Below are 143305 nucleotides of genomic sequence, written 5' to 3'. Positions count from 1 at the left end.
AGGGGACAGTGTGGTTGTAATGTTGTGGTCGGTGTGAGGGGACAGTGTGGTTGTAATGTTGTGGTCGGTGTGAGGGGACAGTGTGGTTGTGTTCGGTGTGAGGGGACAGTGTGGTTGTGTTCGGTGTGAGGGGACAGTGTGGTTGTAATGTTGTTGTGGTCGGTGTGAGGGGACAGTGTGGTTGTAATGTTGAGGTCGGTGTGAGGTGACAGTGTGGTTGTAATATTGTGATCGGTGTGAGGGGACAGTGTGGTTGCAATGTTGAGGTCGGTGTGAGGGGACAGTGTGGGTGTAATGTTTTGATCGGTGTGAGGGGACAGTGTGGTTGCAATGTTGAGGTCGGTGTGAGGGGACAGTGTGGTTGTAATGTTGTTGTCGGTGTGAGGGGACAGTGTGGTTATAATGTTGTGGTCGGTCAGTGTGAGGGGACAGTGTGGTTGTAATGTTGAGGTCGGTGTGAGGGGACAGTGTGGTTGTAATGTTGTGGTCGGTGTGAGGGGACAGTGTGGTTGTAATGTTGTGGTCGGTGTGAGGGGACAGTGTGGTTGTAATGTTGTGGTCGGTGTGAGGGGACAGTGTGGTTGTAATGTTGAGGTCAGTGTGAGGGTACAGTGTGGTTGTAATGTTGTGGTCGGTGTGAGGGGACAGTGTGGTTGTAATGTTGAGGTCGGTGTGAGGGGACAGTGTGGTTGCAATGTTGTGGTCGGTGTGAGGGGACAGTGTGGTTGTAATGTTGTGGTCGGTTGGTGTGAGGGGACAGAGTGGTTGTAATGTTGTGGTCGGTGTGAGGGGACAGTGTGGTTGTAATGTTGAGGTCGGTGTGAGGGGACAGTGTGGTTGTAATGTTGTGGTCGGTGTGAGGGGACAGTGTGGTTGTAATGTTGAGGTCGATGTGAGGTGACAGTGTGGTTGTAATGTTGTGATCGGTGTGAGGGGACAGTGTGATTGTAATGTTGTTGTGGTCGGTGTGAGGGGACAGTGTGGTTGTAATGTTGAGGTCGGTGTGAGGGGACAGTGTGGTTGCAATGTTGTGGTCGGTGTGAGGGGACAGTGTGGTTGTAATGTTGAGGTCGGTGTGAGGGGACAGTGTGGTTGTAATGTTGTAGTCGGTGTGAGGGGACAGTGTGGTTGTAATGTTGTGATCGGTGTGAGGGGACAGTGTGGTTGTAATGTTGTGGTCGGTGTGAGGGGACAGTGTAGTTGTAATGTTGTGATCGGTGTGAGGGAACAGTGTGGTTGTAATGTTGTTGTGGTCGGTGTGAGGGGACAGTGTGGTTGCAATGTTGTGGTCGGTGTGAGGGGACAGTGTGGTTGTAATGTTGTTGTGGTCGGTGTGAGGGGACAGTGTGGTTGTAATGTTGAGGTCGGTGTGAGGGGACAGTGTGGTTGCAATGTTGTGGTCGGTGTGAGGGGACAGTGTGGTTGTAATGTTGAGGTCGGTGTGAGGGGACAGTGTGGTTGTAATGTTGAGGTCGGTGTGAGGGGACAGTGTGGTTGTAATGTTGTGATCGGTGTGAGGGGACAGTGTGGTTGTAATGTTGTTGTGGTCGGTGTGAGGGGACAGTGTGGTTGTAATGTTGAGGTCGGTGTGAGGGGACAGTGTGGTTGCAATGTTGTGGTCGGTGTGAGGGGACAGTGTGGTTGTAATGTTGTGGTCGGTTGGTGTGAGGGGACAGAGTGGTTGTAATGTTGTGGTCGGTGTGAGGGGACAGTGTGGTTGTAATGTTGAGGTCGGTGTGAGGGGACAGTGTGGTTGTAATGTTGTGGTCGGTGTGAGGGGACAGTGTGGTTGTAATGTTGAGGTCGATGTGAGGTGACAGTGTGGTTGTAATGTTGTGATCGGTGTGAGGGGACAGTGTGATTGTAATGTTGTTGTGGTCGGTGTGAGGGGGCAGTGTGGTTGTAATGTTGAGGTCGGTGTGAGGGGACAGTGTGGTTGCAATGTTGTGGTCGGTGTGAGGGGACAGTGTGGTTGTAATGTTGAGGTCGGTGTGAGGGGACAGTGTGGTTGTAATGTTGTAGTCGGTGTGAGGGGACAGTGTGGTTGTAATGTTGTGATCGGTGTGAGGGGACAGTGTGGTTGTAATGTTGAGGTCGGTGTGAGGGGACAGTGTGGTTGTAATGTTGTGGTCGGTGTGAGGGGACAGTGTAGTTGTAATGTTGTGATCGGTGTGAGGGAACAGTGTGGTTGTAATATTGTTGTGGTCGGTGTGAGGGGACAGTGTGGTTGTAATGTTGTTGTCGGTTGGTGTGAGGGGACAGAGTGGTTGTAATGTTGTGGTCGGTGTGAGGGGACAGTGTGGTTGTAATGTTGTTGTCGGTCGGTGTGAGGGGACAGTGTGGTTGTAATGTTGTGGTTGGTGTGAGGGGACAGTGTGGTTGTAATGTTGAGGTCGATGTGAGGTGACAGTGTGGTTGTAATGTTGTGATCGGTGTGAGGGGACAGTGTGGTTGTAATGTTGAGGTCGGTGTGAGGGGACAGTGTGGTTGTAATGTTTTGATACGTGTAAGGGGACAGTGTGGTTGTAATGTTGTTGTCGGTCGGTGTGAGGGGACAGTGTGGTTGTAATGTTGAGGTCGGTGTGAGGGGACAGTGTGGTTGTAATGTTGTTGTCGGTGTGAGGGGACAGTGTGGTTGTAATGTTGAGGTCGGTGTGAGGGGACAGTGTGGTTGTAATGTTGAGGTCGGTGTGAGGGGACAGTGTGGTTGTAATGTTGTGGTCGGTGTGAGGGGACAGTGTGGTTGTAATGTTGTGGTCGGTGTGAGGGGACAGTGTGGTTGTAATGTTGTTGTGGTCGGTGTGAGGGGACAGTGTGGTTGAAATGTTGAGGTCGGTGTGAGGGGACAGTGTGGTTGTAATGTTGTTGTGGTCGGTGTGAGGGGACAGTGTGGTTGTAATGTTGTGGTCGGTGTGAGGGGACAGTGTGGTTGTAATGTTGTGGTCGGTGTGAGGGGACAGTGTGGTTGTGTTCGGTGTGAGGGGACAGTGTGGTTGTGTTCGGTGTGAGGGGACAGTGTGGTTGTAATGTTGTTGTGGTCGGTGTGAGGGGACAGTGTGGTTGTAATGTTGAGGTCGGTGTGAGGTGACAGTGTGGTTGTAATATTGTGATCGGTGTGAGGGGACAGTGTGGTTGCAATGTTGAGGTCGGTGTGAGGGGACAGTGTGGGTGTAATGCTTTGATCGGTGTGAGGGGACAGTGTGGTTGCAATGTTGAGGTCGGTGTGAGGGGACAGTGTGGTTGTAATGTTGTTGTCGGTGTGAGGGGACAGTGTGGTTATAATGTTGTGGTCGGTCAGTGTGAGGGGACAGTGTGGTTGTAATGTTGAGGTCGGTGTGAGGGGACAGTGTGGTTGTAATGTTGTGGTCGGTGTGAGGGGACAGTGTGGTTGTAATGTTGTGGTCGGTGTGAGGGGACAGTGTGGTTGTAATGTTGAGGTCAGTGTGAGGGTACAGTGTGGTTGTAATGTTGTGGTCGGTGTGAGGGGACAGTGTGGTTGTAATGTTGAGGTCGGTGTGAGGGGACAGTGTGGTTGCAATGTTGTGGTCGGTGTGAGGGGACAGTGTGGTTGTAATGTTGTGGTCGGTTGGTGTGAGGGGACAGAGTGGTTGTAATGTTGTGGTCGGTGTGAGGGGACAGTGTGGTTGTAATGTTGAGGTCGGTGTGAGGGGACAGTGTGGTTGTAATGTTGTGGTCGGTGTGAGGGGACAGTGTGGTTGTAATGTTGAGGTCGATGTGAGGTGACAGTGTGGTTGTAATGTTGTGATCGGTGTGAGGGGACAGTGTGATTGTAATGTTGTTGTGGTCGGTGTGAGGGGACAGTGTGGTTGTAATGTTGAGGTCGGTGTGAGGGGACAGTGTGGTTGCAATGTTGTGGTCGGTGTGAGGGGACAGTGTGGTTGTAATGTTGAGGTCGGTGTGAGGGGACAGTGTGGTTGTAATGTTGTAGTCGGTGTGAGGGGACAGTGTGGTTGTAATGTTGTGATCGGTGTGAGGGGACAGTGTGGTTGTAATGTTGTGGTCGGTGTGAGGGGACAGTGTAGTTGTAATGTTGTGATCGGTGTGAGGGAACAGTGTGGTTGTAATGTTGTTGTGGTCGGTGTGAGGGGACAGTGTGGTTGCAATGTTGTGGTCGGTGTGAGGGGACAGTGTGGTTGTAATGTTGTTGTGGTCGGTGTGAGGGGACAGTGTGGTTGTAATGTTGAGGTCGGTGTGAGGGGACAGTGTGGTTGCAATGTTGTGGTCGGTGTGAGGGGACAGTGTGGTTGTAATGTTGAGGTCGGTGTGAGGGGACAGTGTGGTTGTAATGTTGAGGTCGGTGTGAGGGGACAGTGTGGTTGTAATGTTGTGATCGGTGTGAGGGGACAGTGTGGTTGTAATGTTGTTGTGGTCGGTGTGAGGGGACAGTGTGGTTGTAATGTTGAGGTCGGTGTGAGGGGACAGTGTGGTTGCAATGTTGTGGTCGGTGTGAGGGGACAGTGTGGTTGTAATGTTGTGGTCGGTTGGTGTGAGGGGACAGAGTGGTTGTAATGTTGTGGTCGGTGTGAGGGGACAGTGTGGTTGTAATGTTGAGGTCGGTGTGAGGGGACAGTGTGGTTGTAATGTTGTGGTCGGTGTGAGGGGACAGTGTGGTTGTAATGTTGAGGTCGATGTGAGGTGACAGTGTGGTTGTAATGTTGTGATCGGTGTGAGGGGACAGTGTGATTGTAATGTTGTTGTGGTCGGTGTGAGGGGGCAGTGTGGTTGTAATGTTGAGGTCGGTGTGAGGGGACAGTGTGGTTGCAATGTTGTGGTCGGTGTGAGGGGACAGTGTGGTTGTAATGTTGAGGTCGGTGTGAGGGGACAGTGTGGTTGTAATGTTGTAGTCGGTGTGAGGGGACAGTGTGGTTGTAATGTTGTGATCGGTGTGAGGGGACAGTGTGGTTGTAATGTTGAGGTCGGTGTGAGGGGACAGTGTGGTTGTAATGTTGTGGTCGGTGTGAGGGGACAGTGTAGTTGTAATGTTGTGATCGGTGTGAGGGAACAGTGTGGTTGTAATATTGTTGTGGTCGGTGTGAGGGGACAGTGTGGTTGTAATGTTGTTGTCGGTTGGTGTGAGGGGACAGAGTGGTTGTAATGTTGTGGTCGGTGTGAGGGGACAGTGTGGTTGTAATGTTGTTGTCGGTCGGTGTGAGGGGACAGTGTGGTTGTAATGTTGTGGTTGGTGTGAGGGGACAGTGTGGTTGTAATGTTGAGGTCGATGTGAGGTGACAGTGTGGTTGTAATGTTGTGATCGGTGTGAGGGGACAGTGTGGTTGTAATGTTGAGGTCGGTGTGAGGGGACAGTGTGGTTGTAATGTTTTGATACGTGTAAGGGGACAGTGTGGTTGTAATGTTGTTGTCGGTCGGTGTGAGGGGACAGTGTGGTTGTAATGTTGTGGTCGGTCAGTGTGAGGGGACAGTGTGGTTGTAATGTTGTGGTCGGTCAGTGTGAGGGGACAGTGTGTTTGTAATGTTGTTGTCGGTCAGTGTGAGGGGACAGTGTGGTTGTAATGTTGTGGTCGGTGTGAGGGGACAGTGTGGTTGTAATGTTGAGGTCCGTGTGAGGGGACAGTGTGGTTGTAATGTTGTTGTCGGTGTGAGGGGACAGTGTGGTTGTAATGTTGTGGTCGGTGTGAGGGGACAGTGTGGTTGTAATGTTGAGGTCGGTGTGAGGGGACAGTGTGGTTGTAATGTTGTTGTCGGTGTAAGGGGACAGTGTGGTTGTAATGTTGTTGTCGGTCGGTGTGAGGGGACAGTGTGGTTGTAATGTTGAGGTCGGTGTGAGGGGACAGTGTGGTTGCAATGTTGAGGTCGGTGTGAGGGAACAGTGTGGTTGTAATGTTGTTGTGGTCGGTGTGAGGGGACAGAGTGGTTGTAATGTTGTGATCGGTGTGAGGGAACAGTGTGGTTGTAATGTTGTTGTGGTCGGTGTGAGGGGACAGTGTGGTTGTAATGTTGTTGTTGGTTGGTGTGAGGGGACAGAGTGGTTGTAATGTTGTGGTCGGTGTGAGGGGACAGTGTGGTTGTAATGTTGTTGTCGGTCGGTGTGAGGGTACAGTGTGGTTGTAATGTTGTGGTTGGTGTGAGGGGACAGTTTGGTTGTAATGTTGAGGTCGATGTGAGGTGACAGTGTGGTTGTAATGTTGTGATCGGTGTGAGGGGACAGTGTGGTTGTAATGTTGTTGTCGGTCAGTGTGAGGGGACAGTGTGGTTGTAATGTTGAGGTCGGTGTGAGGGGACAGTGTGGTTGTAATGTTTTGATCGGTGTGAGGGGACAGTGTGGTTGTAATGTTGTGGTCGGTGTGAGGGGACAGTGTGGTTGTAATGTTGTTGTCGGTCGGTGTGAGGGTACAGTGTGGTTGTAATGTTGTGGTTGGTGTGAGGGGACAGTGTGGTTGTAATGTTGAGGTCGATGTGAGGTGACAGTGTGGTTGTAATGTTGTGATCGGTGTGAGGGGACAGTGTGGTTGTAATGTTGAGGTCGGTGTGAGGGGACAGTGTGGTTGTAATGTTTTGATCGGTGTGAGGGGACAGTGTAGTTGTAATGTTGAGGTCGGTGTGAGGGGACAGTGTGGTTGTAATGTTGTGGTCGGTCAGTGTGAGGGGACAGTGTGGTTGTAATGTTGTGATCGGTTGGTGTGAGGGGACAGAGTGGTTGTAATGTGATCGGTGTGAGGGAACAGTGTGGTTGTAATGTTGTTGTGGTCGGTGTGAGGGGACAGTGTGGTTGTAATGTTGTGGTCGGTTGGTGTGAGGGGACAGAGTGGTTGTAATGTGATCGGTGTGAGGGAACAGTGTGGTTGTAATGTTGTTGTGGTCGGTGTGAGGAGACAGTGTGGTTGTAATGTTGTTGTCGGTTGGTGTGAGGGGACAGAGTGGTTGTAATGTTGTGGTCGGTGTGAGGGGACAGTGTGGTTGTAATGTTGTTGTCGGTCGGTGTGAGGGTACAGTGTGGTTGTAATGTTGTGGTTGGTGTGAGGGGACAGTGTGGTTGTAATGTTGAGGTCGATGTGAGGTGACAGTGTGGTTGTAATGTTGTGATCGGTGTGAGGGGACAGTGTGGTTGTAATGTTGAGGTCGGTGTGAGGGGACAGTGTGGTTGTAATGTTTTGATCGGTGTGAGGGGACAGTGTGGTTGTAATGTTGAGGTCGGTGTGAGGGGACAGTGTGGTTGTAATGTTGTGGTCGGTCAGTGTGAGGGGACAGTGTGGTTGTAATGTTGTTGTCGGACAGTGTGAGGGGACAGTGTGGTTGTAATGTTGTGGTCGGTGTGAGGGGACAGTGTGGTTGTAATGTTGAGGTCGGTGTGAGGGGACAGTGTGGTTGTAATGTTGTTGTCGGTGTAAGGGGACAGTGTGGTTGTAATGTTGTTGTCGGTCGGTGTGAGGGGACAGTGTGGTTGTAATGTTGTTGTGGTCGGTGTGAGGGGACAGTGTGGTTGTAATGTTGTTGTGGTCGGTGTGAGGGGACAGTGTGGTTGTAATGTTGTTGTCGGTCGGTGTGAGGGGACAGTGTGGTTGTAATGTTGAGGTCGGTGTGAGGGGACAGTGTGGTTGCAATGTTGAGGTCGGTGTGAGGGGACAGTGTGGTTGCAATGTTGAGGTCGGTGTGAGGGGACAGTGTGGTTGCAATGTTGAGGTCGGTGTGAGGGGACAGTGTGGTTGTAATGTTGAGGTCGGTGTGAGGGGACAGTGTGGTTGCAATGTTGTGGTCGGTGTGAGGGGACAGTGTGGTTGTAATGTTGAGGTCGATGTGAGGTGACAGTGTGGTTGTAATGTTGTGATCGGTGTGAGGGGACAGTGTGATTGTAATGTTGTTGTGGTCGGTGTGAGGGGACAGTGTGGTTGTAATGTTGAGGTCGGTGTGAGGGGACAGTGTGGTTGCAATGTTGTGGTCGGTGTGAGGGGACAGTGTGGTTGTAATGTTGAGGTCGGTGTGAGGGGACAGTGTGGTTGTAATGTTGTTGTGGTCGGTGTGAGGGGACAGTGTGGTTGTAATGTTGTGGTCGGTTGGTGTGAGGGGACAGTGTGGTTGTAATGTTGTGGTCGGTTGGTGTGAGGGGACAGAGTGGTTGTAATGTTGTGATCGGTGTGAGGGAACAGTGTGGTTGTAATGTTGTTGTGGTCGGTGTGAGGGGACAGTGTGGTTGTAATGTTGTGGTCGGTTGGTGTGAGGGGACAGAGTGGTTGTAATGTGATCGGTGTGAGGGAACAGTGTGGTTGTAATGTTGTTGTGGTCGGTGTGAGGAGACAGTGTGGTTGTAATGTTGTTGTCGGTTGGTGTGAGGGGACAGAGTGGTTGTAATGTTGTGGTCGGTGTGAGGGGACAGTGTGGTTGTAATGTTGTTGTCGGTCGGTGTGAGGGTACAGTGTGGTTGTAATGTTGAGGTCGGTGTGAGGGGACAGTGTGGTTGCAATGTTGTGGTCGGTGTGAGGGGACAGTGTGGTTGTAATGTTGAGGTCGGTGTGAGGGGACAGTGTGGTTGTAATGTTGTGATCGGTGTGAGGGGACAGTGTGGTTGTAATGTTGTTGTGGTCGGTGTGAGGGGACAGTGTGGTTGTAATGTTGTTGTCGGTTGGTGTGAGGGGACAGAGTGGTTGTAATGTTGAGGTCGGTATGAGGGGACAGTGTGGTTGTAATGTTGAGGTCGGTGTGAGGGGACAGTGTGGTTGTAATGTTGAGGTCGATGTGAGGTGACAGTGTGGTTGTAATGTTGTGATCGGTGTGAGGGGACAGTGTGATTGTAATGTTGTTGTGGTCGGTGTGAGGGGACAGTGTGGTTGTAATGTTGAGGTCGGTGTGAGGGGACAGTGTGGTTGCAATGTTGTGGTCGGTGTGAGGGGACAGTGTGGTTGTAATGTTGAGGTCGGTGTGAGGGGACAGTGTGGTTGTAATGTTGTAGTCGGTGTGAGGGGACAGTGTGGTTGTAATGTTGTGATCGGTGTGAGGGGACAGTGTGGTTGTAATGTTGAGGTCGGTGTGAGGGGACAGTGTGGTTGTAATGTTGTGGTCGGTGTGAGGGGACAGTGTGGTTGTAATGTTGTGATCGGTGTGAGGGAACAGTGTGGTTGTAATGTTGTTGTGGTCGGTGTGAGGGGACAGTGTGGTTGTAATGTTGTTGTCGGTCAGTGTGAGGGGACAGAGTGGTTGTAATGTTGTGGTCGGTGTGAGGGGACAGCGTGGTTGTAATGTTGTTGTCGGTCGGTGTGAGGGGACAGTGTGGTTGTAATGTTGTGGTTGGTGTGAGGGGACAGTGTGGTTGTAATGTTGAGGTCGATGTGAGGTGACAGTGTGGTTGTAATGTTGTGATCGGTGTGAGGGGACAGTGTGGTTGTAATGTTGAGGTCGGTGTGATGGGACAGTGTGGTTGTAATGTTTTGATCGGTGTGAGGGGACAGTGTGGTTGTAATGTTGAGGTCGGTGTGAGGGGACAGTGTGGTTGTAATGTTGTGGTCGGTCAGTGTGAGGGGACAGTGGTGTTGTAATGTTGTGGTCGGTGTGAGGGGACAGTGTGGTTGTAATGTTTTGATAGGTGTAAGGGGACAGTGTGGTTGTAATGTTGACGTCGGTGTGAGGGGACAGTGTGGTTGTAATGTTGAGGTCGGTGTGAGGGGACAGTGTGGTTGTAATGTTTTGATAGGTGTAAGGGGACAGTGTGGTTGTAATGTTGTTGTCGGTGTGAGGGGACAGTGTGGTTGTAATGTTGTGGTCGGTGTGAGGGGACAGTGTGGTTGTAATGTTGTTGTCGGTGTAAGGGGACAGTGTGGTTGTAATGTTGTTGTCGGTCGGTGTGAGGGGACAGTGTGGTTGTAATGTTGAGGTCGGTGTGAGGGGACAGTGTGGTTGCAATGTTGAGGTCGGTGTGAGGGAACAGTGTGGTTGTAATGTTGTTGTGGTCAGTGTGAGGGGACAGTGTGGTTGCAATGTTGTTGTCGGTTGGTGTGAGGGGACAGAGTGGTTGTAATGTTGTGGTCGGTGTGAGGGGACAGTGTGGTTGTAATGTTGTTGTCGGTCGGTGTGAGGGTACAGTGTGGTTGTAATGTTGAGGTCGATGTGAGGTGACAGTGTGGTTGTAATGTTGTGATCGGTGTGAGGGGACAGTGTGGTTGTAATGTTGAGGTCGGTGTGAGGGGACAGTGTGGTTGTAATGTTGTGGTCGGTCAGTGTGAGGGGACAGTGTGGTTGTAATGTTGTGATCGGTGTGAGGGAACAGTGTGGTTGTAATGTTGTTGTGGTCGGTGTGAGGGGACAGTGTGGTTGTAATGTTGTGGTCGGTTGGTGTGAGGGGACAGAGTGGTTGTAATGTTGTGATCGGTGTGAGGGAACAGTGTGGTTGTAATGTTGTTGTGGTCGGTGTGAGGGGACAGTGTGGTTGTAATGTTGTTGTCGGTTGGTGTGAGGGGACAGAGTGGTTGTAATGTTGTGGTCGGTGTGAGGGGACAGTGTGGTTGTAATGTTGTTGTGGTCGGTGTGAGGGGACAGTGTGGTTGTAATGTTGAGGTCGGTGTGAGGGGACAGTGTGGTTGTAATGTTGTAGTCGGTGTGAGGGGACAGTGTGGTTGTAATGTTGTGGTCGGTGTGAGGGGACAGTGTGGTTGTAATGTTGTGATCGGTGTGAGGGGACAGTGTGATTGTAATGTTGTTGAGGTCGGTGTGAGGGGACAGTGTGGTTGTAATGTTTTGATCTGTGTGAGGGGACAGTGTGGTTGTAATGTTGAGGTCGGTGTGAGGGGACAGTGTGGTTGTAATGTTGTTGTCGGTGTGAGGGGACAGTGTGGTTGTAATGTTGTGGTCGGTGTGAGGGGACAGTGTGGTTGTAATGTTGTTGTCGGTGTGAGGGGACAGTGTGGTTGTAATGTTGTGGTCGGTGTGAGGGGACAGTGTGGTTGTAATGTTGTTGTCGGTGTGAGGGGACAGTGTGGTTGTAATGTTGTGGTCGGTGTGAGGGGACAGTGTGGTTGTAATGTTGTTGTCGGTGTGAGGGGACAGTGTGGTTGTAATGTTGAGGTCGGTGTGAGGGGACAGTGTGGTTGCAATGTTGAGGTCGGTGTGAGGGGACAGTGTGGTTGTAATGTTGAGGTCGGTGTGAGGGGACAGAGTGGTTGTAATGTTGTGATCGGTGTGAGGGAACAGTGTGGTTGTAATGTTGTTGTGGTCGGTGTGAGGGGACAGTGTGGTTGTAATGTTGTTGTCGGTTGGTGTGAGGGGACAGAGTGGTTGTAATGTTGTGGTCGGTGTGAGGGGACAGTGTGGTTGTAATGTTGTTGTCGGTCGGTGTGAGGGTACAGTGTGGTTGTAATGTTGTGGTTGGTGTGAGGGGACAGTGTGGTTGTAATGTTGAGGTCGATGTGAGGTGACAGTGTGGTTGTAATGTTGTGATCGGTGTGAGGGGACAGTGTGGTTGTAATGTTGAGGTCGGTGTGAGGGGACAGTGTGGTTGTAATGTTGTGGTCGGTCAGTGTGAGGGGACAGTGTGGTTGTAATGTTGTGATCGGTGTGAGGGAACAGTGTGGTTGTAATGTTGTTGTGGTTGTAATGTTGTTGTCGGTTGGTGTGAGGGGACAGAGTGGTTGTAATGTTGTGGTCGGTGTGAGGGGACAGTGTGGTTGTAATGTTGTTGTCGGTCGGTGTGAGGGTACAGTGTGGTTGTAATGTTGTGGTTGGTGTGAGGGGACAGTGTGGTTGTAATGTTGAGGTCGATGTGAGGTGACAGTGTGGTTGTAATGTTGTGATCGGTGTGAGGGGACAGTGTGGTTGTAATGTTGAGGTCGGTGTGAGGGGACAGTGTGGTTGTAATGTTTTGATCGGTGTGAGGGGACAGTGTGGTTGTAATGTTGAGGTCGGTGTGAGGGGACAGTGTGGTTGTAATGTTGTGGTCGGTCAGTGTGAGGGGACAGTGTGGTTGTAATGTTGTTGTCGGACAGTGTGAGGGGACAGTGTGGTTGTAATGTTGTGGTCGGTGTGAGGGGACAGTGTGGTTGTAATGTTGAGGTCGGTGTGAGGGGACAGTGTGGTTGTAATGTTGTGGTCGGTGTGAGGGGACAGTGTGGTTGTAATGTTGAGGTCGGTGTGAGGGGACAGTGTGGTTGTAATATTGTTGTCGGTGTGAGGGGACAGTGTGGTTGTAATGTTGTGGTCGGTGTGAGGGGACAGTGTGGTTGTAATGTTGAGGTCGGTGTGAGGGGACAGTGTGGTTGTAATGTTGTGGTCGGTGTGAGGGGACAGTGTGGTTGTAATGTTTTGGTCGGTGTGAGGGGACAGTGTGGTTGTAATGTTGAGGTCGGTGTGAGGGGACAGTGTGGTTGTAATGTTGAGGTCGGTGTGAGGGGACAGTGTGGTTGTAATGTTGAGGTCGGTGTGAGGGGACAGTGTGGTTGTAATGTTGTTGTCGGTCGGTGTGAGGGGACAGTGTGGTTGTAATGTTGAGGTCGGTGTGAGGGGACAGTGTGGTTGTAATGTTGTTGTCGGTGTAAGGGGACAGTGTGGTTGTAATGTTGAGGTCGGTGTGAGGGGACAGTGTGGTTGTAATGTTGTTGTCGGTGTGAGGGGACAGTGTGGTTGTAATGTTGTTGTCGGTCGGTGTGAGGGGACAGTGTGGTTGTAATGTTGAGGTCGGTGTGAGGGGACAGTGTGGTTGTAATGTTGTTGTCGGTCGGTGTGAGGGGACAGTGTGGTTGTAATGTTGAGGTCGGTGTGAGGGGACAGTGTGGTTGTAATGTTGTGGTCGGTGTGAGGGGACAGTGTGGTTGTAATGTTGAGGTCGGTGTGAGGGGACAGTGTGGTTGTAATGTTGTTGTCGGTGTAAGGGGACAGTGTGGTTGTAATGTTGTTGTCGGTCGGTGTGAGGGGACAGTGTGGTTGTAATGTTGAGGTCGGTGTGAGGGGACAGTGTGGTTGCAATGTTGAGGTCGGTGTGAGGGGACAGTGTGGTTGTAATGTTGAGATCGGTGTGAGGGGACAGTGTGGTTGCAATGTTGAGGTCGGTGTGAGGGGACAGTGTGGTTGTAATGTTGAGGTCGGTGTGAGGGGACAGTGTGGTTGCAATGTTGTGGTCGGTGTGAGGGGACAGTGTGGTTGTAATGTTGAGGTCGATGTGAGGTGACAGTGTGGTTGTAATGTTGTGATCGGTGTGAGGGGACAGTGTGGTTGTAATGTTGTTGTCGGTTGGTGTGAGGGGACAGAGTGGTTGTAATGTTGAGGTCGGTATGAGGGGACAGTGTGGTTGTAATGTTGAGGTCGGTGTGAGGGGACAGTGTGGTTGTAATGTTGTGGTCGGTGTGAGGGGACAGTGTGGTTGTAATGTTGAGGTCGATGTGAGGTGACAGTGTGGTTGTAATGTTGTGATCGGTGTGAGGGGACAGTGTGATTGTGATGTTGTTGTGGTCGGTGTGAGGGGACAGTGTGGTTGTAATGTTGAGGTCGGTGTGAGGGGACAGTGTGGTTGCAATGTTGTGGTCGGTGTGAGGGGACAGTGTGGTTGTAATGTTGAGGTCGGTGTGAGGGGACAGTGTGGTTGTAATGTTGTAGTCGGTGTGAGGGGACAGTGTGGTTGTAATGTTGTGATCGGTGTGAGGGGACAGTGTGGTTGTAATGTTGAGGTCGGTGTGAGGGGACAGTGTGGTTGTAATGTTGTGATCGGTGTGAGGGAACAGTGTGGTTGTAATGTTGTTGTGGTCGGTGTGAGGGGACAGTGTGGTTGTAATGTTGTTGTCGGTCGGTGTGAGGGGACAGAGTGGTTGTAATGTTGTGGTCGGTGTGAGGGGACAGCGTGGTTGTAATGTTGTTGTCGGTCGGTGTGAGGGGACAGTGTGGTTGTAATGTTGTGGTTGGTGTGAGGGGACAGTGTGGTTGTAATGTTGAGGTCGATGTGAGGTGACAGTGTGGTTGTAATGTTGTGATCGGTGTGAGGGGACAGTGTGGTTGTAATGTTGAGGTCGGTGTGATGGGACAGTGTGGTTGTAATGTTTTGATCGGTGTGAGGGGACAGTGTGGTTGTAATGTTGAGGTCGGTGTGAGGGGACAGTGTGGTTGTAATGTTGTGGTCGGTCAGTGTGAGGGGACAGTGTGGTTGTAATGTTGTGGTCGGTGTGAGGGGACAGTGTGGTTGTCATGTTGAGGTCGGTGTGAGGGGACAGTGTGGTTGTAATGTTGTTGTCGGTGTGAGGGGACAGTGTGGTTGTAATGTTGTGGTCGGTGTGAGGGGACAGTGTGGTTGTAATGTTGAGGTCGGTGTGAGGGGACAGTGTGGTTGTAATGTTGTTGTCGGTGTAAGGGGACAGTGTGGTTGTAATGTTGTTGTCGGTCGGTGTGAGGGGACAGTGTGGTTGTAATGTTGAGGTCGGTGTGAGTGGACAGTGTGGTTGCAATGTTGAGGTCGGTGTGAGGGGACAGTGTGGTTGTAATGTTGAGGTCGGTGTGAGGGGACAGTGTGGTTGCAATGTTGTGGTCGGTGTGAGGGGACAGTGTGGTTGTAATATTGAGGTCGGTGTGAGGGGACAGTGTGGTTGTAATGTTGAGGTCGGTGTGAGGGGACAGTGTGGTTGTAATGTTGTGGTCGGTGTGAGGGGACAGTGTGGTTGTAATGTTGTGATCGGTGTGAGGGAACAGTGTGGTTGTAATGTTGTTGTGGTCGGTGTGAGGGGACAGTGTGGTTGTAATGTTGTTGTCGGTCGGTGTGAGGGGACAGAGTGGTTGTAATGTTGTGGTCGGTGTGAGGGGACAGCGTGGTTGTAATGTTGTTGTCGGTCGGTGTGAGGGGACAGTGTGGTTGTAATGTTGTGGTTGGTGTGAGGGGACAGTGTGGTTGTAATGTTGAGGTCGATGTGAGGTGACAGTGTGGTTGTAATGTTGTGATCGGTGTGAGGGGACAGTGTGGTTGTAATGTTGAGGTCGGTGTGATGGGACAGTGTGGTTGTAATGTTTTGATCGGTGTGAGGGGACAGTGTGGTTGTAATGTTGAGGTCGGTGTGAGGGGACAGTGTGGTTGTAATGTTGTGGTCGGTCAGTGTGAGGGGACAGTGTGGTTGTAATGTTGTGGTCGGTGTGAGGGGACAGTGTGGTTGTCATGTTGAGGTCGGTGTGAGGGGACAGTGTGGTTGTAATGTTGTTGTCGGTGTGAGGGGACAGTGTGGTTGTAATGTTGTGGTCGGTGTGAGGGGACAGTGTGGTTGTAATGTTGTTGTCGGTGTGAGGGGACAGTGTGGTTCTAATGTTGAGGTCGGTGTGAGGGGACAGTGTGGTTGTAATGTTGTGGTCGGTCAGTGTGAGGGGACAGTGTGGTTGTAATGTTGTGGTCGGTGTGAGGGGACAGTGTGGTTGTCATGTTGAGGTCGGTGTGAGGGGACAGTGTGGTTGTAATGTTGTTGTCGGTGTGAGGGGACAGTGTGGTTGTAATGTTGAGGTCGGTGTGAGGGGACAGTGTGGTTGTAATGTTGTTGTCGGTGTAAGGGGACAGTGTGGTTGTAATGTTGTTGTCGGTCGGTGTGAGGGGACAGTGTGGTTGTAATGTTGAGGTCGGTGTGAGTGGACAGTGTGGTTGCAATGTTGAGGTCGGTGTGAGGGGACAGTGTGGTTGTAATGTTGAGGTCGGTGTGAGGGGACAGTGTGGTTGCAATGTTGTGGTCGGTGTGAGGGGACAGTGTGGTTGTAATGTTGAGGTCGGTGTGAGGGGACAGTGTGGTTGTAATGTTGTTGTCGGTTGGTGTGAGGGGACAGAGTGGTTGTAATGTTGTGGTCGGTGTGAGGGGACAGTGTGGTTGTAATGTTGTTGTCGGTCGGTGTGAGGGGACAGTGTGGTTGTAATGTTGTGGTTGGTGTGAGGGGACAGTGTGGTTGTAATGTTGTGATCGGTGTGAGGGGACAGTGTGGTTGTAATGTTGAGGTCGGTGTGAGGGGACAGTGTGGTTGTAATGTTTTGATCGGTGTGAGGGGACAGTGTGGTTGTAATGTTGTGGTTGGTGTGAGGGGACAGTGTGGTTGTAATGTTGTGGTCGGTGTGAGGGGACAGTGTGGTTGCAATGTTGTGGTCGGTGTGAGGGGACAGTGTGGTTGTAATGTTGAGGTCGGTGTGAGGGGACAGTGTGGTTGTAATGTTGTGGTCGGTGTGAGGGGACAGTGTGGTTGTAATGTTGTGGTCGGTGTGAGGGGACAGTGTGGTTGTAATGTTGTGATCGGTGTGAGGGAGCAGTGTGGTTGTAATGTTGTTGTGGTCGGTGTGAGGGGACAGTGTGGTTGTAATGTTGTTGTCGGTCGGTGTGAGGGGACAGAGTGGTTGTAATGTTGTGGTCGGTGTGAGGGGACAGCGTGGTTGTAATGTTGTTGTCGGTCGGTGTGAGGGGACAGTGTGGTTGTAATGTTGTGGTTGGTGTGAGGGGACAGTGTGGTTGTAATGTTGAGGTCGATGTGAGGTGACAGTGTGGTTGTAATGTTGTGATCGGTGTGAGGGGACAGTGTGGTTGTAATGTTGAGGTCGGTGTGAGGGGACAGTGTGGTTGTAATGTTGTGGTCGGTCAGTGTGAGGGGACAGTGTGGTTGTAATGTTGTGGTCGGTGTGAGGGGACAGTGTGGTTGTCATGTTGAGGTCGGTGTGAGGGGACAGTGTGGTTGTAATGTTGTTGTCGGTGTGAGGGGACAGTGTGGTTGTAATGTTGTGGTCGGTGTGAGGGGACAGTGTGGTTGTAATATTGAGGTCGGTGTGAGGGGACAGTGTGGTTGTAATGTTGAGGTCGGTGTGAGGGGACAGTGTGGTTGTAATGTTGTGGTCGGTGTGAGGGGACAGTGTGGTTGTAATGTTGAGGTCGGTGTGAGGGGACAGTGTGGTTGTAATGTTGTTTTCGGTGTAAGGGGACAGTGTGGTTGTAATGTTGTTGTCGGTCGGTGTGAGGGGACAGTGTGGTTGTAATGTTGAGGTCGGTGTGAGTGGACAGTGTGGTTGCAATGTTGAGGTCGGTGTGAGGGGACAGTGTGGTTGTAATGTTGAGGTCGGTGTGAGGGGACAGTGTGGTTGCAATGTTGTGGTCGGTGTGAGGGGACAGTGTGGTTGTAATGTTGAGGTCGGTGTGAGGGGACAGTGTGGTTGTAATGTTGTTGTCGGTTGGTGTGAGGGGACAGAGTGGTTGTAATGTTGTGGTCGGTGTGAGGGGACAGTGTGGTTGTAATATTGTTGTCGGTCGGTGTGAGGGGACAGTGTGGTTGTAATGTTGTGGTTGGTGTGAGGGGACAGTGTGGTTGTAATGTTGTGATCGGTGTGAGGGGACAGTGTGGTTGTAATGTTGAGGTCGGTGTGAGGTGACAGTGTGGTTGTAATGTTGAGGTCGGTGTGAGGGGACAGTGTGGTTGTAATGTTTTGATCGGTGTGAGGGGACAGTGTGGTTGTAATGTTGTGGTTGGTGTGAGGGGACAGTGTGGTTGTAATGTTGTGGTCGGTGTGAGGGGACAGTGTGGTTGTAATGTTGTGGTCGGTGTGAGGGGACAGTGTGGTTGCAATGTTGTGGTCGATGTGAGGTGACAGTGTGGTTGTAATGTTGTGATCGGTGTGAGGGGACAGTGTGGTTGTAATGTTGAGGTCGGTGTGATGGGACAGTGTGGTTGTAATGTTTTGATCGGTGTGAGGGAACAGTGTGGTTGTAATGTTGAGGTCGGTGTGAGGGGACAGTGTGGTTGTAATGTTGTGGTCGGTCAGTGTGAGGGGACAGTGTGGTTGTAATGTTGTGGTCGGTGTGAGGGGACAGTGTGGTTGTCATGTTGAGGTCGGTGTGAGGGGACAGTGTGGTTGTAATGTTGTTGTCGGTGTGAGGGGACAGTGTGGTTGTAATGTTGTGGTCGGTGTGAGGGGACAGTGTGGTTGTAATGTTGAGGTCGGTGTGAGGGGACAGTGTGGTTGTAATGTTGAGGTCGGTGTGAGGGGACAGTGTGGTTGTAATGTTGTGGTCGGTGTGAGGGGACAGTGTGGTTGTAATGTTGAGGTCGGTGTGAGGGGACAGTGTGGCTGTAATGTTGTGGTCGGTGTGAGGGGACAGTGTGGTTGTAATGTTGTTGTGGTCGGTGTGAGGGGACAGTGTGGTTGTAATGTTGTTGTGGTCGGTGTGAGGAGACAGTGTGGTTGTAATGTTGTTGTCGGTTGGTGTGAGGGGACAGTGTGGTTGTAATGTTGTTGTCGGTGTGAGGGGACAGTGTGGTTGTAATGTTGTGGTCGGTGTGAGGGGACAGTGTGGTTGTAATGTTGTTGTGGTCGGTGTGAGGGGACAGTGTGGTTGTAATGTTGTTGTCGGTTGGTGTGAGGGGACAGAGTGGTTGTAATGTTGTGGTCGGTGTGAGGGGACAGTGTGGTTGTAATGTTGTTGTCGGTCGGTGTGAGGGGACAGTGTGGTTGTAATGTTGTGGTTGGTGTGAGGGGACAGTGTGGTTGTAATGTTGAGGTCGATGTGAGGTGACAGTGTGGTTGTAATGTTGTGATCGGTGTGAGGGGACAGTGTGGTTGTAATGTTGAGGTCGGTGTGAGGGGACAGTGTGGTTGTAATGTTTTGATCGGTGTGAGGGGACAGTGTGGTTGTAATGTTGTGGTCGGTCAGTGTGAGGGGACAGTGTGGTTGTAATGTTGTTGTCGGTGTGAGGGGACAGTGTGGTTGTAATGTTGTGGTCGGTGTGAGGGGACAGTGTGGTTGTAATGTTGTGGTCGGTCAGTGTGAGGGGACAGTGTGGTTGTAATGTTGTTGTCGGTGTGAGGGGACAGTGTGGTTGTAATGTTGAGGTCGGTGTGAGGGGACAGTGTGGTTGCAATGTTGAGGTCGGTGTGAGGGGACAGTGTGGTTGTAATGTTGAGGTCGGTGTGAGGGGACAGTGTGGTTGCAATGTTGTGGTCGGTGTGAGGGGACAGTGTGGTTGTAATGTTGAGGTCGGTGTGAGGGGACAGTGTGGTTGTAATGTTGTTGTCGGTCGGTGTGAGGGGACAGTGTGGTTGTAATGTTGAGGTCGGTGTGAGGGGACAGTGTGGTTGCAATGTTGAGGTCGGTGTGAGGGGACAGTGTGGTTGTAATGTTGAGGTCGGTGTGAGGGGACAGTGTGGTTGCAATGTTGTGGTCGGTGTGAGGGGACAGTGTGGTTGTAATGTTGAGGTCGGTGTGAGGGGACAGTGTGGTTGTAATGTTGTGGTTGGTGTGAGGGGACAGTGTGGTTGTAATGTTGTTGTCGGTTGGTATGAGGGGACAGAGTGGTTGTAATGTTGTGGTCGGTGTGAGGGGACAGTGTGGTTGTAATGTTGTTGTCGGTCGGTGTGAGGGGACAGTGTGGTTGTAATGTTGTGGTTGGTGTGAGGGGACAGTGTGGTTGTAATGTTGAGGTCGGTGTGAGGGGACAGTGTGGTTGTAATGTTGTGGTCGGTCAGTGTGAGGGGACAGTGTGGTTGTAATGTTGTTGTCGGTCAGTGTGAGGGGACAGTGTGGTTGTAATGTTGTGGTCGGTGTGAGGGGACAGTGTGGTTGTAATGTTGTGGTCGGTGTGAGGGGACAGTGTGGTTGTAATGTTGAGGTCGGTGTGAGGGGACAGTGTGGTTGTAATGTTGTTGTCGGTCGGTGTGAGGGGACAGTGTGGTTGTAATGTTGTTGTCGGTCAGTGTGAGGGGACAGTGTGGTTGTAATGTTGTTGTCGGTCAGTGTGAGGGGACAGTGTGGTTGTAATGTTGTGGTCGGTGTGAGGGGACAGTGTGGTTGTAATGTTGTGGTCGGTCAGTGTGAGGGGACAGTGTGGTTGTAATGTTGTTGTCGGTCAGTGTGAGGGGACAGTGTGGTTGTAATGTTGTGGTCGGTGTGAGGGGACAGTGTGGTTGTAATGTTGTGGTCGGTGTGAGGGGACAGTGTGGTTGTCATGTTGAGGTCGGTGTGAGGGGACAGTGTGGTTGTAATGTTGAGGTCGGTGTGAGGGGACAGTGTGGTTGTAATATTGTTGTCGGTGTAAGGGGACAGTGTGGTTGTAATGTTGTGGTCGGTCAGTGTGAGGGGACAGTGTGGTTGTAATGTTGTGGTTGGTGTGAGGGGACAGTGTGGTTGTAATGTTGTGGTCGGTGTGAGGGGACAGTGTGGTTGCAATGTTGTGGTCGGTGTGAGGGGACAGTGTGGTTGTAATGTTGAGGTCGGTGTGAGGGGACAGTGTGGTTGTAATGTTGTGGTCGGTGTGAGGGGACAGTGTGGTTGTAATGTTGTGATCGGTGTGAGGGGACCGTGTGGTTGTAATGTTGAGGTCGGTGTGAGGGGACAGTGTGGCTGTAATGTTGTGGTCGGTGTGAGGGGACAGTGTGGTTGTAATGTTGTTGTGGTCGGTGTGAGGGGACAGTGTGGTTGTAATGTTGTTGTGGTCGGTGTGAGGGGACAGTGTGGTTGTAATGTTGTTGTCGGTTGGTGTGAGGGGACAGAGTGGTTGTAATGTTGTGGTCGGTGTGAGGGGACAGTGTGGTTGTAATGTTGTTGTGGTCGGTGTGAGGGGACAGTGTGGTTGTAATGTTGTTGTCGGTTGGTGTGAGGGGACAGAGTGGTTGTAATGTTGTGGTCGGTGTGAGGGGACAGTGTGGTTGTAATGTTGTTGTCGGTCGGTGTGAGGGGACAGTGTGGTTGTAATGTTGTGGTTGGTGTGAGGGGACAGTGTGGTTGTAATGTTGAGGTCGATGTGAGGTGACAGTGTGGTTGTAATGTTGTGATCGGTGTGAGGGGACAGTGTGGTTGTAATGTTGAGGTCGGTGTGAGGGGACAGTGTGGTTGTAATGTTTTGATCGGTGTGAGGGGACAGTGTGGTTGTAATGTTGATGTCGGTGTGAGGGGACAGTGTGGTTGTAATGTTGTGGTCGGTCAGTGTGAGGGGACAGTGTGGTTGTAATGTTGTTGTCGGACAGTGTGGTTTTAATGTTGTGGTCGGTGTGAGGGGACAGTGTGGTTGTAATGTTGAGGTCGGTGTGAGGGGACAGTGTGGTTGTAATGTTGTTGTCGGTGTGAGGGGACAGTGTGGTTGTAATGTTGTGGTCGGTGTGAGGGGACAGTGTGGTTGTAATGTTGAGGTCGGTGTGAGGGGACAGTGTGGTTGCAATGTTGAGGTCGGTGTGAGGGGACAGTGTGGTTGTAATGTTGAGGTCGGTGTGAGGGGACAGTGTGGTTGCAATGTTGTGGTCGGTGTGAGGGGACAGTGTGGTTGTAATGTTGAGGTCGGTGTGAGGGGACAGTGTGGTTGTAATGTTGTTGTCGGTCGGTGTGAGGGGACAGTGTGGTTGTAATGTTGAGGTCGGTGTGAGGGGACAGTGTGGTTGTAATGTTGTTGTCGGTCGGTGTGAGGGGACAGTGTGGTTGTAATGTTGTGGTCGGTGTGAGGGGACAGTGTGGTTGTAATGTTGAGGTCGGTGTGAGGGGACAGTGTGGTTGCAATGTTGAGGTCGGTGTGAGGGGACAGTGTGGTTGTAATGTTGAGGTCGGTGTGAGGGGACAGTGTGGTTGCAATGTTGTGGTCGGTGTGAGGGGACAGTGTGGTTGTAATGTTGTTGTCGGTCGGTGTGAGGGGACAGTGTGGTTGTAATGTTGAGGTCGGTGTGAGGGGACAGTGTGGTTGCAATGTTGTGGTCGGTGTGAGGGGACAGTGTGGTTGTAATGTTGTTGTCGGTCGGTGTGAGGGGACAGTGTGGTTGTAATGTTGAGGTCGGTGTGAGGGGACAGTGTGGTTGCAATGTTGAGGTCGGTGTGAGGGGACAGTGTGGTTGTAATGTTGAGGTCGGTGTGAGGGGACAGTGTGGTTGTAATGTTGAGGTCGGTGTGAGGGGACAGTGTGGTTGTAATGTTGTTGTCGGTCAGTGTGAGGGGACAGTGTGGTTGTAATGTTGAGGTCGGTGTGAGGGGACAGTGTGGTTGCAATGTTGAGGTCGGTGTGAGGGGACAGTGTGGTTGTAATGTTGAGGTCGGTGTGAGGGGACAGTGTGGTTGCAATGTTGTGGTCGGTGTGAGGGGACAGTGTGGTTGTAATGTTGAGGTCGGTGTGAGGGGACAGTGTGGTTGTAATGTTGTTGTCGGTCGGTGTGAGGGGACAGTGTGGTTGTAATGTTGTGATCGGTGTGAGGGGACAGTGTGGTTGTAATGTTGAGGTCGGTGTGAGGGGACAGTGTGGTTGCAATGTTGTGGTCGGTGTGAGGGGACAGTGTGGTTGTAATGTTGTTGTCGGTCGGTGTGAGGGGACAGTGTGGTTGTAATGTTGAGGTCGGTGTGAGGGGACAGTGTGGTTGCAATGTTGTGGTCGGTGTGAGGGGACAGTGTGGTTGTAATGTTGAGGTCGGTGTGAGGGGACAGTGTGGTTGTAATGTTGTTGTCGGTCGGTGTGAGGGGACAGTGTGGTTGTAATGTTGAGGTCGGTGTGAGGGGACAGTGTGGTTGCAATGTTGAGGTCGGTGTGAGGGGACAGTGTGGTTGTAATGTTGAGGTCGGTGTGAGGGGACAGTGTGGTTGCAATGTTGTGGTCGGTGTGAGGGGACAGTGTGGTTGTAATGTTGAGGTCGGTGTGAGGGGACAGTGTGGTTGTAATGTTGTTGTCGGTTGGTGTGAGGGGACAGTGTGGTTGTAATGTTGTTGTCGGTTGGTATGAGGGGACAGAGTGGTTGTAATGTTGTGGTCGGTGTGAGGGGACAGTGTGGTTGTAATGTTGTGGTCGGTGTGAGGGGACAGTGTGGTTGTAATGTTGTTGTCGGTCGGTGTGAGGGGACAGTGTGGTTGTAATGTTGAGGTCGGTGTGAGGGGACAGTGTGGTTGTAATGTTGTTGTCGGTTGGTGTGAGGGGACAGTGTGGTTGTAATGTTGTTGTCGGTTGGTATGAGGGGACAGAGTGGTTGTAATGTTGTGGTCGGTGTGAGGGGACAGTGTGGTTGTAATGTTGTTGTCGGTCGGTGTGAGGGGACAGTGTGGTTGTAATGTTGTGGTTGGTGTGAGGGGACAGTGTGGTTGTAATGTTGAGGTCGGTGTGAGGGGACAGTGTGGTTGTAATGTTGTTGTCGGTCAGTGTGAGGGGACAGTGTGGTTGTAATGTTGTGGTCGGTGTGAGGGGACAGTGTGGTTGTAATGTTGTGGTCGGTGTGAGGGGACAGTGTGGTTGTAATGTTGAGGTCGGTCAGTGTGAGGAGACAGTGTGGTTGTAATGTTGAGGTCGGTGTGAGGGGACAGTGTGGTTGTAATGTTGTGGTCGGTCAGTGTGAGGAGACAGTGTGGTTGTAATGTTGTTGTCGGTCAGTGTGAGGGGACAGTGTGGTTGTAATGTTGTGGTCGGTGTGAGGGGACAGTGTGGTTGTAATGTTGTGGTCGGTGTGAGGGGACAGTGTGGTTGTAATGTTGAGGTCGGTGTGAGGGGACAGTGTGGTTGTAATGTTGTTGTCGGTCGGTGTGAGGGGACAGTGTGGTTGTAATGTTGTGGTCGGTCAGTGTGAGGGGACAGTGTGGTTGTAATGTTGTTGTCGGTCAGTGTGAGGGGATAGTGTGGTTGTAATGTTGTGGTCGGTGTGAGGGGACAGTGTGGTTGTAATGTTGTTGTCGGTGTAAGGGGACAGTGTGGTTGTAATGTTGAGGTCGATGTGAGGGGACAGTTTGTTTGTAATGTTGTGTAATGTGTAGATCCCCCAACACACCACAGCCTCAGTCCAATCACACTGACCCCTAACACACCACAGCCTCAGTCCATTCACACTGACCCCTAACACACCACAGCCTCAGTCCAATCACACTGACCCCTAACACACCACAGCCTCAGTCCAATCACACTGACCCCTAACACACCACAGCCTCAGTCCATTCACACTGACCCCTAACACACCACAGCCTCAGTCCAATCACACTGACCCCTAACACACCACAGCCTCAGTCCAATCACACTGACCCCTAACACACCACAGCCTCAGTCCATTCACACTGACCCCTAACACACCACAGCCTCAGTCCAATCACACTGACCCCTAACACACCACAGCCTCAGTCCAATCACACTGACCCCTAACACACCACAGCCTCAGTCCAATCACACTGACCCCTAACACACCACAGCCTCAGTCCAATCACACTGACCCCTAACACACCACAGCCTCAGTCCAATCACACTGACCCCTAACACACCACAGCCTCAGTCCAATCACACTGACCCCTAACACACCACAGCCTCAGTCCAATCACACTGACCCCTAACACACCACAGCCTCAGTCCAATCACACTGACCCCTAACACACCACAGCCTCAGTCCAATCACACTGACCCCTAACACACCACAGCCTCAGTCCAATCACACTGACCCCTAACACACCACAGCCTCAGTCCAATCACACTGACCCCTAACACACCACAGCCTCAGTCCAATCACACTGACCCCTAACACACCACAGCCTCAGTCCAATCACACTGACCCCTAACACACCACAGCCTCAGTCCAATCACACTGACCCCTAACACACCACAGCCTCAGTCCAATCACACTGACCCCTAACACACCACAGCCTCAGTCCAATCACACTGACCCCTAACACACCAGTGAAGGCACTATTTGTCAGTAATGGCGTAGTCGACTACACTAGCCCTAAGAGCTGAGCAGTAAGTGAACCGACCTAAAGAGTCGCCTCGTATCCGACCGTTAATCACATACAGGCCCAGGCCTCGACACAGCTGCACTAACTCCTTTCCGTTCTTGTTGACCACAGGGTCAGGGTTGGTGGGTGTTGTTGCTGTGGGGGTCAGGTGTGGGGAGGCCTTGAATATGTGATTATTTCCACTGCTATCTATAATATCGAGTTCTGATCCAGTCCTGGCATTAAAGTCTCCACACAGCAGCACATTGCCCTGAGCCTGGAAATGGCTGCTCTCTGTGTGGAGGGTGTTGAAGAACTCGCTGCTGTAGTAGGGGGATTCTGCAGGGGGTGTGTACGCTGCACAAATGCAAAGGTCCCTTTCTTGTTAATAATTTCTTTTTTAACTTTAGCCAAATATGTGTGAGTTGTTTATATATAGATTATAGATAGATAGATGGGATACTAGGCTCTCCTTAAACCAGACAATGATGCCCCCTGAGTCTCGGCCGTGTTTTACATGCGAGTGTTTAAAGGACGGTAGAAGGATCTCCCTGAAGCCTGACGGACAGTAAGTATCTGCATCTGTTCGACACCAGGTTTCAAGAAGGATAATTATGTCCTGATTGTTGATTGCCTTAAGAAACTTTAGAAGTTTTGCTTCCAATGAGAGAAGAATAAAGACCCTGGATGTTCCAGGAGCTCATAGAGTTATAGTTAGTTGGTTTAAAAGGTAAGTATAGTGAGATGTATTTGTGTTTTATTTATGGAGATAACAACAGTGAGGTTAGTGTGAAATGTATTTATTATAAATTTGTTATTAAATGTGATATTAATGAGAATAAAAGGAGTAAATTTTGCCATGAAGAAAAATGTATTAATAACAATTGTATTGAACTATTATCAGATTCTATATTAAGTCACTGAATGTATCCTTCGATGTAGAGGGGTTACTTATATCAGTATTTTATAAATAAGTCTGAGGGGTCTGGGTGTTTTCTGCCTTGAACCACCTCTGAGTATGTGAGTGTCTGTAGGGGTGAATGATACCAGTTAGGCGTACTGTCAGTCTTCTGCTCATGTGTGTTTGAGATGGGCGGTGTTCTGCTGGGCGGGGCTCTGCTGGGCGGGGCTCTGATGGGCGGGGCTCTGATGGAAAGGGCTCTGATGGGTGGTGGGGTGTAGTGATGATGTGGCAGCACTCTGTTCCCTTTGTGAACGGGTGAGGATTTTCCAAGTGTTGCCATTTTCAAATTATTAGCAAAGATTTTGATTCCCTCTAAATGAAGATGTACATGATCGTACAGATGATCGTCAGTCAGAGTCGGGTGGGCTGCCACTCTGACATTTGGGTTAGTGGCACAGAGTTTGATGATGTTCTGGTTGATGCTGTTGATGAAGTCTGCAGGAACATCCTTTCTAGGGAGCAGTGTGGAAATCGTGATGACTGCTTCTGGAAATTCTCTATGGGCTTTCTCTGCTACCTTTTTTAGGGAGACTGCCACCTTTTCTCTTATTTTTTCGCAGGTCATTTGTACCAGTGTGAATAATGATGTTCTGGGGGTCATGCAACATGGACTCACAAAGGAGCTTCACTGCACTGTCTGTTGTCGGACACCAGAAGTTTGCCACTATGTGAGTGGGGAACAACTTCCAGGAATTTACCATTGGAATCAATGATAACTGCAGTGTTGGGGGCTGTGCTGGTGTGGGTCTCTCTGTGATTCTCTCCTATGAGAGCTTGGAATTGGAAGGCTCTGGGACTGATGGGCTGTGGTTGGCTGGGGATGGTGGGCTGGAGTAGGCCGGGTCAGGGGGGCTGTCTGTCTGTGGGGGTGGGGTGCTGGAGCTGGCTTGGGCAGGGGGTGCGTGGCTGGCTGAGGGGCCAGTGGACTGGGGTTATAGTTGACTTGCTCTGCTGGACCGGCTGCCTGAAGTACTGAAATTTATCAGAGAACATATTCCATTCCAATGATCAGGATGTCTCTCTCTCCCTCTCTCTCTAGTGCTCTCCCTCTCTTTCTCCTCTAGCACTCAGTTCTTCGATTCCCAGCCCCCAGGGTCCCCTCAGTGAGGAGAAGAGCAAAATTGGCCCCTCCCTCAGGGCACTCAGTGCATTATTGCAGTCATTCATCAGCGTCCAGTCTTTAATCTGTGCACTTTATTATAAGCCCAGTTCTCCAGCAGTCCCCAGCGAGCATGGTTTACACACACACACACACACACACACACACACACACACACACACACACACACACACACAGACAGACACATGCTTAAATATAATAAAAACATGCTAATACTCATGGTAATATACATGCTAGAACAGAGTAATAACATACAAATCATGCTGTGTATGAAAGCTAATATATAAATAGTAATTTCATGCTTGAACATGAACACTAATAAAAGCATAAAACATACTGAGAAACCAAACAGGTCAAAACACCCACACTCCCGTCAGCACCATTTTAACACAGTAATAAACATGCAGACATCTGCACCAGGGGGACATCTTTGTGTCCCTCATCAGAACCAGATCCTTCACTTTCAGGTAGTTAATCTCCTCCAGAACTTCAGTAAAACAACAGGAAGCTAAACAGGATACACCTCATCTCAGCATCAGCTAAAGCTAGTCACCTCACAGTGGAACGCCATTCAGTCCAAAAGTATCTCAGCACTCACCTCTGGAGCACCCACAGGAGGAGGGGGCAGGCGTCTGAGTGGACCCTGTTTATTTTGAGTGGACCCTGTTTATTTTGAGTGGACCCTGTTTATTTTGAGTGGTCCCTGTTTATTTTGATTGGACCCTGTTTATTCTGAGTGGACCTTGTTTATTTTGAGTGGACCCTGTTTATTTTGAGTGGACCCTGTTTATTCTGAGTGGACCTTGTTTATTTTGAGTGGACCCTGTTTATTTGGAATGGACCCTGTTTATTCGGAGTGGACCCTGTTTATTTTGAGTGGACCCTGTTTATTCTGAGTGGACCCTGTTTATTCTGAGTGGACCTTGTTTATTTTGAGTGGACCCTGTTTATTTGGAATGGACCCTGTTTATTCGGAGTGGACCCTGTTTATTTGGAATGGACCCTGTTTATTTTGAGTGGACCCTGTTTATTTTGAGTGGACCCTGTTTATTTTGAGTGGACCCTGTTTATTCGGAGTGGACCTTGTTTATTTTGAGTGGACCCTGTTTATTCGGAGTGGACCTTGTTTATTTTGAGTGGACCCTGTTTATTTTGAGTGGACCCTGTTTATTTTGTGTGGACCCTGTTTATTCGGAGTGGACCTTGTTTATTTTGTGTGGACCCTGTTTATTCGGAGTGGACCTTGTTTATTTTGAGTGGACCCTGTTTATTTTGAGTGGACCCTGTTTATTCGGAGTGGACCCTGTTTATTCGGAGTGGACCCTGTTTATTTGGAGTGGACCCTGTTTATTCTGTGTGGACCTTGTTTATTCGGAGTGGACCCTGTTTATTCTGTGTGGACCTTGTTTATTTGGAGTGGACCCTGTTTATTCTGTGTGGACCTTGTTTATTTGGAGTGGACCCTGTTTATTCGGAGTGGACCCTGTTTATTTTGAGTGGACCCTGTTTATTCTGTGTGGACCCTGTTTATTCGGAGTGGACCCTGTTTATTCGGAGTGGACCCTGTTTATTCTGAGTGGACCCTGTTTATTCGGAGTGGACCTTGTTTATTTTGAGTGGACCTTGTTTATTCGGAGTGGACCTTCTCTGTAGAAGTGGCTGTACAAAGGTTTATTTTGAGTGGTCCCTGTTTATTTGGTGTGGACCTTGTTTATTTGGTGTGGACCTTGTTTTATTTTGAGTGGTCCCTGTTTATTCGGAGTGGACCCTGTTTATTTTGAGTGGACCCTGTTTATTTGGTGTGGACCTTGTTTATTTGGTGTGGACCTTGTTTATTCGGAGTGGACCTTTATTCGGAGTGGACCCTGTTTATTTTGAGTGGTCCCTGTTTATTTTGAGTGGTCCCTGTTTATTTTGAGTGGACCCTGTTTATTTTGAGTGGACCTTGTTTATTTTGAGTGGTCCCTGTTTATTTGGTGTGGACCTTGTTTATTCGGAGTGGACCTTCTCTGTAGAAGTGGCTGTACAAAGGTGTGACCATAAATGTGTTGGTGCCTACAGCCCAAGAACATGCTGGGGGACGTCAGGGGTGAAAGGGACCAAGAAGTGGAAGAAAGAAACTTTTGCATCTTTGTCCCTGTGAGGAGGCCCTGATGTGTGAAATGAGATGAGACACTGTGTAATTGAACTCACCCTCTCCACGCTGGGACATTGACCCTTTCACAGTCTTCAAACGCAGACTTTGTCAGGAACTTCTATTTAAACAAAATAATATATATATATTTACTTAATTATAAAATGCTCATGTTAATTAAGGCTTTTCTGTTGTTAGGGTCAATTTTGACACAGGTATAATTTTAAATCAGAAACAAAAAAAAATGCCAGATCTAGACTCATAAACACACTATACACCAACAGCCTACAGCTGGCTCCTCCTACAACCACTCGAGCTTCAGTTAGGGGCTTCTATCTTTGTCTGTTTCACGAAACAAGGAAACACAGACATGTCCAGACACGTAAGGCCCAGTCAGTTTAGAGTTAGAGTTTTGTAGAGTGTACATCTCCAGTTTACAGTCTGCAACAATGAACAATTAAAACCAATCCTTTCATGGATAAAGAAGAATAACGAGGTCAACAAGAGGTAAGAAACAAATTGGTTGATAATTAATTGTTTTTAGGGGGTCTTATGGCTGATTTAAGACATGAGTCAAAACCGACCCTTTAACATAAGAGATAGTAACAGAAAACACAGGACCTGCACATAATGTAGAGGTTATGTGAAGGTGGTTGCAACTTTGAAAATAGCCTTTAACGGGTTCTTTATGGAAACCAAGCCCATTCTTTATGGCACTGTGTGGTTTGGCTCAGAGATAAAGCACTTTAACAGGACATAATAAAATAAAGGTCTGTGGGTTTAATTGTGAGATAAAGGTCTCATAAAAAGGAACGTCAGAACTCTGATGTGGATTCTGGAAGAGTTACTGTTTCTGAAGTTTTGGAAAATCAGCAAAGCTCTCGGATTGTGATCAGCTTTGTGTTTTATCTGAAATCAATTCTTCCACAGAGCTGCTGACCTGAAAACACTTCCAACACAGAGCCCCACAGAGACAACCGTTCTCAGCACGCGACCTCATTACAGCCTGCAGAACTACCTACAGCTACATTCACAATACACGCCTCTGAATGCAGTCTGACTGTCAGCTCAGACTGGATTATTGGACATTGCTAAATGGAATAAGCACACGTGCACAGGCAAAAAGACATTAAATCTGATCTGATGATTCACATCCATGTTGCACACTCACAAATCAGATAACCATCCAGTCAAGGGCACATATGAAAGTGACTCATATCTGATTAAAAAATGGTGGATTTGACATATGCACACAGACTAGAATCACATTACCAGAGTGAATATATTTCTCGACATGTTTACATATCTAGTTTAGCCAATTTCTTTTATTTTCTTGTACTATTTTAATAAACATCTTCTTTTATTGCACTTTTATGTGTCTTTTATATTTTAGCTTGTATACTGAGCCCACCGTGCTGGACACGGTACACTGAGACCACCGTGCTGTACGCGGTACGCTGAGACCACCGTGCTGTATGCGGTGCACTGAGACCAATGTGCTGTACGTGGTACACTGAGACCACCGTGCTGTACGCGGTACACCGAGACCACCATGCTGTATGCGGTACACTGTGACCAATGTGCTGTACGCGGTACACTGAGACCACCATGCTGTACGCGGTACACTGAGACCACCGTGCTGTACGCGGTACACTGAGACCACCGTGCTGTACACGGTACACTGAGACCACCGTGCTGTACGCGGTACACTGAGACCACCGTGCTGTACGCGGTACACTGAGACTACCGTGCTGTACGCGGTACACTGAGACCACCGTGCTGTACGTGGTACACTGAGACCACCATGCTGTACGCGGTACACTGAGACCACCGTGCTGTACGCGGTACACTGAGACCACCGTGCTGTACGCGGTACACCGAGACCACCGTGCTGTACGTGGTACACTGAGACCAATGTGCTGTACACGGTACACTGAGACCACCGTGCTGTACGCGGTACACTAAGCCATTGTGCTGTACACGGTGCACTGAGACCACCGCGCTGTACGCGGTACACTAAGCCATTGTGCTGTACGCGGTACACTGAGACTACCGTGCTATATGCGGTACACTGAAACCACCGCGTTGTACTCGGTACACTGAGACTGTATTGAACCTGCTGTAAATGTTATTTCTGTTTCTTCATCTTGGATTTGGGACTTGGAGAGGAGTGTGTTTGGAAAGAGTGTAATCGCACTGCACACATTAACAACACACACACACACACACAGTCTCTCTCTCTCTCTCTCTCTCTCTCTCTCTCTCTCTCTCACACACACACACACACACACAGTCTGCCTGCCTGTTTGTCTCTCTCTCTCACACACACATACATGTCACATCACAGTCACAGTGATAAGTCTCAGAGCGTCTGATCTGAATATGTAAATGTGTCTGTCTTTCTCAGGAACAAACTAAAAAAAAGTGACAAGGCTTTTTTAGATTCCAGTACTCCCTCAAACAACACACACACCCACACACACACACACACACTCTGTCTCCCTCTCAGTGATATAGTTGCTGTCCTGTTGTCCCTGAGCTGGTGTACACTCCTGTGTTCTGAGTGAGTTCAGAAGACACTGGAGGAGCAGAGTCCACAGGCTTTAGGCTCCACAGTGTGGTACAGCTTAGCAACAACTTAGCAACCATCAAAAGAGCATAGCATCATTATTATACCATAGCTACAGGCTAGTAATTCCTCAACAACCACCTCGGTTACAATAGCAACCACATTATTATACCATAGCTACAGGCTAGTAATTCCTCAACCATGACCTTGTTACCATAGGGACCACCTTATATATCAGGCTAGTAACACTTCAACAACTGTTACCATAGCAACCACATTATTACACCACAGCAACAGCCTTATAACACTTCCTTGGTTACCTTAGCATCCACAGTATATACAATGCCATCAGGCTATACAAGGTGCAATGTAATGTGGAAAGAGTAAATGAAGCTGACAATATGATGACTATTATTGCTGTTTGTTTATATTTATTTATTGTTTATGTGTTTATTTATGAGAATGTTTTTTCTGTAGTCCACCCTGAACCAGTTGGATCTGGCAGTGACCCACACTGACAGCACGTTCCTGAATATTGACCAGGTGGTGTTTTTGGGTCACACTGAGCTTTAAGTGGTTTAAAATCAGGAGTGCATTTTCAGCTGGGTTCTAGCCACCACAGCATCCTCTGCAGCGTGGAACATGCAGTTCAGCAGCAGCAGGTTATACTCACAAAGCCACAGAAGCTCACAGAGTTCCACTAGAACCTCATCTTCAGAGTCATCTTGGAGCTCCACCACCTCCTCCGCGTCGTCTCCTTCCCACTATGACCAACATCTCCGTAGAGACCCAGCTCCCTCCCCAGTGTCCTTCAGCAGCTCCTGTACCACCCTGAGCTCCAGCTCAGACCACCGGAGATTGGACCACCTCGGTGTCCAAGAACACCTGCCCTGGGCCCAGAGAGCAAGGAACACTCTCCCTGAGAGCACTCAGGAGAATCAGCACCGCAGTGCGTTCTACAGGTTAGTGACAGGGCGTGACCGGCCGGTCTACACTACTCTGAGGGGTCACCAGACAGTCTGTGTGAGTGTGTGAATCTGTCCATAGGTGTAAGTGTGTGAGTGACTGGGTGTGTGTGTGAGTGACAAGGTGAGTGTGTGAGTGACAGGGTGAGTGTGTGAATCTGTCCATAGGTGTAAGTGTATGAGTGACTGGGTGTGTGTGTGAGTGAGAGGGTGAGTGTGTGAGTATGTGAGTGACAGGGTGAGTGTGTGGGTAAGTGTGTGAATCTGTCCACAGGTGTGAGTGTGTGAGTGACAGAGTGAGTGTGTGAGTGACAGGGTGAGCATTTGAGTGACTGGGTGAGTGTGTGAATCTGTCCAAGGGTGTGAGTGTGTGAGTGACAGGGTGAGTGTGTGAGTGACAGGGTGAGTGTGTGAATCTGTTCACAGTTGTGAGTGTGTGAGTGACTGGGTGAGTGTGTGAGTAACAGTTGTAAGTGTGTGAGTGACTGGGTGAGTGTGTAAATCTGTCCACAGGTGTGAGTGTGTGAGTGACAGGGTGAGTGTGTGAATCTGTTCACAGTTATGAGTGTGTGAGTGACTGGGTGCGTGTGTGAGTAACAGGTGTGAGTGACTGGGTGAGTGTGTGAGTGACTGGGTGAGTGTGTGAGTGACAGAGTGAGTGTGTGAGTGACAGGGTGAGCGTTTGAGTGACTAGGTGAGTGTGTGAATCTGTCCAAGGGTGTGAGTGTGTGAGTGACAGGGTGAGTGTGTGAGTGACAGGGTGAGTGTGTGAATCTGTTCACAGTTGTGAGTGTGTGAGTGACTGGGTGCGTGTGTGAGTAACAGGTTTGAGTGACTGGGTGAGTGTGTGAGTGACAGGGTGAGTGGCAGGGTGATTGTGTGAGTGACAGAGTGAGTGTGTGAGTGACAGGATGAGTGTGTGAATGACTGGGTGAATGTGTGAATCTGTCCAAGGCTGTGAGTGTGTGAGTGACTGGGTGAGTGTGTGAATCTGTCCACAGGTGTGAGTGTGTGAGTGACAGGGTGAGTGTGTGAGTGACTGGGTGAATGTGTGAGTAACAGATGTGAGTGACTGGGTGAGTGTGTGAGTAACAGGTGAAAGTGTGTGAGTGACTGGGTGAGTGTGTGAATCTGTCCACAGGTGTGATTGTGTGAGTGACACGTGTGAGTGTGAGTGACTGGGTGAGTGTGTGAGTAACCGTTGTGAGTGTGTGAGTGACAGGGTGAATGTGTGAGTGACAGGGTGAGTGTGTGAGTGACAGGGTGAGCATGTGAGTGACTGGGTGAGTGTGTGAATTTGTCCACAGGTTTGAGTGTGTGAGTGACTGGGTGAGTGTGTGAATCTGTCCACAGATGTGAGTGTCTGAGTGACAGGGTGAGTGTGTGGGTAACAGGTGTGAGTGTGTGAGTGACTGGGTGAGTGTGTGAATCTGTCCACAGATGTGAGTGTGTGAGTGACAGGGTGAATGTGTGAGTGACAGGGTGAGTGTGTGAGTGACTGGTGTGAGTGTGTGAGTAACAGGGTGATTGTGTGAGTGACAGGGTGAGCATGTGAGTGACTGGGTGAGTGTGTGAATGACAGGATGAGTGTGTGAATGACTGGGTGAATGTGTGAATCTGTCCACAGGTGTGAGTGTGTGAGTGACAGGGTGAGTGTGTGAGTAACAGGTGTGAGTGACTGGGTGAGTGTGTGAGAAACAGTTGTAAGTGTGTGAGTAACTGGGTGAGTGTGTAAATCTGTCCACAGGTGTGAGTGTGTGAGTGACAGAGTGAGTGTGTGAGTGACAGGGTGAGCGTTTGAGTGACTGGGTGAGTGTGTGAATCTGTCCAAGGGTGTGAGTGTGTGAGTGACAGGGTGAGTGTGTGAGTGACAGGGTGAGTGTGTGAATCTGTTCACAGTTGTGAGTGTGTGAGTGACTGGGTGCGTGTGTGAGTAACAGGTTTGAGTGACAGGGTGAGTGGCAGGGTGATTGTGTGAGTGACAGAGTGAGTGTGTGAGTGACAGGATGAGTGTGTGAATGACTGGGTGAATGTGTGAATCTGTCCAAGGCTGTGAGTGTGTGAGTGACTGGGTGAGTGTGTGAATCTGTCCACAGGTGTGAGTGTGTGAGTGACAGGGTGAGTGTGTGAGTGACTGGGTGAATGTGTGAGTAACAGATGTGAGTGACTGGGTGAGTGTGTGAGTAACAGGTGAAAGTGTGTGAGTGACTGGGTGAGTGTGTGAATCTGTCCACAGGTGTGATTGTGTGAGTGACACGTGTGGGTGTGACTGGGTGAGTGTGTGAGTAACAGTTGTGAGTGTGTGAGTGACAGGGTGAATGTGTGAGTGACAGGGTGAGTGTGTGAGTAACAGGGTGAGTGTGTGAGTGACAGGGTGAGCATGTGAGTGACTGGGTGAGTGTGTGAATTTGCCCACAGGTTTGAGTGTGTGAGTGACTGGGTGAGTGTGTGAATCTGTCCACAGATGTGAGTGTCTAAGTGACAGGGTGACTGTGTGGGTAACAGGTGTGAGTGTGTGAGTGACTGGGTGAGTGTGTGAATCTGTCCACAGATGTGAGTGTGTGAGTGACAGGGTGAATGTGTGAGTGACAGGGTGAGTGTGTGAGTGACTGGTGTGAGTGTGTGAGTAACAGGGTGATTGTGTGAGTGACAGGGTGAGCATGTGAGTGACTGGGTGAGTGTGTGAATCTGTCCACAGGTTTGAGTGTGTGAGTGACTGGGTGAGTGTGTGAGTGACAAGGTGAGTGTGTGAGTAACAGGTGTGAGTGACTGGGTGAGTGTGTGAATCTGTACACAGATGTGAGTGTCTGAGTGACAGGGTGAGTGTGTGAGTAACAGGTGTGAATGTGTGAGTGACAGGGTGAGTGTGTGAGTAACAGGTGTGAGTGTGTGAGTGACAGGGTGAGTGTGTGAGTAACAGGTGTGAGTGACAGGGTGAATGTGTGAGTGACTGGGTGAGTGTGTGAGTAACAGGGTGAGTGTGTGGTGATATGTTGTGGGTGTTGTCGTGCCCAGTGTTTCGGGATGGGTTCGGGATCCCACTGCCACCCTGACCAGGATCAAGGAGTTAGAGTAGTAGATGAATGGATGAATTATCTCTCCAGCTGGGATTGCTGAGCAACCCACATCAAAACATATCATCACTGTCCAAAGAAATACATGTATCTCCAAAATAGTAACTTTACAGGAGAAGAAAAAAATCTGAACTCTCAGTGGAAGTCAATGTAAAAAAGACTATATTCAGAGTATTTTTTGAGTATTTCTATTGGTCATTCATCATGAGATTTACACACAGAGTAAAGTACAACTGCTGTGTTCAGATGATGCAGTAAACTAAACACACACACACACACACACACACACACAGATACAGGGTGTTCTCTGAAAAGTGATGAGGTATTGTAACTTGTGTATAGAGTTAACATGCATTAAAAACATTGACCAGTGTGATGGTCTAATGGATGTAGCAGAGATGTCTGAGATGAGTGGACACATGTCCTAGTTTTTTCATTAGAGCATTCCTGAATAAATTAACATATCTGACCAATCACCAGGGGTTTGACCAGTGATTGGATTCCCACTGCTCTTCCACAGCTCCAGTGTCCTGGGGGTGACCTCTGTTGAGTTTAGAGATCTGACACTGCAGCAGCTGGAGCTAAAAATCAAAGCCAAACTGATGTTCTCTCAGTTCCTGGATGAAGTGAGCCACCAAGTGCTGAAGCCCAGTGACCTGCTGTCCTTTCAGACCACCAGGCATCAGGCTCCCAGGGACCAGCTGGAGAACAAGAAGCTCCAGGCCCAAGCTCCCTGGGACCAGTCGGAAGACAGAATAATCCAGCACAAGGCACAACAGGAACAGTGTAAGGACTGGACAGAGAGCTGGATGCAGGAGGTGATGGACAGAGCATACCTGGAGACGGACATTGATGGTGTCTTTAGAAGTGAAGGACTAAAGGTCAAGAAAGACACAACCATTGCCTTCCAGAGCTCAGACAAATCACAGGTCCTAGATCCTCCAGAGTCCAGTTCCAGTTCCTCCCAGAGTTTATGGACATTTTCCAGAAACATGGACCAGTCCGTCTCACCACACAGACGCAGTAGCTCGGTGAGTCTTCAGCACCCAGGCATCTCATTTGTACTGTTTTCTGTGTGATGATTACGCACTGAAATCTTGTCTACAGGCAGATGTCTCTTTATTTAAACAGATGCTGTCGTTTACTGAACCATTAAAACATGAAGTGAGCAGGGTGAAGCCGTGGACCATTAATGTCCTGTATGTTTATATTTAAGACACACATCCTTAGGACAGGGCAGCACGGTGGCGCAGCAGGTAGTGTCGCAGTCACATAGCTCCAGGGGCCTGGAGGTTGTGGGTTCGATTCCCGCTCCCGGTGACTGTCTGTGAGGAGTTGGTGTGTTCTCCCCGTGTCTGCGTGGGTTTCCTCCGGGTGCTCCGGTTTCCTCCCACAGTCCAAAAACACATGTTGCAGGTGGATTGGTGACTCGAAAGTGTGTGAGTGAATGTGTGTGTGTGTCTGTGTTGCCCTGTGAAGGACTGGTGTCCCCTCCAGGGTGTATTCCCGCCTTGCGCCCAATGATTCCAGGTAGGCTCTGGACCCCCCGCGGCCCTAAATTGGATAAGCGGTTACAGATAATGGATGGATGGATGGATGGATGGATCCTTAGGACAGCCATCATAGACCGGCAGACTGGGGTGGTGGTTCCCCTTTTTAAAAAGGGTGATCGGAGGGTGTGTTCCAACCAGTGGACCACCGGTTTGGTGGTCTCAGGATTCCATGTCTGCTTTTTGCGGATGATGTGGTCTTGTTGGCTTCATCGAGCCGGGACCTCCGGCTCTTGCTGGACCAGTTTGCAGCTGAGTGTGAAGCGGTAGGGATGAGGATCAGCACCTCAAAGTCCAAGTCCATGGGACTCAGTCGGAAAAGGGTGGAGTGCTCTCTCCAGGTTGGAAGTGAGATCCTGCCTCAAGTGGAGGAGTTTAAATACTTTGGGGTCTTGTTCATGAGTGAGGGAAAGAAGGAGCGGGAGATTGACAGGCGGATTGGTGCAGCATCAGCAGTAATGCGGGTTCTGTACTGATCCGTTGTGGTGAAGAGAGTGTTGAGCAGAAAAGCAAAGCTCTCGATTTACCGTTCGATCTACATCCCAACCCTCACCTATGGTCATGAGCTTTGGGTAGTGACAGAAAGAACGAGGTCACGGGTACAAGCAGTATACCCCTGGAGGAGCTGGAGGCGGTGGCTGGGGAGAGGGAGGTCTGAGTTTCTTTGCTCCGACTGCTTCCCCTGCGACCCGGATCCGGATAAGCAGTGAATAATGGATGGAATAATGGTTGAGTAAACTGTTGCAGGCTGAATGGGTGGAGCTAAACTGCCACAGGCTGATTGGGTTTAGCTAAACTGTTGCAGGCTGAATGGGTGGAGCTAAACTGCCACAGGCTGATTGAGTGGAGCTAAACTGTTGCAGGCTGATAGGGTGGAGCTAAACTGTTGCAGGCGGATTGGGTGGAGCTAAACTGCCACAGGCTGATTGAGTGGAGCTAAACTGTTGTAGGCTGATAGGGTGGAGCTAAACTGTTGTAGGCTGATAGGGTGGAGCTAAACTGTTGCAGGTGGATTAGGTGGAGCTAAACTTCCACAGGCTGATTGAGTGGAGCTAAACTGTTGCAGGCTGATTGGGTGGAGCTAAACTGCCACAGGCTGACTGAGTGGAACTAAACTGTTGCAGGCTGATTGGGTGGAGCTAAACTGACACAGGCTGATTGGGTGGATCTAAACTGCCACAGGCTGACTGATTGGAGCTAAACTGTTGCAGGCTGAATGGGTGGAGCTAAAGTGTCACAGGCTGATTGGGTGGAGCTAAACTGCCACAGGCTGAATGGGTGGAGCTAAACTGCCACAGGCTGAATGGGTGGAGCTAAACAGAGCAAGTGTGTGGTGTGATGCCCATCAAAATAATTTCTGGGGGGGCCTCAGTGAGGTTCTGAAAAAAAAAAACACTGAAAGCTCAGGGTGGAATTGGGAGACTATTCAAGCTGTGCTCAGCAAGGATAGTAAAACTCTGAACTTGACTGAGCATACTGTTAGGCATTAGATGGAGCAAAATGAGGAAGTCCTATATTCAAAAGATATGCCTCCTTTGCAGGGTGGGGCCAGAATCCATGGAGATAGTTGGAAAGCTCTACAGGCTTCTGGAATGGATATGAATCACCTGGAATTGCTAAAGACCTGCAATGTTATGTGGCTGTCTTGATTGACAAACCTCTAAAAAACTGCATGGGAACTCGGAACAGTGCCTTTGACTGACTTAAAAACTGGGGTGGTGATTCCCATTTTTCATAAAGGGGACTGGAAAATTTGTGGCAATTATTGTGGCTTCACACCTCCCTAGGAAAGTCAATGCCAAGGTGCTGGAAAGGAGAGTCCATCTGACAGTCAAATTCCCAAATCAGGAGTAACACTGAAAACTTTATTCTGTCTGTGGAATGCGGAATCTGACAGATAACTGAGGGGACAAGGGAGTATGCTACTCCACTCTACACATGTTTTGTGGATCTGCAGAAGGCATATAACTGTATCTTGAGATATTTTACGGGGTGCCAGGGTGTTTCTGATTAGTGTAAAGTGGTCTAATCTGCGTTTAAGCTTGACTCTGCTTGGTAGAGGGTGGTCTGATCTCTGTATGTAAGCTTTTTTCAGATTGGTATAAAGTGGTCTGATCTGTGTTTAAACTTGCTTCTGATTGCTGGAGAGTGGTCTGATCTCTGTGTATAAAATTGTTTCTGATTGGCGAAGAGTGGTCTGATCTCTGTGTGGAAGCTTGATTCTGATTGGTAGAGTGTGGTGTGATCTCTGTGTGATAGGCTGTCTCTGATTGGCGAAGAGTGATCAGATGTCTGTGTTTAAGTTTGATTCCGATTAGTGAAGGGTGGTCTGATCTCAGGGTTCTGCTGGGGAAAAGGAAAGAGCCTTCATTTCCTGTCTGATTAAGATGCAGTCGTAACCGTAGCAACAGCCGGAGAAAAGAGGTGGGCGTTGAGGGGGGAGGGAGTGCAGAACGTTCCTCTGAGAACCTGCCGTTAGAGAACTCTATTACACACTCTCTAGCACACACACACTCACACTCACATACACATACTCACACTCACATACACACACTCCCACACACATACTCAACAAACACATTAGCATACATTATGCAAACACAGCAGATTCACAGCTTCCTTCCGCTGCTGCAGATCCTCTCTGCTGACCAGGTTCTCCTGCAGAACCCAGGAACCTTCACTAACACAAGATCCTGTGTGTGTGAAAGAGAGGGATAAAGGGGAAGATGGAGGGTGCATGAAGAGAGAATGAGAGAGAGGGAGGGAAAAGAACAGGTGGGGAGGAGGAGGAGGAGGAGGGGGGGAGGACAGTAAATCCACCATCTATTTTTCAGCAGATGAAGCCACCTGTTCTGCTTCTCTGTTTTTCTCTCTCTCTCTTTGTCTGTATTTATACATTCTTACTTTTATTTAGCCCTAACCCTATTTACAACTATATACAGAACATACCAAAAATAAAGTCATTGTTAGACATGTTTGCTCCTAATTGCTTCTCTGCACAAAAAATAAATAATAAAAGGTCTAAAACCTGCAAATTTGCTCTCTGCAAAAATGACACTTTTAACCCCCTCATGGTGTGATTTGTTTTGAGATGTGCCTCATCATATTTCTTTGTTTTCCCTTTGGAAGGTGTGGCTTGAGAAAACTCATTATCTGCTGCATGTTTAGCTCTCACAGACTTTTTCTTCTTACACCCCCCTGCAATGGCTCAGTGCCCCCTTAGGGTAAAAGTTAGGGTTAACCCAACCACAACCTAGTATCTGTGAACTGTGGGGACCATAAAAAAAAGTAAGTTATTTCATAGAAATTCACCATTAATTTTACTACCAGAATAATCCTAACCCTAATTCCAAAATCTACCCTCAACATTAAACCCTAATCCCAAAACCTAATCTGAGCACTAAACCCTAAGCCTAACCCTAATCCCTAAACCTAACCCTAACTCTAATCCCAAAAACTAATCCGAGCACTAAACCCTTTAACCTGAATCACTAAACATAAACCCAGCACTAAACACTAATCCTAACCCTAGCACTAAACCATAAGAGAGAGCGAGAGAGAGAGAGAGAGAGAGAGAGAGAGAGAGAGAGAGAGAGAGAGAGAGAGAGAGAAAGAGAAGAGATAGGTAGAGAGTGGTCGAGAGAGAGAGAGAGAGAGAGAGAGAGTGGTAGAGAGAAATGAGAGACAAAGAGAGAGAGGAAGAGAGTGGTAGAGAGAGAGCAGGAGAGAGAGTGGTAGAGAGGGAGAGAGAGCAGAAGAGAGAGAGAGAGTGTTGCAGTGTGCGATTTGTCAGTAGCAGCGATAGAGCGCAGTGCTACCTTTTTCACTCGTTATTTTTCTGTTCTCTCCATCCATCCCTTCATCTAGGCTCCTGACGAAGAGATGCAGACCATCAGGTAAGAGCTTTAATCCCCACAACCCCTCCCCCAAACCACCCCCACTTCCAAAACCCCGGCTTCTCCTGACAGGACTGACAGCTTCGGCTCCGACACAGGATTTCCCCGGAACCTTCTTCCATTCCCTCTGTCTCTCCACGCATTTCTCCATGTCGCTCTCTGTCTCTGCAGAAAAGAGGGATGGAGGCTAGGTGGAGAGAGAGAGAGCAGGATAGATAGAAGGACGGAGATGTGGAGAGGGAGAGCAGGATGGAGAGAGGGATGTATGGTTGATGCTGGAGGTGGGGGCTGTACTGAGAATAAGGTGCGCAGTTTTCACCTCCGTTATCTTCCAGCTCTGTTCCTCTCATCATTCCCCTCCTCTCCTGGGTGTTCCTCTCTTCTCCTGTCTTTTCTCTCCTCTCTTGATGTTCCTCTCCTTATCTGCCTTTCCTCCTATGGTGTTTTTCTCGTCGTTCCTCTCGTCTCCTCCCCTCTCCCAGTGTTACGCTCCTGTAGGTCCTCTCCTCTCCTGCTGAAGATGGACGGAGGGATTTTACTGGGAGCGGTGGAGGGGTCATCCCCTTCAAATCCATTGTGGGTAATCTGTTGACCTTCTTGCCAAGAGCTTCTGGAATCTAGTATCTCTGGGATGTTTTGGTGTGACAGAGCACCGCATTACTGATTTATTCCTGCACTCCACACTTTCACATTTCCTGATTTCCACACATTCACAGATGCACTGCACTCTTCCCTGCTGCACAGTGAATCTGCGCTGAGTTGCTAATTGAAGTTATAATGGGTTTGTTGAAATTTTATTTGTTTATTTAATTGCAGTGTATAAGGTTGCTACACTTGTTTATTATTTTTGTTTGATTGTTGTAGTTGTTCATTCACAGTAGGTTGTTTATAGAACTTGTGTGTTAACTGTAGTTGTGTTTAATTTATAGTGGTTTATTTTACTTGTTTAATGTACTTTGTGTATGTTAGTTCTTTTAGCTGTAGTTTGTTTTGTAGTTTGTTAATCGCAGTTGTTCAGAGTGGTTGTTGGCTTATTGAAATAATTTAATTTAATTTATTTATAGTCACACATATTGAACCTTTCTAGGCACAGAACAAAATTACATTAACCATCTGTTTGTAATTTGAATTATAAACTAATTGTAGATAATTGTATTTGTTCGTTTGAGGTGTTTTTTGTACGAGTCCATGTTTGCTTATTGTAGTTGCACTTTGTTAATAGTAGTTGTTCATTTGAGGTGTTTATATTTTATTGTAGTCCTTTTGTGTTTATTGTAGTTGAAGGTTGTTGATTGCAGTTTTTTTTGTTTATAATACTTGTATTTTTTACACTAATGTAAATGTAATGATGAAATATTTCAGTGATTAAAGTATTAGAGTGAAACGGTGAGTTTATTGGGGGGAAAGGCGACTCTCTCCTGTTGGTCCTCTAGCCTGAACACACATTTGCCCACAGATGTTACAGCTGGGCCTGTAGATACTGCACTCTTTTAGGTTGCAGATGCTGGTGTCCCACCTGGTCCCAATTATGCTCTTTTGGGGATAAATCTGCCAACTCTAGCCAAAGAAGTGTTAAATCTGGCAGAGATTTTCCTGGTAATCCTTTGCTGTGTATGTATCCCTTCCCTGAGAGAGACACATGGCTATAGGATGTCCTGCACATATCTCTGAGCAGTTAGTGAGGCTCTCCAGATGGTCACACAACTATGGGGACACTGTATCACTCCACAACATGAACCTCCCACCATGAGGCCTCCACACTCAGACCCTACATCACTGGACCCCAAACAGAGCCTGGATTCGTCACTAAAGTCGCTGTGTGTGCCCTCATGTAACCACTTCTCCAACCCCTCCGAACAGCTTGGTCTGACCAGCCAAGAAAGCAGGAATTCGCTGAAATGACCATCCTGCTTCTCTCAGTCCAATGACGTTCCCCCATCAGAGTTTGTCCACTGGACAAAATGTCTTTGAGTGTATCAAAGTCAACATTTTCTCACCAAGAGGGACACCTCATGCGGCAAGACCCAGTGTTTAATCAGACCACAGCTGTAATCATTTACACATCTGTCTGAGACAGAACTGCAGGCCAAGATCTGCAGCAGTCGGGGAGTTAGTTTCTTCTCAGCGAGTGTATATGTCGTAGATGTGTATTTTAGATGTAATTTATTTATTGTAGTTGTGTATAGTAGGTGTAGTTTGTTTATTGTAGTTGTTTACATAGCTGTGTATTTTAGATGTAATTTACAAACTGGATTCCAAAAAAGTTGGGACACTAAACAAATTGTGAATAAAAACTGAATGCAATGATGTGGAGGTGCTAACATCTAATATTTTATTCAGAACAGAACACAGATCACAGATCAAAAGTTTAAACTGAGAGAATCATTTTAAGGGAAAAATATGTCGTTTCAAAATTTCATGGCGTCAACAAATCCCCAAAAAGTTGGGACAAGGCCATTTTTGACCACTGTGTGGCATCCCCCCTTCTTCTTACAACACTCAACAGACGTCTTGGGACAGAGGAGACCAGTTTCTCAAGTTTAGAAATAGGAATGCTCTCCCATTCATGTCTAATACAGGCCTCTAACTGTTCAATCGTCTTGGGCCTTCTTTGTCGCACCTTCCTCTTTATGATGTGCCAAATGTTCTGTATAGGTGAAAGATCTAATAATAATAAAACATTTTATTTTTGGCGCCTTTCAAGACTCCCAAGGTCACCGTACATAAGAAAATCAAAGCAAAAACAACATGTATAAACAAAGCTAATAGATCTGGACTGGAGGCTGGCCATTTCAGTACCCGGATCCTTCTCCTACGTAGCCATGATGTTGTGATTGCTGCAGAATGTGGTCTGGCATTATCTTGTTGAAAAATGCAGGGTCTTCCCTGAAAGAGATGACGTCTAGATGGGAGCATATGTTGTTCTAGAACCTGAACATAGTTCTCTGCATTAATGGTGCCTTTCCAGACAACGGAGCGTTGATAACAACTTGGGTTATCCTTGTCCCCCCTTGATCTGGATGACATGGCGTCCCAGTGTTCCATAAAGAACTTCAAATCGTGACTCATCTGACCACAGAACAGTCATCCATTTTGCCACACTCCATTTTAAAAGACCTCTGGCCCAGTGCAAACGTCTGAGCTTGTGGAGCTTGCTTAGAAATGGCTTCCTCTTTGCACTGTAGAGTTTCAGCTGACAACGGCGGATGGCATGGTGGATTATGTTCACTGACAATGCTTTCTGGAAGTATTCCTGAGCCCATTCTGTTATTTCCTTGACAGTGGCATTCCTGTTTGAGGTGCAGTGCATGGCTGATGATGATAACTTAAAAGTCTTTGCTATTTTACGCTGGGTAACACCATTCGGGTATTGCTGCACTATCTTTCTGCACAACAATGGTGGAATTGGTGATCCTCTTACCATCTTGGATTCAGAGAGAGAATGACACTTTGAGAAGCTCTTTTTATACCCAATCATGTTGTCAATTGACCTAATTAGTGTTAATTGGTCTTCCAGCTGTTCGTTATATGCTCAATTTCCTTTTTCCAGCCACTTATTGCTATTTGTCCCAAAACTTTTTGGGGATTTGTTGACACTGTGAAATTTTGGATCAACATATTTTTCCTTTAAAATGTTACATTTACTCAGATTAAACTTTTGATCTGTCACCTATGTTCTATTACGAATAAAATATTGACATTTGACACCTCCACATCACTGCATTCAGTTTTTATTCACAATTTGTTTAGTGTCCCATTTTTTTGGAATCCAGTTTGTATTTATTGTAGTTGTGTATTGTAGGTGTAGTTTATTTATCACAGTTGTTTATATTTATTTATTGTAGTTGTTTTTGTAGCTGTGTATTTTAAATGTAATGTATTTATTGTAGTTGTGTATATTAGGTGTAGTTTGTTTATTATAGTTGTTTTTGTAGCTGTATATTTTAGATGTAATTTATTTATTGTGTTGTGTATAGTAGGTGTAGATTGTTTATTGTAGTTGTTTATATACATTTGTATTTTAGATGTAATTTATTTATTGTAGTTGTGTATTGTAGGTGTAGTTTGTTTATTACAGTTGTTTATATAGCTGTGTATTTTAGATGTAATTTGTTGTAGTTGTGTATAGTAGGTATAGTTGGTTTATTATCGCTTTTTTATAGCTGTATATTTTAGATGTAATTTATTTATTGTAGTTGTGCATATTAGGTGTAGTTTGTTTATTCTAGTTAATGTTTTTGTAGCTGTGCTTTGTAGATGTAATTTATTTACTGTAGTTGTGTATAGTAGGTGTAGTTTGTTTATTTATTTTGATGTTTTTGTAGCTGTGTGTTTTAGATGTAATTTATGTATTGTAGTTGTGTATTGTAGGTGTAGTTTGTTTATTATAGTTGTTTTTATAGCTGTGTATTGTAGATGTAATTTATTGTAGTTGTGTATAGTAGGTGTAATTTGCTTTTTGTAGTTGTTTGTTTTTGTAGCTGTGGATTGTAGATGTAATTTAGTTGACTATTGTAGGTGTAGTTTGTTTATTGTATATGTTTGGTTTTGTATATTGTAGTAATTCATGTATTGTAGCTTTGTATTGTAGGTATAGTTTGTTTATTCTAGTTTGTTTTTCAACTGTGTTATTTTATTGTAGTAGTTTTTTGTAGTTGTGTGTTCTTGATGTAGTTTAGAAGAAATCATTTATAATAGTAGATTAATTTGTGTCCTGGGAAAACTCACAAGAGTAGTCAATGAACAGCCCCTCTAAATACCACTGGTCTCTCCAAAGACCACGACCAGCCTTTTCATAGACCACAGAACAGCCCCTCTAAATACCACTTATCAGTCTCTCCAAAGACCACCGCCCAGCCTTTTCATAGACCACAGAACAGCCCCTCTAAATACCACTGATCAGCCTCTCCAAAGACTACAGACCAGCCTTTTCATAGACCACAGAACAGCCCCTATAAAGATGACTGATCAGTCTCTCCAAAGACCAGTGACCAGCCTTTTCATAGATCACAGAACAGCCCCTATAAAGATGACTGATCAGTCTCTCCAAAGACCAGTGATCAGCCTTTTCATAGACCACAGAACAGCCCCTCTAAATACCACTGATCAGCCTCTCCAAAGACCATTGACCAGCCTTTCCATAACCCACTGACCAGCCTCTCCATAGATTCAGATTCAGAAATACTTAATTGATCCTAGAGGGAAATTACAGTTATTACAATTGCAAGTACTTATATAAAAGAATAAACACTCTAATAATAATTTAAAACAAAAAAAGAGAAATTTGCAGTATGTACATATTTGCATTCTTAAAAATACAGTAAAGTGGCAGTGGCTGTGATAACAAATATAAAACATACTCTATAAATTGTTGGACCTCTGAATTATTGCACACATTAAGAAAAGTGAATCACATTATTATTGTTATTGTACATATGAACAGTGTAATGTGGTATTGAGTATTGCACGTGGATGAACCGTGGTGTCACACTTTGAGGGAGGATTTATAGAGTTTGATGGCCACAGGTAGGAAAGACCTCCTGTGGCACTCTGTGGTGTATTTCGGTGGAATGAGTCTTGCACTGAATGTGCTCCTGTGTTTCATCACTGTGTCATAGGGCAGGTGAAAGCAATTGTCCATAACGGCCTGTAACTTAGATAGTATCCTTCTCTCTGACACTGCCACCAGTGAGTCCAGCTTCACACCCACAACATCACCGGCCTTACGGATCCATTTGTTAAGTCTGTTGGCATCTGCTGCCCTCAGCCTGTTGCCACAGCATGCAGCAGCTTATAGGACAGCAATCACCACAGACTCATAGAAGATCATGAGCATAGTCCGGCAGATGTTGAAGGTCCTCAGGCACCTCAGAAAATAAAGACGACTTTGGCCCTGCCTGTAGTGGGCATCAGTCCAGTTTATTGTCAATATATTGTCAATCTCCCAAATATTTGTAGTCCTCCACAGTGTCCATCCTAACCCCCCTGATGGACACAGGGAACACCGGTGCCTTGTCCCTCCTCAGGTCTACCACCCTACCAGCAGTTCCCTGCTGATACAACTATTGCAGAGTCATTAGAAAACTTCTGAAGGTGGCAGGTCTCTGTGCAGTAGCTGAAATCTGTGGTGTAGAGGGTGAAGAGGAATGGAGAGAGGACAATTCCCTGTGGAACTCCAATATTGCTGACCACTCTGTCCAACACACAGTGCAGGCATACATAATGTGGTCTGCCAGTCAGGTAGTCAACAATCCAGGATGCGAGGGTGAAATGTATTTGCATGACTGTTAGCTTATCACTCAGAAGAGCAGGCCTAATGGTGTTGAATGCACCGGAGAAGTCAAAAAGCAGGCCCTCACAGTGCTGGATGGAGTCCAGAAGTAGCTGGACCATGGGCCGGAGCTGATCCAGGACAAGCCTCTCCATAGTCTTCATGACATGGGATGAGAGTGCCACTGGCCTGTGTCCTTGACGTCACAGGAACAATACAGGACATCTTCCACATCACAGGGACATTCTGGAGACTCAGGATAATGCTGAAGACATGGTGCAGTACTCCACAAAGCTGGGTGGCACAGGCTTTAAGCACCCTGAGGGGGACCCCATCAGGGCCTGCAGCATTGTTTGTGTGGAGCCTCTTCAGTCTTCTCACCTGGTCCGTAGTGAAACTCACTGTAGAGGTGACGGGTGGGGGGAGGTGGAAGTGTGCGGTGCGCTATCAGGATGTGGGAGAGGGAGTGGAGTGGGCTGCTGAGGACTGGCAGCAGAGGAGCAGAGTCAACACTGCCCTCCACTCCTCTGTTGTTGCTGGACCTGATCCCGGTGATGGACCTCATTCCATTCCAGACCTCCCTCATGTTGTTCCTCTCCAGCTTCCTCCTATATTTGTTCTTAGCCTCCCTGATAGTTGTCTTCAGTTCCCTCTGGATCATTCTCAAATCCTCCCTGTCTTCAGCTCTGAAGGCTTTCTTCTTTTTGTTAAGTAGAACTTTAATGTCCTTTTTTACCCATGGCTTGTTGTTTGAGTAGCACTTAACAGTCCTGGTTGGGACAGTGGAGTCCACACAGAAATTGATGTAGTCTGTAATGCACTCTGTGAGCCCATCAATGTCCTCTCCATGTGGCTCATATAGTGCCCTCCAGTCTGTAGCCTCAAAACAGTCCTGCACGGTCTCATAAGTCTCCTCTGACCATCTTCTCACTGTTCACGTGGTCACAGGATGACTCTTTATACCAGCGGCACATAACAGAGGCTGAGGTGCACAAAGTTGTGGTCTGACCTACCCAGAGGAGCAAGGGAGAGCAGCTGTATGCATCTTTAACATTAGCATACAGCAAGTTCAGTGTTCTGTCCTGCCTGGTGGGACAGTCCACATACTGAGTGATGTTTGGTTGTGTCTTGGACATAGTGACATGATTTAAGTCACCTGATATGGCAATGAAGGCACTTGGGTGTTGAGTTTGGAGACACTCTACGTTTGAGTGAATGACGTCACATGCCGACGTTGGGTTGGCAGAGGGGGGGGGGCATAAACAGCCACGATAATAACATGGGAGAACTCTCGTGGTAAATATTATGGCCTGAGTCCAACAGCCAACAGCTCAATGTCCAGGCAACGGACACATTCCTTGATGGTAAACGGTTATTACTAGCACAGCAAGCCCTCCTCCTTTGTGCTTGTTGCTCTTGCTTCAGCCCCGGTCGGCACAAACAGTCTGAAAGGCGAAACATCATCCAGAATGTCCTGGTGTTCCTCCTCTACATCCCCTTTGCATCCATCTCCAAAGCCCTTCTGGGATGTTAGGTGTCCTGGTCGCCATGCCAACCAGCGTCAATGCGATCAGTTGATCCTGAGTATGAAAAAGGAACCATGTTGCTGTGCAGCATTGGACCAGGAGAGTGAAAGAAGCACTTTCACAGCAAAAAAAACAAAAACGAAAAAACAGACAAAAACAGACTCTCTCTACTAGCATGTTTCAAGAGGGCACAGCTTCACTAAGCTGCCTTGTCAAATAAATAAAGCACTAGAAGGGTAAATAAGAGTGAATCCCCTCCAACACCTCAGACTCTTCTCCAATCCCCTCCAACACCTCAGAAGACTGTGAGTGCGGCTCTTTTCCAATCCCCTCCAACACCTCAGAAGACTGTGAGTGTGGCTCTTCTCCAAGCCCATGCAACACCTCAGAAGACTGTGAGTGTGGCTCTTCTCCAATCCCCTCCAACACCACAGAAGACTGTGAGTGTGGCTCTTCTCTAACCCCCTCCAACACCTCAGACTATTCTCCAATCCCTTCCAACACCTCAGAAGACCATGAGTGCAGCTCTTTTCCAACCCCCTCCAACACCTCAGAAGACTGTGAGTGCGGCCCTTCTCCAATCCCCTCCAACACCTCAGACTCTTCTCTAACCCCCTCCAACACCTCAGATTCTTCCACAACCCCCTCCAACACCTCAGATTCTTCTACAACCCCCTCCAACACCTCAGACTTATCTCCAATCCCCTCCAACACCTCAGAAGACCATGAGTGCAGCTCTTTTCCAACCCCCTCCAACACCTCAGAAGACTGTTGAGTGCGGCTCTTCTCCAATCCCCTCCAACACATCAGACTCTTATCCAATCCCCTCCAACACCTCAGAAGACTGTGAGTGTGGCTCTTCTCCAATCCCCTCCAACACCTCAGACTCTTCTCCAACCTCCTCCAACACCTCAGAATCTTCTCCAATCACCTCCAACACTTTGGAAGACTGTGAGTGCTGCTTTTCTCCAACCCCTTCCAACACCTCAAACTCTTTTCCAACCCCCTCCAACACTTCAGATTATCCTCCAACCCCCTCCAACACTTCAGACTCTTCTCCAATCCCCTCCAACACCTCAGACTCTTCTCCAACTCCCTCCAACAGCTCAGACTCTTCTCCAACCCCCTCCAACACCTCAGATTCTTCTCCAACCCCTCCAACACCTCAGACTCTTCTCCAATCCCCTCCAAAACCTCAGACTCTTCTCCAATCCCCTCCAACACCTCAGACTCTTCTCCAATCCCCTCCAACACCTCAGAACACTGTGAGTGCGGCCCTTCTCAAATCCCCTCCAACACCTCAGACTCTTCTCCAACCCCCTCCAACACCTCACACTCTTCTCCAATCCACTCCAACACCTCAGAAGATCGTGAGTGCGGCTCTTTTCCAATCCCATCCAACACCTCAGACTCTTCTCCAATCCCCTCCAACACCTCGGAAGACTGTGAGTGCTGCTCTTATCGAACACCCTCCAACACCTCAGACCCTTCTCCAACCCCCTCCAACACCTCAGGCTCTTCTCCAATCCACTCCAACACCTCAGACTCTTCTCCAATCCCATCCAACACATCAGACTCTTCTTCAATACCCTCCAACACTTCAGAAGACTGTGAGTGGGCTCTTTTCCAACCCCCTCCAACACCACAGAAGACTGTTAATGTGGCTCTTCTCCAATCGCCTCCAACACCTCAGAAGACTGTGAGTGCGGCTCTTCTCCAATCCCCTCCAACACCTCAGAAACTTCTCCAATCTCCAACCTCCTCCAACACCTCAAAATCTTCTCCAATCACCTCCAACACTTTGGAAGACTGTGAGTGCTGCTTTTCTCCAACCCCTTCCAACACCCCAAACTCTTCTCCAACCCCCTCCAACACCTCAGATTATCCTCCAACCTCCTCCAACACTTCAGACTCTTCTCCAATCCCCTCCAACACCTCAGACTCTTCTCCATCTCCCTCCAACACCTCAGACTCTTCTCCAACCCCCTCCAACACCTCAGATTCTTCTCCAACCCCTCCAACACCTCAGACTCTTCTCCAATCCCCTCCAACACCTCAGACTCTTCTCCAATTCCCTCCAACACCTCAGACTCTTCTCCAAGACTGTGAGTGGGCTCTTTTCCAACCCCCTCCAACACCACAGAAGACTGTTAATGTGGCTCTTCTCCAATCGCCTCCAACACCTCAGAAGACTGTGAGTGCGGCTCTTCTCCAATCCCCTCCAACACCTCAGAAACTTCTCCAATCCCCCCCAACACCTCAGAAGACTGTGAGTGCGGCTCTTTTCCAATCCCCTCCAACACTTCGGAAGACTGTGAGTGCTGCTCTTCTCCAACCCCCTCCAACACCTCAGACTCTTCTCCAACACCCTCCAACACCTCAGGCTCTTCTCCAATCCACTCCAACACCTCAGACTCTTCTCCAATCCCCTCCAACACACCAGACTCCTCTTCAAAACCCTCCAACACTTCAGAAGACTGTGAGTGTGGCTCTTTTCCAGCTCCCTCCAGCACCTCAGAAGACTGTGAGTGCGGCCCTTCTCCAATCCCCTCCAACACCTCAGACTCTTCTCTAACCCCCTCCAACACCTCAGATTCTTCTATAACCCCCTCCAACACCTCAGATTCTTCTATAACCCCCTCCAACACCTCAAATTCTTCTACAACCCCCTCCAACACCTCAGACTCATCTCCAGTCCCCTCCAACACCTCAGAAGACCATGAGTGCAGCTCTTTTCCAACCCCCTCCAACACCTCAGAAGACTGTTGAGTGCGGCTCTTCTCCAATCCCCTCCAACACATCAGACTCTTATCCAATCCCCTCCAACACCTCAGACTCTTCTCCAATCTCCTCCAACACCTTAAAAGACTGTGAGTGCGGCCCTTCTCAAATCCCCTCCAACACCTCAGACTCTTCTCCAACCTCCTCCAACACCTCAGAATCTTCTCCAATCACCTCCAACACTTTGGAAGACTGTGAGTGCTGCTTTTCTCCAACCCCTTCCAACACCCCAAACTCTTCTCCAACCCCCTCCAACACCTCAGATTATCCTCCAACCTCCTCCAACACTTCAGACTCTTCTCCAATCCCCTCCAACACCTCAAACTCTTCTCCATCTCCCTCCAACACCTCAGACTCTTCTCCAACCCCCTCCAACAACTCAGATTCTTCTCCAACCCCTCCAACACCTCAGACTCTTATCCAATCCCCTCCAACACCTCAGACTCTTCTCCAATTCCCTCCAACACCTCAGACTCTTCTCCAATCCCCTCCAACACCTCAGACTCTTATCCAATCCCCTCCAACACCTCAGAAGACTGTGAGTGTGGCTCTTCTCCAATCCCCTCCAACACCTCAGACTCTTCTCTAACCCCCTCCAACACCTCAGACTATTCTCCAATCCCTTTAAACACCTCAGACTCATCTCCAATCCCCTCCAACACCTCAGAAGACCATGAGTGCAGCTCTTTTCCAACCCCCTCCAACACCTCAGAAGACTGTTGAGTGCGGCTTTTCTCCAATCCCCTCCAACACATCAGACTCTTATCCAATCCCCTCCAACACCTCAGACTCTTCTCCAATCCCCTCCAACACCTCAGAAGACCATGAGTGCAGCTCTTTTCCAACCCCCTCCAACACCTCAGAAGACTGTTGAGTGCTGCTCTTCTCCAATCCCCTCCAACACATCAGACTCTTATCCAATCCCCTCCAACACCTCAGACTCTTCTCCAATCTCCTCCAACACCTTAGAAGACTGTGAGTGCGGCCCTTCTCAAATCCCCTCCAACACCTCAGACTCTTCTCCAACCTCCTCCAACACCTCAGAATCTTCTCCAATCACCTCCAACACTTTGGAAGACTGTGAGTGCTGCTTTTCTCCAACCCCTTCCAACACCCCAAACTCTTCTCCAACCCCCTCCAACACCTCAGACTCTTCTCCAATTCCCTCCAACACCTCAGACTCTTCTCCAATCCCCTCCAACACCTCAGACTCTTATCCAATCCCCTCCAACACCTCAGAAGACTGTGAGTGTGGCTCTTCTCCAATCCCCTCCAACACCTCAGACTCTTCTCCAATCCCCTCCAACACCTCAGACTCTTCTCCAATTCCCTCCAACACCTCAGACTCTTCTCCAATCCCCTCCAACACCTCAGACTCTTATCCAATCCCCTCCAACACCTCAGAAGACTGTGAGTGTGGCTCTTCTCCAATCCCCTCCAACACCTCAGACTCTTCTCTAACCCCCTCCAACACCTCAGACTATTCTCCAATCCCTTCAAACACCTCAGACTCATCTCCAATCCCCTCCAACACCTCAGAAGACCATGAGTGCAGCTCTTTTCCAACCCCCTCCAACACCTCAGAAGACTGTTGAGTGCGGCTCTTCTCCAATCCCCTCCAACACATCAGACTCTTATCCAATCCCCTCCAACACATCAGACTCTTCTCCAATCCCCTCCAACACCTCAGAAGACTGTGAGTGCGGCCCTTCTCAAATCTCCTCCAACACCTCAGACTCTTCTCCAACCTCCTCCAACACCTCAGAATCTTCTCCAATCACCTCCAACACTTTGGAAGACTGTGAGTGCTGCTTTTCTCCAACCCCTTCCAACACCTCAAACTCTTCTCCAACCCCCTCCAACACTTCAGATTATCCTCCAACCCCCTCCAACACTTCAGACTCTTCTCCAATCCCCTCCAACACCTCAGACTCTTCACCAACTCCCTCCAACAGCTCAGACTCTTCTCCAACCCCCTCCAACACCTCAGATTCTTCTCCAACCCCTCCAACACCTCAGACTCTTCTCCAATCCCCTCCAACACCTCAGACTCTTCTCCAATCCCCTCCAACACCTCAGACTCTTCTCCAATCCCCTCCAACACCTCAGAACACTGTGAGTGCGGCCCTTCTCAAATCCCCTCCAACACCTCAGACTCTTCTCCAACCCCCTCCAACACCTCACACTCTTCTCCAATCCACTCCAACACCTCAGAAGATCGTGAGTGCGGCTCTTTTCCAATCCCATCCAACACCTCAGACTCTTCTCCAATCCCCTCCAACACCTCGGAAGACTGTGAGTGCTGCTCTTATCGAACACCCTCCAACACCTCAGACCCTTCTCCAACCCCCTCCAACACTTCAGGCTCTTCTCCAATCCACTCCAACACCTCAGACTCTTCTCCAATCCCATCCAACACATCAGACTCTTCTTCAATACCCTCCAACACTTCAGAAGACTGTGAGTGGGCTCTTTTCCAACCCCCTCCAACACCACAGAAGACTGTTAATGTGGCTCTTCTCCAATCGCCTCCAACACCTCAGAAGACTGTGAGTGCGGCTCTTCTCCAATCCCCTCCAAAACCTCAGACTCTTATCCAATCCCCTCCAACACCTCAGACTCTTTTCCAACCCCCTCCAACACCTCAGAAGACTGTGAGTGCGGCTCTTCTCTAATCCTGTCCACCCTAAAATCCAATGTAAAATTCCAATCTCCTCCCATTACAAGCACTGGAAATTTATCTGTCTGCTGCAATTCATCCCTCAATTTACACAACAAACATACTCTTTAACTACCAACGATATGAGCATAATCATTCACAAACAGGAACCGTTTCCCTTCAATTACAGCATTTATAATTAAAATCCTGCCATGCTCCAAATTAGTGACCTTTGTATCAAAACACTGCCAGCAAAGACTGCCAGCGTCGACAGTAACAGCAGCTGTGTGTGTGTAACACGTCACTCGTCTCCTGTCTCCTTCTCGGGCTAGAGTACGCTGGCATCGCTCTGTTGACTGCCGCTTCTCCCCGTATGTTTTGTTTTGTTTGTTCCCCGTTCCTGCTGACTTTGTGGATTCCCGGTTGTAATCTTCGCGGTTATTCGACTGTCTTCCCCAACACTGCGGATTCAGGCCGGCTTGCACCGAGGCTGTCCTGCCCTAGCTCTGTGGATTCCCGGCCGGTTAGCTTTGATGCTGTCCTGCCCTAATCTGCGGTTTTCGGCTGCTGTTCCAGTTAGCTTCGCCGCTGTCCTGCTACAACTTTGCGGATTTCGACTGCTGTTCCAGCGGGCCTCGCCGCTGTCCCGCTCCAACCTCGCAGATCTCGGCTTCGGTTCCAGCGGGCCTCGCCGCTGTCCTGCTCCAACTTCGCGGATCCCGGCTGCTGTTCCGGCTGGCTTCGCTGTTGTCCTGCTCCAACTTTTCGGATCCCGGCTACTGTCCCGCTTAGCTTCGTTACTGCCCTGCCCCAAATCTGTGGTTCCTGCCTACAGTGTCTGCTAGCACTGCGGCTATGCAATTACTTTGCTCCAACCCATTGACAATGCACCTGCTATCTGCTATGACTCTATTACTGGCTATTCCACTTTTTCCCATCCTTGATTGCCCCCACATGAACCCAGACCCCCTGTTCAACTCACTGTTTGTTAGTTATACGGCTGATGAACTACGTATATATAGGTATTCTCACTGCCTTTCCAAACATTCTGCTGTTGCTGCCTGCAGAGCTGGTATACTCAACCGGCGACGCTATCTTCACCGTGGCTCAAGGCTAAATCGCAATAAATCTGTACACTATACCAATGGTAGTAACATTTGCTCTTTCTGGACACTGTCTCGCTCACCTTCTCATTCTACAAAACGTTTTTCTAATCTGTCTAATTTACGCCCTCTTACCCCTGTTCCCCCTAGTTCCTCGTTTGCCCTCCTTAATGTCCGCTCACTCACTAACAAATCTTATCTGTTGCAAGAATTAATATTGGACAATTCACTTGATCTCCTTTTCCTAACAGAAACATGGCAACAACCAGGTGATTACTATTCTCTCAACCAAGCAACCCAACCCAATTTTAATTATGTGCAAAAACCACGTTCCTCAGGTCGTGGGGGCGGTCTGGCAGTGATCTTTAAAAACAATCTCAGAATTACTGAACTTGTTTTCTCATCACCATCATCTTTTGAGTATCTTGCAGTCAAAACACCTGGCTCTATTACCGTACTCCTCATCTATCGCCCCCCCAAATCTAATTCATCCTTTTTCTCTGAACTATCTGAGCTACTCACTCTCGCTAACTCTTCTTCTTCTCGACTGTTGCTACTTGGTGACTTCAATATACACGTTAACACTCCTGACAACAAGTTAGTGACTGATTTTTTAGCTCTCCTTGACTGCTTTTCCTTCACTCAACATGTAGATTTTCCTACTCATGACAAAGGTCACACACTTGACCTAGTCTGTTCTTCTTCTGTCCTGGTTCACAACCTTCATCCTCTCCTGTTTCCACTCTCTGACCATAAGCTCCTTCTATTCTCTGTCCCTATGAATGTAGCTCACCAATCTGTTAAAAGACTTATCTCTTTCCGTAATATTAAATCTGTTGATCCCTGTTCCTTCGCTCAGTCCATCAATATGAGCTTTCCTGTTCTCACTGCTCCATCCTCTCCTGAGGTACATGCCACAATGCTTAACTCTGCTCTTTCCGCGTCCCTCAACGCTTCTGCTCCTGCGAAAACCAAATTGGTCTCTTTCACCACTTCTGCTCCCTGGTTCACCACTGAGCTGCGCGCTATGAAACAAGCCGGACGTCAGCTTGAAAGGCTGTACAAAAAAACCAAATTAACGGTGCATGCTGATGCTTATCTGCAACACATGCGCAAATACAGAGATTCCTTACACACCACCAAGTCTAGGTATCTCTCAGGTCTTATTAATAGGCCTAATGCTAACCCCCGTAATCTCTTTACAACAATCTCTAAACTTTTCAAAGCCCCTGGCAGCAACATGACACCCTCCTCTGAACTCTGCAACTCCTTCTTACACTTCTTTGAAGATAAATTTTCCTATATTAATAACTCTCTTACGATTATCTCATCTAAATCCACCTTTCCTTCCTCACTGTCTCCACAGCCCTCAGTCTGTTCTATATCCACGCCCTGTTTTTCTGATTTCAGCCCGGTTACTCCTTCTCTTATCAGTGATATCATTACCCATTCTAAAAGTACCACCTGCTCTCTTGATCCCCTCCCTACCTCACTAACGAAAGCCTGCATGACTGCTTTGGTCCCTCATCTAACCTCTATTATTAACCATTCACTCTTTTCTGGCTATGTCCCCTCAGTTTACAAATTAGCTGCAGTTACACCTATCCTTAAAAAACCTGGTCTTGACCCAGCAAATCTAAATAATTTCCGTCCGATTTCAAATCTTCCATTTTTTTCTAAAATCCTTGAGCGTGTCGTAGCCACCCAGCTGACAACATATCTAGAATCCAATAACCTCCTCGACTCATTTCAGTCTGGTTTTCGTCCTCACCATAGTACCGAAACTGCCTTGGTCAAAGTTATCAATGATCTGCTGGTGGCTGCAGATACGGGAGCTCTAAGTATTCTGGTCCTCCTTGACTTAAGTTCTGCCTTTGACACAGTAAATCATGCCATCCTCCTCTCAAGACTGCGTGAACTGGGTGTCACTGGTTCTGCCCTTGACTGGTTTAGATCTTACCTAACAGATCGAAAACAATTTGTCACACTTTCTGGACATAGTTCAACCATCTCATCCATCTCACAAGGGGTCCCACAAGGCTCTGTCCTTGGCCCATTACTGTTTATTGTCTATGTACTTCCCCTCGGCCATATTATCCGTCATTTCAATCTTGATTTTCACTGTTATGCTGATGACACACAGATTTACCTCCGGACCAATTCTTTCAACAACCCACCACTCTCCAAATTGGAACTTTGTCTCTCAAAAATCAGGCACTGGATGACACAAAATTCACTAATGCTTAATAGTAATAAAACTGACCTAATCCTCATTGGCTCCAAATCTACTCTAAATAAAACTGGCTCCCTCACACTCTCAATTGATGATGTCACCCTGTCCCCCTCCACTGTGGTCCGAAATCTTGGCGTCACCCTCGACTCTACGCTCACGTTTCATTCCCATGTTAGTTCCGTCATAAAAACCTCATTCTTCCACCTTCGCAACATTGCTAAAATCTGTCCTTCTCTTTCCCAGTCTGCCTCTGAACGCCTCATCCATGCATTCATCTCCAGCCGTCTTGACTATTGTAACTCTCTTCTTTCTGGCATTAGCTCCTCACTACTACATAAACTCCAAATGGTCCAGAACTCTGCTGCCCGTCTCCTCACCCACACCCGGTCCCACCACCACATTACCCCAGTTCTCCACAACCTCCACTGGCTTCCTGTTAAATATCGTATTCAGTTCAAAATCCTCCTTCTCACCTACAAAGCTCTCAATAACCAAGCTCCCTCTTACTTATCGGACCTTCTTCAACCATACACACCTAATCGCATTCTCAGATCTTCCTCAGCCGGTTTACTCACCATTCCCCCTTCTAAGCTGCGTAGTCTTGGAGATCGAGCCTTCTCCAGACATGCCCCCCGCCTCTGGAACTCCCTTCCTCCAGAAATTCAACAGTCAACATCTCTATCACTATTTAAATCCAAACTTAAAACACACCTGTTTGCGGCTGCATTTAATCCCTCTGTTTCTGATTAGCCCTTGTTTTTTTTTTTTTTGTTTTTTTTTTAAACCTTGTTCCTGTTTTGTATCATTGTATGTTATGTAGTGTTATGGATGTGATTGTCTTTATGTGTTCATCTGATTGTAACAGCGTCTTTGGGTTACTGAAAAGCGCTTTAAAAATTCCATTTATTATTATTATTATTATTATTAAAAAGACACAGTCTATTATTAAAGAGCACTGCCACTCCTGCCGTGGTATTGGAACAATGACGAAGGAAAAGATTCCCTTCCCACCACTTCCTCCACTCAGCTTTATTATTAATGTCACTATGTGTCTTCTGGAGGAAAAGCACATCAACACTTTTCTGTCTTATATACTCCTCTACCACAGCCCTTCTTATCTTGTCCCTACCCCCATTAATGTTCAGGGAACCTATCCTAAATTTGTCCATCAAAGGAAAGTGTAAAGGAAGTGTAAAAAAAACAGATAAGAAACTCAGTGGGAAGAGAGACCATCACCACAGTGAAGTGCCCATTACAGTTGTCTTTTTTTTGGGCTGTCATCCTCCTCGGTTTCAAACAAAATCTCTTTTTTTATCAATTCATCAAAGCTTGCAGATTTTTGTAAATGTGCTACTGATGCTATGAATTTTGGAAAAGAAACTATAACATTAACAGATCTGCCAAAAGTATCATCCAGAATATCAGTCATGTCCTTTAAGGTGCATAGCTGATTAACTCCCACTACTTGAGACACACTGATGTCTGAAATATCAGAGCAGTTATCATCATCCTGTGAATTAAAAACCCCTATCTTCCTGCTCTGCTGAACTATCGTCTGTCTCAGTACACATCCCTCCCACACAGAGTGACCCCACAGTGCCCCCATCTTTCTCTATTTGGGCCTGTACTACTGCTCCAGCCTGTTCCAACACCTCAACACCAGTCTGCACCTCTGACACCTGGAATGACCCAGTTGAGGTTTCCTGCTCACTGTTTTTCTGATCTCCCAAATCACCATTAACATTCACCGGTTCACCACCAGGCTGTACAACAGTCATCCTCTCATCACAGTGTTGTTTTTTTCTACTCCGTATACCACCAAGTCTCTTTATAATCGACCTCTGCCGTATTTAACTTTACTCCTTCTACCCTTTCACCGCTTTCTTCCTCACCACCCTCCTGTCTACCACTACCCTCTACTCCCCTCCTCCAAACTTCTTATAGCCCATGTCCCCACATTCAAAACACCTCATTCTGCCAGTACTCGCATAACGCATGAATGACTTCCCTTCACACAGCACTCTGAGAGCAGTACAGTCAGAGAGAGGAGGAGAGAGAGAGAGAGAGAGAGAGAGAGAGAGAGAGAGAGAGAGGGGTACAGTCAGAGAGGGAGAAAGAGAGAGAGAGAGGAGCACAGTCAGAGAGAGAGAGAGAGGAGTACAGTCAGAGAGAGAGAGGGGTAGGAGAAAGAGAGGAGGAGGAGAGAGAGAGGGGAGTATAGTCAGAGAGAGAGGAGGAGGAGAGTGAGAGGAGTACAGTCAGAGAGAGAGAGAGAGAGAGAGAGAGGAGTACAGAGAGAGAGAGAGAGAGAGAGAGAGGAGTACAGAGAGAGAGAGAGAGAGGAGTACAGTCAGAGAGAGGAGGAGGAGAAGGAGAGAGAGAGAGAGAGAGAGAGAGAGAGAGGAGTACAGTCAGAGAGAGATGAGGAGGAGAGAGAGAGGGGAGTACAGTAAGAGAAAGGAGGACACAGAAAGAGTACAGTGAGAGAGAGAGGAGGAGAGAGAAGAGGAGAGAGATAGAGAGAGAGAGGGAGTGCAGTCAGAGAGAGGAATACAGTCAGAGAGAAAGAGAGAGAGAGGAGTACAGTCAGAGAGAGATGAGGAGGAGAGAGAGAGGGGAGTACAATAAGAGAGAGAGGAGAAGAGAGAGGAGGAGACAGAGGGAGAGAGAACGAGAACAGAGAGAGAGAGAGAGAGAGAGAGAGAGGAGGAGATCTACACAACACAACGTAGCCTAAAGACTGTAGACTCCCGCTCCTCCAGCATGTGCAGAGGTGAAGGGCTTAATGAGGAGTGTGTGAGGAGTGTGTTCCTCTCGCCGCAGAAACACTCTTCACACTCCTGGGGTGTTTACACCACACACTAGAACATAGCTGTGAGGATCTGATGGTGTTCAGCCTCATAATCATCAGTGAGGGTCAGGGGCTGGTGTTGAGGATGTGTTCTGGATCAAACTCACCAGTCCAACTCTCCCCAGAGAACACAGTTCCACTGTTCCACACACCAGAGGAACTCCATCACTCCAGAGAACATACTTCCACTGTTCCACACACCAGAGGAACCCCATCACTCCAGAGAACACTGTTCCGCTGTTCCACACACCAGAGGAACCCCATCACTCCAGAGAACACAGTTCCACTGTTCCACACACCAGAGGAACCCCATCACTCCAGAGAACACAGTTCCACTGTTCCACACACCAGAGGAACCCCATCACTCCAGAGAACACAGTTCCACTGTTCCACACACCAGAGGAACTCCATCACTCCAGAGAACATAGTTCCACTGTTCCACATACCAGAGGAACTCCATCGCTCCAGAGAACACAGGTCCCCTGTTCCACACACCAGAGGAACTTCATCACTCCAGAGAACATAGTTCCACTGTTCCACATACCAGAGGAACTTCATCGCTCCAGAGAACACAGGTCCCCTGTTCCACACACCAGAGGAACTTCATCACTCCAGAGAACACAGTTCCACTGTTCCACACACCAGAGGAACTCCATCACTCCAGAGAACACAGTTCCACTGTTCCACACACCAGAGGAACTCCCCTAGCAGATGATCTGACAAAACTGCCTGAAATCTCATTTCTTCATCCCTCAATCACCCTGTTCTTCCTCCCTCGCTCTCTCTCTTTCCTGTTTCTCTTCCTCTCTCTCCCACCGCCTGTTTCTCCCCACCTGCACTCTCTCCTTTCACTCTCACTCCCTCTCTCACTCTCTTTTTTAGTTCTGAGGATCACATTTTTATTAAGACTTTGTATCTGTTTGTTAACGTATCTTTAAAATAGAGTCTCACTGAAGTAACATACACTCCTTCCTTAGGGTTTGGACCGGGTCTGTGTTTAGATCGAGGACGGGGTTGGGACCGGGTCTGTGTTTAGATCAAGTTCTGGGTTGGGACTGGGTCTGTGTTTAGATCGAGGACGGGGTTGGGACCGGGTCTGTGTTTAGTTCGAGGTCTGGGTTGGGACCGGGTCTGTGTTTAGATCAAGTTCTGGGTTGGGACTGGGTCTGTGTTTAGATCGAGGTCCAGGTTAGGACAGTATCTGTGTTTAGATCGAGGACTAGGTTGGGACCGGGACCGCGTTTAGATCGAGGACGGGGTTGGGACTGGGTCTGTGTTTATTTCGAGGATGGGGTTGGAACCGGGTCTGTGTTTAGTTCAAGGTCAGGGTTGGGACCGGGTCTGTGTTTAGTTTGAGGTCGGGGTTGGGACCGGGTCGGTGTTTAGTTTGAGGTTGGGGCTGGGTCCAGGTCTGTGTTTAGATGAAGTCGGGGTTGGGAACTGGTCTGTGTTTAGTTCGAGGTCCATGTTGGAACCGGGTCTGTGTGTAGTTCGATGTCGGGGTTGGGACCGGGTCTGTGTTTAGATCGAGAATGGGGTTGGGTCCAGGTCTGTGTTTAGATTGAGGTCGGGGTTGGGACCAGGTCTGTGTTTAGATCTAGGTCAGGGTTGGGACCGGGTCTGTGTTTAGTTCGATGTCGGGGTTGGGACCGGGTCTGTGTTTAGTTCAATGTCGGGGTTGGGACCGGGTCTGTGTTTAGATCTAGGTCGGGGTTGGGACCGGGTCTGTGTTTAGATCGAGGTGAGGGTTGGCACCAGGTCTGTGTTTAGTTCAAGGTCGGGGTTGGGACCGGGTCTGTGTTTAGATCGAGGTCCGGGTTGGGACCGGGTCTGTGTTTAGATCGAGGTCCGGGTTGGGACTGGGTCTGTGTTTAGATCGAGGTGGGGTTGGGACCGGGTCTGTGTTTAATTCGAGGTGAGGGTTGGGACCGGGTCTGTGTTTAGATCGAGGTCCGGGTTGGGACCGGGTCTGTGTTTAGATCGAGGTCCGGGTTGGGACCAGGTCTGTGTTTAGATCGACGTCAGGGTTGGGACCGGGTCTGTTTTTAGATCGAGGTCGGGGTTGGGACCGGGTCTGTGTTTAGATCGAGGTCCAGGTTGGAACTGGGTCTGTGTTTAGATCGAGGTGGGGTTGGGACCGGGTCTGTGTTTAATTCGAGGTGAGGGTTGGGACCGGGTCTGTGTTTAGATCGAGGTCCGGGTTGGGACCGGGTCTGTGTTTAGATCGAGGTCCGGGTTGGGACCAGGTCTGTGTTTAGATCGACGTCAGGGTTGGGACCGGGTCTGTTTTTAGATCGAGGTCGGGGTTGGGACCGGGTCTGTGTTTAGATCGAGGTCCAGGTTGGAACTGGGTCTGTGTTTAGTTTGAGGTCAGGGTTGGGACCGGGTCTGCGTTTAGTTTGAGATCGGGGTTGGGTCCAGGTCTGTGTTTAGATGAAGTTGGGGTTGGGAACTGGTCTGTGTTTAGTTTGACGTCCATGTTGGAACTGGGTCTGTGTGTAATTCGATGTCGGGGTTGGGTCCAGGTCTGTGTTTAGATCAATGTTGGGGTTGGGACCGGGTCTGTGTTTAGTTTGAGGTCTGGGTTGGGACCGGGTCTGTGTTTAGATTGAGTTCTGGGTTGGGGCTGGGTCTGTGTTTAGATCAAGGTCTGGGTTGGGACAGTATCTGTGTTTAGATCGAGGACTAGGTTGGGACTGGGTCGCATTTAAATCGAGGACGGGGTTGGGACTGGGTCTGTGTTTAGATCGAGGAAGGGGTTGGGACTGGGTCTGTGTTTAGATCGAGGACGGGGTTGGAATCGGCTCTGTGTTTAGTTCAAGGTCAGGGTTGGGACCGGGTCTGTGTTTTAGTTTGAGGTCAGGGTTGGGACCGGGTCTGTGTTTAGTTTGAGGTCAGGGTTGGGACCGGGTCTGTGTTTAGATGCAGTCGGGATTGGGAACTGCTCTGTGTTTAGTTCGAGGTCCATGTTGGAACCAGCTCTGTGTGTAGTTCGATTTCGGGGTTGGGACTGGGTCTGTGTTTAGATCAAGGATGGGGTTGGAACCGGGTCTGTGTTTAGTTCAAGGTCAGGGTTGGGACCGGGTCTGTGTTTAGTTTGAGGTCGGGGTTGGGACCGGGTCGGTGTTTATTTTGAAGTTGGGGCTGGGTCCAGGTCGGTGTTTAGTTTGAGGTTGGGGCTGGGTCCAGGTCTGTGTTTAGTTCGAGGTCCATGTTGGAACCGGGTCTGTGTGTAGTTCGATGTCGGGGTTGGGACCGTGTCTGTGTTTAGATCGAGAATGGGGTTGGGTCCAGGTCTGTGTTTAGATTGAGGTCGGTGTTGGGACCAGGTCTGTGTTTAGATCTAGGTCAGGGTTGGGACCGGGTCTGTGTTTAGTTCGATGTCGGGTTTGGGACCGGGTCTGTGTTTAGTTCAATGTCGGGGTTGGGACCGGGTCTGTGTTTAGATCTAGGTCGGGGTTGGGACCGGGTCTGTATTTAGATCTAGGTCGGGGTTGGGACCGGGTCTGTGTTTAGATCGAGGTGAGGGTTGGCACCAGGTCTGTGTTTAGTTCAAGGTCGGGGTTGGGACCGGGTCTGTGTTTAGATCGAGGTCCGGGTTGGGACCGGGTCTGTGTTTAGATCGAGGTCCGGGTTGGGACTGGGTCTGTGTTTAGATCGAGGTCCGGGTTGGGACCGGGTCTGTGTTTAGATCGAGGTCCGGGTTGGGACCAGGTCTGTGTTTAGATCGACGTCAGGGTTGGGACCGGGTCTGTTTTTAGATCGAGGTCCAGGTTGGAACTGGGTCTGCGTTTAGTTTGAGATCGGGGTTGGGTCCAGGTCTGTGTTTAGATGAAGTTGGGGTTGGGAACTGGTCTGTGTTTAGTTTGACGTCCATGTTGGAACTGGGTCTGTGTGTAATTCGATGTCGGGGTTGGGTCCAGGTCTGTGTTTAGATCAATGTTGGGGTTGGGACCGGGTCTGTGTTTAGTTTGAGGTCTGGGTTGGGACCGGGTCTGTGTTTAGATTGAGTTCTGGGTTGGGGCTGGGTCTGTGTTTAGATCAAGGTCTGGGTTGGGACAGTATCTGTGTTTAGATCGAGGACTAGGTTGGGACTGGGTCGCATTTAGATCGAGGACGGGGTTGGGACTGGGTCTGTGTTTAGATCGAGGAAGGGGTTGGGACTGGGTCTGTGTTTAGATCGAGGACGGGGTTGGAACCGGCTCTGTGTTTAGTTCAAGGTCAGGGTTGGGACCGGGTCTGTGTTTTAGTTTGAGGTCAGGGTTGGGACCGGGTCTGTGTTTAGTTTGAGGTCAGGGTTGGGACCGGGTCTGTGTTTTAGTTTGAGGTCAGGGTTGGGACCGGGTCTGTGTTTAGTTTGAGGTCAGGGTTGGGACCGGGTCTGTGTTTAGATTGAGTTCTGGGTTGGGGCTGGGTCTGTGTTTAGATCAAGGTCTGGGTTGGGACAGTATCTGTGTTTAGATCGAGGACTAGGTTGGGACTGGGTCGCATTTAGATCGAGGACGGGGTTGGGACTGGGTCTGTGTTTAGATCGAGGAAGGGGTTGGGACTGGGTCTGTGTTTAGATCGAGGACGGGGTTGGAACCGGCTCTGTGTTTAGTTCAAGGTCAGGGTTGGGACCGGGTCTGTGTTTTAGTTTGAGGTCAGGGTTGGGACCGGGTCTGTGTTTAGTTTGAGGTCAGGGTTGGGACCGGGTCTGTGTTTAGATGAAGTCGGGATTGGGAACTGCTCTGTGTTTAGTTCGAGGTCCATGTTGGAACCAGCTCTGTGTGTAGTTTGATTTCGGGGTTGGGACTGGGTCTGTGTTTAGACCAAGGTTGGGGTTGGGACCGGGTCTGTGTTTAGATCGAGGTCGGGGTTGGGACCGGGCCTGTGTTTAGATCGAGGTCCAGGTTGGGACCGGGTCTGTGTTTAGTTTGAGGTCAGGGTTGGGACCGGGTCTGTGTTTAGTTTGAGGTCGGGGTTGGGTCCAGGTCTGTGTTTAGTTTGAGGTCGGGGTTGGGTCCAGGTCTGTGTTTAGATGAAGTTGGGGTTGGGAACTGGTCTGTGTTTGGTTTGAGGTCCATGTTGGAACTGGGTCTGTGTGTAGTTTGATGTCGGGGTTGGGTCTGGGTCTGTGTTTAGATCAATGTTGGGGTTGGGACAGGGTCTGTGTTTAGTTGGAGGTCGGGGTTGGGTCCAGGTCTGTGTTTAGATGAAGTTGGGTTTGGGAACTGGTTTGTGTTTAGTTTGAAGTCCATGTTGGAACTGGGTCTGTTTGTAGTTCGATGTCGGGGTTGGGTCCGGGTCTGTGTTTAGATCAATGTTGGGGTTGGGACTGGGTCTGTGTTTAGTTTGAGGTCTGGGTTGGGACTGGGTCTGTGTTTAGATTGAGTTCTGGGTTGGGACTGGGTCTGTGTTTAGATCAAGGTCTGGGTTGGGACAGTATCTGTGTTTAGATTGAGGACTAGGTTGGGACTGGGTCCGCATTTAGATCGAGGATGGGGTTGGGACTGGGTCTGTGTTTAGATCGAGGACGGGGTTGGGACTGTGTCTGTGTTTAGTTCAAGGTCAGGGTTGGGACCGGGTCTGTCTTTAGTTTGAGGTCAGGGTTGGGACCGGGTCTGTGTTTAGTTTGAGGTTGGGGTTGGGTCCAGGTCTGTGTTTAGATGAAGTCGGGGTTGGGAACTGGTCTGTGTTTAGTTCGAGGTCCATGTTGGAACTGGCTCTGTGTGTAGTTCGATGTCGGGGTTGGGACCGGGTCTGTGTTTAGATCAAGGTTGGGGTTGGGACCGGGTCTGTGTCTAGATCGAGAATGGGGTTGGGTCTAGGTCTGTGTTTAGATTGAGGTCGGGGTTGGGACCAGGTCTGTGTTTAGATCGAGGTCAGGGTTGGGACCGGGTCTGTGTTTAGTTCGAGGCCGAGGTTGGGACCGGGTCTGTGTTTAGTTCGATGTCGGGGTTGGGACCGGGTCTGTGTTTAGTTCGATGTCGGGGTTGGGACCGGGTCTGTGTTTAGATCTAGGTCGGGGTTGGGACCGGGTCCGTGTTTAGATCGAGATCCGGGTTGGGACAGGGTCCGTGTTTAGATCGAGGTCCGGGTTGGGACCGGGTCTGTGTTTGGATCGAGGTCGGGGTTGGGACCGGGTCTGTTTTTGGATCGAGGTCTGGGTTGGGACCGGGTCTGTGTTTAGTTCGAGGTTGGGGCTGGGACCGTGTCTGTGTTTAGATCGAGGTCCAGGTTGGTTGCATCCTAATGCCCCTCCTACTCCCTGTGTGACCTTCTGCTGCCAGTATATGCTCTTGCTCCCAGTGTGTCCCTCTGCTCCCAGTGTGTCCTCCTGTTCAAACCAGGCTTTGCTCCACACTGCCAGGAGGACTGGATGCACAGGTACTACCCTCTGTATGGTGAACTAGAAGCTTGGACACCACCCTCCACTGGGTGAGCTGTAAATTTAGGCTCATCTATAATTGGCTGGGAAGCTAGATGCATAGATGCCAAGCCTCTGCCCACTGCCGGGTGAGCTGACTGTGCAGAAGCTGGACTTGGCTGGACAGTGCCTGGCGAGTTGAATGTGTGGGAGCCAGATTGCCATCCTCTCTTGGTGAGTAAATCACACAAGACCTGGGCTCAGAATGAGCTGGACACATTGGAGCAAGGATATTGCCCTTCACTGGGTGAGCTGGGCTGTTTCTGTTTCCGGGTGAACTGATAGTGACAAGGGAGTTGCTACATGTTACAGAGTTCTGAGTTGTTGATTTAAACTGCGCTAATCATAACAACACATTCTAGCACATTAGCAACATTTCACATTAGCACATCAGTGCATTTGCATAATTGAGAGCTCTGGATTTGTCTCTGCATTGCTTCTCTCTCTCAACCTTCTTACATATTAATCTTTTTGTTTCTCCTACTGTACTTTCTCCTCTCATTTTTCTCGGACACATTTCTTTCGGGTTTAGTTTCTTCTCACTCATCTGTTTTCTTTCCTTTTTCTTCATAGTCCTTATATTTCCCCTTTTTACTCTCACTGACATTATTACATACACTTGTTCTGTCTTTTTCTCTCATATACTTATCTCTTTTAGTTCTTTCTTCATTTTTACAGTCCTTCTCCAATCTGAGTGTTTCAAACAAGCACCAAGTGATGACTCTTGACTGTGACTGTGTGTGTGTGTGTGTCTTTCTGTTTTGACTGTAATTTAATGTGTCCAGGAGCGTTGCCCTCTCTCACACTGGCCACAGGGGGGAGCAACACCTTCACCAGCTTCACTGCAACCTTTGACAATAAAGATATGACTCAGAGAATACATACTGTCCCCTGAGAATTACACCCCCTAACTCTCTCTCTCATATATATATATATATATATATATATATACACACACACATAGGTGCTCGACATAAAAAAAGTTGATTTATTGCAGTAATTCCATTCAAAAAGTGAAACTTCTATATTATACTCATTCATTACACAGACTGATATATTTCAAGTGTTTATTTCTTTTAATTTGATGATTATAATTGACAACTAATGAAAACCCCAAAAAGGTAAAAACCCTTGTAAAAAGGTTCAATATTGAAGACCCCTGGTGCCACACTCTAATCAGTAAATTAAAAACACCTGCAAAGGCCTTTAAATGGTCTCTCAGTCTAGTTCTGTAGGCTCCACAATCATGAGGAAGACTGCTGACTAGACAGTTGTCCAAAAGACGGCCACTGACACTTTACACAAGCAGAGCAAGACACAAAAGCTCATTGCTAAAGAGGCTGTTCACAGAGCTCTGTGTCCAAGCTCATTAATAGAGAGGTAAAGGGAAGGAAAAGATGTGGTAGAAAAAAGTCTACGACAACGTATGCAAGACATGGGTTTTTAGCGTCACATTCCTTTTGTCGAGCCACTCTTGAACAAGAGACAGTGTCAGAAGTGTCTCGCCCCTGGGCTAAAGTCAAATTTTACATGCTGTAGCTGTGTCTGTGGTTACTGGTGGTGTGACTCCTCCTATTCGCTGCTGTAGCTGTGTCTGTGGTTACTGGTGGTGTGACTCTTCCAATTCGCTGCTGTAGCTGTGTCTGTGGTTACTGGTGGTGTGACTCTTCCTATTTGCTGCTGTAGCTGTGTCTGTGGTTACTGGTGGTGTGACACTTCTTATTTGCTGCTGTAGCTGTGTCTGTGGTTACTGGTGGTGTGACTCTTCCTATTTGCTGCTGTAGCTGTGTCTGTGGTTACTGGTGGTGTGACACTTCTTATTTGCCTCTACAGCTGTGTCTGTTATTACTGGTGGTGTGACTCTTCCTATTCGCTGCTGTAGCTGTGTCTGTGGTTACTGGTGGTGTGACTCTTCTTATTCGCTGCTACAGCTGTGTCTGTGGTTACTGGTGGTGTGAATCTTCCTATTCGCTGCTGTAGCTGTGTCTGTGGTTACTGGTGGTGTGACTCCTCCTATTCGCTGCTGTAGCTGTGTCTGTGGTTACTGATGGTGTGACCCTTCCTATTTGCTGCTGTAGCTGTGTCTGTGGTTACTGGTGGTGTGACTCTTCCTATTCACTGCTACAGCTGTGTCTGTGTTTACTGGTGGTGTGACTCTTCTTATTCACTGCTACAGCTGTGTCTGTGGTTACTGGTGGTGTGGCTCCTCCTATTCGCTGCTACAGCTGTGTCTGTGGTTACTGGTGGTGTGACTCTTCCTATTCACTGCTACAGCTGTGTCTGTGGTTACTGGTGGTGTGAATCTTCCTATTCGCTGCTGTAGCTGTGTCTGTGGTTACTGATGGTGTGATCCTTCCTATTTGCTGCTGTGGTTGTGTCTGTGGTTACTGATGGTGTGACTCTTCCTATTCACTGCTACAGCTGTGTCTGTGGTTACAGGTGGTGTGACTCTTCCTATTCACTGCTACAGCTGTGTCTGTGTTTACTGGTGGTGTGACTCTTCTTATTCACTGCTACAGCTGTGTCTGTGGTTACTGGTGGTGTGGCTCCTCCTATTCGCTGCTACAGCTGTGTCTGGGGTTACTGGTGGTGTGACTCTTCCTATTCACTGCTACAGCTGTGTCTGTGGTTACTGGTGGTGTGAATCTTCCTATTCGCTGCTGTAGCTGTGTCTGTGGTTACTGATGGTGTGATCCTTCCTATTTGCTGCTGTGATTGTGTCTGTGGTTACTGGTGGTGTGACTCTTCTTATTCGCTGCTACAGCTGTGTCTGTGGTTACAGGTGGTGTGACTCTTCCTATTCGTTGCTACAGCTGTGTCTGTGGTTACTGGTGGTGTGACTCTTCTTATTCACTGCTACAGCTGTGTCTGTGATTACTGGTGGTGTGACTCCTCCTATTTGCTGCTGTAGCTGTGTCTGTGGTTACTGGTGGTATGACTCTTCCTATTCACTGCTACAGCTGTGTCTGTGATTACTGGTGGTGTGACTCCTCCTATTCGTTGCTACAGCTGTGTCTGTGGTTACTGGTGGTGTGACTCCTCCTATTCGCTGCTGTAGATATGTCTGTGGTTACTGGTACTGTGACTCTTCCTATTTGTTACTGTAGCTGTGTCTGTGGTTACTGGTGGTGTGACTCTTCCTGTTCCCTGCTGTAGCTGTATGTGTGGTTACTGGTGGTGTGATCCTTCTTATTCTCTGCTGTAGCTGTGTCTGTGGTTACTGGTGATGTGACACTTCCTATTATCTGCTGTAGCTGTGTCTGTGGTTACTGAGGGTGTGACTCTTCCTATTCACTACTACAGCTGTGTCTGTGGTTACTGGTGGTGTGTCTCTTCCTAATTGCAGCTGGTTCTGTGTCTGTACTTACTGGAGGTGTAACTGGTGATGTGATGGTTATGTTACTTTGCTTCAGTCTACACTCTATTTAGGAAAGTAAAGCTAAAGAATTTGATAAATTTTCAAAGGGCTTAAATATTTAAATAGACAACAATTAAGTGTAAATTTTATATAAATGGCAGTGAATAACTGAGAGCAATAACATAGAATAAAACATAGAATAAATAAATAAATGATTGTCCAAAAATATGTTGGCTGTGAAAGGTTTGTATTTATTATCAATGAAATCCTATAAATTTGTACAAATTTCATTTTCTGATACATTGGCTTATTGGTAAACTGCAGCAAGAGTAGGAGTCTGTGCTGTATTGATTCATAAAAGTGTTGTCTCTGAAAAACTAGACCATCCTGCACTAATTACCAATGACTTCCTTGAAAAACATGTCACCTTGATGGCAGCATGTGTTTCTCTAGGAACCTACACACTTTAGCATGAATGGGAATTTCTCACATACAAAAGCCTTCCATTCTACAGACAGTAATCCCTCCCTCAGACCATGAGAAATTTTGGGTTATTCAGCATTGTTCGGTTTTATTCCATACAGACTGAGGTTCCTCCGGAGATTCTGAATTTTCTGCAGTGTTATAGAAAGTAGACAGCTGTTTAGAGACAACATTGGAAATCTTTTCTTTGGGAAATCTTTTCTTTTATCATTAAATAAAGCTTCTGAATGAGTAGCACTGCAAAGATTCAATGCTTTGCTGAGGTTTGCACAAAAGCCAGATGTTCCAGAAGCAGGCGTTTGTAAAAAATGTGGTTTTCTCTCCTCTTTCAGCAGGACACTGACCCATCGCTCTCTCAGATCTTCAGGGAATACGTAACCCATCAAAACCCTAACCAAGAAAAATCAAAAAGAGAAAGAGAAACTCAGTTAAAACATTCTACATGAGAGCAGGCATTCCCAGACAAACCATGAAAAAGATTTATATTGGCAAAACAGCGCTCAAAACTGCTCGGAATGGGTGTAAACATCAGAAAAAGAGGTAAGAGAACAGTAAAACTGTGTTCCTGTCCTTTCCTTCGCCCACCAGGGTCATCACCATCACCATCACCACCATCAGCATGGTTGCGTAAACATCAAACAACACAAAAGAGAAACAACTCTATCACAACAACCACTCTCTAGAAAGTCATATGATTCATGAGGTCAGAGGTCCCTGCACGCTCTTGGTCAGTGATTCAGATAAAATCACAGCGCATAAATTATCATAATTTCATAAGTCAATGATAATATCATAAGATACCAGAAATAAGTGCAAACAACAGAATCAGGATCAGAGGAATGTTGTTGCAAAACTTTAAAAAGCTACAATGGGGGCATCAGTACATATCTACTTCATCTTTTAAGGTGGAATATGATGGCTGAATAATTTAAGATGGAAAGGAGGAACCAGAATGTAACTGCAGCATCATTTAAGGTGAAATGGAAGAATAAAAATACAAATATGTAACTGCTAAACTGTTGAAATATGGTGCCACTCTAAGTGCTACAGTATTTAAGGTGGAAAGAAGCTCATCAGTGTATGTGGTTAATAAACAGGCTGATTATAGGCTTTATACTTCTGATATTATTCTGGTGTGTGTGTGTGTGTGTGTGTGTGTGTGTGTGTTTATTGATTTTGGGACTGTGGAACACACGTTAGCACAATTCACTCTGGGATTTGACCCCTCCCCCTTGCCATGGTGATGACACCATTATTCGATTTTCCATCAATATTATGCCACCCACTCTATATCTTCATCTCTCCATCAATATCATTTTTCCTTTCTTTCTATTCATTCTCTGTGTCCTTTACTACCTTACTACGCACAACTCCTTATATGGGCATTTAACCACGCCCACGACTCCTTATATGGACATCTAACCACACCCATAACTCTTTATATGGGCATCCAACCACACCCAACACTCCTTATATGGCCACACCCACACTGAGCCCTCTCTCCCCCACACATCAGTGAGACAAATTTTACATATGTAGGCTATGTGTGTTTCTGATCCGTGTGGTTGTGTGTGTGTGTGTGTGTGAATGTGATATATGTGTGTGCATGTGTATAGCTCTCTCCAGGAGCAGAAAGAAGACCTGAGGAAGAGGCTGTCATACACCACCCACAAACTGGAGCTGCTGGAGAGTGAGTTCGACTCCACGAGACAATACCTGGAGACGGAGCTGAGACGAGCCCAGGAGGAGCTGGACAAGTTCACAGATAAACTGAGGAGGTGTATACACAAACACACACACACACACACATCATGCAGTCACACACAATCATGTGTGTGTGTGTGTCTGTATGTAGCATAGTTTGTGTGTTAAATAATTTCTGGATGGTTATTCAAATGCAGCACTAGAATCCCACTGTCTTTTGTTTACTCTCAGAATTTGTTTGTTATGTTTCAGAATCCAAAGCAGTTACTCAGCTCTTCAGAGAATCAATCAGGACCTGGAGGAGAAAATCCACAGAACTGTGAGTGCACACCTCCTTCGCTGCCCTCAGCAACCAGAGCTCAGCCTATCTGAACTAACCCGTTACGTAATCGTAACTGTGCTCCACCCAGCTCTGAACAACGCACAAAAACTCTCCAGAACTATGCTCTCTCCCATCTCCATGATCTCTGTAACAAAGCTCCTCCCTGCTCCATAACAACGCCCTGCTCATCTCCATAATGATGCTCCTCCCATCTCTGTTACAACACTCCGTCCAAATTCATACCAATGCCCTGCTCCGTAAGAATGCTCTGCCCTGCCCGTAACAATGCTCTGCCATACCCATAACAATGCTCTGTCCATCTCCATAACAATGCCCAGCCCATCTCCATAAAAATGCCCTGCTCATCTCCATAATGATGCTCCTCCCATCTCTGTTACAACACTCCGTCCAAATTCATACCAATGCCCTGCTCCGTAAGAATGCTCTGCCCTGCCCGTAACAATGCTCTGCCATACCCATAACAATGCTCTGTCCATCTCCATAACAATGCCCAGCCCATCTCCATAAAAATGCTCTGCTCATCTCCATAATGATGCTCCTCCCATCTCTGTTATAACACTCCACCCAAATTCATACCAATGCCCTGTTCCATAACAATGCTCTGACCATCTCCATAACAATGCTCTGCCCTTCCCGTAACAATGCTCTGCCCATCTCCATAACAATGCCCTGGCCATCTTCGTAACAATGCCCTTCCCATTTCTGTAACAATGCCTTTCCTATCTCCGTAAAAATGCCCTTCCCATCTCCATAATAATGCCCTTCAATTCTCCGTAACAATGCCGTGCCCATTTCCATAACAATGCCCTGCCCATCTCCGTAACAATGCTATGCCCATCTCTGTAACAATGGTCTGCCCATCTCCATAACAATGCTCTGCCCATCTCCGTAACAATGCTCTGCCCATTTCCGTAACAATGCCCTTCCCATCTCCGTAACAATGCTTTTCCCATCTCCGTAAAAAATGCCCTTCCCATCTCCGCAACAGTGCCCTTCCCATCTCCGTAACAATGCACTGCACATCTCCGTAACCATGCCCTGTCCATCTCCATAACAATGCCCTGCCCATCTCCACAACAATGCCCTTCCCATCCCATCTCCACAACAATGCCCTTCCCATCTCCATAACAATGCCCTGCACATCTCCGTAACCATGACCTGTCCATCTCCATGATAAATGCCCTGCCCATCTCCGCAACAATGCCCTTCCCATTTCCGTAACAATGCTCCACCTATCTCTATAACAATGCTCTGTCTATTTCCATAATGATGCTCCTCCAATCTCTGTTACAACACTCTGCACAAATTCATACCAATGCCCTGCCCGTACCAATGCTCTGCCCATCTCCGGAACAATGCTCTGCCCTGCCTGTAACAATGCCCTTCCCATCTCCATAACAATGACCTGCCCATCTCGGTAACAATGCTCTGCCCTGCCCACAACAATGCTCTGCCCATCTCTGTAACAATGCTCTGCCCATCTCTGTAACAATGCCCTGCCCATCTCTGTAACAATGCTCTGCCCTGCACGTAACAATGCCCTTCCCATCTCCGTAACAATGCCCTGCCCATCTCGGTAACAATGCCCTGCCTGTAACATTGCTCTGCCCATCTCCGTAACAATGCTCTGCCCTGCCCGTAACAATACCCTTCCCATCTCCGTAACAATGCCCTGCCCATCTCCATAACAATGACCTGCCCATCTCGGTAACAATGCTCTGCCCTGCCCATAACAATGCTCTGCCCATCTCCGTAACAATGCCCTGCCCATCTCTGTAACAATGCCCTGCCCATCTCTGTAACAATGCCCTGCCCATAACAATGCTCTGCCCTGCCCGTAACAATGCTCTGCCCATCTCCGTAACAATGCCCTGCCCATCTCTGTTTGCATTAATCAAAATCACAAGTATCTGTTTCTACTTAAACCAATGAATTTATACAAATTAATATTATACACTTCTAATAAGTAATACCAACAATTATCAAGACCCCAAACGCTTATACCACAGCTCTGCATGAGCAACACCATCATTGGCTTTCAACCAACAAAACGCTGCACTTACAGCAGAAAAAGTGCTAACTTGCTTTTATGGCTTTCAGTGTGAAGACAAGGCAATTAAAACCTTACAGCTTTAGACTGGGAGCATAGAGAAAGGTAACCAGGGGAGAACAACTACACAATCATGGTGAGTGATGGGGAAAGCCATCATGCAAATAGATGGTGCCTGTAGTCAATGAGAAAGATGTGAGTTTTACTCAAAGTCGAACTGCCCTTACTTTAACTCAACGTATCCTTTTTATTTAAATTGTGCGTGCAGTGCATGATGGGTTGCGTTGTGTTCATGAGCTCTCAAAAAACTGCTGCCGCCAGACTTTGTCTAGCTAATCAGGAGAGAGCATATTGGATGCGTCACTTATAAACAGAAGTTGAACCGGAGATTTTAAGGTGGACTGACTGACGATAATACGTGTTGTAGAACTTGAATTTAACACCATCAACAGAAACATAAACACAAGTAGACGAAGCAACAACTACAACTTTTAAGATGGAAAGAGAGATGAAGCCAACTTAGCTTTTTTATTCTCCAGCTCCATTTCACCTTAAATGGTGCAGCAGTTTACATACAGACCTCTGTAACTGCTTTATTATTTAAAGTGGAACGAAAATGTCAAATAAGCTGGTGTTAGTGTAATAACGGGAGCATTTAAGGTGGAACTGGGAGTGTATATTTGTGTGAGTTTATATGCGTATAACTGTGTGTTGGATAGTGTAATATATAAGCATGTGTCCAACATTCACTTTTCTGCTTCAAAGTTTGGTACTCACCCATTTTTTAAACACAGACACACCCCCATGCGGAGAAAAAATTTATTGAATAAATTCACCTTTACTCAAAATATGCCAAAAAGTTGATCTTACACAAATTAACTGAGTATCTTTTGAGTTTTTTGGCTCAGACAGCTTGAGTGATCCCACATTTCTGTATCATTTAAGTTACGCTATCTAAAGTGTTTCATTAAGAAGTGAAGTTAAGGTTTTACCGTGTATCCTAATAACGAGCTCTGAAGATCTCCATAAAGATGCTCCTCCCAGCTCCATAATAATGCTCCGCCCATCTCTTGCTATGCTCCTCTTATCTCAGTTACGACACTCTGCCCATCTTTATAACAGTGCTCTGCCTATCTCCTTATTGTCACACCTGCACACCTCCATAACCACACTACACCTGTCTTTATAATGACGCTTTGCCCATCTGCATAACTAAACTCCTCCTAGATCCATAACAATGCTCTGCTCTGAGTTAAGGATTCTGAGAGTGTGCAGTAAAAGAGTTCAGATCATTTCAGTACAAATGCTTAATTATAGAGTAGTCCCCCGCACTGTCCACCCCCTCCGCCTGAGAGACCACTCCACATGTAATTAACACTCCCTCGTCAACAGGCATAAGGGGATGAAGACAAATCTCTGTCCCTCACCCTCTTAGATCTTCTGTTCAGGAGCTGAACCTGAACACACCACCCCCACCCCGTCACTAGGCATCATATGACAAAGACCCTAAATAAAATTAATTGACACCTATGTTGCATTAACTGTGCGCCCATTTTTAATGTGAAGACCATTACTGTGGGCACAAGTACTTCACACTTACACCATATCAACATTTCATTTACACCACACATACTCGTTACTGACACTAATAATAATGCTAATACTAATATCAAAACTAATCCCACTTTTAGTGGTCAGAGTCCGTGCTGACTGCTGTAGTGAAGGGTTAGTAATATTTCACATCTCTGTCCTCAGTCTCAGCACCATGATGATGAAAAACGAGCGTTGAGTCGGGAGATCATCGTCCTGAACAACCACCTGATGGAGGCCAAACTGACCATTGAAAAGTTGAGGGAGGACAATGTAAGTGTCTGTTGTGGTGTTTGTGGCCTCTGTGTAGTTCTTGTGTTTGTAATCATAGTGCTTGTGGTTGCAGGGTTTGTAGTCACAGTGATTGTAGTCATAGTTTGTGATTGAGGTTCTTGTTCTGTTTGTGATTACAGTGTTTGTGGTCACAGTATTTGTGGTCACAGTGTTTTGACTTGCAGTTCTTATGTTTGTGGTCAGAGTTTTTGTGAATACAGTGTTTTGGGTTGCAGTTCTTATGTTTGTAATCATAGTGTTTTTAGTCACAGTATTTGTGGTCACAGTGTTTTGGGTTGTAGTTCTTATGTTTATGGTCATAGTGTTTTGGGTTGCAGTTCTTATGTTCTTGGTCATAGTGTTTGTAGTCACAGTGTTTTGGGTTGCAGTTCTTATGTTTGTGGTCAGAGTGTTTGTGGTCAGAGTGTTTGTGGTCACAGTATTTGTGGTCACAGTGTTTTGGGTTGCAGTTCTTATGTTTGTGGTCATAGTGTTTGTGGTCACAGTATTTGTGGTCACAGTGTTTGTGTTTGTGATTACAGTGTTTTGGGTTGCAGTTCTTATGTTTGTAATCATAGTATGTTTTTTTTATATATATAGTGTTTGTGATCACAGTATCTGTGGTCACAGTGTTTAGGGTGGTAGTTCCTATGTTTGTGGTCATAGTGTTTGTGATTACAGTGTTTTGGGTTGCAGTTCTTATGCTTGTGGTCACAGTATTTGTGGTCACAGTGTTTTGGGTTGCAGTTCTTATGTTTGTGGTCATAGTGTTTGTGATTACAGTGTTTTGGGTTGCAGTTCTTATGTTTGTAATCATAGTGTTTGTAGTCACAGTGTTTTGGGTTGTAGTTCTTATGTTTATGGTCATAGTGTTTTGGGTTGCAGTTCTTATGATTTTGGTCATAGTGTTTGTGGTCACGGTGTTTTGGGTTGCAGTTCTTATGTTTGTGGTCAGAGTGTTTGTGATTACAGTGTTTTGGGTTGCAGTTCTTATGTTTGTAATCATAGTGTTTGTAGTCACAGTATTTGTGGTCACGGTGTTTTGGGTTGTAGTTCTTATGTTTATGGTCATAGTGTTTTGGGTTGCAGTTCTTATGATTTTGGTCATAGTGTTTGTGGTCACAGTGTTTTGGGTAGCAGTTCTTATGTTTGTAATCATAATGTTTTGGGTTGCAGTTTTTATGCTTGTGGTCACAGTATTTGTGGTCACAGTGTTTTGGGTTGCAGTTCTCATTTTTGTGGTCATAGTGTTTGTGGTCATAGTATTTGTGGTCACAGTGTTTTGGGTTTCAATTCTTGTTTGTTGTCATAGTGTTTGTGATTACAGTGTTTTGGGTTGCAGTTCTTATGTTTGTGGTCATAGTGTTTATGATTACAGTATTTTGAGTTGCAGTTCTTATGTTTGTGGTCATAGTGTGTGTGGTCATAGTGTTTGTGATTACAGTGTTTTGGGTTACAGTTCTTATGTTTGTAATCATAGTGTTTGTAGTCACAGTATTTGTGGTCACAGTGTTTTGGGTTGTAGTTCTTATGATTCTGGTCACAGTATGTGTGGTCACAATGTTTTGGGTTGCAGTTCTTATGTTTGTAATCATAGTGTTTGTGGTCACAGTATTTGTGGTCACAATGTTTTGGGTTGTAGTTCTTAAATTTATGGTCATAGTGTTTTGGGTTGCAGTTCTTATGCTTGTGGGCACAGTATTTGTGGTCACAGTGTTTTGGGTTGCAGTTCTTATGCTTGTGGTCATAGTGTTTGTGATTACAGTGTTTTGGGTTGCAATTTTTATGTTTGTAATCATAGTATTCTTTGTCACAGTAATTGTGGTCACAGTATATTGGGTTGCAGTTCTTATGTTTGTGGTCAGAGTGTTTGTGATTACAATGTTTTGGGTTGCAGTTCTTATGTTTGTGGTCAGAGTGTTTGTGATTACAGTGTATTGGGTTGCCGTTCTTATGTTTATAATCATAGTGTTTGTGGTCACAGTATTTGTGGTCACAGTGTTTTGGGTTGTAGTTCTTATATTTATGGTCATAGTGTTTTGGGTTGCAGTTCTTATGCTTGTGGTCACAGTATTTGTGGTCACAGTGTTTTGGGTTGCAATTTTTATGTTTGTAATCATAGTGTTCTTGGTCACAGTATTTGTGGTCACAGTGTTTTGTGTTGCAGTTCTTATGTTTGTGGTCATAGTGTTTGTGGTCACAGTGTTTTGTGTTGCAGTTCTTATGTTTGTGGTCAAAGTGTTTTGGGTTACAGTTCTTATGTTTGTGGTCATAGTGTTTGTGATTACAGTGTTTTGGGTTGCAAGTTTTATGTTTGTAATCATAGTGTTCTTGGTCACTGTATTTGTGGTCACAGTGCTTTGGGTTGCAGTTCTTATGTTTTTTTTTTATAGTGTTTGTGATCACAGTATCTGTGGTCACAGTGTTTAGGGTGGTAGTTCTTATGTTTGTGGTCATAGTGTTTGTGATTACAGTGTTTTGGGTTGCAGTTTTTATGTTTGTAGTCATAGTGTTTGTGGTCACAGTGTTTTGGGTTGCAGTTCTTATGTTTATGGTCATAATGTTTTGGATTGCAGTTCTTATGTTTGTGGTCACAGTATTTGTGGTCACAGTGTTTTGGGTTGCAGCTCTTATGTTTGTGGTCATAGTGTTTGTGGTCACAGTGTTTTGTGTTGCAGTTCTTATGTTTGTGGTCATAGTGTTTGTGGTCACAGTGTTTTGGGTTACAGTTCTTATGTTTGTGGTCATAGTGTTTGTGATTACAGTGTTTTGGGTTGCAAGTTTTATGTTTGTAATCATAGTGTTCTTGGTCACTGTATTTGTGGTCACAGTGTTTTGGATTGCAGTTCTTATGTTTTTTTTTTATAGTGTTTGTGATCACAGTATCTGTGGTCACAGTGTTCCTATGTTTGTGGTCATAGTGTTTGTGATTACAGTGTTTTGGGTTGCATTTTTTATGTTTGTGGTCATAGTGTTTGTGGTCACAGTGTTTTGTGTTGCAGTTCTTATGTTTGTAGTCACAGTGTTTTGGGTTGCAGTTCTTATGTTTATGGTCATAGTGTTTTGGATTGCAGTTCTTATGTTTGTGGTCACAGTATTTGTGGTCACAGTGTTTTGGGTTGCAGTTCTTATGTTTGTGGTCAGGGTGTTTGTGATTAGAATGTTTTGGGTTGCAATTCTTATGTTTGCAACCATAGTGTTTGTGGTCACAGTATCTGTGGTCACAGTGTTTTGGGTTGTAGTTCTTATGTTTATGGTCATAGTGTTTTGGGTTGCAGTTCTTATGCTTGTGGTCACAGTATTTGTGGTCAGTGTTTTGGCTTGCAGGTCTTTTGTTTGTGGTCATAGTGTTTGTCATTACAGTGTTTTGGGTTGCAGTTCTTATGTTTGTAATCATAGTGTTTGTAGTCACATTATTTGTGGTCACAGCGTTTTGGGTTGTAGTTCTTATGTTTATGGTCATAGTGTTTTGGGTTGCATTTCTTATGATTTTGGTCATAGTGTTTTGGGTCACAGTGTTTTGGGTTGCAGTTCTTATGTTTGTGGTCAGAGTGTTTGTGATAACAGTGTTTTCGTTTGTAGTTCTTAAGTTTGTAATCATAGTGTTTGTAGTCACAATATTTGTGGTCACAGTGTTTTTGGTTGTAGTTCTTATGTTTATGGTCATAGTGTTTTGGGTTGCAGTTCTTATATTTTTGGTCATAGTGTTTGTGGTCACAGTGTTTTGGGTTGCAGTTCTTATGTTTGTAATCATAGTGTTTGTGGTCACAGTATTTGTGGTCACAGTGTTTTGGGTTGTAGTTATTATATTTATGGTCATAGTGTTTTGGGTTGCAGTTCTTATGCTTGTGGTCACAGTATTTGTGGTCACAGTGTTTTGGGTTGCAGTTCTCATTTTTGTGGTCATAGTGTTTGTGGTCATAGTATTTGTGGTCACAGTGTTTTGGGTTTCAATTCTTGTTTGTGGTCAGAGTGTTTGTGATTACAGTGTTTTGGGTTGCAGTTCTTATGTTTGTGGTCATAGTGTTTATGATTACAGTATTTTGAGTTGCAGTTCTTATGTTTGTGTTCATTGTGTGTGTGGTCATAGTGTTTGTGATTACAGTGTTTTGGGTTACAGTTCTTATGTTTGTAACCATAGTGTTTGTAGTCACAGTATTTGTGTTCACAGTGTTTTGGGTTGTATTTATTATGTTTATGATCATAGTGTTTGTGGTCACAATTCTTATGTTTGTGGTCACAGTATGTGTGGTCACAATGTTTTGGGTTGCAGTTCCAATGTTTGTGGTCAGAGTGTTTGTGATTACAGTGTTTTGGGTTGCAGTTCTTATGTTTGTGGTCATAGTGTTTGTGGTCATAGTGTTTGTGATTACAGTGTTTTGAGTTAAAATTCTTATGTTTGTGGTCATAGTGTTTGTGATTACAGTGTCTTGAGTTGCAGTTTTTATGTTTGTAATCATATTGTTTGTGGTCACAGTATTTGTGGTAACAGTGTTTTGGGTTGTAGTTCTTATGTTTATGGTCATAGTGCTTTGGATTGCAGTTCTTATGTTTGTGGTCACAGTATTTGTGGTCACAGTGTTTTGGGTTGCAGTTCTTATGTTTGTGGTCATAGTGTTTGTGATTATAGTATTTTGAGTTGCAATTCTTATGTTTGTGGTCATAGTGTTTGTGATTACAATGTTTTGGGTTGCAGTTCTTAATTTTGTGGTCATAATGTTTGTGGTCATAGTGTTTGTGATTACAGTGTTTTGAGTTAAAATTCTTATGTTCTTGGTCATAGTGTTTGTGATTACAGTGTTTTGGGTTGCAGTTCTTATGTTTGTGGTCATAGTGTTTGTGGTCACAGTGTTTTGGGTTTTAGTTCTTATTTTTTATAATCATAGTGATTTGGGTTGCAGTTCTTATGTTTGTGGTCACAGTATGTGTGGTCACAATGTTTTGGGTTGCAGTTCCTATGTTTGTGGTCAGAGTGTTTTTGATTAGAGTGTTTTGGGTTGTAGTTCTTATGTTTGTAATTATAGTGTTTGTAGTCACAGTATTTGTGGTCACAGTGTTTGTGATTACAGTGTTTTGGGTTGCAGTTCTTATGTTTGTAATCATAGTGTTTGTGGTCACAGTATTTGTCGTAACAGTGTTTTGGGTTGTAGTTCTTATGTTCATGGTCATAGTGTTTTGGGTTGCAGTTCTTATGCTTGTGGCCACAGTATTTGTGGTCACAGTGTTTTGGGTTGCAATTTTTATGTTTGTAATCATAGTGTTCTTTCTCACAGTATTTGTGGTCACAGTGTTTTGGGTTGCAGTTCTTATGTTTGTGGTCATAGTGTTTGTGGTCACAGTGTTTTGTGTTGCAGTTCTTATGTTTGTGGTCGTAGTGTTTGTAGTCACAGTGTTTTGGGTTACAGTTCTTATGTTTGTGGTCATAGTGTTTGTGATTACAGTGTTTTGGGTTGCAAGTTTTATGTTTGTAATCATAGCATTCTTGGTCACTGTATCTGTGGTCACAGTGTTTTGGGTTGCAGTTCTTATGTTTGTGGTCAGAGTGTTTGTGATTAGAGTGTTTTGGGTTGCAGTTTTTATGTTTGTGGTCATAGTGTTAGTGGTCACATTGTTTTGCGTTGCAGTTCTTAATTTTGTGGTCATAGTGTTTGTGGTCATAGTGTTTGTGGTCATAGTGTTTGTGATTACAGTGTTTTGAGTTAAAATTCTTATGTTTGTGGTCACAGTGTTTTGGGTTGCAGTTCTTATGTTTATGGTCATAATGTTTTGGATTGCAGTTCTTATGTTTGTGGTCACAGTATTTGTGGTCACAGTGTTTTGGGTTGCAGCTCTTATGTTTGTGGTCATAGTGTTTGTGGTCACAGTGTTTTGTGTTGCAGTTCTTATGTTTGTGGTCATAGTGTTTGTGGTCACAGTGTTTTGGGTTACAGTTCTTATGTTTGTGGTCATAGTGTTTGTGATTACAGTGTTTTGGGTTGCAAGTTTTATGTTTGTAATCATAGTGTTCTTGGTCACTGTATTTGTGGTCACAGTGTTTTGGATTGCAGTTCTTATGTTTTTTTTTTATAGTGTTTGTGATCACAGTATCTGTGGTCACAGTGTTCCTATGTTTGTGGTCATAGTGTTTGTGATTACAGTGTTTTGGGTTGCATTTTTTATGTTTGTGGTCATAGTGTTTGTGGTCACAGTGTTTTGTGTTGCAGTTCTTATGTTTGTAGTCACAGTGTTTTGGGTTGCAGTTCTTATGTTTATGGTCATAGTGTTTTGGATTGCAGTTCTTATGTTTGTGGTCACAGTATTTGTGGTCACAGTGTTTTGGGTTGCAGTTCTTATGTTTGTGGTCAGGGTGTTTGTGATTAGAATGTTTTGGGTTGCAATTCTTATGTTTGCAACCATAGTGTTTGTGGTCACAGTATCTGTGGTCACAGTGTTTTGGGTTGTAGTTCTTATGTTTATGGTCATAGTGTTTTGGGTTGCAGTTCTTATGCTTGTGGTCACAGTATTTGTGGTCAGTGTTTTGGCTTGCAGGTCTTTTGTTTGTGGTCATAGTGTTTGTCATTACAGTGTTTTGGGTTGCAGTTCTTATGTTTGTAATCATAGTGTTTGTAGTCACATTATTTGTGGTCACAGCGTTTTGGGTTGTAGTTCTTATGTTTATGGTCATAGTGTTTTGGGTTGCATTTCTTATGATTTTGGTCATAGTGTTTTGGGTCACAGTGTTTTGGGTTGCAGTTCTTATGTTTGTGGTCAGAGTGTTTGTGATAACAGTGTTTTCGTTTGTAGTTCTTAAGTTTGTAATCATAGTGTTTGTAGTCACAATATTTGTGGTCACAGTGTTTTTGGTTGTAGTTCTTATGTTTATGGTCATAGTGTTTTGGGTTGCAGTTCTTATATTTTTGGTCATAGTGTTTGTGGTCACAGTGTTTTGGGTTGCAGTTCTTATGTTTGTAATCATAGTGTTTGTGGTCACAGTATTTGTGGTCACAGTGTTTTGGGTTGTAGTTATTATATTTATGGTCATAGTGTTTTGGGTTGCAGTTCTTATGCTTGTGGTCACAGTATTTGTGGTCACAGTGTTTTGGGTTGCAGTTCTCATTTTTGTGGTCATAGTGTTTGTGGTCATAGTATTTGTGGTCACAGTGTTTTGGGTTTCAATTCTTGTTTGTGGTCAGAGTGTTTGTGATTACAGTGTTTTGGGTTGCAGTTCTTATGTTTGTGGTCATAGTGTTTATGATTACAGTATTTTGAGTTGCAGTTCTTATGTTTGTGTTCATTGTGTGTGTGGTCATAGTGTTTGTGATTACAGTGTTTTGGGTTACAGTTCTTATGTTTGTAACCATAGTGTTTGTAGTCACAGTATTTGTGTTCACAGTGTTTTGGGTTGTATTTATTATGTTTATGATCATAGTGTTTGTGGTCACAATTCTTATGTTTGTGGTCACAGTATGTGTGGTCACAATGTTTTGGGTTGCAGTTCCAATGTTTGTGGTCAGAGTGTTTGTGATTACAGTGTTTTGGGTTGCAGTTCTTATGTTTGTGGTCATAGTGTTTGTGGTCATAGTGTTTGTGATTACAGTGTTTTGAGTTAAAATTCTTATGTTTGTGGTCATAGTGTTTGTGATTACAGTGTCTTGAGTTGCAGTTTTTATGTTTGTAATCATATTGTTTGTGGTCACAGTATTTGTGGTAACAGTGTTTTGGGTTGTAGTTCTTATGTTTATGGTCATAGTGCTTTGGATTGCAGTTCTTATGTTTGTGGTCACAGTATTTGTGGTCACAGTGTTTTGGGTTGCAGTTCTTATGTTTGTGGTCATAGTGTTTGTGATTATAGTATTTTGAGTTGCAATTCTTATGTTTGTGGTCATAGTGTTTGTGATTACAATGTTTTGGGTTGCAGTTCTTAATTTTGTGGTCATAATGTTTGTGGTCATAGTGTTTGTGATTACAGTGTTTTGAGTTAAAATTCTTATGTTCTTGGTCATAGTGTTTGTGATTACAGTGTTTTGGGTTGCAGTTCTTATGTTTGTGGTCATAGTGTTTGTGGTCACAGTGTTTTGGGTTTTAGTTCTTATTTTTTATAATCATAGTGATTTGGGTTGCAGTTCTTATGTTTGTGGTCACAGTATGTGTGGTCACAATGTTTTGGGTTGCAGTTCCTATGTTTGTGGTCAGAGTGTTTTTGATTAGAGTGTTTTGGGTTGTAGTTCTTATGTTTGTAATTATAGTGTTTGTAGTCACAGTATTTGTGGTCACAGTGTTTGTGATTACAGTGTTTTGGGTTGCAGTTCTTATGTTTGTAATCATAGTGTTTGTGGTCACAGTATTTGTCGTAACAGTGTTTTGGGTTGTAGTTCTTATGTTCATGGTCATAGTGTTTTGGGTTGCAGTTCTTATGCTTGTGGCCACAGTATTTGTGGTCACAGTGTTTTGGGTTGCAATTTTTATGTTTGTAATCATAGTGTTCTTTCTCACAGTATTTGTGGTCACAGTGTTTTGGGTTGCAGTTCTTATGTTTGTGGTCATAGTGTTTGTGGTCACAGTGTTTTGTGTTGCAGTTCTTATGTTTGTGGTCGTAGTGTTTGTAGTCACAGTGTTTTGGGTTACAGTTCTTATGTTTGTGGTCATAGTGTTTGTGATTACAGTGTTTTGGGTTGCAAGTTTTATGTTTGTAATCATAGCATTCTTGGTCACTGTATCTGTGGTCACAGTGTTTTGGGTTGCAGTTCTTATGTTTGTGGTCAGAGTGTTTGTGATTAGAGTGTTTTGGGTTGCAGTTTTTATGTTTGTGGTCATAGTGTTAGTGGTCACATTGTTTTGCGTTGCAGTTCTTAATTTTGTGGTCATAGTGTTTGTGGTCATAGTGTTTGTGGTCATAGTGTTTGTGATTACAGTGTTTTGAGTTAAAATTCTTATGTTTGTGGTCACAGTGTTTTGGGTTGCAGTTCTTATGTTTATGGTCATAGTGTTTTGGATTGCAGTTCTTATGTTTGTGGTCACAGTATTTGTGGTCACAGTGTTTTGGGTTGCAGCTCTTAAGTTTGTGGTCATAGTGTTTGTGGTCATAGTGTTTGTGATTATAGTATTTTGAGTTGCAGTTCTTATCTTTGTGGTCATAGTGTTTGTGATTACAATGTTTTGGGTTGCAGTTCTTAATTTTGTGGTCATAGTGTTTGTGGTCATAGTGTTTGTGATTACAGAGTTATGAGTTAAAATTCTTATGTTTGTGGTCATAGTGTTTGTGATTACAGTGTCTTGAGTTGCAGTTTTTATGTTTGTAATCATATTGTTTGTGGTCACAGTATTTGTGGTAACAGTGTTTTGGGTTGTAGTTCTCATGTTTATGGTCATAGTGTTTTGGATTGCAGTTCTTATGTTTGTGGTCACAGTATTTGTGGTCACAGTGTTTTGGGTTGCAGTTCTTATGTTTGTGGTCATAGTGTTTGTGATTATAGTATTTTGAGTTGCAGTTCTTATGTTTGTGGTCATAGTGTTTGTGATTACAATGTTTTGGGTTGCAGTTCTTAATTTTGTGGTCATAGTGTTTTTGATTACAGTGTTTTGAGTTGCAGTTCTTATGTTTGTGGTCATAGTGTTTGTGGTCACAGTGTTTTGGGTTTTAGTTCTTACTTTTTATAATCATAGTGATTTGGGTTGCAGTTCTTATGTTTGTGGTCACAGTATGTGTGGTCACAATGTTTTGGGTTGCAGTTCCTATGTTTGTGGTCAGAGTGTTTGTGATTAGAGTGTTTTGGGTTGCAGTTCTTATGTTTGTAATCATAGTGTTTGTGGTCAAAGTGTTTTGGGTTGTAGTTCTTATGTTTATGATCATAGTGTTTTGGGTTGCAGTTCTTATGCTTGTGGTCACAGTATTTGTGGTCACAGTGTTTAGGTTTGCAGTTCGTATGTTTGTGGTCACAGTGTTTTGGGTTGCAGTTCTTATGTTTGTGGTCATAGTGTTTGTGGTCACAGCGTTTTGGGTTGCCGTTCTTTTGTTTGTGGTCATAGTGTTTGTGGTGACAGTGTTTTGGGTTGCAGTTCTTATGATTGTGGTCATAGTGTTTGTGATCACAGTGTTTTGGGTTGCAAGTTTTATGTTTGTAATCATAGTGTTCTTGGTCACCGTATTTGTGGTCACAGTGTTTTGGGTTGCAGTTCTTATGTTTGTGGTCAGAGTGTTTGTGATTACAGTGTTTTGAGTTAAAGGTCTCATGTTTGTGGTCATAGTGTTTGTGGTCACAGTGTTTTGGGTTGCAGTTCCTATGTTTGTGGTCACAGTGTTTTGGGTTGTAGTTCTTATATTTATGTTCATAGTGTTTTGGGTTGCAGTTCTTATGCTTGTGGTCACAGTATTTGTGGTCACAGTGTTTTGGGTTCCAGTTCTCATTTTTGTGGTCATAGTGTTTGTGGTCACAGTGTTTTGGGTTGCAATTTTTATGTTTGTAATCATAGTGTTCTTGGTCACAGTATTTGTGTTTACAGTGTTTTGGGGTGCAGTTCTTATGTTTGTGGTCATAGTGTTTGTGGTTACATTGATTTGGGTTGCAGTTCTTATGTTTGTGGTCATAGTGTTTGTGATTACAGTGTTTTGGGTTGCAAGTTTTATGTTTGTAATCATAGTGTTCTTGGTCACAGTATTTGTGGTCACAGTGTCTTGGGTTGCAGTTCTTATGTTTTTTTTTACAGTGTTTGTGATCACAGTATCTGTGGTCACAGTGTTTAGGGTGGTAGGTTTTATGTTTGTGGTCATAGTGTTTGTGATTACAGTGTTTTGGGTTGCAGTTTTTATGTTTGTGGTCATAGTGTTTGTCGTCACAGTATTTGTGGTCACAGTGTTTTGCATTGCAGTTCTTATGTTTGTGGTCACAGTGTTTTGGGTTGCAGTTCTTATGGTTGTGGTCATAGTGTTTGTGATTACACTGTTTTGGGTTGCAGTTCTTATGTTTGTAATCATAGTGTTTGTGGTCACAGTGTTTTGGGTTGCAGTTCTTATGTTTGTGGTCATAGTGTTTGTGATTATAGTATTTTGAGTTGCAGTTCTTATGTTTGCGGTCATAGTGTTTGTGATTAGAGTGATTTGGGCAGTAGTTCTTATTTTTTATAATCATAGTGTTTGTAGTCACAGTATTTGTGGTCACAGAGTTTTGGGTTGTGGTTCTTATGTTTATGATAATAGTGTTTTGGGTTGCAGTTCTTATGTTTGTGGTCACAGTATGTCTGGTCACAATGTTTTGGGTTGCAGTTCCTATGTTTGTGGTCACAGTGTTTTGGTTTGCAGTTCTTATGTTTGTGGTCACAGTGTTTTGGGTTGCAGTTCTTATGGTTGTGGTCATAGTGTTTGTGATTACAGTGTTTTGTGTTGCAGTTCTTATGATTGTGGTCATAGTGTTTGTGATTAGAGTATTTTGGGTTGCAGTTCTTATGTTTGTGGTCATAGTGTTTGTGATTACAGTGTTTTGGGTTGCAGTTCTTATGTTTGTGGTCATAGTGTTTGTGATTAGAGTGTTTTGGGTTGCAGTTCTTATGTTTGTAATCATAGTGTTTGTAGTTACAGTATTTGTGGTCACAGTGTTTTGGGTTGTAGTTCTTATGTTTATGATCATAGTGTTTTGGGTTGCAGTTCATATTTTTGTGGTCACAGTATGTGTGGTCACAATGTTTTGGGTTGCAGTTCCTATGTTTGTGGTCACAGTGGTTCCGGTTGCAGTTCTTATGTTTGTGGTCACAGTGTTTTGGGTTGCAGTTCTTATGTTTGTGGTCAGAGTGTTTGTGATTACAGTGTTTTGAGTTAAAGGTCTTATGTTTGTGTTCAAAGTGTTTGTGATTACAGTGTTTTGAGTTGCAGTTCTCATGTTTGTGGTCATAGTGTTTGTGATTACAGTGTTTTGAGTTGCAGTTCTTATGTTTGTGGTCATAGTGTTTGTGGTCAGAGTGTTTGTGATTACAGTGTTTTGAGTTAAAGGTTTTTTGTTTGTGGTCAGAGTGTTTGTGATTACAGTGTTTTGAGTTAAAGGTCTCATGTTTGTGGTCATAGTGTTTGTGATTACAGTGTTTTGAGTTGTAGTTCTTATGTTTGTGGTCACAGTGTTTTGGGTTGCAGTTCTTATGTTTGTGGTCACATTGATTTGGGTTGCAGTTCTTATGTTTGTGGTCATAGTGTTTGTGATTACAGTGTTTTGGGTTGCAGTTTTTATGTTTGTGGTCATAGTGTTTGTCGTCACAGTATTTGTGGTCACAGTGTTTTGCGTTGCAGTTCTTATGTTTGTGGTCACAGTGTTTTGGGTTGCAGTTCTTATGGTTGTGGTCATAGTGTTTGTGATTACAGTGTCTTGTGTTGCAGTTCTTATGATTGTGGTCATAGTGTTTGTGATTAGAGTATTTTGGGTTGCAGTTCTTATGTTTGTGGTCATAGTGTTTGTGATTAGAGTGTTTTGGGTTGCAGTTCTTATGTTTGTAATCGTAGTGTTTGTAGTCACAGTATTTGTGGTCACAGTATTTTGGGTTGTAGTTCTTATGTTTATGATCATAGTGTTTTGGGTTGCAGTTCTTATGTTTGTGGTCACAGTATGTGTGGTCACAATGTTTTGGGTTGCAGTTCCTATGTTTGTGGTCACAGTGGTTCCGGTTGCAGTTCTTATGTTTGTGGTCACAGTGTTTTGGGTTGCAGTTCTTATGTTTGTGGTCAGAGTGTTTGTGATTACAGTGTTTTGAGTTAAAGGTCTTATGTTTGTGTTCATAGTGTTTGTGATTACAGTGTTTTGAGTTGCAGTTCTTATGTTTGTGGTCATAGTGTTTGTGATTAGAGTGTTTTGAGTTGCAGTTTTTATGTTTGTGGTCATAGTGTTTGTGGTCAGAGTGTTTGTGATTACAGTGTTTTGAGTTAAAGGTTTTTTGTTTGTGGTCAGAGTGTTTGTGATTACAGTGTTTTGAGTTAAAGGTCTCATGTTTGTGGTCATAGTGTTTGTGATTACATTGTTTTGAGTTGCAGTTCTTATGTTTGTGGTCACAGTGTTTTGGGTTGCAGTTCTAATGTTTGTGGTCACACTGATTTGGGTTGCAGTTCTTATGTTTGTGGTCATAGTGTTTGTGATTACAGTGTTTTGGGTTGCAGTTTTTATGTTTGTGGTCATAGTGTTTGTCGTCACAGTATTTGTGGTCACAGTGTTTTGCGTTGCATTTCTTATGTTTGTGGTCACAGTGTTTTGGGTTGCAGTTCTTATGGTTGTGGTCATAGTGTTTGTGATTACGGTGTTTTGTGTTGCAGTTCTTATGATTGTGGTCATAGTGTTTGTGATTAGAGTATTTTGGGTTGCAGTTCTTATGTTTGTGGTCATAGTGTTTGTGATTAGAGTGTTTTGGGTTGCAGTTCTTATGTTTGTAATCGTAGTGTTTGTAGTCACAGTATTTGTGGTCACAGTGTTTTGGGTTGTAGTTCTTATGTTTATGATCACAGTGTTTTGGGTTGCAGTTCTTATGTTTGTGGTCACAGTATGTGTGGTCACAATGTTTTGGGTTGCAGTTCCTATGTTTGTGGTCACAGTGTTTTGGGTTGCAATTCTTATGTTTGTGGTCACAGTGTTTTGGGTTGCAGTTCTTATGTTTGTGGTCATAGTGTTTGTGATTACAGTGTTTTGAGTTGCAGTTCTTATGTTTGTGGTCATAGTGTTTGTGGTCAGAGTGTTTGTGATTACAGTGTTTTGAGTTAAAGGCTTTTTGTTTGTGGTCAGAGTGTTTGTGATTACAGTGTTTTGAGTTAAAGGTCTCATGTTTGTGGTCATAGTGTTTGTGATTACAGTGTTTTGAGTTGTAGTTCTTATGTTTGTGGTCACAGTGTTTTGGGTTGCAGTTCTTATGTTTGTGGTCACATTGATTTGGGTTGCAGTTCTTATGTTTGTGGTCATAGTGTTTGTGATTACAGTGTTTTGGGTTGCAGTTTTTATGTTTGTGGTCATAGTGTTTGTCGTCACAGTATTTGTGGTCACAGTGTTTTGCGTTGCAGTTCTTATGTTTGTGGTCACAGTGTTTTGGGTTGCAGTTCTTATGGTTGTGGTCATAGTGTTTGTGATTACAGTGTTTTGTGTTGCAGTTCTTATGATTGTGGTCATAGTGTTTGTGATTAGAGTATTTTGGGTTGCAGTTCTTATGTTTGTGGTCATAGTGTTTGTGATTAGAGTGTTTTGGGTTGCAGTTCTTATGTTTGTAATCGTAGTGTTTGTAGTCACAGTATTTGTGGTCACAGTATTTTGGGTTGTAGTTCTTATGTTTATGATCATAGTGTTTTGGGTTGCAGTTCTTATGTTTGTGGTCACAGTATGTGTGGTCACAATGTTTTGGGTTGCAGTTCCTATGTTTGTGGTCACAGTGGTTCCGGTTGCAGTTCTTATGTTTGTGGTCACAGTGTTTTGGGTTGCAGTTCTTATGTTTGTGGTCAGAGTGTTTGTGATTACAGTGTTTTGAGTTAAAGGTCTTATGTTTGTGTTCATAGTGTTTGTGATTACAGTGTTTTGAGTTGCAGTTCTTATGTTTGTGGTCATAGTGTTTGTGATTAGAGTGTTTTGAGTTGCAGTTTTTATGTTTGTGGTCATAGTGTTTGTGGTCAGAGTGTTTGTGATTACAGTGTTTTGAGTTAAAGGTTTTTTGTTTGTGGTCAGAGTGTTTGTGATTACAGTGTTTTGAGTTAAAGGTCTCATGTTTGTGGTCATAGTGTTTGTGATTACATTGTTTTGAGTTGCAGTTCTTATGTTTGTGGTCACAGTGTTTTGGGTTGCAGTTCTAATGTTTGTGGTCACACTGATTTGGGTTGCAGTTCTTATGTTTGTGGTCATAGTGTTTGTGATTACAGTGTTTTGGGTTGCAGTTTTTATGTTTGTGGTCATAGTGTTTGTCGTCACAGTATTTGTGGTCACAGTGTTTTGCGTTGCATTTCTTATGTTTGTGGTCACAGTGTTTTGGGTTGCAGTTCTTATGGTTGTGGTCATAGTGTTTGTGATTACGGTGTTTTGTGTTGCAGTTCTTATGATTGTGGTCATAGTGTTTGTGATTAGAGTATTTTGGGTTGCAGTTCTTATGTTTGTGGTCATAGTGTTTGTGATTAGAGTGTTTTGGGTTGCAGTTCTTATGTTTGTAATCGTAGTGTTTGTAGTCACAGTATTTGTGGTCACAGTGTTTTGGGTTGTAGTTCTTATGTTTATGATCACAGTGTTTTGGGTTGCAGTTCTTATGTTTGTGGTCACAGTATGTGTGGTCACAATGTTTTGGGTTGCAGTTCCTATGTTTGTGGTCACAGTGTTTTGGGTTGCAATTCTTATGTTTGTGGTCACAGTGTTTTGGGTTGCAGTTCTTATGTTTGTGGTCATAGTGTTTGTGATTACAGTGTTTTGAGTTGCAGTTCTTATGTTTGTGGTCATAGTGTTTGTGGTCAGAGTGTTTGTGATTACAGTGTTTTGAGTTAAAGGCTTTTTGTTTGTGGTCAGAGTGTTTGTGATTACAGTGTTTTGAGTTAAAGGTCTCATGTTTGTGGTCATAGTGTTTGTGATTACAGTGTTTTGAGTTGTAGTTCTTATGTTTGTGGTCACAGTGTTTTGGGTTGCAGTTCTTATGTTTGTGGTCACATTGATTTGGGTTGCAGTTCTTATGTTTGTGGTCATAGTGTTTGTGATTACAGTGTTTTGGGTTGCAGTTTTTATGTTTGTGGTCATAGTGTTTGTCGTCACAGTATTTGTGGTCACAGTGTTTTGCGTTGCAGTTCTTATGTTTGTGGTCACAGTGTTTTGGGTTGCAGTTCTTATGGTTGTGGTCATAGTGTTTGTGATTACAGTGTTTTGTGTTGCAGTTCTTATGATTGTGGTCATAGTGTTTGTGATTAGAGTATTTTGGGTTGCAGTTCTTATGTTTGTGGTCATAGTGTTTGTGATTAGAGTGTTTTGGGTTGCAGTTCTTATGTTTGTAATCGTAGTGTTTGTAGTCACAGTATTTGTGGTCACAGTATTTTGGGTTGTAGTTCTTATGTTTATGATCATAGTGTTTTGGGTTGCAGTTCTTATGTTTGTGGTCACAGTATGTGTGGTCACAATGTTTTGGGTTGCAGTTCCTATGTTTGTGGTCACAGTGGTTCCGGTTGCAGTTCTTATGTTTGTGGTCACAGTGTTTTGGGTTGCAGTTCTTATGTTTGTGGTCAGAGTGTTTGTGATTACAGTGTTTTGAGTTAAAGGTCTTATGTTTGTGTTCATAGTGTTTGTGATTACAGTGTTTTGAGTTGCAGTTCTTATGTTTGTGGTCATAGTGTTTGTGATTAGAGTGTTTTGAGTTGCAGTTTTTATGTTTGTGGTCATAGTGTTTGTGGTCAGAGTGTTTGTGATTACAGTGTTTTGAGTTAAAGGTTTTTTGTTTGTGGTCAGAGTGTTTGTGATTACAGTGTTTTGAGTTAAAGGTCTCATGTTTGTGGTCATAGTGTTTGTGATTACATTGTTTTGAGTTGCAGTTCTTATGTTTGTGGTCACAGTGTTTTGGGTTGCAGTTCTAATGTTTGTGGTCACACTGATTTGGGTTGCAGTTCTTATGTTTGTGGTCATAGTGTTTGTGATTACAGTGTTTTGGGTTGCAGTTTTTATGTTTGTGGTCATAGTGTTTGTCGTCACAGTATTTGTGGTCACAGTGTTTTGCGTTGCATTTCTTATGTTTGTGGTCACAGTGTTTTGGGTTGCAGTTCTTATGGTTGTGGTCATAGTGTTTGTGATTACGGTGTTTTGTGTTGCAGTTCTTATGATTGTGGTCATAGTGTTTGTGATTAGAGTATTTTGGGTTGCAGTTCTTATGTTTGTGGTCATAGTGTTTGTGATTAGAGTGTTTTGGGTTGCAGTTCTTATGTTTGTAATCGTAGTGTTTGTAGTCACAGTATTTGTGGTCACAGTGTTTTGGGTTGTAGTTCTTATGTTTATGATCACAGTGTTTTGGGTTGCAGTTCTTATGTTTGTGGTCACAGTATGTGTGGTCACAATGTTTTGGGTTGCAGTTCCTATGTTTGTGGTCACAGTGTTTTGGGTTGCAATTCTTATGTTTGTGGTCACAGTGTTTTGGGTTGCAGTTCTTATGTTTGTGGTCAGAGTGTTTGTGATTACAGTGTTTTGAGTTAAAGGTCTTATGTTTGTGGTCATAGTGTTTGTGGTCACAGTGTTTGGGTTGCAGTTCTTATGTTTGTGGTCATAGTGTTTGTGATTAGAGTGTTTTTGGTTGCAGTTCTTATGTTTGTAATCATAGTGTTTGTAGTCACAGTATTTGTAGTCACAGTGTTTTGGGTTGTAGTTCTTATGTTTATGATTATAGTGTTTTAGCTTGCAGTTTTTATGTTTGTGGTCACAGTATGTGTGGTCACAATGTTTTGGGTTGCAGTTCCTATGTTTGTGGTCACAGTATGTGTGGTCACAATGTTTTGGGTTGCAGTTCCTATGTTTGTGGTCAGAGTGTTTGTAGTCACAGTATTTGTGGTCACAGTGTTTTGGGTTGTAGTTCTTATTTTTTATAATCATAGTGTCATGGGTTGCAGTTCTTATGTTTTTGGTCACAGTATTTGTGGTCACAGTGGTTTGGGTTGCAGTTCTTACGTTTGTGGTCATAGTGTTTGTGGTCACAGTGTTTTGGGTTGCAGTTCTTATGTTTGTGGTCAGAGTGTTCGTGATTACAGTGTTTTGGGTTGCAGTTCTTATGTTTGTGGTCAGAGTGTTTGTGATTACAGTGTTTTGGGTTGCAGTTCTTATGTTTGTGGTCATAGTTTTTGTGACTACAGTGTTTTGGTTTGCATTTCTTATGTTTGTGGTCACCGTAATTGTGGTCATAGTGTTTAGTGTTGCAGTTCTTATGTTTGCAGTCATAGTGTTTGTGATTACATTGTTTTGGGTTGCAGTTCTTATATTTGTGGTCATAGTGTTTGTGGTCACAGTATTTGAGGTCACAGTGTTTTGGGTTATAGCTCTTATTTTTATTGTCGTAGTGTTTTGGGTTGTAGTTCTTATATTTGTGGTCACAGTATTTTGAGTTGCAGTTCTTATGTTTGTGGTCATAGTGTTTGTGGTCACAGTGTTTTGGTTTGCAGTTCTTATGTTTGTGGTCATAGTGTTTGTGATAACAGTGTTTTGGGTTGCAATTCTTATGTTTGTAATCATAGTGTTCTTGGTCACAGTGTTTGTGGTCACAGTGTTTTGGGTTGCAATTCTTATGTTTGTGGTCATAGTGTTTGTGATCACAGTATTTGTGGTCACAGTGTTTTGGGTTGCAGTTCTTATGTTTGTGGTCAGAGTGTTTGTGATTACAGTGTTTTGGGTTGCAGTTCTTATGTTTGTGGTCATAGTGTTTGTGACTACAGTGTTTTGGTTTGCAGTTCTTTTGTTTGTGGTCACAGTAATTGTGGTCATAGTGTTTAGAGTTGCAGTTCTTATGTTTGCAGTCATAGTGTTTGTGATTACATTGTTTTGGATTGCAGTTCTTATGTTTGTGGTCATAGTGTTTGTGGTCACAGTGTTTGAGGTCACAGTGTTTTGGGTTATAGCTCTTATTTTTATGGTCGTAGTGTTTTGGGTTGTAGTTCTTATGTTTGTGGTCACAGTATTTTGGGTTGCAGTTCTTATGTTTGTGGTCATAGTTTTTGTGGTCACAGTGTTTTGGTTTGCAGTTCTTATGTTTGTGGTCATAGTGTTTGTGATAACAGTGTTTTGGGTTGCAATTCTTATGTTTGTAATCATAGTGTTCTTGGTCACAGTGTTTGTGGTCACAGTGTTTTGGGTTGCAGTTCTTATGTTGGTGGTCATAGTGTTTGTGGTCACAGTGTTTTGGGTTGCAGTTCTTATGTTTGTGGTCAGAGTGTTTGTGATTACAGTGTTTTGGGTTGCAGTTCTTATGTTTGTGGTCATAGTGTTTGTGATTACAGTGTTTTGGGTTGCAGTTCTTATGTTTGTGGTCATAGTTTTTGTGACTACAGTGTTTTGGTTTGCAGTTCTTTTGTTTGTGGTCACAGTAATTGTGGTCATAGTGTTTAGAGTTGCAGTTCTTATGTTTGCAGTCATAGTGTTTGTGATTACATTGTTTTGGATTGCAGTTCTTATGTTTGTGGTCATAGTGTTTGTGGTCACAGTATTTGAGGTCACAGTGTTTTGGGTTATAGGTATTATTTTTATGGTCGTAGTGTTTTGGGTTGTAGTTCTTATGTTTGTGGTCACAGTATTTTGGGTTGCAGTTCTTATGTTTGTGGTCATAGTGTTTGTGGTCACAGTGTTTTGGTTTGCAGTTCTTATGTTTGTGGTCATAGTGTTTGTGATAACAGTGTTTTGGGTTGCAATTCTTATGTTTGTAATCATAGTGTTCTTGGTCACAGTGTTTGCGGTCACAGTGTTTTGGGTTGCAATTCTTATGTTTGTGGTCATAGTGTTTGTGATCACAGTATTTGTGGTCACAGTGTTTAGGGTTGCAGTTCGTATGTTTGTGGTCATAATGTTTTGGGTTGCAGTTCTTATGTTGGTGGTCACAGTGTTTTGGGTTGTAGTTCTTATGTTTGTGGTCATAGTGTTTATGATTACAGTGTTTTGCTTTGCAGTTCTTATGTCTGTGGTTATAGTGTTTGTGATTAAAGTGTTTTGGGTTACAGTTCTTATGTTTGTAATCATAGTGTTTGTGGTCACAGTATTTGTGTTCACTGTTTTGGGTTGTAGTTCTTAATTTTGTGTTTATGGTTGCAGTTCTTGCTGTTTGTTGTTGCGGTCAGTTTTGTTTTTGTGGTCAGTGTTGTTATTGTGGTGATTTTCTGGCTGAAGTGTTTGTTTTTGTGTTTAGTCAGTGTTATTGTTATGATAAACTTGTGATTTTCTGCATTTTATTTGTTATAGTACTGGTGGTACTTTTATAGTACTGGTGGTCTCTTTGTGGTAATTGTCTGATTGCAGTGTTTGTAGTTGTGATATTGTGGTGATTTTCTGACCCCAGTGTTTGTAGTTAGTAGTGCTGTCATTGTGGTGTTGTGGTGATGTTCTGATAGCAGTGTTTCTCATCTCTCTGCAGGATCTTTACAGAAAGGACTGTAACCTGGCAGCTCAACTCCTACAGTGCAACATATCTCACTACAGAGCACAACTCTCAGAGGTAATTCCTTCACTGTTTATTATACATATTTTTTATGGTGGCTGGCACAAAACTTATGGTTCACTAGTTTTACCTGTGGACGCATGTCAGTAGATTGTAAAATGAGCAGGAAAAATAACCCCTGGTTATTTATGTCTGAATTGACATTCCAGTAATGTTCCAGGAGAATTTTCCATTATATCCCAAGGCAAATGCCTTTTCGTAGGTTTGTGATATAATTTACTGGACATATCAGAAACATTCATGTACTTGGGGAGCCTCCTTCCCTGAAGGATCACTCAAAGAAAGAAACCTCTGTACACTGTCGGGATGTTTAGTGCAATAGCACCTACAGATGTGCTATGAATGTGTTGTGCTCCTTGAGTTACTACCATTAAATGCTTTACAACAGGCATTATAATGACTGTGAAGGATTACGAAGAAGTGAAATTTATTAATATCATCTTGCCCAGTATCTGTTATGAAGGACCAGATGATAAGTTCCAGCTGTTTAGATTTGTAGCACTTTCACGCTCTGTTTATTTTCATGCAGTTAGTGCTCTCCTGAAGTTAGAGTCAGTTCTACCTTAAGTAATGTAACTGTAGTTACATTAAAATAAGTCTTTGTTACCTCCCTATGGAGCAGGAATAGAGCGACATCCTCATCTTGGTTCCTGCTTTTCAGCATTTGCAGTCTCTCCACCATTCAAATACCTCCAGATGCTGATTCTCTGCCATGGCTGAGATATATATATATATATATATATATATATATATATATATATATATATATATATATATATATATATATATATATATATCCGAGCCGATATATATTACCAAGCCAAGGCAGCATACACACAAACACTGGCCAACCACTGGTGGTTTTCCAGCACACACAAACCAGAAAGCAGCAAATGTCACCATTTGAAAAAAAAGGTCTACTGGATAAAAATCATTAACCTCACTTTTAAATTTTAGAACATCAACCTCACTCAAAGTGATTGGAAGAACCATGGAGAGGGAACAAGATTTAGAAGAAGAAACCCCATTAAAGTGAAAGGAGGTACAACTGAGAAGAACCAAGAGTCAAAAGGAAAAACAACCCTCAGAGCAAAAGAAGGAACCACTGAGTGGAACCCACACTCAGAAGGAGAACCTTAGCTAGGGTTAGGGATAGGCTCAGATTGATAAGAAGAAGAGTAGTAAAGATATTGAAGGAGACAGTGGAAGAATGGACAGTGGTGAAGGCAGTGAAGGCATAGTCACAGCCTTATTCTGTTCAGAGTTCCTGTGGCTGTGCCTTGTTGCTCCAAACAAAGATGAATTTTCTTCTGTAAGACATATTCTGTTAGTCATCTTATTCTTAACTATTATATTGCCAGTAATTTTCCAATCGATTCTGCACCCCCTTCTCCGGAGGAATATGCCACACTGTTAAATTCTGCACTCCCTTAATACACTAGCCCCTGTGAAATCTAGGAGACTTTTATTTCTTCTTCTCCCTGGAACTAATCAATTACACACTATGAAGCAGACTGGCCGTCAGCTCGAGAGACTCTGCAGGAAGGAACTAACTGCCTACAAGGATGCCTTACACGGTGCCAAATCATCCTATTTGTCCAGCCTTATTAAACACTCACCATCATTTTTCAACAGTCATTAAACTATTTAAACTGACAGTGTTATAGCTGCTTCTCTGGGGCTCTATGATTCATTCCTACATTTCTTTGACTCTAAAATTGTAAAGATCAACAATGATCTTGCGTCCTCTGCCACTAATGACTCTTCCCTTTCCACTTCAAACTTCCATTCTCCAGGTGAAATCTCATCCTCCTTTTCTCGTTCTGCTTTTCATACTGTTGACTCCTTTTTCACTGCTAATATTTTAATGAAATCTAAAGCTACAACTTGTTCACTAGATCCTCTCCCTTCATCTTTAACTAAAGCCTGTCACTCTTCCCTGGTCCCTCATCTCACAACTCTTATTAATCAGTCACTGCGTACTGGTCTGGTACCATCTATCTACAAAATCGCTGCAGTCACTCCTCTACTTCAAAAAACCTGGCTTAGATCCTCAAGCTCTAGTTAACTTCTGTCCTATCTTTAATCTTCTTTTTCTGACCAAAGTCCTTGAACGTAGTGTTGCTAGTCAACTTCAAAACTATCTTAAAACTCACAATCTCTTTGAACCATTCCAGTCCGGATGTCTTTGGGCCTCTTCTTTTTATTGTTTTCATGTTTCCACTTGGACATATATTGCATCATTTTAATCTTGACTTTCACTGCTATGCAGATGACAACCAGATTTATTTTAGTAATAAAAATATTAAAAGCCCACCTCCTAACCACTTAAAAACCTGTTTGTCAGAAATCAGGAAATGAATGAATCACAACTTTCTCATGTCAAATAGTGACAATACTGAAAGTAGGTTCCCTTTCTCTCTCTATAGATAGTTCAAGTATCTCCTTCTTCCCTGGTGCATAATCTGGGTGTCATCCTCCACTCAACTCTTTCACTTAGTGGTCACAGCAGTTCTATAAACAAAACATCATACTTTCATTTGTGTAACATTGCCAAAATCAGGCCATTTCTTTCTCAATCTGTGCTGAAATCCTTATTCATAGCTCAATCTCCACCTGTTTGGACTACTGCAAATTTCTTCTGTTTGGCATCAGCTCTTTAGATTGTTAAGAACTGTGCTGCACACCACCTCACTCACACTCGCTCTCACCGACACATCACATCTGTTCTCCAGCATAGTGCTTTCTCTAGAGCTGCTCCGTGACTCTGGAACTCTCTTCCACCTCTGGTTCAAAATTATCCAACTGTCTCTTTATTAAAAAACCTCTGAAAATATATTTTCTCTCTTGCTTATAATACTCCTTTAACTTAATCTATCGATGCTTGTTCTGTACTGTCTGTTCATGTTTTGTATGCTTTGTACTGTTTGTTAATATCAATCAATCAATCAAATTTAATTTATATAGCGCTTTTCACAACAAAAAGTCGTCACAAAGCAGCTTTACAGAGATCCGGGTCCAAGCCTCCTATGAGCAAGCCAGGGGCAACAGTGGCAAGGAAAAACTCCCTCAGCACACGAGGAAGAAACCTTGGAAGGAACCAAGACTCATACGGGGAACCCATCCTCCTCGGGTCAACACCGGAGACACAACAGAGAACAGAAATAAAAGTGAAATGATGACAGATGAAGGGGTTATAGTAATATAAATGTAGTATATTAGTGATGATGGAGAAGCGGAAAAGAAAATGATGAGGATGATGATATTAGTGATGTATGAGTCTGATGAAGGAGGAGGTGATCAGGGATTCTGTGTGAGTTAAAATTAGGTGCAGAGTTAATCTGAGATAAAACAGCATGGCCAAGCATGATAGTATAGATGAGACAAGGCCAGGATCTTGTACAGAACACAGGGGCTGGATCAGGGCAACACCTGGAGAGCAGCAGGACATCTCAAAGCATGAGAGAGACAGGAGAAAAAAGACAGACAAACGGAACAAATAAAAATACAGAGGTTAGTAGGGTCATGGTAAAGAACGGGCAAATTTGTCCTGCGAAAAAAGCTTCCAAAAGCTTACAGCTAGTTTCAGAGGTTTTGGTACATATCCAATGTTGAGGGATGAGTTTATTATTGTGAGCAATGGTCTAATGACTTTAGGTAAAATTCGTTTAAATAATTGTGTTGGAACAGGATCCAGTAAGCATGAAGTTGATTTAGATGAGCTAATTAAACTAAGCAAGTCATTTTCATCGACAGAATTCAAGTAGTCTAAGTGCACCTCAGAGCTGGCGGGGGGTTCATCAACAAAAGCCAATGTGACTTTGGACTGATTTTGGGTTTTGAGGCGAATGCAATCAATTTTATCATTAAAAAACCTCATAAAGTCATTGCTACAGAAATCAGACAATGGGGTTGATTCCCTTTTTGTTGCCAATTAGATTTGATACAGTGCTAAAAAAGAAACTAGGGTTGTCTTTGTTGTTTTCTATAAGGGAAGAGATGTACTGTGATTTGGCTTTAGATGAGGCATGTTTGTAGTCTGTGAAGCTGTGCTGCCGTGCAGTTCGGAAACATTCTAGTTTAGTGTGTCTCCATTTACGTTCATGGTTACAAGAAGCCAGTTTTAATGCACGCGTGCTGTCACTGTACCATGGAGCAAGCCTTTTCTCTCTAAATTGTTTGGTCTTGACTGGTGCAACACTATCTAGGTTTGTACACAATAAGTGTTGTAGGTTGTTTGTAATGAGCTCGAGGTCATTTGGGTGAGTTGGAAAAGAAATGGTGGTAAGGTCTGGAAGGTTGTTGATAAAATCACTAACTGTTGAGGATGTTATAGTGCGCTTTCTAATATAGCGTGGTTGTGGACAAATATCAAAGTTTAATGCATATTTAAAGTTTAATATATGACTGTTGAAAGCATCTTTGAGTTTTAAAATGCACTACATAAATATACTGTATAATAATACTAGTAGTCAGGGGAAACTGTACAGTGCTGGATACAGTGAAGGTGTAGTCAGGGGAAGAATGGACAGTGGTGGATACAGTGAAGGTGAAGTCATGGTAAGAATGGACAATGGTGGATACAGTAAAGGCGTAGTCAGGGGAAGAATGGACAGTGGTGGAGACAGTGAAGGTGTAGTCAGGGGAAGAATGGACAGTGGTGAATACAGTGAAGGAGTAGTCAGGGGAAGAATGGACAGTGGTGGAGACAGTGAATACAGTAAAGGAGACAGTGGTGAAGACAAACGGACTATGGTAGAGTCTGTGGAAAGATGGACAGTGGTGGAGACAGCAGTGGACACAGGCTAGATGCATGGTACATCTTCTGAAGAGGAGAAATGAAACTATGAAAAAACGGTTAGCGCTCATTCTCAGTGCTGGATACAGTGAAGGTGTAGTCATGGTAAGAATGGACAGTGGTGGATACAGTGAAGTTGTAGTCAGGGGAAGAATGGACAGTGGTGGAGACAGTGAAGGTGTAGTCAGGGGAAGATTGGACAGTGGTTGAGACAGTAAAGGTGTAGTCAGGGGAAGAATGGACAATAGTGGATACAGTGAAGGTGTAGTCAGGGAAAGAATGGACAGTGGTAGAGACAGTGAATACAGTAAAGGAGACAGTGGTGAAGACAAACGGACTATGGTAGAGTCTATGGAAGGATGGACAGTGGTGGAGACAGCAGTGGACACAGAGGCTAGACGCATGGTACATCTTCTGAAGAGGAGAAATGAAACCATGAAAACGGTTCTGTTATCCCATGGTGAAGAAACAGGGCTGTGGCACTTATTACAGCTCTCTATAATTATCTGGTGTGTTGTGGCGGATAATTACTGCTGTGGAGAAAGAACTGAGAATCAGAGGAGAAGACAAAGGATGACAGCTTCTCTGTGATCCTTCACCTGCTCAGAATTCTCCTCCTCCAGCGGAGTTCCACATCTCCACCCCTCAACACATACCTGCTCCTCCGGGGGGAGGGGGGGTTCTCACACTGCAGGAGCAGGCTCAACACTCCTGGAAACAGTTCTTTGTGTATCAGAACACTACTGTGAGGATCTGATGGTGTTCAGCCTCGAACATCACTGCAGAAGTCAGTGCAGTTCTGGTAAAACAGGGCTGATATGAGCGCTCTGTTTGTTTTAGGAGTTTTGTACAAGCTGCACAGGATGGGTTACTTTTTTTTTGCATAAGGGAAATATAGAACACAGCTATGAACATTTCATTGTGCTTCCTAACCATATTTCCCAATGAGAAATTTAAAAAAGGCCCCAACACTGAACTTGTAGAAATAATAATAAGATTTACCCCACTGTAAGACAGTCCCGGTTTTGAAGGCGATGAATCTCATGGTCAGTCGTATTAGAAGCAGAGTGTAGGTTGAGTGGAACCAGAATGAATGGTTATGTGAATCAACACTGACTCTCAGATCATTCACAACATGGAGCTATATTTAAGCTAAATGGAAAATGAACTGCAGACCCTGCACATCTTTTAGTTGATGTGTTTATGAGCAATGTTCATGTGGGTGTTTGGGTTAATTAAGTGCTCTGTACCTTGTTCTAATCTTTGTGTTGTTAATAAGACTCAGGAAATATGACAGTCTTGATTTCTTAATGGCCTTGTTGTAAATCCAGATCTTTTTAAGAGCATTGTAATGTACAGTTTATTTATTCTCAGTGCACTTTTCTTTACAACAGCTTTTCTTAAAGGAACACTATTGGCTATTTGTTTCCTCTACCTGTTGCTGAGTGTAATTTACAGTACTGTCATAAAATCAAGTCTTACACAAATCTCTCTCTCTCTCTCTCTCTCTCTCACACACACACACACACACCTAAAAAATTAATGAACATGACGTAATGACACAGTTTTGAGCTGAAATACAGCTATTGTTTCTGACCATATTTAGACAGCAGTGTTTGAAGGCTGAGCTTAGGGAATGCGTGTAATCGAATAAAATGTTGACTACATGATAAAAGCTATGTATTGCTCATAATACACACTACACCATGTTATTGCAGCCATAAAGTGTAACTTTGGTTGCACTCCAGCCGTTATAACCACAGCAACCAACAGAAAAGCCCATATTATCAGGCTAATGTCAGCAGGAGCTACCAATGGGCCTCATTCATCAGTAACTCTCCAATAATTTATTATAACAATAGCCTTAACAAACTCATCACAAACACAGCAACACATCAAAATATGTTAATCCAATGACTAATCCAACAAGGAGAAGGCGTCTGTCTTGTCTCAGATCTCTGTCAGCTACCTCCACTGAGAAAAGTCAGTCTTCTCTGTGTATGTCTGTGTTTTACCTGCTGTAATTTGGGTCTGAAGGTATCTAATCCTCTCCTCCTGAGGTGGACACCCCAGGACAAGGCTGGGGACACTGTCTTCAGCGTCTGACACTTAATGCCATTAAATCACTCCTAAACAAAGCATGTAATTTTGTGTCTGTCTCTCTATTCCCCAGTTGCCGGTGGACTTCCAGGAGCGTCTGAGTTTACACTTGGAGAGTGCCTCTCTGTGCCATTCTCCATATTCCGACACCGTGCCCAGTTCCATGATCGCCCAAGTCCTAGAGAAACCTGAGGAAGCTGAGGCCGGCAGCGTTCAGGCATCCCGCTCGCCGAGTCCACAGCGCCCCCCTCAGGGCTTCCTGGTGGGCACAGGCCTGGGTAGCAGCGAGCGACTGGGACTTCGCGCCATCTATAAATCAGACCTGTACAGCAGTGACACAGCCTTGTACTGCCCAGACGAAAGGAGGAGGGAACGCAGGCCTAGCATGGACCTGCATGGTCAGAAGTTTTACGGCCCCCAGAACTCCACAGACAGCACCCCAGAGGAAGGGGAAGGCGAAGGATCTCTCTCACTTCAGCAAGGCTTCTCTCAGGAGCGCTTCAGCAAGTTTGCCACGTCTCTGGGTGGTGCGTCCAGCTCTTACTCCAGCTTCAGTGGAGGAGGCTCAGAAGATAAAGGTCCGGATCCTCCGAGCAGCACAGGATCCTCTCCAAGGCATCACCATGCCCATGTCTACATGGACTGGAGAGATGGCGCAGTCGAGTATGAGCACAAGAGTGACTCTTCCTGGGAGAGGGACAGTCCCAGCACCTTCGCCAGCAAAGCCCATGGCTTCCAGGCCACGGAACCCAGCCACCACCAGAACGGGAGCTCCCCCATCTACAGCAGGACCATGTCGTCCTGTTACAGTGAGCCTTACGAGCCCCTTCCCCCCTCCACCTCACCGAGCGTCACGTACGGAGACAGTCGCAGAGGTAGTGCTCTCCTGGCTCCAGAGGAAGAGATGGAGGAGGAGGAGCTGATTGTGGGTCGTTGGAGGCAGTTGAGCGTGGAGGACGTTAGCGCTCATTCCTATCGCAGTCCTGGACGGGCTTCGCCTTACAGCTTCTCCGAGCAGCATTTCTCTGTCCGGCCTGCCAAGATCCGCCTCGGCCCACTCTACAGCAGCTTCCAGGAGGGAACCGACGTCTACCACCATCACACGGTGGGGGTTCTGGATCCGTTCTCCAGCCCCAGCCCTGAGTGCAGTCCTGGGATCCACCAGAGCCACCTATACCATGCCAAGGATGACAGCCAGGAGTCTGAGCACAGCCTCTACAACCCAAAGGAGCAGAAGAGCGAATACGTGGAGGTGAGTCCCAACAGCTCCACCGAGTCCCTGCAGCATGCCTCCCTGGAGATGCCAGCGGACCTGCAGCACTACCAGCCCACTGCCTCTCCTCAGGGAACCAGCCCTCCTTCACCCCAGCCTCCGCCTCAATACCAAAACTTTGGAACTCTGGGTCTGTCCCGGAAGGACAGTCTCACCAAGGCTCAGCTCTATGGAACTCTCCTAAACTGAGAACAGTGGAAACATCTCAGAACTGGTGGACAGTGTCCCTCATCCTGAGATCACAGACAGAGAATCAGTCAAACATCAGAGAGATTTCATCTGGAGAGAATTTCACAGTCCCTAATCAGGCATTACGAATCAAACTTCATATTCATTAATCCATCTATTCATTTAGTAATTCATTCATTCATTCATTACCTGTAAGAACCTAATACTTGACAAGGTCCCAGTTGGTCCAGAGCCAACCCAGAGGGCACAAGGCAGGAACACACGCTGGAAAGTGTACCACACTCTCACATTGTTACTCACACATTCACACAAATACACAGCTGTGGACATTTTCACACACTCACACACCCATACACCCGTGGACAGTGTCCCACACTCATCCAGCCACTCATACAGTCACCCAGTCACACACTCACCCAGTCACTCACACACACCTGTGGACAGTGTCAGACACACACCTAGTCACTCACACAGTCACTCACACACACCTGTGGACAGTGTCAGACACACACCTAGTCACTCACCCACACAATCACCCTGTCACTCACACGCACCTGTGGACAGTGTCAGACACACACCTAGTCACTCACACAGTCACTCAGCCAGTCACTCACACACACCTGTGAACAGTGTCAGACACACACCTAGTCACTCACCCACACACTCACCCTGTCACTTACACGCACCTGTGGACAGTGTCAGACACACACCTAGTCACTCACCCAGTCACTCACACGCACCTGTGGACAGTGTCAGACACTCACCCACACAATCACCCTGTCACTCACATGCACCTGTGGACAGTGTCAGACACACACCTAGTCACTCACACAGTCACTCAGCCAGTCACTCACACACACCTGTGAACAGTGTCAGACACACACCTAGTCACTCACCCACACACTCACCCTGTCACTTACACGCACCTGTGGACAGTGTCAGACACACACCTAGTCACTCACCCACACACTCACCCAGTCACTCACACGCACCTGTGGACAGTGTCAGACACTCACCCACACAATCACTCTGTCACTCACATGCACCTGTGGACAGTGTCAGACACACACCTAGTCACTCAGCCAGTCACTCACACACACCTGTGAACAGTGTCAGACACACACCTAGTCACTCACCCACAAACTCACCCTGTCACTTACACGCACCTGTGGACAGTGTCAGACACACACCTAGTCACTCACCCACACACTCACCCAGTCACTCACACGCACCTGTGGACAGTGTCAGACACTCACCCACACAATCACCCTGTCACTCACATGCACCTGTGGACAGTGTCAGACACACACCTAGTCACTCAGCCAGTCACTCACACACACCTGTGAACAGTGTCAGACACACACCTAGTCACTCACAGAGTCACTCACCCACACACTCACCCTGTCACTTACACGCACCTGTGGACAGTGTCAGACACACACCTAGTCACTCACCCACACACTCACCCTGTCACTCACACGCACCTGTGGACAGTGTCAGACACACACCTAGTCAATCACTCACACACTCACCCAGTCACTCACACGCACCTGTGGACAGTGTCAGACACACACCTAGTCACTCACCCACACACTCACCCAGTCACTCACACGCACCTGTGGACAGTGTCAGACACACACCTAGTCACTCACCCACACACTCACCCAGTCACTCACACACACCTGTGGACAGTGTCAGACACACACCTAGTCACTCACCCACACACTCACCCAGTCACTCACACACACCTGTGGACAGTGTCAGACACACACTTAGTCACTCACACAGTCACTCACCCACACACTCACACACACCTGTGGACAGTGTCAGACACACACCTAGTCACTCACCCAGTCACTCACATGCACCTGTGGACAGTGTCAGACACACACCTAGTCACTCACACAGTCACTCACCCACACAATCACCCACACACTCACACACACCTGTGGACAGTATCAGACACGCGCCTAGTCACTCACCCACACACTTACCCAGTCACTCACACGCACCTGTTGACAGTGTCAGACACACACGTAGTCACTCACACAGTCACTCACCCACACATACCTGTGGACAGTGTCAGACACACACCTAGTCACTCACACAGTCACTCACCCACACACTCACACACACCTGTGGACAGTATCAGACACGCGCCTAGTCACTCACCCACACACTCATCCAGTCACTCACACACACCTGTGGATAGTGTCAGACACACACCTAGTCACTCACCCACACAATCACCAAGTCACTCACACGCACCTGTGGACAGTGTCAGACACACACCTAGTCACTCACCCACACACTCACCCAGTCACTCACACGCACCTGTGGATAGTGTCAGACACACACCTAGTCACTCACCCACACACTCACCCAGTCACTCACACACACCTGTGGACAGTGTCAGACACACACCTAGTCACTCACCCACACAATCACCAAGTCACTCACACGCACCTGTGGACAGTGTCAGACACACACCTAGTCACTCACCCATACACTCACCCAGTCACTCACACACACCTGTGGACACTGTCAGACACACACCTAGTCACTCACCCACACAATCACCAAGTCACTCACACGCACCTGTGGACAGTGTCAGACACACACCTAGTCACTCACCCAGTCACTCACACGCACCTGTGGATAGTGTCAGACACACACCTAGTCACTCACCCACACAATCACCAAGTCACTCACACGCACCTGTGGACAGTGTCAGACACACACCTAGTCACTCACCCACACGCACCTGTGGACAGTGTCAGACACACACCTAGTCACTCACCCACACACTCACCCAGTCACTCACACACACCTGTGGACAGTGCCAGACACACACCTAGTCACTCACCCAGTCACTCACACACACCTGTGGACAGTGCCAGACACACACCTAGTCACTCACCCACACACTCACCCAGTCACTCACACGCACCTGTGGATAGTGTCAGACACACACCTAGTCACTCACCCAGTCATTCATACAGTCGCTCAAACACACACCCACTCACACACTCATCAGGGCATCGGGGGCTCTGAGTGGAGAACCGGACCCTCCGCATCCACTACGCTGTGTTTATTGTGAAGTGTGATTTATCCGTGAATGTGTTGCAGCGTTTGGGACAGGTTCACTGCTCCGGATCCTCTGGACCTTTGGGAGCTGGATGAATTGGATCTTCCTCAGAAACGTTTGAGGAAAAGCCTCAAGGTGAGGGATGAGGAGCAGACTTTAGACGTGGAATGAAGGAATTCCGACAGATTCCATCGACCTCCTGTCAATTCCCTCTTTCCTTGAATTTTCTTTAAAGATTTTAGAACCAAAGCTCCACTTCAGTTCTGCTCTGCTCCGGCTGGAGAGAGCCCAGTGTCCTGCACCACAAGGCCATGATCTCTCTTTCTCTCTCCCTTCTCTCTGCATTCTGTTCTATCTTCCTCCCAGTTTCTTTCTTTAATTCTGTCTTTATCTTCTTTTTGGTGTGCTTTATTACTGATTGGATTTTGCTGGTTTGGAGGTTGCTGTTTTTTTTTCTTGGTGATTTCCCTCTCTCTCTCTCTCTCTCTCTCTACCTCATTCTTTCTGATCCTTCTTTTCCTATTGGTCAGCTGACCACCCTGATGCATGAATTGATTTCTTCAGTTTGGATTTTTTTGATCTAATAAAGCACAAGCACTGCACCATGTCTCTGACCATTCCTCCCTCCCACTGTTCTCTCTCTCTCGCAGCATGTCTCAGTTCTGCATGAGCTGCATACATATAGGACCTTTTCCACTAAACCCATGTAAGCCGTTTATATTTCTGAGTCTGCTGGGGAGGTGGCACCTACCTGCCCTTGGTGGGATCTTCTCTTTAAAGGCAGAGAAAACACTTCTGATGATGCATGTTGGAGGTGGGTGGAGGCTGTTGTGGGGCTGATTTAGGGGGACGGGCTGTTTGATGTTTCTGTGCATCAAATGCTTGGTATTTAATGACAGAACTCGGAAAAACAGAATCAGACTGCCCCAGCATCCTGAGGGAATGGGGGTAGAACAGTAGCTACACTGTCGGGGTCTTGTCTTTATCCTGGAGCTATGGGAAGTGTTCTCATTTCCACTGAGCCATATGGTGCCCTGAGCCCTGCACATCCCACCTTCTGTTCACTGGGCGCTGAGTCAGGGGCCTGTTGGTTCTCCCACAGCAGAGAGAGACTGGGCTCTCAAGACCTCCCAGGAGAAACCAAAATTTGAACACTGTTTGAAAAACCCCAGTCTGAACATGGTGTGAGAAATCACAGACTAAGCACAGTTTAGAAATCACAGTCTAAACATAGTTTGAGAAATCACAGTCTGAACACGACATGAGAAATTACAGTCTAAACATCGTTTGAGAAATCACAGTCTGAACACTGTTTGAGATCTCAGTCTAAATATAGTCTGAGCACAGTGTGGGAAATCACAGTCTGAACACGACGTGAGAAATCACAGTCTAAAAATAGTTTGAGAAATCAGTCTGAATACAGCGTGAGAAATCAGTCTGAACACAGCGTGAGAAATCACAGTCTGAACACGACGTGAGAAATCACAGTCTGAACACAGCGTGAGAAATCACAGTCTGAACACAGCGTGAGACATCACAGTCTGAACATGACGTGAGAAATCACAGTCTGAACATGGTGTAAAAACCCATTCTAAACATAGTCTGAAAATGGTGTGAGAAATCAGTGTAAACATAGTTTGAGAAATCAGTCTAAACATTCATTCATTCATTATCTGTAACACTTATCCAGTTCAGGGTCGCGGTGGGTCCAGAGTCTGGAATCATTGGGCACAAGGCGGAAACACACCGTGGAGGGGGTGCCAGTCTTTCACAGGGCAACACACTCTCACACATTCACTCACACACTCACATTTGAGTCTTCAATCCACCTACCAATGTGTGTTTTTGGAGGGTGGGAGGAAATGGAGCACCTGGAGGAAACCCATGCAGACACAGGGAGAACACACCACACTCCTCACAGACAGTCACCCGGAGGAAACCCACGCAGACACAGGGAGAACACACCAACTCCTCACAGACAGTCACCCGGAGGAAACCCACGCAGACACAGGGAGAACACACCACACTCCTCACAGACAGTCACCCGGAGGAAGCCCACGCAGACACAGGGAGAACACACCACACTCCTCACAGACAGTCACCCGGAGGAAACCCACGCAGACAGAGAGAGAACACACCACACTCCTCACAGACAGTCACCCGGTGGAAACCCACGCAAACACAGGGAGAACACACCACACTCCTCACAGACAGTCACCCGGAGGAAACCCACGCAGACACAGGGAGAACACACCACACTCCTCACAGACAGTCAGCCGGAGGAAACCCACGCAGACACAGAGAGAACACACCACACTCCTCACAGACAGTCACCCGGAGGAAACCCACGCAGACACAGAGAGAACACACCACACTCCTCACAGACAGTCACCCGGAGGAAACCCACGCAGACACAGAGAGAACACACCACACTCCTCACAGACAGTCACTGAGAGGAAGCCCACGCTTTTGTGGCACATTAGTGTATGGGAGGGGGAAAACATTTTAAGATGAGTGGTGACCATGGTGGCCATTTTGAAGTCGGCCATTTTTGATCCAACTTTTGTTGTTTTTCAATGGGAAGAGGGTCATGTGACACATCCAACTTATTGGGAATTTCACAAGAAAGGTCCTGTAATTTTGTTTTACAGTATTTTACTGTTTTAAGCAATGCAATGTGGGACATGCCAAATAATCAAACAAACTTACTGTGACAGAACGGACAATACAAGACCACTAGATAAATATTTCTGTTCCCCTCTTATTCCTCATAGCTCTTTCTGTCCCTGTTTTATCTCCCAGACATACATTATTCTTTTTCAATTTTACATCCATGTTGCTAGCTTGGTAAACAATCTCAGTATATTACTGCTTTTAAGGACACTTCAGCAGGAAGTGTGATTTTATCGTCTGTTTCACATTGAAAATTGTCTATTAGAGATAGGTGTAAGAAATATGTTTTTTTATAACAATACTTTATTAAGTATAAACACATGTTTATTCCATTTGAGTTTAACATATTTCACTCTGAAGTCATTCATTTTATATACATACGTATATAATTGCTCTCCGTGGACTGCCTAACACAGAACTCCTCTTTGAATTTGGACATTAGCGTGTGACATTTTTTTCTGAAATCAACTCAGACTTCCAGCTCTGCCGTACACGGTCATGAAGGTGAGTAAAATTTAAATTTCTTTGCACCTTTGCAACTTTGAAGTGTTCTCAGTGTAGGAGGTTTAATGATCAACTTAAGTCTAGTTTTTGAGAGAAATATGGTGCTGTTCACATGTTTTAAAGCACTTTAATACTCTAATATTATTTAGCAAGCCAGTGCATCTTAGCAAGTCTGCTAAAGCCTCGGCAGGGCTTCAGTAAGCCCACTCAGTCATTTCTGAGGTACTCAGACGACAGGTTCATTGTAAATTAAATAAAGTACAAAATGTAAGTTAATGAGCATGCCCGACTTGTCATTTATTTATCTACAAATGAGCTAACCTTACTGATGATCATCTGAGAAGTATGTGGCTAGTGAGGTTCAGTTGCATTTATTTAGCTACTGTGATAAACTATTATGATATACATTTTGGAGCTATATGCTGTAATATTAGACTCACAAACTGGGTTGGACTCTCAGGAACAGTCCTGAAGTGGCTTGTTTCTTACCTGGAAAGCAGGAACTACTTTGTAGATGTCAGGGACTCGCGGAGGTGGACTGACTGGGGCGGACGCACTTGCTAAAACACAGTAAACTTTTAATTAAACAAAACAGAATACTACAGAACAGACTTCAACAGAAAGGAAACACAATGACTGAAAAACAAATGAAAACAACGGAAACAAAACAAGGACGTGAAAAAACAATGAACTAGAAACAGCAGAGACAGACAGACTTGAGAACACAACCAACTTGACACGATACAAAGAACGAATGACCAACAAAAGGAAGTGAAGGAAGGGGACTTAAATACAAAACACAGACGAGACGCACCTGAGACAGATAACGAGGGGGCAGGGTAACAAATGAGACAAACGAGGAGGTGGAACAAAGGCAGGACTAGAATAAAAACTAATATAGCCATGTGCTAAAAGAGCACATGGCTGGAAAAACAGACTTGACGAGACGAGGGCGTGACAGATGCCCCCTCCTGAACGCGCAACTCCCAGGGCGCGTAAACCTAGACCCCCCAGGAGCTGGCGCCGGAGAGAGCACAGGACAGGACGGGAACAGACATAGGAAATGGAGCTGGGAACTTGACAGGACTGGAAACTGGGGGCTGGACCTGGGACAGGACAGTAGACTGACAAAGGGGGGTGACAGGAGACTGAAGCAGCAAAGTCAGCAGACCTCCCCAAATTTCAGACATCTCACTCCCAATATCGGGCGGCACGGTTGCTTGGTGGTTAGCACGTTCGCCTCCCAGCACTGGGATCTTGGGTTCAAGTCCCATCTGGGTGGAGTTTCCATGTTCTCCCCGTGTCTGCGTGGGTTTCCTCCGGGGTCTCCGGTTTCCTCCCACAGTCCAAAAACATGGAGGGTAGGTGAACTGGCTTCTGTAATAACTATCCTGGTTTGTGAGTTAATGAGTGTGTATGTGTGAGTGAATGTGTGTGTGCCCAGATATGGATTGGCGCTCTGTCCTGGGTGAAATCCTAGTGCCCGATGCAGTCCTCCAGGTGGACGGTCATTTCTGGTTGAGAGTACGCTGTGGGTGTTTGGCTGCCGCTTCTCGCCAGTGTGTGTGTGTGTGTGTGTGTGTGAATTGAGCGTTCTGAGCAGTGTAGATTGTAAAGCGTCCTTGGGTATCTAGAAAGGCGCTATATAAGTGCAACGATAACTAACTAACTAACTAACAAGAGATTGGAACGGACTGGAGAAGACGGGAGTGGACACATGAGACTTGACAGGAGACTGGGGTTGCACATTGGACAGGAACTGTGACAAGACTGGGGACTGAACAGTTTTGGGGATCGAAGACTGGACATGAGCAGGTGACAGGACAGGGGACTGAACATTGGACGGATACGGGGACTGGACATAAGGCAGGACAGGTGACAGGACTGGGTGCTGGAAATGGACAGGAGACTGGACTTGAGACAGGACAGAGGGTTGAAAAGGGGACTGGACTGGAGACAAGACAGGAGACGAGACAGGTGACATAACACTAGACTGAAATGTGGACTGGTCTGGATTAACAGGGGACTGGACATGAGACAGGACAGAGGGTTGAAATAGGGCCTGGACAGGAGACGGGACTTGAGACAAGACAGAGGGTTGAAACAGGGACTGGACTGGACTAACAGGGGACTGGACAGGACTTGGCAGGGGAACAGGGACCAGAACATTGATGGGAACAGACACAAACACAGTGACAGGGACTGGGACAGAGACAAATGCAGACATAGGTACTGGGACGAGGACAGAGACAGGGACCAGGACAGGGACCAGGACAGGGACAGACAGGGGAACCAAAATAACTTGGGGGTGCCCAGGACTGGCAAATGGCTGTGGAGACGTCTGAGGAACCAGCCTGGATCTTTAGGGCCTGTGCGAAATGGAGTCCGGCGAATTGCACACCTCGCCAAAGGATAGTCTGTATTAGCTGCGTCCTTATAAAGGTTGGTCATTCTGTCAGAGACTCGCAGAGGTGGACTCACTGGGGCGGACGCACTTGCTAAAACACAGTAAACTTTTAATTAAACAAAACAGAATACTACAGAACAGACTTCAACAGAAAGGAAACATGATGACTGAAAAACAAATGAAAACAATGGAAACAAAACAAGGACGTGAAAAAACAATTAACTAGAAACAGTGGAGTCAAGACAGACTTGAGAACACAACCGACTTGACACGATACAAAGAACGAATGACCAACAAAAGGAAGTGAAGGAAGGGGACTTAAATACAAAACACTGACGAGACGCACCTGAGACAGATAACGAGGGGGCAGGGTAACAAATGAGACAAACGAGGAGGATGAACAAAGGCGGGACTAGAATAACAACAAATATAGCCATGTGCTAAAAGAGCACATGGCCGGAAAGACAGACTTGACGAGACGAGGGCGTGACAGTAGAAATAGAAAATAATATTTCAGAGAACATGCCAGTGACCTGTGGTGTCCCCCAGGGCTCTATTCTTGATCCACTTTTACTTCATTTATATATGCTTCCTCTTGGCCAGATTCTACAGGACTATGGGCTGTCCTATCACAGCTATGCAGATGATACACAGATTTACATGGCCCTGTCCCCAGATGACTCTGGTCCTGACTCATTAAGCAAGTGCCTTGAGCACATCACTAACTGGATGGGACACAACTTTCTGCAGTTGAATAAAGATAAAACTGAGATTATACTATTTGGGAACAGCACTGAGAGTCAAAGATTAGCTGCGTATCTGGACTCGAAGGCCCTCAAATCTAAAGAACTGGCTTGTGACCTCTATTAATGGACTCAGATCAGTTTTAGTCTCATATTAAAGCAGTTACTAGATCAGTATTTTACCATCTTAAGAACATCAGTAAGATTAGAGATTTTCAGACTAAACCAGACCTGGAGAAACTTATCCATGCCTTTATTTCTAGCAGGATTTATTACTGTAATGGTCTCTTAGCTGGACTTCTAAAAAAGACCATTAAACAACTTCAGCTGATTCAGAACACAGCCGCCAGAGTCTCACTCGGAGCAAAAGAAGAGATCACATCACCCCCCAATCCTCAAATCTTTACACTGGAGACCAGTCTGTTACAGAATAGACTTTAAGGTGTTATTACTGGTCTATAAATGTCTAAATGGGGTAGGACCATTGTATTTATCAGATCTGCTACAGAGATATGAGCCGATCCAAGCAGATCTTTAGGAACTAGAGTTAGTCCTGTCTCAGGTCAAAACTAAACATGGAGAGGCAGCGTTTAACTCCGGCGCCGCTCTGAAACAGAACCAGACTGAGAACATGAGAAGAGCCCAGACTTTAGACTCTTTTAAATCAAGACTGAAACATTTCTGTTTGAAGAGCTACAGCTCGGTTTAAAACACTCTGCACTTTTATTCTGTAACAGCACTTTAGTTCTTTTCTTTTAGTGTATCATTTTAAATTGTTTTAATCCTTTTTATCATGTTTTCTTTTACTTTTTTTAATGTAATGATATCTGTGTCATTCATTCATTTTTCTGTAAAGCACTTTGAATTGCTTTTGTATGAAAGGTACTATATAAATAAACTTGCCTAAGGCAAGGCAAGTTTATTTATAGAGCACCTTTCGTACACAATGGCAATTCAAAGTGCCTTACGGAGCAATAAAGAAAAATTACAGTAGAACTTAAAAAGTAAAAGAAAATAAAAACAATTAGAAGGCATAAACTAGAATTAAAACAGAATATATAATTAAAATAAATAAATAAAAATGATTAAAAGCTATTCAGTGTAATTTAAAACAATAAAAAAGGGTAATAAAAAGCACAGTTATAAAAATAGTACTAGAAATAAAATACATAGATCTACATTTTTAATTCAATCTAAGTGCAGTGCTACTCAAAGGCACAGGAGAACAGGAAGGTCCTTAGTCTAGATTTGAAAATAGTAATATTTGGGGCAAATCTGATGTCTTCCGGAAGTCCGTTCCAGGTGCAGTAAGCATAGTGACTGAAAGCTGCCTCCCCCAGTGTGGTTCTGACCCAGGGTACCACTAGCTGACCAGTCCAGAGTGATCTAAGGAGCCTACTGGGTTCATACAGTTCTAGCAGATCTGAAATATATTTTGGTCCACGCAGTTTATTAATTTATAAACAATTAATAACACTTTAAAATCAATTCTGTGTTTAATTGGCTGCAAGTGCAACCTTACCTTCCATTATGGCAAAATCACTAAACTGAATATATAAGTTAAGTATTTGTCAGTGCAGGACAATCCACAGGTTTTTTGTGTAAATATTCGTTTCTGTAAAATATTTTGGAATTACAGTCCGGCATTTTTTGAAAAGCGCGGCCATTTGTGACTGCGTTCCTTACTGCTCGCCAGCTCGCTGCTTTTACAGTTAGGGGAGTATAGTTGTAGCTAAGCCTTTGTTAAATATAACCATTGAAATCTGATACTGAACAGAGTGAATTCTACAGCCATATCACTTACGAAATACAGTATAACTCATTTTAAGAGTCTAAATTTAATTGAGTTAAGGTATCAGTCAAACTATTTTAGTGCAGTGTATAAACTAATGAAAATTCTGTTAGCACAATGTTTTTGTTTGATTATATAAAGATTTTCTTTTAGAATGAAAAACTACACGTCTTATCACCATTCAGTTTATATAAAGTCATTGCTTTTTGCATTTTTTCTTTTTATCTTGCAGGAGACTGCCGCTAAAAGAACCCTTGACTTGGCAGAGGGCTCATGGTTGGTCATTCTTGGTCTGGTAGACTCACTATCTTCCAAGGCCATACTAAGAAGTTAATTTTGAGTTAATGAATGAATTATTTTTTTATTTTTTGCTTTTAAGTGTAAGGCAGAAATGGATGTTTGGAACTGAAGGTCAACTAATACAGTTAAACTCCAGAATCTAAAGGGGGCTGCCTGTATTGTTGAAGTCATGTAAAGTATCCACAAGGACAGAACAAATATATACACATGCTTTTTCAACACTTTTTTCCTTGATGGATCTCAACAAAATTTTGAGAATTTTGTTGAGATTAATTTTAGGTTAATTTATGTTTAATAAAATCACAAAATTTACCATAAAATGAAAAAGGGCATGATAATGTTTGAATTTTGAGTTACAATTATAGGTTACACTAAAAATGCTTTAAAACTTATTTGTACACTTAAAATCTGTACAAACCCATCAGCCCAAACATTATGTTTTTAAAGTCTCTGTCCACACTCAGTTCTACTCAGTAATCCAATACAGGAATACTGTGTAATTCTACAGTTACAGTGTATAACCCCATCTGTTGCTCTGCATACATTTTTCTACCTTTCAAACTGTTTTTTTTAAATGGCCAGGACCCCCACAGAGCACCTTATTTGGGTGGTAAGTCATTCTTAGTGCTGCAGTGACACTCCCATGGTGTGTGTTTTGCTGGTACGAGTGGATCTGACACAGATGCTGCTGGAGATTTAAACCCCTAAGTGTCACTGCTGGACTGAGAATAGTCCACCAACCAAAATATACACCATGGTCCTGGGAGAGGTTCCTGACCTTTAACAAAACAGGACGGAGCTACAGATGGACAACAGTTTGTAACTTGTAAACCTGCTCTTGCTCCTTCTATAGTAGAGAACTACCGACCAGTCTCTCTCCTCCCCTTCCTGTCTAAAATCATTGAAAGAGCTGTCTTTAAGCAGGCAACAAAATTCCTCTCCCAACATAACCTTCTTGACTCGAACCAGTCCGGCTTCAAGAGCGGCCACTCGACGGAAACTGCACTTCTGTCAGTAATGGAAGCTCTTAAAGATGCAAAAGCAACAGGTCAATCCTCAGTTCTCATTCTGCTCGACCTATCAGCAGCGTTTGATACGGTCAACCACCACATCTTACTAAACAAACTCACTGACATGGGCTTCAAGAACAATGCACTCTCCTGGTTTGAGTCTTATCTCACTGGACGATCCTTCAGTGTGTCATGGCTTGGACAAACATCAGCGCGACACCACCTCACCACAGGTGTGCCCCAAGGCTCGGTGCTGGGACCCCTCCTCTTTGCCTTGTACACTACCTCTCTAGGCCCAATCATACATTCGCACGGCTTCTCCTATCACTGCTATGCAGATGACACACAGCTCTATTTATCCTTTCCTCCAGGAGACACTTCAGTGGCAACTCGAATCTCTGACTGTCTCTCTGACATATCTACATGGATGAAGGAACATCACCTCCAATTGAATTTATCCAAAACTGAACTACTGGTCCTCCAAGCCAAGCAAGCTATTCTCCACAACATCAGCATCAAGCTAGGGTCCCTATCAGTGGCTCCCACCAAGGTTGTAAGAAACCTAGGTGTCATGGTTGACGACCAGCTGACCTTCGCAGATCATGTTACCGCTGTAGCTCGATCGTGCCGCTTCTCCCTATTCAACATAAGGAAGATTAGGCCATACCTAACTCAACATACAACACAGCTCCTCGTTCAGACGTTAGTAATCTCCCGTCTAGACTATTGCAAGGCCCTCCTGACAGGTCTTCCGACCTGTGCTGTGAGACCGCTACAGATGATCCAGAATGCGGCAGCACGCCTGGTCTTCAACCAACCAAAAAGAGCACATGTCACGCCCCTATTAGTTGAGCTGCATTGGCTACCCTTAGCTGCTCGCATCAAATTCAAATCACTAATGATGGCCTTCAGAGTATTCACTGGTTCTGCTCCCATCTACCTCAATAGACTCTTAAAACCATACGTTAGCACCCGCCCTCTCCGTTCCTCAAAGGAGCGCCTACTAACACGACCAACCCTCCGTACAGGTCAGTTGAGGCTATTCTCATCTCTGGTACCACGCTGGTGGAACGAGCTTCCAAGCACTATCAGAGCAACAGAAACCCTCTCTGCATTCAAGAAATCATTGAAAACCCAGCTCTTCCGAGAGTATCTTTTGCACTGAATGTCTTTCTTAATAATGCACTTATTACTTCCTGGCATACTGCACTTAATGTAAGGTATTTTGCATAATTTGTGCTGTAGTTCGAATGTTAGCTCCTCTTTTGTAAGTCGCTTTGGATAAAAGCGTCTGCCAAATGCATAAATGTAAATGTAAATGTAATTGTACAAAGTTCAAAGTGCACATATATGAAAAAGGTGTTTAGAATATTACTAATTTAGTAACTTTTATCTGAATTTGGAAATTTGTTTTATATAAATGGCTCACCTGTATTTCCATAAAAAATCAACATCAGGTTTATTCCACAGCAAAATCATAATTTCTTAAAAGTGCCTGTTATTTCATATGTCCAGACATTTCTTCAGGACCAACCCAAAGAGAGGACCAAAACCAGTCAGAGGCAAAGGAAAAGGAAAATGACAGGGCAGCTAGTTCACAAAAGGATCTGGCCATCAGTCCACATGCTTCAGCCCTGATGAGGAAGCATACAGAATGGGACTTCATCTGAGGCACATGCTGCTGCTTATTTATACAATTTAAAAAGTTACAGAACATTCATAGGGTTTTTACTGCTGTTTTGTTTACCCTGTGCTTTTATACTGAATGATTACTGGATTAGGAACATCTACCTTATATCCACATTCATTGTTCATTTTATCAGGTCTACTGACCACACAGGAGCACTCTGAAGTTCTGTGATGTGGTGGTGGATCATTCTCAGCGCTGCAGTGACACTGACGTGGTGGTGGTGTGTTAGTGTGTGTTGTGCTGGTGTAGAGTGGATCAGACACAGCAGTGCTGCTGGAGTTTTTAAACCCCTCAGTGTCTGGACTGAGAACAGTCCACTGACCAAAAACATCCAGCCGACAGCGTCCTGTGTCATTGATGAAGGACTAGAGGACGAGTGACACACACTGTGCAGCGACAGATGAGCTACTGTCTCTGACTCTACATCTACAAGGTGGACCAACGAGGGAGGAGTGTCTCACAGAGTGGACAGAGAGTGGACACAGGGTTTAAAAACTCCAGCAGCACTGCTGTGTCTGATCCACTCTACACCAGCACAACACACACTAACACACCACCACCACGTCAGTGTCACTGCAGCGCTGAGAATGATCCACCACCACATCACACCTGCTCTGTGGGGATCCTGAGCGATGAAGAACAGGGTGAGATGGGAATAAGAATGTAAGCAGGGAAACAGAAGGGCTACAGTCTGTAATAGTACAACTACGAAGTGCTCCTGTGTGGACAGTAATGCGGATAAAATGGACGCAGAGTGTAGAAACAAGATAATCCAGTGATCATTCAGTGTATACATTTTCCTTAACTGTCCTCGTGTGTTTACACTTTTTTTATTTACACTTTTTTCTGCATTTATATTCAAACTGGACGATTTATCACCATAATAACATTTTGTCACACTTGACAAAAGACATCCTTCTAAAATTATAGATGGAATGAATCAAATATTCTTTACTATATATATATATATATATATATATATATATATATATATATACACACACACACACAATATACACATTACTCAGATTCACAAGGAAAGATTTCACTGGAACAAATACTTTTTCTTACCACATACAGCCTGCTCTATGGTGTCAGATCCAATTAAAAATACACGAGCAGAGAAGATAATATTGTGTGAAGAAAACCCCATCAGGCAATGAACACTGCTCTCGCAAACGGGAAAACTTTTCCCAGTAGGAAAATTCCTTTTGAGTGAAGAATAACTCAACAGGTTCACCTGCACGCGAGAGAACGCTTCCACGTGTGAGTTCTGACAGGGGGTCATCATACCAGACAAAATACACCCCAAAACACAGAGTGAACATAAGACTGTAACATATTTAATATATTTATTTAACAAATACACACAAGCACTTGAATAAAACCTATCATAGTCTTTTTAGCCCTGTGAAGGACTGACGCCCCTCAAGGGTGTGTTGCTGCCTTGTGCCCAGTCCTGCCTGGCACTCCGGACCCACCTGCCTGAACTGAATAAGCAGGTACAGATAATGAATGTATAAATGAATAGTCTTGTTTGCATTCTCACATTCATGTGGTCACCTGTACATTTAGTGTAATAACATGAGTATACGCACCTGATTGCGTGCAGCTGGGTGTGCTAAACGGGAATATAAATGGTTTATCGAGCTCTGTTATCATTACTGAGCTTTATTATCGCCCACCACTAATTAATACTATTAAAAATAAATAAATAAAATGTACTCTCCTTTCTGTTTGCGCTTCTTTCTTTGTGCTTATTTTCTGACCCATTTCAAACTCAGGGGGCCAGGACACTGTGAACAATAAAAGTACAATAAACTTCTCTGCTGTAGGCAATTATTATCAGGATTGATTTTTACAAATAAGTCATAAATTAGAGAACAGAATTTGGATTAAATTCCTCCATATTTATGATGTTCAGTGTCCCTTTAAACTGGTTCTAAATTAATACTCCTCCTGAGGATGCTCGCAGCTTTCAGCTAGTTAGTGATTTAAACTTTGTCCTAAAGATTCCTTAAATAAGGTCAGTATGTACTGGTAAGTCTGGCGCCCCCTCCAGGGTGTATTCCTGCCTTGCGCCCAATGATTCCAGGTAGACTCTGGACCCACCGTGACCCTGAACTGGATAAGGGTTACAGATAATGAATGAATGAATGTACTGGTGATGTAGTTATACTTGTGTTATTGTGTTTTTGTCTATTAATTTTAGGCTCCAATGTGGCTTTGGCAGATGTGAATGAAAATCAGAGAGGATTTTCAGTTGCTTTTTCTTTTTTTTTTTTGTATTATTCCAGATCCAAAGCTTCAAAAATATCATAGTATAACTGCAGATACATAATTAAATATAATAAAGTGGAAATGTGAAGTTGGAGTTTCTGAGTAATGTGCCATTAATTTGCCTTACACTATTTATACAGTAACAGCATCTAAGAATCTGTAGATCATGTAAAATTACAATGATATCCAATTAGCAAATTGTAAATGACAAGCCAATGTAATTAAACTGTAAAAAGTTAATACACTAGCCAATGCAATATTGAACACTGAATGATATTGGGACGCCCTCCGGTGGGCTCTTAAAGAACAGGCAGATATTAACCTGTGGCCAACAGTATACTGGCCTCATCCCAATGTCTCGGTACACCGGTTCTATACCGGTACTCACAGTACAGAGGACACTCCCCCAGTCTCTGTACACCGTCTCTATCTCAGTACTCACAGTACAGAGGACACTCCCCCAGTCTCTGTACACTGTCTCTATACCAGTACAGAGGACACTCCCCAGTCTCTGTACACCGGCTCTATACCAGTACTCACAGTACAGAGGACACTCCCCCAGTACCTGTACACTGGCTCTATACCAGTACAGAGGACACTCCCCCAGTCTCTGCCCATCGGCTCTGTCCCACAAGGGCTGTCTCTGAATTTAAGTGTGTGTGAGGTGGATGTGCTCCGGTTTCCTCCCACAGTCTAAAAACACACGTTGGTAGGTGGATTGGCGACTCAAAAGTGTCCGTAGGTGTGTGTGAGTGAATGTGTGTGTGTCTGTGTTGCCCTGAGAAGGACTGGCGCCCCCTCCAGGGTGTATTCCAGCCTTGCGCCCAATGATTCCAGGTAGGCACTGGACCCACGGCGACCCTGAACTGGATAAGCGGTTACAGATAATGAATGAATGAATGAATGAATGAGGTGGATGTGCCAAAAATTAAGATAGGTAGAACAAAAACAGAGAAAGAAGAAATGAAATAAAAAATAAAAAGAGAAATAAAAAAAGTGGAAGCTGGTCTGCCAGGAAACAGTTCTAAAACCATAACACATTCCACAATAATCCGATCCAAGTCTTTATTCTCACTGTTTAAAACTACACAGCTTTGTGACATCACAACCAGGCAAGAGGGTGCACCAATAGAAAACAGGCACTGATCAATAATCACTATCAATAATAAATAAGTTAAATGAAAACCTCCTGTGTGCACTAACGAGGAGTCCACATTAATAACACAGCGCTAACACACTGAGCAGGGACTTTTATTTTATAAAAGTACAAAGTCTATAAACAGGGCTCTGCTCCTTAATATTAACAAGAATAAACGAAAGATTGGCACAAGGTCAAAGTGGTCCAGTTAAAGTTTGTTATTGGCTAAAGTTAATTAGAAATTATAAAACATTTATTAGAATTAAAGGTCATTAAAGTCAGTTAGCACTAGTGAAGTTAACTTAGCGCACTTCTCAGGGCTGGTTTTCGGTGCTGGGCTCTTCGTAAATGTAGCTCCCCATTCCTCCAGTGTTCACCCCTAAACAAACAAACAGGTCACAACACAGTAATCAAATAAACAACAACAACAAACAATACTCAGAGCACAAGAAACAAACACAGTAGTTAGTGTTCTCCTCTGAGCGTGTTGAGCTGATGTAGACCCTGGAGAGATGTGTGTGTGTGTGTGTGTGAGAGAGAGAGAGAGAGAGAGCTTGTGAGTGAAACAAAACCTGTTGTTTACCTTTCGGTCCAAAGAGCACAGCGTAGCAGGGTTTGTGGCAGTACGGCTGACCATGGTGCTAAAACAAACACACACAAACACACAGGGAGATGTGAACGTAGAGAGGGGGCAGAGGTGTGTGAGTGTGTATCAGTAGTGTGTTCGTCTCACTGTGGTGAGAGGTGTGTGTGTACCTCAGCGTGGCTCCCGGGGGCCAGGGTTTTACTGCAGCGTTCACAGCGCAGACATGGCCTGTGCCAGTCCTTCCCTAGAGACGACACCTTCTCAGCTGAAACACACACACACACTGCTGTAAAATGAAGACTGAGGCACAAAGCTGAGATGTAAATGTTCCTTTACACTGCACTGAAGTAAATAAAGACATGAGCATGGTTCAATGTACAGCGGTGTGTAAATACAAACCGGATTCCAAAATAGTTGGGACACTAAACAAATTGTGAATAAAAACTGAATGCAATGATGAGGCGCCAACATCCATCCATCCATCCATTATCTGTAACCGCTTATCCAATTTAGGGTCGCGGGGGGTCCAGAGCCTACCTGGAATCATCGGGCGCAAGGCAGGAATACACCCTGGAGGGGACGCCAGTCCTTCACAGGGCGAGGCGCCAACATCTAATATTTAATTCAGAATAGAACACAAATCACAGATCAAAAGTTTAAACTGAGAGAATGTATCATTTTAAGAGAAAAATATGTTGTTTCAAAATTTCATGGCATCAACAAATCCCAAAAAAAGTTGAGACAAGGCCATTTTTTACCACTGTGTGGCATCCCCCCTTCTTCTTACAACACTCAACAGACGTCTGGGGACAGAGGAGACCCGTTTCTCAAGTTTAGAAATAGGAATGCTCTCCCATTCATGTCTAATACAGGCCTCTAACTGTTCAATCTTTATGATGCTCCAAATGTTCTCTACAGGTGAAAGATCTGGACTGCAGGCTGCCATTTCAGTCCCCGGATCCTTCTCCTATGTAGCCATGAAGTTGTGATTGCTGCAGAATGTGGTCTGGCATTATCTTGTTGAAAAATGCAGGGTCTTCCCTGAAAGAGATGACGTCTAGATGGGAGCATATGTTGTTCTAGAACCTGAACATAGTTCTCTGCATTAATGGTGCATTTCCAGACATGCAAGCTGCCCATGTCATAAGCAGTCATACAACCCCATACCATCAGTGATGCAGGCTTCTGAACGGAGCGTTGATAACAACTTGGGTTATCCTTGTCCTCTCTGGTCCGGATGACATGGCACCCCAGTATTCCATTAAGAACTTCAAATCGTGACTCATCTGACCACAGAACAGTCTTCCATTTTGCCACACCCCATTTTAAAAGACCCCTGGCCCAGTGCAAATGTCTGAGCTTGTGGAGTTTGCTTAGAAATGGCTTCCTCTTTGCACTGTAGAGTTTCAGCTGGCGACGGTGGATGGCACGGTGGATTGTGTTCACTGACAATGCTTTCTGGAAGTATTCCTGAGCCCATTCTGTTATTTCCTTGACAGTGGTGTTCCTGTTTGAGGTGCAGTGACGTTTAAGGGCCCGGAGATTTTGAGTATTCAAATTCAAATTATTCTAAAGTAAGATTTGGAATTCCACAAGGCTCTATTTTAGGACCATTATTGTTTACATTATACATGTTACCACTAGGCACAGTTATAAGAAACCATGACATTAACTTTCACTGTTACGCAGACGACACCCAATTGCATATTTCAGCCAAGCCCGATGACAAACACAGATTAAAGAAAATAGAGGACTGTGTAAAAGACATCACACAGAGGTCCTGCTTTTGGGTCCAAAAGTGGCAAGAAATAAATTATCAGATTTAATTTTAAATCTCGCTGACTTTCTAGTTAAACCTGGTTCAGCAGCAAAAAATCTTGGTGTCATAATTGACCCGGATTTATCATTTGATCAACACATAGGTAGTATCACTAGGACAGCTTTTTTACATCTTCGCAATATTGCTAAGATTAGAAATGCCTTATCCCTTCAGGATGCAGAAACATTAGTACATGCGTTTATTACTTCAAGGCTTGACTACTGTAACGCACTACTGTCAGGATGCACCAGCAGCAATTTAAGAAAACTTCAACTAGTTCAAAATGCTGCAGCCAGGGTCCTCACTAAAACTAGAAAATTTGAACATATCAGCCCAGTTCTATCATCACTTCATTGGCTGCCTGTTAAATTCCGCATTGACTACAAAATTCTGTTATTAACATATAAAGCTCTACATGGGCTTGCTCCTGAATATCTTCAAGATACAATTTCCTATTATGAGCCTCCACGTTCACTCAGATCACAGAATACTGGATTTTTAATTGTTCCCAGAATTCAGAAGGCCTCAGCTGGGGGAAGAGCCTTTTCTTATAAAGTCCCCAAACTCTGGAATGATCTTCCAGAAAATGTTCGGGACTTCAAATCTAGGCTAAAAACTCATTTGTTTAGTTTATCGTTTGGTAGTTAAAACTCCCCCATAGATAGCAGATGGCAGAAGGTGGCAGACGCCGGGGGTCCATGGACACAGGGAATTATAGTAAACTGAGACGCTGGTGTCGTCCGCAGCTTCTCGCGATCACTCAGGTTTGTTGACGGTGGAGTGGAGGGATGCCAGTGTTTCAGGATGCTCCTGTGTCTGTGTGTCCTCCTGGTTCTCTCCTTTTAGTTAATGCTGTCATAGTCAGATCTGCCGGAGTCATTAGCCACACTCTGGAAATTCAAATTTTCTACTTCACAAACACAAAACAGATCAAAACTAATTCCATCCCTCTACATCTTTCCGAGTAAACGACTGCCCACCTGTCTGTCTGGACACTAATGGATGACTGTCGAGATCCTCCTCCACGCTTCAGATCAGCTGCCCACGCTCCAGCAACCACCAAGTGCCTTGAAGCTGTCCCTACACTGAAGTTCTCATGGACTACTAACTATCATCACCAGTAGATTGACCAGAGGAGGATGGGTCACCCCTTGTGAGCCTTGGTTCCTCCCAAGGTTTCTTCCTCAGCTGGGGGAGTTTTTCCTTGCCACTGTCGCCCCTGGCCTCGCTCACTTGAGGGTTTTACATTTTGTGTTTTACATTTCATGTCAAATCTTTGTCTTACTGGAATTCTGTGAAGCTGCTTTGTGACAACATCAGTTGTGAAAAACGCTATATAAATAAATTTGATCTGAGCATCCAGTAGAGTTTTACAGCCTTGACCCTTACGCACAGCAATTGTTCCAGATTCTCTGAATCTTTTGATGATGTTATGCACGGTTGATAACAGTCTTCCAGCTGTTCGTTATATGCTCAATTTCCTTTTTCCAGCCACTTATTGCTACTTGTCCCAACTTTTTTGGGATTTGTTGACACTGTGAAATTTTGAATCAACATATTTTTCCTTTAAAATGTTACATTTACTCAGATTAAACTTTTGATCTGTCATCTATGTTCTATTACGAATACAATATTGACATTTGCCGTCTCCACATCATTGCATTCAGTTTTTATTCACAATTTGTTTAGTGTCCCAACTTTTTTGGAATCTGGTTTGTACAAGGAGTGTGTGTATGGCTGTGTGCGTGTGAGGTGTTTTTGTGAAGGGTGTGTGTACAACTTTGTGTGTTTTGTTAAGTGGTCGTGCATAGTGGGATTTTACTGACATACACTGCTGTGTGAGGGACATGTAGTAGGTTTGTGTGTATGGCTGTGTGTGTGTGTGTGTGTGTGTGTGTGTGTGTGGTGACATGGTGGTCCACAGTGGGATCTTACCGAAGTACACAGTCTTACTGCAGCGAGGGCAAATATTCGGCCGTCCGGAGAAAGACGAGAAACTCGCAGCTAAATGGAAACGAGAGTCGTAATAAACAACACACAAATTTCACAATAAATAAATGACCTTAGCAACCATTTGGAATACCATAACAACCACTTGAAATACCTTTGCAACTGTTTTATATACCATAGCAACCATCTGGAATATTACCGCAGCCACGTAGCAATCTCCTGGCAACAGTCTGAAATACCACAGCTATTAGACAGTATTGCAACACCCTGGGTTACCACAGAAACTCTCTATAAACTCCCTAACAACTACTTCTTAAACCATAGCAACCACCTGGGGACTGCTCAGTGGACTCAGCCACCATTTACATTTACAATACTGATGTTAGAATAAACACAAACATAAACGGAACGAAGCAAAGAACAAGGTCGGTGTCTGGTTCCTTTACTGAACCCACCCTGGGACCCCAGCAAGACCCAGCCCAGTTTCTGTCAGTGTTTCTGTCATGTATAGTCCGGTCTATTGTGTTCCTGCTGTCTGTCTCATTTGTCTCCGCCTTTGCTCCTCCCTCTTGTGCCTCCTTTGTGTTCCTGCCCCCTCGTTATCTGTCCCAGGTGTTTCTTGTTTGTGTAGTCTTTTTATAGTCCATACCAGTGTTTCCTGGTTGTGGGACATTGTGATTAAATGTATGTTTGTGGTTCATGTCTGTGTGTAAGATGCTATGTTTTGGTGTTCTGTTTAGTGTGCGTTCTGCTGTTTAGCCTTCTTGTTTAATGTTTATCTTATGGTTTAGTGTCTTGCCCCTTTAGATCTGTTTTTGTTTAGTGTTTAGCCCAGTGTTTAACTCTTGTGTTTAGCCCTTGTGTATAATGTCCTAGCCTTTGTGTTTAGCCTTGTTGTTTATAGTTTAGCCTCTGTTTTGTGTTCATCATCTGTTAAGTGTTTAGCCTGTTCTGTTTTGTTCTTGTTTACTTTTTAGTCTTTAGTATTAGTCCCTTTTGTTTTTGTTTCAAGATCTTTGTATTGTTTTTCTTCTATAAGTTAAATTAGTCTTGCTAATTGAGTTTAGTAATCTTTGTCTCGATCCCTTGTCTCTCTGTTTAGTTCCCTTTTTTGTGTTAATTAAAAGTCTCCTGCGATTACCTCCCTGTTCATTGCTCTTTGACCTCCCCTACATACCACCACGTGACAGTTTCTCTGGGGTCTAGTTTAGGTTAAATGTGCTGAACCCCCGGCCTCTCTCTGTAGGGGGCAGGAAGAGGAAGTGGTCCACTGGGTTTGGTACACAGCCTGGCTGTGTGGGAATGAGACAGTGACCTGTCAGAATGATGCTCAGTGTTCTGATGGGTTTGTGGTTCTGACCCTTGACTGGTCCTCGAGCTGGTGGAACAGACTTCTTCTCCTTAGGCTTAGGTTCTGGTCCCGGGTCTGGTTCAGTGGGAACTGGAGTTTCATAAATGTAGGATCCAGCACCTCCGATATTCACACCTTCACAAACAGCACAGGGTCAGAGACACAAAAGCACACACAGTGACAGAAGAGACACAGAGACATGCCTCTTTTACACAGGAACTCTGGAGTGGTAGTTCACACGAAGCAGGAAATGGTGCTTTAGGTGTGGGAATGGAGCCCGTAACATTTCCCGCTCTAGAGTTTTTACCAGGCTGAGAGGAATATAAAGTCTGGGATGAATATTGGGGGTGATCACATTCACACACACAGCTCCTACCAGTATACTCTGGAATATTTCTCAATTACCGCACATGTGTGAAAAGGGCAAGAGGCACATAGAGACAGTGACAGGCTGAAATACAGAGACAACACCACTGTCCAGCAGAGGACTCTTCTCTGATGATGAAAATGAATATGAAGGTGATGATATTGATGGTGTTAATGGTGGTGGTGGTAATGATGAAGGTGAATATGAAGGTGATGATATTAATGGTGTTAATGTTGGTGGTGGTGGTGATGATGAAGGTGATGATATTGATGGTGTTAATGTTGGTGGTGGTGATGATGATGAAGGTGGTGATATTAATGGTGTTAATGTTGGTGGTGGTGGTGGAGATGATGAAGGTGATGATATTGATGGTGTTGGTAAAGATGAAGGTGAATATGAAGGTGATGATATTGATGCTGTTAATGTTGGTGGTGGTGGTGAAGATGAAGGTGATGATATTGATGCTGTTAATGTTGGTGGTGGTGGTGATGATGAAGGTGATAACATAGATGGTGTTAATGTTGGTGGTGGTGGTGATGATGAAGGTGATGATAATGATGGTGTTAATGTTGGTGGTGGTGGTGAAGATGAAGGCGAATATGAAGGTGATGATATTGATGGTGTTAATGTTGGTGGTGGTGATGATGAAGGTGAATATGAAGGTGATGATATTGATGCTGTTAATGTTGGTGGTGGTGGTGAAGATGAAGGTGAAGATATTGATGGTGTTAATGTTGGTGGTGGTGGTGGTGATGAAGGTGATGATAATGATGGTGTTAATGTTGGTGGTGAAGATGAAGGTGAATATGAAGGTGATGATATTGATGGTGTTAATGTTGGTGGTGGTGATGATGATGATGGTGTTAATGTTGGTGGTGGTGATGATGATGAAGGTGAATATGAAGGTGATGATAATAATGGTGTTAATGTTGGTGGTGGTGATGATGATGAAGGTGAATATGAAGGTGATGATATTGATGCTTTTAATGTTGGTGGTGGTGGTGATGATGAAGGTGAATATGAAGGTGATGATATTGATGGTGTTAATGTTGGTGGTGGTGGTGATGATGAAGGTGATGATATTGATGGTGTTAATGTTGGTGGTGGTCATGATGAAGGTGAATATGAAAGTGATGATATTGATGGTGTTAATGTTACCGTTTTCCTCCCACAGTCCAAAAAACACACGTTGGTAGGTGGATTGGCGACTCAAAAGTGTCCGTAGGTGTGAGTGAATGTGTGTGTGTCTGTGTTGCCCTGTGAAGGACTGGCGCCCCCTCCAGGGTATAGTCCCGCCTTGCGCCCAATGATTCCAGGTAGGCTCTGGACCCACCGTGACCCTGAATTGGATAAGCGGTTACAGATAATGAATGAATGAATGAATAATGTTGGTGGTGATGATGAAAGTGAATATGAAGGTGATGATATTGATGATGGTGATGATGAATATGATATTGTTGGTGATGATGAGGAAGGTGATAATGAAGATGATGATATTGATGGTGTTAATGTTGGTGGTGGTGATGGTGATGATGAATGTGATATGGGTGGTGATGGTGATGATGAGGAAGGTGATAATGAACATGAAGATGATAATGCGGAAGGTGAATATGAAGGTGAGTGTGATGATGCCTGGACCACCTCACCAGGGAGGCATCCATGAGGCGGTGAGGGTTAGGACAAAGAATATATGGAAAATAGACAGCTTTGCTTTTCGGCTCAGCTCTCTCCACCACAATGGACCGGTACAGAGTCTGCATCACTGCAGACACTGCACCGATCCGCCTGTCAATCTCCCGCTCCATCTTTCCCTCACTCATGAAAAAGCAGACATTAGGTGTGTTTTCACTGGATTACCTGTACGTGAATCTCTCTGCTCCCAGATGCTGCCTGCTGCCACCTAACTCTACTTTCTCACCATGTGTAATAATGACTTGGTTGAAAGGTTGGTCCTTTCTTGGGTTGTACTGTCCAAAGTGTTTCAACCAGAGGCAAACTTACACCAGTATTCAGCTGCTGAACTTCTCAAGCTACGATTCCACCTGCCCCTTATGCCACCAATACTCCACATGTACCCAGGCATTACCCGGCCTCCTCAACGCATCCACCGCGGGTCTTGACGGAACTTCCATACTGACAACTCAATGGCCATAAATACCATCTGGTTCAAAACTCTTCGCCCTTGGAGAAGCCCTTAAAGGAAAGTGGACCGTGCTGTCTTAGTCAGGATAGCTAGGTCGACTAACATCATTGCATGCACGGATTCTCAACACAGTCTCTCACGGGTAAAAACCTACTCCTCCAAGACTTTCTCTGTCTTACTGAGACTAATTAACATCAGAACAACACAGTTTAAACCAAACTAGAGAATTTACTCAACATATAACATGAAATGTTAAACACAAGGAGATGAACTCTTGAGGTAAGTATCTTTCGAGTCTTAAGCAAGTATTGTATGTTCTTAAAGCGCATTGTTTAGAGTTTATCGTTGGGGCCCATATCATTGGTGCACATGAAAACAATCTGTTCCTCTCAAATTGAATTTCAGCAAACCGGCGTACTCACGTATACCCAGGGTTTGCTCTGTTTATCACAGTCCTCAATGTCGTTGCCAAACGAGGCAATATACGGCTGATCCGGGAAGACACCCAGTCAGAACAGTCCCTTCGCAGGGCTGCCTTCCCAGGAGGGTCCCAAACCCTCGAGGCTACGAACACCTAGCTTCTATGAGCAGCAAGTTAGCTAGGGCAGCCAAAGTTTCCAGAGCTGAGCTGAAAGCCAGGACCACCGTTATCCACCCACAAGTAAAATAAATCCCTCCAACTCCAACAACAACTGGGGGGTAAACTTCACCCAAAAACAGCAATAACCATTTTTTTTTTTCATTTTAGAGGGAGAAAAAAACGTCTCTTCAGTCTCTGCAGCATCTCTCTCTGGCTCCTCTCCTCTAGCAACACCTGATAGGTGAATGACCTGTCAATCACAACTAACTTCAATTGATTGGCCAATTCTCCTGGGAATTCACAGGAAACAGTTGGAAAAATAGCGTGGAAAAATAAAAAAAAGATTATGGGAAATGACATTTTCTCCTCCTTTCTCTACATCTTCCATAGGATATAACAGAATACAAACAAACCAAGATTTTGAAAGGGTCCTACATTATTCTGCTGGGTGATCTCAACATACATATGGACAATGTGAATCACATCGCTAATAAAGATTTTACATCCTGCCTGAACCGTTTTGGATTACTGCAACATATCAACTTAACTCACTCTAAAAGGACATGCCTTAGACCTGGTCTGCTGTCTAGTGTAACTCCCCATGACTATACTGCCACTGACATCCCTTTCTCTGATCATTCATTTATTTCATTCAAAATCAATATGAACCTATCTAAAGGTAGACCATCACGTGCCATTATATATTGCAATATCAAAAATATTAATCTTACTTCGCTCTAATTGGACTAGCAATTCAGCCACTACTGATGATATGGTTTAATATGGAGCTATATTAAGGTAAAAAATTTAGTTCATTTGAGAAAAACAATGTATTCAAAATATGTAATTGTAAAGTAAAAGGATCCGAAAGTGAAAATAAGATCTGAAACAAATCCTGACAGTGGCCTCACAGGTCCGATCTCTCTAATAACCACCTCCATGAGCAGTTTCACTCGGGGTTTTGTCTTCATCACTGTACTGAAACAGCTCTCCTTAAAATAACAAATGACTTGTTGACTGCAGCAGACTCAGGTGTCTTATCCATAATCATCCTCCTCGACCTGAGTGCAACATTTGGCCCCATCTTCCATTCTATCCTCCTCTATAGACTTCAGCCATTGGTTTTTCCAACACACTGCTGGATGGGTTTGCTTCATATCATTCTGACCGTGCTCAGTTTATTCAATTAAAGACATTCATATCCCAGGCAGCCCCCTCCAGGGTGTATTCCTGCCTTGCGCCCAATGATTCCAGGTAGGCTCTGGACCCACTGCAACCCTGAATTGGATAAGCGGTTACAGATAATGAATGAATGAATGAATGAATATCCCAGGCACCTCCTCTCAATTCTGGTGTTCAGTCCTTGGTCCTATACTCTTCATAATCTACCATTTCCCCCTTGGCCATATCTTCCGTAAATACAACATCTCAGGTCAGCTGCCTCAATAATGGAGGTCCAGAAAACGGCCCATTCAGACTCAGAGTCAACAGCCTCCTCCAGGATGCATTCATAGCTCTGCTGGATGTGGGAGTTAAAGATCTTTTTAACAAACATTCAAACAAACTATGAAGTCAATCATCAGAATGGGGCCTAGTGTATCCTGATTCCAGGTGTATTTATTGACAGTTTTACTCAAACATGGTGTTTGTCACTGATAAACTGCAACATGCACCACTTAAATTCAAATCGCGTTGCCCGTCCAGTTCTCAATATCATTGCCCATATGAGCATTTAAGTCCCCCACAGAACAGTGGGGTAAACCCTAAAATGCAGGTGCTGAGCCTAGGGACTATGAATAAGCCCATTCCTGGCCTATGCCTCCCACCCTGGGCACCTCCAGACTGAAAGAGCATCCAGCCCCTCTCAAGGAGACGTCTTCTTGGAGGGGGCAGACAGACAGGTCTACAGAATAAATCACAGATTACATTACATTCTGTGTTGACGCCATCAAGCCTAAAAAAAAAAAAAAAAAAAAAAAAAAAAAAAAAAAATGTTAAACGACACAACAAATATATATTAACAAGAGAATCTTAGAATGTATTAGAGGAAGAAAGCTGCCTCTCCTCTGGTGATACCACAGGTATGCATGCTGCTCAAAATGACCTCAATGACCAACTGAGAGCAGCAAGTTGTTAGTCCAAGGTTAGAGCAGAACCTGCCTACATCCGACACAAAGGATCTGTGGGATTCAATCAGTCAGATGACTAATATGGATGTAAAAAAGAAATATCTGTCTGCTCTTAACGAAGATGCTAGGGCTAATGAATTGAACAACTTTTATATGCACTTTGATACAATGTTAAGGAATGCATTGCAGTCTTAGAGAATGTTATTTGTGATATAAGCATAGACACAATTGTAACTGAACCACAAGCGGTCACTTTTAAAGCTATACATACCAACAAAGCTACTGGGACAGATTCTAGGTCTGTTTTTCTGCTGAAGAGCTTTGACCTGCTTGGCATGAATTAGTTTCAGTTTTCTATAGACACTCACACTGTGCCAGTACTCTGGAAATAATCTGTCATTATTCCAGTTCCTAAAAAAAATGTAAGTCCTCAGGAAGATAACAACTATAGGCACTCACTTCAAATATTTTTAAATCATGAGAGGCTTATGCTTGAAAAGCTTCAAACATGTGGAACCGCTACTTGATAAACTCCAGTTTGCTTGCACAAAAAAAGAAAAACCAAAGCACTGGTGATGCCATAGTAACATTAATGCACCTTATTCTGAAGCATATCAAATGTCCAAATGCATACGCTAGGCTTAATTTTTATAGATTTTAGTTCAGCCTTAAATTCAATAGAGCCATATCTTCTCCACAGCAAATTAGTCCAGGCAAATGTAAACCCATTTCTAATTAAGTCAGAAATAACTTGAATCTGACAAAAGTGATAATAAATAAATATGCTATGAAAATGAACAAATGAAAACCAGACATTGAATTTGAACCGTGGTTCAACTTAATTATTTTAAAAAGCATAAACCCCTGAGTATTAGCTTCACAGGTGTCTACCATCTTGTAATCAGTTAGTGGGTATATACAGGTGCTGGTCATAAAATTAGATCATGAAAAAGTTGATTTGTTTCAGTAATTCCATTCAAAAAGTGAAACTTGTATATTATACTCATTCATTACACACAGTCTGATATATTACACATATATACACTTAACTATATATGTGTTTATTTCTTTTAATTTGATGATTATAACTGACAACTAATGAAAACCCCAAATTCAGTTTCTCAGAAAATTAGAATATTGTGAAAAGGTTCAATATTGAAGCCACCTGGTGCCACACTCTAATCAGTAAATTAACTCAAAACACCTACAAAGGCCTTTAAATGGTCTCTCAGTCTAGTTCTGTAGGCTCCACAGTCATGGGGGAGACTGCTGACTCACAGTTGTCCAAAAGATGACCATTGACACCTTACACAAGCAGAGCAACACACAAAAGGTCATTGCTAAAGAGGCTGTTCACAGAGCTCTGTGTCCAAGCTCATTAATAGAGAGGTGAAGGGAAGCAAAAGGCGTGGTAGAAAAAAGTGGACAAGCGATAACCGCACCCTGGAGAGGATTGTGAAACTAAACCCATTCAAAAATGTGGGGGTAGTTTCACAAAGACCGGACTGCAGCTGGAGTCAGTGCTTCAAGAACCACCACCACACAGACGTATGTAAGACATGGGTTTCAGCGTCGCATCACACTCTTGATCAAAAGACAGCTTCAGAAGCGTCTCACCCCTGGGCTAAAGACAAAAAGGAATGGACGGCTGCTGAGTGGTCCGCAGTTATGTCTCTGATGAAAGTAAATTTTACATTTCCTTTGGAAATCAAGGTCCCAGAGTCTGGAGGAAGAGAGGAGAGGCACAGAATCCACGTTGCTTGAGGTCCATTGTAAAGTTTCCACAGCCAGTGGTCTGGGTTGCCATGTCATCTGCTGGTGTTGGTCCACTGTGTTTTCTGAGGTCCAAGGTCAACACAGCCGTCTACCAGGAAGGTTTAGAGCACTTCATGCTTCCTGCTCCTGACCAACTTTATGGAGATGCATATTTCATTTTCCAACAGGACTTGGCACCTGCACACAGTGCCAAAGCTACCAGTACCTGGTTTAAGGACCATGGTCTCCCTGTTCTTCATTGGCCAGCAAACTCCACTGACCTTAAACCCATAGAAAATCTATGGCGTATTGTTAAGAGGAAGATGCAATACACCAGACCCAACAGTGCAGAAGAGCTGAAGGCCACTATTGAGTATCTTTGGAAGGAGCTGAAACATGCATCTGGAAAAGGCACCCTGCAAACCTGAGACAACTGGAGCAGTTTGCTCATGAAGAGCGGGGCCAAAATACCTGCCGAGAGATGCAGACTGACAGTTACAGGAATCATTTGATTGCAGTGATTGCCTCAAAAGGTTGTGCAACAAAATATTAAATTAATGGTACCATCATTTCTGTCCAGGCCTGTTTCATTTTATATTTCCATTGTAGCATGTTTGAAAAGCAATGTCTGACTTTCATTGGTTAATTTTCATTGAATTTTTATTTATTACTTTTGTCAGATTCAAGCTATTTCTGTGACCATTGTGGGTTTTTCTTTCAATAACCGAGGGGTACCAACAATTTTGTCCACGTGTTTAACTCTGCTCTACCTGACATATCAATATGTAGTACTGGCGCATCAGGGGAGTGTCAGTTCGCCATTTTTGTTTACATTCTATACTAATGATTATGTAAGCACTGAGGCAAACCAATACATGGTAAATTTTCCTTATGACACAACTTCTAACTCAAACACACACAGTGTGGCTGTAGAATGTCTTCTGGCCTGGTGTGATGCACATAAACTGCAGATTAACACAAGCAAGACCACAGAAATTACCCTGACCCTGTGTCTATTCATGGTCACACGATTGAGCAGGTGAGTTCTTTTAAACCTCGGAGTTCACATAGACAGTGATCTGAGCTGGAGTACACAGATGACTAATGTGTGCTCTAGAATTCATCAGCACCTTTTTTTTTTATTATTTGGCGTGGGCATAAATATTGTGCTGATATTCTACAGAGCAGCCACTGTATCAATGCTAAGATACAGCATTACTTGTTGTTATGGCAAAACAGTTAAATCAAAGACTCAATTGGCCTGGTCAAGGCAGCAGGGAAAATTATGGGCATTCCTGCTCCCTGCAGGCTATGAACATAGTATAGGACACTACACATGGGCTGTGTCCCGAGTATCAGCTCGTGATCTTGGGAAGGAGATACAGGGTTCCTTTGTGCAGGAACAATAAGTACAAACTCTCTTTTATACCACTGTCAGTTAAGATAAATAGCACTGATGTCTGACTGTATTCTTGTTCTATGGAGGTTGGGTACTTTAAATTTTACAGTAATGATATGGTTCTGGTTACATGTTGTGGTCGAGGTCTGTCTGTTTAGTGCAGCATGCCCTCTGTCCAAGGAAAAGTTTCTCCATTGGGAGACAAATAAAGAAACTCTGAACCCTGACCCTACCAGGGGCTGAGGACAATGCTGGGTTTCTAATGAAGTGTTGGTTCCGATGTCCAGGGAGACACTGTTCCACTCACTGGATCCGTTATGATGTTAATGATGATGAAGGAGATGATGATGCTGGTGAATGTGATGATGGAGATGATTATGAAGTGATTGGTTTTCTAATAAAGTGTGGGTTGGTTCTAAAGTCCAAGGAGAAACTTCCAGTCCACACTGGGTCCATGAGTAGCTGGGCTGCTGTTCACCTTTTGGGCCGTAGAGGGCAGCATAACACGGGTGGTGGCACAGTGGCTTCCCATCATGCTGCGGGGAAAATACACACATCAGTGGACCATTCAGATCAGGAGTGGCCACATTCATGACCTGAAAAACACTCCAAAATAAGATCAAATTTATAATATTTAAATTAGCTACAGTACAGAGTGAGCAGAGACACAGGGAGAGGACACAACAATGCGGTCTGTGGTTAATAAGAGAACACAGTAGAACCAGAACAGGCCCCACAACTACAGTCACAGTCAGAACATGTTTCTAAATCAAAATCTTATGCAGCGTCGCAGTCTGTCAGGTTCAAATTCATAGGTGAAATACACATTAATATACATGATTTTGATTTGAAAACTTTAGGATTTTTTCCCCCTAGGACTCATTGTGAAAAGGCCTTAACCCTTGAAACATGCCTCTACTTATGAGTCTCTTCCTCTCTGCCTTCAGAATCTGTTCAGGTGTTGTGTTGGACAGAAAACCTGGACACTCTGTCCATATCACTTTACATACAGTGCTTTCCAACCAAGGAGCCATTTCTATTCCTGTTCCTGAACTTAATCTGGAATTTTGGCATGTTTCCACCAACATAAACAGGTGCCTGAACCAGAAAAGTTTCCTCAGGGGGAAACGTTAAAGCGTCTGTGGGCGAGTGGAGATAAAGAAGATGCAGAAAGAGCTCAGAGCCAGAAATAAAACTGGACGGTCATTTAGAGAATGATATAGAACTAAATACAAGGAAATAAACTGGGGGTGAGGGAACTGGGCTGTAACCAGAAGGTTGCTGGTTTGATCCCCACAGTCGGCAGGTCATGGCTGGAGTGCCCTTCAGCAAGGCACCTAACCCCGCAACTGTTCCCTGGGCGCCAAGGCTAGGGCCGCCCACCGCTCTGGGCACTGCTCACTGCCCCCTAGTGTTCATAGTGTGTGAAAACATGTGTTTCACTGCATGGATTGGGTTAAATGCGGGGAACAAATTCTTCTGTGTGACTCTGTCCTAACTCTATCCCTTTATCTCTCTCTCTTTCTCTCTGGTCAGCCCTTCTCTCACTCTCATTTCTCTCTCCCTGACCCTCTCTCTTTCTGTTTAATTTTATAATATAATAATGGGCAGTTAATTGTCATTGTACAATGAAGTGTGAGTTCTGCATTTAAGCCATCTATTTCAGTGAACACACACACAAGCCACTAGGGCTGTGAACACACACCCAGAGCAGGGAGTAGTTTTGGGTTGGGGCCTTGCTCATTTCTCCTGATGGCTGTGGGAATCATACCAATGACCTTTCAGCCCTAAGCCCTCTTCTCTAAGCATTAGGCCATGGCTCTGATGTTTACTCTGTTATTAGAACAATACTACCACAGCATTACAACAAGAAAAATACAGTTAAAGCAGCAAATAACTACAACATAATCTTATTCTCTCTCTCTCTCTCTTTACCTCTGCGTGTCCTCCAGGGTTGAGAGTTTTATTGCAGCGTTCACATTTCAGACAAAACTTGTGCCAGTCTTTCCCCAGTGACGTCACCTTCTCCGCTGAACAACAAACAAACAAACAAACAGAGGTCAGAACAGTGAACACACTCCCAACATCAGCAACCATTCATCCATCTGCATGACTGTGTGTTTTTGATCACGTACATCAGCTAATGAGAAGATGTTTGGGATCAGATTCAGGTGCTGTCCAAGAAGATTATTATTATTAATAGTAGTTATTATTACAGATTTTTCTGCGATGACTGTTGAGTCCGCAGCATAGTCGTATTTTAGTAATGGTTCTCCCAGTGTTACTGAACTGTCTTCTTCAGTCCTGCTGCTCTAATTGTATTTTCAGAGAATAGATTGAACAGCACGGTGACAGAACGCAGCCTTGTCTCAATCTTTTGCCAATGTGGAACCAGTCTGTTTATCCACTCTTAGTCATGACTGTGGCTGATCAGGTTAGAGTTTCCTCATTAGAATAATGTAAAGCTCTGGGATTCCCATCGTTCCAAAGATATTTCATCATTTAATGTGTTCGAAATGGGATTTACCTGATTTACAAAAAAAGCTGTATCTGTTTAACATTAGAATAGAAATGAATTCACCAATGAAAAGTGTAGGCGTTTCACTCATGAGTCGTCCACGTCCAGAGCAACGTGGATTAGGGCAAACATAAGATACCAATAAATAAACACACACCCCGTTTCCAAAAATGTTGGGAAATGTAAACTATAAAACAATGGTAAATAAATGTTAAAATGGAATGCAATATTCTCAGGATCTGAGAAACATTTTTTAAAATATATGCCCATTTTAAACATGTCAGGAAACAAAAGACTGATAAAACTGTGTAATGCAAAATAAATAAAATTCTGAACAGATCAGTGACTTTTCCAAGTTGTTTTCCAGAGAGACAGAATCAGAAGTAATGATGGGGAGGGGTTCACCCTGTGAAAGACTGTGTGCACAGAATAACGTTTCTCAGCTTAAAACACTAATGAACAGGGGGATTTCATCATCTACAGCCCATAATATCATTAAAAGATTCAGAGAATCCAGAGAAATCTCCTTTCTGGCAGTGGACTTCTAGCCCTCAGACGGGACTGAATTAAACAGACAGGTTTCTGTAGGAAATCACTCCACGGGTCAGAAACACTCCCCAAACCTTGTTATAAACACACAGTTCAAAATCCAATGTCCGTGATGTTGTGGGGGGCAGGGTGCACAGGGTGTAGGGAACAGTCAAATACAGGCGCTGGTCATAAAATTAGAATCTCATGAAAAAGTTGACTTCAGTAATTCCATTTAAAAAAGTGAAACTTGTATATTATACTCATTCATTAAACACTGACTGATATATTTCAAGTGTTTATTTCTTTTATTTTGATGATTATAACTGACAACTAATGAAAACCCCAATTTCAGCAGGACTTGGCACCTGCACACAGTGCCAAAGCTACCAGTACCTGGTTTAAGGACCATGGTCTCCCTGTTCTTCATTGGTCAGCAAACTCCCCTGACCGTAACCCCATAGAATATCTATGGCGTATTGTGAAGAGGAAGATGCAATACACCAGACCCAACAGAGCTGAAGGCCACTATCAGAGCAACCTGGGCTCTCATAACACCTGAGCAGTGCCACAGACCGATCGACTCCATGCCACGACGCATTGCTGCAGTAATTCAGGCAAAAGGAGCCCCAACTAAGTATTGAGTGCTTTTCATGTTCATACTTTTCACTAGGCCAGCATTTATAAAAATACTTTATTTGTACTGGTCTTAAGTAATATTCTGATTTTCTGAGAAACTGAATTTGTGGTTTTCATTAGTTGTCAGTTCTAATCATTAATTAAAAGAAATAAACACTTGAAATATATCAGTCTGTGTTTAATGAATGAGTATAATATATAAGCTTCACTTTTTAAACGGAATTACTGAAATAAATCAACTTTTGCATGGTATTCTAATTTTATGACCAGCACCTGTGTGTAAAAGCACTGTTAAAGCTCAAAGATATAAATAAATATATAGGGTTTGGAGTGACACGCTGGTCTTTTTCAGGGATGGCTTTTTTTTTTTATTCAGTGTTCATACAATTTTTCTACGATCAAATTCAAGCATTTTCAAGTTCATTTTCACATTTTCCAGCACCTCGAGGCTGTAGTAAATTGCATATTCATTCAAATACATACATAATAAAAACAATTATCATCCCTATATATAAATATAAAAGTGATGTTAACATCAGAACTGTATTTGATAACAGCAGAAGCATAAGAAATTAAACAGAAATTTAAAAACAAAGTCAAAATGTGTCACCTGTCTAGAAGTGTTTCAGACTTCCCTTGGTATCTAACCTGAGTGAGTCTACGGTTTATCTCTCATCCTTAAATGTGCACGTTTATATTCTTGCCTTGTGATTTTCTTCCTATCTAGCGTTGTCATAAAAATGACACCACGAAAACTAGCTTTACTAGTCGTATCACACCGAGTGTACATCTTTAACCTGATAATTCAGTGCACATTAACATTCACGTGTTCTCCAAAGTTCTCCACTACCACGTGCCTTTCAGAGTGCAGACTCTCCCACTGTGAAAAGCTGCAGGTACTTTTTGTGTCTTATTCATTACTTGTATTTGTTGACCTTCAGCCAGTGCTCATAAAAACAGATAGATAGATAGATAGATAGATACTTTATTGATCCCCAGGGGAAATTCAAGGATTTCAATTTCAAACAGGAACCTCTCGACACTTTGACAGAGTTCTCTGTGTCTTTGGGAAGACAGGTCACACACAAAAACATTCCTGCAGATCGCAGTCACATATTAGCTAGCAGTTATCTAGTTATTTGAGCCAGGACTTTTAGATGATTGATGGGAGCAGGCCCCCACAAAGGAGCCATTTATTTATTTATTCATTCATTCCATTCTTTCTTTCCTGTAATGTGATTTTCACCTCAGTGGTATTGTGAAGAGCCGTTTCAGAGCCAAAGAGTCGGCCCTTCTGGGTGAGCTGAGTCAAATGATCTTGATTCACTAAAAAGAGCCATGATTCTCATCATTACCACATACAGGCGCTAGAGAGCCCATTTGCTTTTAGGCCCAGTGACTTATTTTATTTCTTCATCTAATACGTTAACTATTCAGTTTTAAGCATTTTCAAGCACTTTTTAAACCTGGAAAATACACCATTAATATTCAAGCCCTTTCAAGGATGACAAGCACCCGTATGAACCCTGTTTATTTCAGTGAGATGAGGCCAGTCCACATTCTGCGTGGATTACAACAGTACGGCTCCTTAGTAAAACATTCTGGGTGCTGAACCCGTCCAGACAACACCTGGGATTTATGAAACACAAACTGTAACAGAGCCCTGAGCTGTGGAGCAGCTGAAATCCAGTTCACATTACAGCAACTGGTCTCCTGAGTTCCCAAACGCTCACAGGGAGCTGTTACAGAGGAGCTGAGGAACATAGTGATAAACACCACACTGCCACTGCTTTTTAAAATATGCTGTTGTCTTCAAAAACTTGGTGTTGTAATACTTTATGTTAATTATAGGATTTAATTGATGCACAGCATTGCTTCAGTTATAATCTAGTGTTTATTCTTGTGCCTATAGTTATTAATATAACTCTCCGTTCCACCTTACATGCTTCCTAATAAAATACTGTGGTCCACCTTAAAGAGTGCAGCATTTGTATTGACACTTAAGGCTTTAAAACGAATGCTTCATTCCACCTTAAATGGTACTGCCTAGGCACGAGGGCGGCACGGTGGCGCAGCAGGTAGCGTCGCAGTCCAACGCTCCGGGTGACTGTCTGTGAGGAGTTGGTGTGTTCTCCCCGTGTCCGCGTGGGTTTCCTCCGGGTGCTCCGGTTTCCTCCCACAGTCCAAAAACACACGTTGGTAGGTGGATTGGCGACTCAAAAGTGTCCGTAGGTGTGAGTGTGTGAGTGAATGTGTGTGTGTGTGTTGCTCTGTGAAGGACCTCCAGGGTGTGTTCCCGCCTTGCGCCCAATGATACCAGGCAGGCTCTGGAAGCGGTTACAGATAGTGAATGAATGAATGAATGCCTAGGCACGAGATTGTCGCTACTGCCGAATTTAAGGTGGAATCCCTCAGTGCATATCGTCCATATTCGCAAAGGACGCTGCAGAAACGACCCCCACCCCCCGTTAAACAAGGACAGGGTGCGGTGGGGGGTCCGTCACAGAGCTCCGAAACCCACACGCACCGAAACATTAGGAGCAGGTGAAGCAGGAAGACTCACCGAAATACACCGTCTTGTCGCACCGGGGACACCGGGAGGCCATTCCGCCGCCGCACTGGAGCAGGGAGGGGTTCGGAGAGGGCTGGGGCTGACCTCTGAACAGGTTTTGTTCCTAACTCAGTGATGCTCAGCACAACTGGAGCCCCGCCCTGCTCAATGACGTCACTGCCTCGCGTCAAACAACGGCCCCGGCGCTATGATTGGCTCCATCAGAACCCCCCGCGCTGGGATTGGACGACAGTTCATATGTCAACACACCCACAGAGGCCAGATGTCCAAATAAGAGGACGCAGCTTTAACTGCTCTCTCTCTCTCTCAATTCAATTCTATTGACTAAGCTTTATTGACCATGACTATGTTCAGATACAGAATTGACAAAGCATCA

The 143305-nt window shown here is 45.0% G+C and overlaps 3 protein-coding genes across 3 annotated transcripts; 2 read left to right on the top strand and 1 right to left on the bottom strand.

Moving 5' to 3' along the window:
* The first annotated feature begins 40727 nt into the window (after nucleotides 1-40727).
* Nucleotides 40728-105262, top strand: si:dkey-174m14.3 (uncharacterized protein LOC563117 homolog). Its single transcript, XM_066677195.1, has 7 exons — nucleotides 40728-40850; nucleotides 70857-71064; nucleotides 72141-72302; nucleotides 72481-72547; nucleotides 76377-76484; nucleotides 96525-96605; nucleotides 103580-105262. The coding sequence occupies exons 2-7, from the start codon at nucleotides 70967-70969 to the stop codon at nucleotides 104966-104968; spliced, it is 1905 nt and encodes a 634-aa protein (XP_066533292.1). The 5' UTR covers nucleotides 40728-40850; nucleotides 70857-70966; the 3' UTR covers nucleotides 104969-105262.
* Nucleotides 48401-52151, top strand: LOC136701955 (uncharacterized). Its single transcript, XM_066676756.1, has 6 exons — nucleotides 48401-48417; nucleotides 48547-48650; nucleotides 48917-49376; nucleotides 49668-50752; nucleotides 50839-51370; nucleotides 51692-52151. Exons 1-6 carry the CDS (start codon nucleotides 48401-48403, stop codon nucleotides 52149-52151), a joined length of 2658 nt encoding a protein of 885 aa, XP_066532853.1.
* Nucleotides 105263-122524: 17262 nt separating the features above from the next.
* crip2l (cysteine-rich protein 2-like) lies at nucleotides 122525-143075 on the bottom strand. Its single transcript, XM_066677196.1, has 8 exons — nucleotides 142921-143075; nucleotides 138608-138702; nucleotides 137151-137208; nucleotides 128309-128434; nucleotides 126934-127002; nucleotides 123350-123444; nucleotides 123177-123234; nucleotides 122525-122972 (listed from the first exon to the last, which is right to left on the bottom strand). The coding sequence occupies exons 1-8, from the start codon at nucleotides 142961-142963 to the stop codon at nucleotides 122908-122910; spliced, it is 609 nt and encodes a 202-aa protein (XP_066533293.1). The 5' UTR covers nucleotides 142964-143075; the 3' UTR covers nucleotides 122525-122907.
* Between the last annotated feature and the right edge of the window lie 230 nt (nucleotides 143076-143305).

This window comes from Hoplias malabaricus, chromosome 7 (genome assembly GCF_029633855.1).
Source record: "Hoplias malabaricus isolate fHopMal1 chromosome 7, fHopMal1.hap1, whole genome shotgun sequence".
NCBI lineage: Eukaryota > Metazoa > Chordata > Actinopteri > Characiformes > Erythrinidae > Hoplias > Hoplias malabaricus.
Note: the sequence above shows the minus strand (reverse complement) of the source record. Positions and strands in the feature narration are given on the sequence as shown.

What these genes read in the sequence shown, in the direction of transcription:
- LOC136701955 (XM_066676756.1), top strand. An exon ending in AACACCTCAGAAGACCATGA is followed by an intron (nt 49,377 to 49,667) that starts GTGCAGCTCTTT and finishes CCAACACTTCAG; the next exon opens with ATTATCCTCCAACCCCCTCC. An exon ending in TCAGACTCTTCTCCAAGACT is followed by an intron (nt 50,753 to 50,838) that starts GTGAGTGGGCTC and finishes ACACCTCAGAAG; the next exon opens with ACTGTGAGTGCGGCTCTTCT.
- si:dkey-174m14.3 (XM_066677195.1), top strand. Translation starts at nt 70,967, where the DNA reads ATGAGAGCAGGCATTCCCAGACAAACCATGAAAAAGATTTATATTGGC. An exon ending in TGTAAACATCAGAAAAAGAG is followed by an intron (nt 71,065 to 72,140) that starts GTAAGAGAACAG and finishes GCATGTGTATAG; the next exon opens with CTCTCTCCAGGAGCAGAAAG. An exon ending in ACAGAGCACAACTCTCAGAG is followed by an intron (nt 96,606 to 103,579) that starts GTAATTCCTTCA and finishes TCTATTCCCCAG; the next exon opens with TTGCCGGTGGACTTCCAGGA.
- crip2l (XM_066677196.1), bottom strand. Translation starts at nt 142,963, where the DNA reads ATGGCCTCCCGGTGTCCCCGGTGCGACAAGACGGTGTATTTCG. An exon ending in AGCTCGAGGACCAGTCAAGG is followed by an intron (nt 127,003 to 128,308) that starts GTCAGAACCACA and finishes GTTTCCATTTAG; the next exon opens with CTGCGAGTTTCTCGTCTTTC. An exon ending in TGTGCTCTTTGGACCGAAAG is followed by an intron (nt 122,973 to 123,176) that starts GTAAACAACAGG and finishes TTGTTTGTTTAG; the next exon opens with GGGTGAACACTGGAGGAATG.